This window comes from Eretmochelys imbricata, chromosome 13, assembly GCF_965152235.1.
Source record: "Eretmochelys imbricata isolate rEreImb1 chromosome 13, rEreImb1.hap1, whole genome shotgun sequence".
Taxonomy (NCBI): Eukaryota; Metazoa; Chordata; order Testudines; family Cheloniidae; genus Eretmochelys; species Eretmochelys imbricata.
Genome location: NC_135584.1, coordinates 15,314,286 through 15,458,464, shown reverse-complemented (window position 1 = coordinate 15,458,464; position 144,179 = coordinate 15,314,286). Strand labels below are relative to the sequence as shown.

Genomic DNA, 144,179 nt, shown 5'->3' with positions numbered 1-144,179 from the left:
AGTTGAGATCATGATAGAAATAACTGCTAGCTGCAAAATTCGGGTCAGATTGTTGCTTTGGCTTCTGAGCACCACCAAAGGCTGAGGGATTTTGATTCAGACCCATTTCTAACTTTCACCAAAGGTAGTCTCAAGCCATCAGAGGGAATAAAATGTCAGAAATAGTTTTAAGTTTCTGCTGTTGTGGCTACATATCTTACAAAATACTGCCTACAGCCTGTTGTTAATAATTATCAGTGCAGACATATGCAGGATAAAACTAGAATACTTGAATAGCCTGTGGAATCTTCAGTTGAATATACCTACTCCAAGACAGCATCTAGCAGCCCCTGAATAACTTTAAACCAGCCTCGTCTTCTAATACAGTGTGACAAATACTTCCCAATATTCATTTTCTACCTAGAGCTGCAGTGATTTATGAAGGCAAAGAACAAACTGTAGAACACAATGTCCAAACACCATAAATGGGTTAGTTTGTTGTGGTGGATCTCAACCTTTCCATAGCAGACCACCTTGTCGATATGAGGATCCTCCACTAACTTAGATGGGACTCATTCTCATTTACCAACATTGGAAGAGCAGGGTGGTCCTGATCCCTGACATCTGGTCGTGATCCAGCTGGGGTTCATAACTCTCAGACTGAGAACCTCTGACTTAGAGTTGCCTCATATTTTTGTGAAAGCCATTTTCATGAGCCAGAGAGGTGCATTGAGATCTTAAAGTAAGATCTGTCCTTTCAGCGTTAATAGAAATTGTAGCCATTTATGCCTATAGCAACCTCTACATGGAACATGACTGCAAATACACGGTTTGCATACTGCCATTTTGGGGAACTGGTGAATTTTCCACATAGCTCGATCAGTGCTTGACTTTGGAAGGGCTTTATTCTAATAAACTTGGGAAAGTATTTGGTACTCAACTACCTATGTACAACAGGACCAGGAGTCTATAAATAAAGGGAAGAAACAGCAGTAAAAACAGATTTTCTAATGTCATAGAAACTGATATTAAAATGATAATGAAAATATTTTTCAATTTGAAAGCCTTACGCAGATCCAAGTTTATTATTCACTGTGGCATCATGTTCAATTTTCACCTCATATCTAGGCTTGGAAGGATTAGGTTTTTTTTAAAAACAGTAAATGTCAGCAAACATCAATTTCACACACAAACCGATGAAAAATATTTCCATTGATAAGAAAAATGCTACTTGAGAACGTACAAGAGTTTGATTTAAGAATGTTTACTTTGTATATTTTGACATATGATTTGACAAATTGTATTTTAACAGTTATAAAGCTTTAACTTTCTGAATCTCAGCATCTCCTATCTGTGATGCTAGCAGAGCAGGTGCCAGCTTGTGCCAACATCCCCATGTCTCAGCTGAACACTGACAAATACACAGCTGGCATCAGTTTGGCTCATCTGTGTGTCAGTATTGTTAAAATAGGTATTCGAATGATAAGAATGTGTTTAGGGTTTAGACATTAGACTTTATTGACTGCTTGGGAGTTGTTGCATGCATCAATCTCACTCATAACATCCATATCCCATACTGTAAGGTAATATTTGAGCAGTTGCATTGGGAGTCTCTCTGACTATGTAAATCACCAGACATGAGAGAGACATTAACTAGTGTGAAGTGCTGAACTCCAACAGGAGGTGTTACTCCCTTCCCAAAAAGAAAGGTCCATTGATACCGGATGGACAATTGTGGAACGTTGCAACTGGAATTTTCCTATGTGCCATCGATAAATGGACAAAATACTTTTGGTGTTATTCTGCTTCCTCTCTGTGAAGATGAGTCATGCAAGGGATTTGTCCCATCAGCTGAGCTTTGCAACCAAAAGCTTGTGGGATGAAGAGAATAAAACCCCTAACAAGAAGGAACTGATTATACTGCTTGGACTCTGGAGAGCAAGGTGTTTCTAGGCATAAGCAAGAGATCCCCAGCTGCTCAGCCTGGGTTAGCCCTCAAGGACATATAGTGATTGCTGATTATAGAAGCTTCTATTATCTTTTGAAACTTAAGATTGTAACACATTTGTGTTTCTATGTTTACCTGCTTCAACCTTGTAAATAACTTTCATTTCCTTTTCTTAGTTAATAAATTGTTTGAGAGCTTATTATAGGATTGGCTACAAGTGTTGTCTTTGGAGTGAGATCTGAAGTGAAATTGACATGTGGTAAGTGACTGGTCCTTTGGAACGGGGAGTAACCTGAATATTGCTGTGATTCTTGGTGTAAAGGACCAGCTATCACAAAGGCATGCTTACCTGGAGGGTGACATAACTCAGAGTACCGGAGGGGACTGTCTATGACCCCATGTTAAGATTGTTATAGTGCTTGAGGAGTTTACACTTGACAATTGGTTGGTGAAATGTAAGTATAGCCCTCACAGCAATTTTGGGTTTGTGCCCTGGTTCCTAACAGTCTGTCCTGAGGTTGGTTCTCATGCTCTAGAGTCACTGCGGGCAGCGTTATGAGGTCATTAAATAATTATTGTCTGTGTGACACTGTACCTCAGGGGAGCACCCCAAAACTGCCATATTCATCATTTGTATATAATTGTGATATTTCAGATAAAGCATGCCATGTGAGGTATCATTGGAAAGGTTATGATCCACTGAAACCCATTGTTGCCTCTAAATATGTATATCATTAATGCATATGAAGTTATGAGAATTGTGTTATATGATTGTCACTAAAATATGCTGTGGATTTGGGAAGTGCCCAGATACTAGCTCCCCAATGACAATAACCGGGGGATAGCCAAACCCCGGGTGGATGTCAAAACAACCATCAACAGCCACTGTTCAGCAAGGAAGTTACAATTCAATGACTCACTTGCACAAGGCTATACCAGGGGAATCGCTCAACCTTGCCTGGTGACTCAGCAATGCCCATCAGACTTGCCTGGACTCGTATTCTCCAGCACATGGACTAAGGGTATAAAACAGAACACAGCGGCCACATGCTTGGCCTTTTCTCCTCCGCCCACCTATGCTGCAAGCAACAAGGACGCTGAGAAGACTGATGACTTCAACAGAGGAGACTGGTCCAGGTTTAAGAGACAGACGTGTATATTAAGGACTGTAAGATCCAATGGGGTGAGAACATTGCTTAATCTAAATTGGTCTAGTGTGATAAGAGTTAAGGTTTAGACTGCGTGCTTATATTTTCTTTTGCTCTGACTTTTAGCTTCTCACTTAAAATCTATCTTTTGTAATCAATAAACTTGTTTTACTATTTATCTTTACCACTGAGTTTGCCTGAAGTGTTTGGTAAGACTGGTGTCAGACATGCCAAAGCCATGGAAAAAATTGGGCTTGTTTTGGGCTTAATTGGCTTGTGAGTTGCTTGTTGGCTAGTTTTTGGCTTGTAGCTTGTTGCTTCTTTTTTTTTGATCGGCTCCCAGCAAGCAGGGGCAAGAGTGGGGCAAGCAGGAGTAAGGGGGGGAGAGGGTCACAGGTGCATAGCAGGCCCACCACAGTCCCAGACCGCACCCGAGGGGATCTAATCACATAGAGTGTTGGGGTTCTTAGGAATTGGCTTGTTTCGGCCTTGTTTTGAAATGGGATTAGCTTGATTTTTGGCTCATTGTGAAAGTCAGGGTGCTTATTTACTGTGTGAAAGTTGGCAACTGTGGCTAGTGTATGTCCACTTTCCATTGATGAAACTTGCATTGCTCAAGAAGGGGTCTTAAACAGTGCAAGATGGTATATTCCTGAGGTACAAGGCTGAGAGCTGGGGGATATGGCTGGTGCCTTTCTCTGTGTGATTCATGAGTGGCTCTGGGAGCATTCATGCAAGCTAGCTGGGTGTGGGGCTCCACATGCGGTCGTGCTGAGTGATAACAGGGCCTGGAGGGGTTTGCTGTTTGTCACTAGCAGGAAAGCATTGTGAGAGACAGCCCAGGCTGGAGAGTTAAGGGGACACAGCGGTCCCAGAGTCCCAGGCTGCACCCCAGGGATCCTGTCCCGGTCTGAGCCCCCTAGTGCTTGACCTGCGCCATAATTTCCCCAAACCATGAAAATTGAAACTGATAAAAATAAAATGCTTAAAAATAAAAACTGATATTAACCATCAAAATTATTTAAAAAATAAAAATGGAATTCTGCCAGGCCTAGTCAGTGTTATGCCAGAACTTTGCACACTATCATGGGTTGTATCAAACCATGTGTCTTCTCAGAAAAATGCAACTGATCAAAATATATACCAAGCTCAAGCAAATTTTAGACAATTTTCTGAAAGAGGTTTTGATTATATTAATTTTTATGTAGGCCAGGTTAGCTTTAGTTTATATTTATTTGAGGAGGAAAAAAATACTGGACCAGCAATGTACATGTGAACCTTTTTCTTAAAACAATCAAACAAACAAACAAAAATTAAAGGTAGAGAAGAAACATATAAAAGATATGGCACTTACATATCATCTTAAAACAAAAACAAAACACAACTGGTAGTTCCAGTGGTGTCTGTGGCATGCATTAGGAGCCTAAAAGTTACAAGTGGATTTTATCCAAGCTCTTAAAAGTGAGCTCTTTGGGTCCTGACTCCAAATGACTAGTTTGGGGTTTGTTTGTTTTTCAATAAAGAGAAGAAAAGGGGGGAAAGAATGTTATTCCTAGTAAGTTCTTTTAAAACAAGCACAAGCACTCATTTTTGGGGACAGCTTGAGTCAGATATTACCCCCCAATTTCAGACTCAAAGTGGTTTGGCAAGAAAAGCCAATGGAAAAATTGCTCATAATGTCCACGTTCCCATTAAATTCTACAGTTTGCTCTGCAAACCAATGGAATGTACATATCATAGTAAAAAAAAAAAAAAGACCAATAGTGGAAAAGAAGCTCTAAGACATTATTATCCCTGGCCCGTCCCAAGAGTGAAGCATATAAAAAGAATCTTCTGGTTATGGCAGCTTCGTGTCCACATCTGTGAATGGGATTTCTTTGCCATAGGAAAGACTTTGAAAATGAATGACTATTTGAGGACATTCAGCTCCAGGTCAGTCTCCTGGCAGCCCTTCTCCTTAGGGCATAACCACAAAAAGAAGGGAGAATCCCATTTCAAACATATAGGGCTACCAACCAGTGTTGTGTAAGATTTGTAAGGATGGATGTTTTGGGAAGTTTGGAATTGTCACTGGCTTCAATGCAGTCCAGTAACTGAAAGTCCTTAACATTTTATGGTTGTTTGTCCTTGTCTGTGAAATAGTCTTGGTGATCTGAGACCAATCCCTACTGGACTGATGGCTACTCGTGAAAAACCACTACCGTGATTGGCATCCTTGTTGCCATTCACAACAGAGGCCAAGCACAGATCAAAAGAGTGAGGACGCTGAAGTATCTTCTCACCCATAGAGCTGGTTCACGAGTGAGGTAATACTTTCATTGACCATTCTGTACCTACTCTGTGAACAAACAGGGGGCTGCACCCAGACCTAGCTTTTACAAACCCTTATTTTGTGGCATTATAGTAACATGATAGAAAGACTCATGCACCACAAATTCCTTATATTTTGTACCATGTCATTACTAACAAATTTATTTGGGCATAAGCTTTCATGGGCTAAAACCCACTTCATCAGATGCATCTGATGAATTGGGTTTTAGCCCATGAAAGCTTATGTCCAAATAAATTTGTTAGTAATGACATGGTGCAAAATAGCCTAAAACCCACTTCATCAGATGTATCTAATGAAGTGGGTTTTAGCCCATGAAAGCTTATGCCCAAATAAATTTGTTCGTCTCTAAGGTGCCACAAGGACTCCTACTTGTTTTTGCTGATACAGATTAACATGGCTACCACTCTGAAATGTGTCATTACTGTGGCTTAGTGCTGCTCTTCTCCCTTTGGGCTACTACTCTATGGAGTTGATGGACAGCAGGATTACAACATCAGGGATGAATCAACCAAACATCAGCCTCCCCTCTTCTCTCCTCCCACCTACTCATGCCCCAGTGCTGGGAGTGGCTTCAGTGAGAGTTTTGTCTGCATGAAGAGTGCAGGGGTTGGACCCAAGATTTAATCTCTCCTTGAGCAGCTGAGGGTAAGTAGTGTAAATACACTACATTGCTGCTTTGTTTACTGAGGTTCCCATGTTTAATCTGAAAACCCCAAACTTTAATTTCATTGCCGGCTTTCCATGGACAACCTCCAGCTCAAAGCTGAAGAGAGAAGAGAATTTCCTCTGGGATTTTTGACAGCTATGAGAAATTACAAGAGATGCATACTAATGCAAGGGAACTTGCTTGCTGCCATCCAAGTGCCTCAGGTGGCTGTTAGATAGGTGGGCACAGGAGCTGATTTCCCAAAGCAGGTGGCAATGTGACCTGCCAACAAACAAAGGAGCAAGAAGAAACCTTCCATTTCCCCCTCTTCTTTTATATTTGCAGCAAATTAGCATGCTGGAAAGCAGATGGGGAAAAGGAGAGGTAGAGATACATTTAGGGGTGAAGTAAGGGCAACAGGGCTGCATAGGAGAAGGGGAAGGGCCCTGTAGGTACTTATAGCTGGAGAAAGTTTGGGCTGTGAGTGCAGTTGGAAAAGGAGCAGGGAGGGCCTGCTCCACAGCCCAGTGAAGTCAATAGGAGTCTTTGCAGGGACTTCAGTGAATTTTGGCTCAGGGCGTGTGTGTTCATGAGGTGTTTTAGCAGGTGTCTTCTGGGCCATCACATCTGCTTTAAAAAACAAACAAACAAACAAACAAACAAACCAAAAACAGGCACCAGCAATAAGCCTCCAAAGAAAACCCTTTGCTACCGTGCCCCCAGCTGGCACCGCTTCGGCTGGCGTTCCCACACCCGTCCTTCGAGCTGGCCGTACCTACTGCTCTCAGGCTGGGAACAGATGAAAGCAAACAGTGATCACGGACAAAATACGTCGGCATCGGAGCATTTTAAGCAGCAACGTGTTTGCCTTTGAGAAGGGGGAGCCGAGCCGTTTGCGGGCCTCCAGTCTCCCTCCCGCACTTAAAACCCCCAACCCCACCCCACCCCCCCCGCCCGCCTTGACAGGGAGCAGGGGAGGGGCTCGCCCTCTGCTGTGAATGCGGAGCCGCGCTCCAGGCTCGGACTCCCCGGCCCGGCCAATGCCGCGCGTCCCCCCCTCGCCCGGCTCCGCGCCGAGCCCGCGCCGCTCTCCTGCTGGTGGGCCAGGCCACGGCGCCTCTGTGAGTCACCCCCCTCCGCCAGCGCGGCCAGCGCCTCTCCGGGAGGAGGGGAGAGGCGGCTCCGCAGGACGGATCCGCGCCGCCCCAGAAGGGATGGCGGCTGGACTTGACAGTGGGGCTAGTCCATGGCAAAGAGCCCCCCCCCCCCCCTCCCGCCCCAAAGTGGCTGCTTTCGTCACCAGCGCACGGGGCCATCTAAACCAAGCCACTCAATCCGCGCTCGAGGCCGGTTCCCTTCTCCGGGGCGCAGGTTTCCACGGGGTGCGCCCACGCTCGGCTTTCCTCGGGAGCCTCGCCCGCGGCCCTCGTGTGCCGACGGCTGCTTTGCGAAGCCGAGCACAGAAAGGAGTCGCCCAAATACAGCCGTGTCCACTGGTCGGCCTCTGCCAAGCAGTGGGGATTTTTGCAGCAAGCGGGCCACGCTTTGAGAGGGGTTTGAGGCACTTCCACGGCAGGAAACGGGGGGAATTTCCTGACGTTCAGACTAGATTAATCACCTGGCGCTAGTTTATATTGAGCCGCTAGTGCCTTAGCCCCTCACGAACTCGGTTACCGCGACAAGTCACGATCGGGCCCAGAGACGTGAGTCTCTGTGAAACTAACGTGCTTCATTTCCAGAGCTGGGCGCTTCCTTGGGCGAGACAGCAGTTAACTTTCCTAGACCGGGCCCTTCACACAGGGTCTGCTCCTCTCCGCTGGTTTTCCTGCCAACACGTTACCGCTTCAGCGGCTACCGCTCCGCATGCGAGTGTTTCTATCTAATCCGGATTACTCACACCCTCCTTCGCTCTCCCATACACACGTACACAGGAGACTCACCAGAGAGGCTGGCCCTGAGCTGGGAAAGCCCTGAGCACCGTTTGTATTGAATCAGGCGGCTAGTAGTTGCAAAAAGGAGGGACGATCTTTTCTAGAGAGCTCTGTGTCCTCTAAACAGCTGCTAGGCTCAAGCCACGCCAGCGCCTGTGCCTATTGCCCGGTCCCCGCCCCCTCTCCCATGTCCCGCACGGATAATTACTGCCTAGCCCTGCGGTTCCCCTGGGGGGAGGAAGAGACGCGGATTCAACCTTTCTGCAATCTACACAGCCAGGCTGTCCCACGCCTCCGAGCCCCGGTGGAGCTTGGCACGTTCAAAGCCTCCAAGCTCTTTTGTGAAGCGAGAGGGGAAAAAAATCTCAGCTGGGCTCGGTGAAATTGCAGTTTTCTTCTCCCACAGCCCGGCCACGCCGAGCGCAAATCCCATCTTCATGACACCAAGCAGGCTCCTCCCCCACACGGCTCCCTTAACCCTTCCTTCGCTCCCCCTGGGGAACCCTCCCCGCGCCGCTTTCCCTGCTCCGAGGTGGGCTTGTGGTTTTTAAAGCCACCCTCCGGGCGCACGCGTTAGCAAAAAGGTCCCAGGGACCGTGCAGTTCAGAGGCGATCCCAACTCCCAGTCGCCCAGAGGCTGCCCCCTGCACCAACGGGAAATAAACAGAGCCGAGTGCATTCAATCAGCTCTAAGGTAAATTCTAGGTTGGGCGTACACGATACTTAAACCAAATGATAACACGGTGCGCATCACACTGGAAACCCGAGGGGAGGCATATAGAAAAATGAAAGGGAAAGGAAAGACAAATGAAGGATTACCTGTCCGCTTGGTTATTGGAGATTATAGCAACATCAAACATGAACCAGCCCAAGAACTATTTTGTTACTTTAAAAAATTGCACATAAACCATGGAAACCCCAGCCTGTAAGAGGTAAATTAAGGGTTAATCACACAAGGGGTTAGTAAGCAAGACTCCTCTGATGATGAAAGTCCCCCTGGCTGAGTTTTTACAGATCTGTTTAGACAAATTTTGATCGCCTGTCCCGGAACTCTTCAAACCAAGCCTGAAAGTTTCTGTACCTTCCACAGGCGAGGTTCTAGCAGTGGAAAACTTCCTACCTTGAGATCCTTGAGCTGAGCTTATTGGAGCAGAAACACACAAACACTGAACATTGCAGCTGGCCCTTAGGAAAGATCTACAAAGAAGTATCTGAAGGAATATAGAGAGCGCGCGCGAGAGAGCATAGAATTGTGAGGACCCTACCTTGATCCATAGACCTCATGATGTGGTGGTAATGTACCAGCCTGCAGGCAGCTTCTCTCTGCATTAGGAATTTTTTAAAAATTACTCAGTGGCAGTGGGGAAAAAAATCTTCTTTAAACCATATTCAACCCAGGCTGCCCGAAGAGAGGCAACCCCCGTTGCTTGCCTGCCCTTGGTGGCGTTGGGGGTGCAAAGCGGGATCCGAATCGGGCTGAGTGTGTTCCTGAAGTGAAGTCAGTTCTCTGCTCTGAGATGTGGGTTACTAGAGAGGGAAAGGCCACTTCCTTCCCTGCTCCGAGTGTTTATAGTCTTTGAATGCTGTAAAATAACGGGATTCCCTCACTGTTTCCTCCTGTTTATCCCAGTGCCATGGAAACCCCTGGATCGCCTCCATCTCCCAAACTGAGGGCTTTCCTGCAAACTTCACACTCAGGAATCCATGACGTCTCCCAGCTCCGGGCCAAGGCAGCTCTGTGGCTTTTCTCAGTCTGCAGCACAAGCACTTAATTGTTGAGCCGAAAGTTACAGAGCGAGAGAGGAATATGGGTGATGTTACAAATCCCAGTGTGTGTGTTTTTAAACAAAACTTGCAGGCATTGCAAAAGCTTTCAAAGCAACGGGGCTTCTGTGCAGCTTTCTCTCTTCCCAGCCGAGAAGCTTAAGCTGCTGCTTTTTTACCTTTTCCATAAAAACATTCAGAAAACTCAACTTCCCGTCTCTCATTTAAAGTCCTTGAAATTTGCCAGCGCCCTAATAATATCCATCTTGTTATTGGCACAGGCTTTAGCTCCTCATTGGCACTGGCTCGATCCTTCAGTCAATAAATATGGCTAGTGTCATTTCACAAATCTCTCTCTGTCTCTATTTTTAGATCTGTGTCTGTGTGTGTGTGTGTGTGGGCGGGGGAGGGGGGAGCAGCCCCATGGATTTCCATTGATACACGTGGATCTTAGCAAGAATGAAATAGCCAAGGAAGCCTCTGAAACCAAGACAACCCCTGTATGTTTACACGGACTATATATAAACAGGAAAATAAAGTAAAAGAAAACAGGAAAATAAAGCCCAAGATGTCATGACCTTGTTGGTGGCTTACAATGTATAGTTTTCACTGTTATATTAACAGGCTTCCCTGGGTTCTTTAATGGGAATTAGAGCCTGCACTCAGATGGCATTTTTTTTTCCCATAAGAGATCAAGAGTTCAGAAATCAAAAGTGCTTAATGTGCAGGTTGCCACCCTCCCCCGGTGTTTGTCTCTAATCCAATCAAGCAGTGAAATGTACATTAAATACAAGTTGCTGCCGAGGTCAGATAGAATCGTGGGTAGCAATAGAGAGTGAGTCACTTTCTTTGCAGATGGACTTGGACTTCACTTGCCTGGAGGGCTGGCTGGCACCGGCGGGACATTTCCATTTTTCACTCTCTCAGTCCCACATCGACTCGAAGGAGGTGTCACAATCAAACTTTCTGCTGCTCTAGTTTGTTGTCTTGCAGGCTAGCAACTGCCGGCAGGCCAGGGAAACAAGCACACCTCACTTTCCTAGCCTTTGTCATTTTTGGACCCACTCAGGCGGAAATACATGGTACCTTCCTCAGCCCCATTAGTGTCTGTTATGTAACCTACGACTTCCACTGAACTCTCAAAGCACCTAGCAGTGAGCATGAGAGGCAGGGAGTCTGGGCCACCATTGGGGAATCCATCTTAACTTCATTCAATTAAGGTGCACCAAGTTTATAGAATCAGAGATTCAGAAGGCTGGTACTGTATGTTCTGCAGTTGCTTGAGGATTAAGGCTGTGTCCCCACACGGAACACCTGGGGACTTCCCATTGTTTCCTTCAATTCTCCACACATTCATTTTTTTAAGCTTGTCATGTGCTCAGTTTCAAGTCACTTAGTGCCCTGAATGCAACTATGAACCTAGCCACTGAAACGATCACTGTTTTAATAAAGGACTGAAGGAGAAGGAGGGAAACACTGTTCACAGGGAAGCCATGAAGAAACAAAATGGCATCCAGATTTGTTGTCCCACACCAACTTGATAATTCTAGACAGAATGAAGTAAAACTGTTTTATGAGCACAGATCCTTCTCAAAAATGTTAGCATCTACTTCATCATTTGGGCAGGGCCTATGCGGCCATCAAAGTACTCCTAGCAACAAATACTTGTCTCAGCATCACATTATACTTCCCTATTGACCCCATTTTCCCTAAGATTAGTTTCTGCTCCTTTTAATGGATTTTTTTTTAGTTGTGTTTTTCTTAGAATGCTTAACACGAAGCTTCAAGACAAACTCTTGTTCTCCAATTGAAGTCAGTGCTTGATCCGCTTATCACATTCATTGCCCCTTGAATTAAATACTGGTGTGTCAGCCCGTTTTGTTTGTGTGCTTTGATTTTTATTTCCTTGTATGCGAGCTGATAATAACTGTGCTCTGTCTTCCAAGAAGGGCAACATTATTGCCTTAAACCCAAACCCCAACTCTCTTCCTAGCACTTCGGGTTGGATCCCACCATTACTAGCAATGAGACATCTCAGCAGAGAGGAGGTGAGTGTCTATAATTAGTATTGAGGTGAGGGTAAGAGGTTGATGAAAGTGACCAGCTGGAGGAGGGGGTGGGAAGGGGATCAGAGGGGAGCAGTGAGGTACGTGTGACCAGAGAGAGAAGAACAGCTGGGGTGTATGAGGGCAGGAGTGAATGGCCTGCCAGAGGGTATCCCAGAGTGAGTGGAGAATGGGCTGCTGCCCTGGTGGAAAGCTTCGCCTCATCCTTGACCACACACTGCATAATAATCTGGGGAGCAGTCACAGCTCAGTGGTTATGGCACACAGGTTGGCTTCCCCAGGCTGGACAGTCTAAAAATACAAATGTCTTTCTTTTAATAGCTCAGGTTGATGGGTTCCAGCTTGTTCACAAGACGGAGTTTTCCTAAAATATCTCCTTGTACCAGTTTTTTCCAACTTAAAAATGCTGAATCCTGCTACCAAAATTAAACTCAGTGAAAAATAAAAAAAATAATAAAAAAAAAGCAGAAGAGCAGGGCTGGCAGCTGTCTCTGTAATGCTAGCATTCCCCACACCAGCATCTGACACAACTGTAAGATTTCCAAGGCTTTTGGAGAGTTCAGCGAGAGAATTGTGTCCTCCATTGGCTCCAACTCCACAGCTGAGTTAAACTTTCCTGATGGAACCTTTTCTCCATCTGGCTTCTGCTACTAGAGATTTGTGAGTGACTATGGAGAAGCAGGGGATAGTTCAGATGTTATATAACTGTACAGACTCGAAGAGGGGGTAGAGACTTTCCCTAGAAACGAGAGATTTTTATATATATAGTTACTTTCAACTTCCTTTTGAAAGGAAGGCCAAATACCTCCCTCTTTCCTTTGCTTTCTAATTTTGGGATCACTAAGGGATTCTATTTTTGTAGGAAAGGAGACAATAACTATTTATTCCTCTTCATTAGAATATTCCCTCTTTTTTTGAGCAGCACCTTCAAGAACAAATTCTTTCCCCTCCACAAAAATACCACTTTTCCCATCTTAACATGGCTCATCCCCAGAGATCTGCAAACCTAGGGCAGAATTTTGAAAAGTGACTCATGATTGTAGAGGACACCTTAGAGGGGGCCTGATTTGCAGAGTGCTTTAAAGACAAGACCCTTGAAGCATCTGAATTTGGGCTTCCCTGACCTGAAGCGCTAAAGCACTAATCATTTGTGAAAACCTTGGCTAGAGCGGCTCAGCTGTGCCTGTGTTACTAAATTATTGATCACAATTATCCTGAGCAGAATTTGTTCCTTAATTTCAATTGGGATTAATATTTTCAGCCAATGAAATTTAACTAGAAGGCACTCTTGGGAGAGCAGGGCAACTCTCCTCTCATAACTACACTGAAATCAATCTTAGCTATTAAGGGATAAACTGCTGTGTAAAATCACCCTGCCTTACAAGTAATAGCACATATCATAATCAACACAACTTTATACATCTTCCCTACAAGCTGTATCTTGAAACCCCTGTTGGAAAGTTAAGCAGAGAAGGAGAACAATGAAAAAGGTACAGAATAGGCAAGGGAGAAAGAAACTTTGCAGATAAAGTCTGAAATAAGCCAGAAAAGAGGCAGAAGGGTCCAAGAAGGATATTTTAGAGATCAGCAGCTGCAGAGGAGAAGGCTCTCACAGCAACAGTCTCATCTCATCTCTGCCACACCAGTTAGAGCAGAGAATGTTTCAGACATAGTGAAACTCCATGTAAAGTAGAATGAAAGATACTCAGATACCGGGGATAAGGACCTACATAAAACAGAAGAGACTAATAATTTCAATGTGCAGTGATATACAGCTTGCAACTGTGGTTGCAGGGCAAAATTCACTCCTCTGAGCAGCAACTAAGGAAGCTGTCAATGCAGTAGATGGATGATCGTGGAGCAGGTACACAAGGGGACTCTGCATCCTACAGAGCTTGGCTTCACACAAGTTCTGTACAGCTCAGCACATAGAAAGACTGTGGGAAGGATGGGTTTGACCATTAGGACTGTATATAGCTAGATCCAGTTCCACAAATGTTGCACTTGTTTTCCAAGTGAGTCTTAGCCCAAGGGACTCCAGCAACTGGAATAACAACTACGAAGAGGCTGTGGGCCTGCCTCGCTCACTGCCTGTAGGGTGGGATAAGATTCCAGCCCACAAGCCTGACATTGGTTCCCCACCCAAAGTCCATTCACTTGAGCTTTGTGCCAGGAGTCCATGAGTGTGTGTAGATGGACCCTTAGAGTGTGAAGTTTATGTCTCTGTAAGAGTGTTCCACTGTACATGCTATTCTGCGTGATCTATTTATGTTTGGATCTTATTCTCTAGATCGGGGTGGCCAATCTGTGGCTCCAGAGCCACACGCGGCTCTTCAGAAGTTAATATGCAGCTCCTTGTACAGGCACCGACTCCGGGGCTGGAGCTTCTGGTGCCAACTTTCCAATGTGATGGGGGGTGCTCATTGCTCAACCCCTGGCTCTGCCATAGGCCCTGCCCCCACTCCACCCCTTCCCTGAGCCTGCTATGCCCTCGCTCCTCCCACTCCCCCTTCAAGCCTCCTGCATGACATGAAACAGCTGATCGGGAGGTGCAGGGAGGGAGTGGGTGGGGCTGCTGGTGGGAGGGAGGTGTTGGGAGGGGAGCTCATGGGGGGCTGCTGATGTATTACTGTGGCTCTTTGGTAAATTCTGGCTCCTTCTCAGGCTCAGGTTGGTCACCCCTGCTCTAGTGGCCTTGTGTGTATAGATCATTGTTGCTTGCAGTTATTTTCTGGGTAAAGAATTTTCTTTTCTGTTTTCTAGAGGTTCTTATACCACACTCATCACCCTCGTGTCTGAGGGTCTTCCAGTAGTGCACTCAGCAATGTGACTAATACCTGGCAGCTGCTGTTTGTTCTCACGTCCTCTCCCCCGCAGGGAGAAGCCTGTAGGGGTGTGTCTTGTTTTGGTAAGTTTGGAGGGGGTTTTTTTTATTTATTTATTTTTTAAATATACACGTTACTGTGTATTTGTGCTAGAAAAGGCAAAGTCAAAGGAACATGCCTGGCTCTTGCAATGGAGGACGGTGAGATGTGTGACTAAGGTTTGTTATACGCTGTCCTGTTCTTCCCTCCTCTCCCAAATTAATGTGCTGAGTAAACAGGGTTGAGTTTACAAAACTGCTCCCTGGGAAAGACTCCACAGTAGAACCCAGTGAGATCTGTATCGTTACATTTGCAATACAAGGGAAAGATCATTTTTTTCTCATGCTCTCTAAGACATCATGGCTTCCTGAGGATGTACTCTTAAGCCACTGCAGCAACTGCTCTGGGTTTATCATAACAGTCTTCATGGAGATGTCTCCCTTTTCCATTTGTAAAAGTATTTCAGGCTCACAGTAACAATAGGCATTTCTGACAAAAGATCTTCATCCTTCCAAAGTAAATAATTCTCACTTGAACCTGCCATCACATGCAATACAGCACAGATAGTAAACTGAAATTGGTTAAGGCATTTCTAAAGTACCTAGTAGTGTCTAAGCACTGATTTGTACATGAAGGCCAGGTTTACACTAGGAGCACTTTACCGGTATAGGAATACTGCTATACCAGACTGGCAAGGCACTCTTCATGTGGAAGCAGCTATGCTGGCAAAACTGATCTGTACCTGTATAGTAAAACCACCCGCCAGGAATGAAACAAGCTACTGTATATCGGGACAGGAGTAGGTTTGCCAGTATAGCTGCTTTCATACTAGGAACTTCTGCTGTTACAGCTATGGCGGAACAGCCTCATGACCGTGCATACAGTCTGCACACACAGTTACCTTTATTGTTTGTCTTCTCATTTGTGCATGCAATTGCCCAATTTGCACGTACAGCTGCAGGAACAACTTGTGAAAATTAGGCACATAATCGTATCTCAGCTTTCTGAAAATCTGCCCCCATATTTAGAAGTAAAAGCCAAAATAAACAGGTTGCAAAAACTGCAACCCACAATGGTTAAGGCTACTGAATGTCAGAAAGTGCAAATGCACTTCATTAATTAGACCAATGGCTAAGAGTGTTTGTGTGAGAGAATCTGATGTCTCAGAGGCACCCACAAGTTCCTGAATCATTTTAATATGAGGTACACACACAGACACAGAGCACATATTTTGGCAGCCGTCCCTGCCACTGTACTGAATGCTTGTTACTGTTGATTACACCAGAATATTATTCACCAAAATCACAATCTAGAATGGGCGGGCAAACTTTTTGGCTTGAGGGCTGCATTGGGTTTCTGAAATTGTATGGAGGGCCGCTTAGGGGAGGCAGTGCCTCCTCAAACAGCCAGGCATGGCCCAGCCCCCGCCCCCCATCCGACCCCCACTGCTTCTTGTCCCGACAGCCCTCCCCCGAGTCTCCTTCCCCATCTAACCCCCCTGTTCCCTGACGGCCCCCCGGGGACCCCTGCCCATTCCAGCCCCCCAGCTGTCTGTCCCCTGACTGCCCCTGGACCCCCCACCGCTCCATCCAACTCCCCTCTCCTTCCTGACTGGCCCCGCCCGGGATTCCTGCCCCATCCAACCACCCCTTCTCCTTGACCACCCCCAGACCCCCTGCACCTGACTGCCCCCTGCTGCCCCATCCAACTCCCCCCTCTTTCCTGACGGCCCCGCCCCCAGGACCCCTGCTACATCCAACCAACCTTTCTCCCTGTCCCCTGATTGACCCCCGGGACCCCTGCCCCCATTCAATTACGCTGTTCACCCTCTGATCGCCCCCGACCACCCCCCGAACTTCCCTGCCCTCCATCCAACCCCCTGGCTCCCTGCCCCTTACCATGCTGCCTGGAGCACTGGTGGCTGGCGGCACGGCTGCACCAGGACAGGCAGCCGTGCCGCGCAGCACAAAGCACCGGGTCAGGCTGCCCCAGGAGCTCGCTGCTCTGTCTCCCAGAACATTGTGCCAGCGGAGCAGTGAGCTGGGTCTGGGAGGAGGAGAACAGGGAGGAGGGGCCGGGGACGAGCCTCCTGGGGCAGGAGCTCAGGGGCCGGGTAGGACGGTCCCTCGGGCTGTAGTTTGCCCACCCCTGATCTAGAACTACATCAGCACCTTACGGATCAGTTGGGAAAGATGCCACATTGACCCTGAAAGAGAGGCTTTTGAAACAAGGAAATGCTTCCTTTCAGTGTAATACACTAAATTATTCCACAATCTCCCATGGGAAATCATGGAAGCCTCTATTCAACTGAGACATTCAAACCTAAATTGGACCAACCACTAGAAATAATGGTGTAGGGAACAATCCTTCATGAACCATGAATTAAAGCCATGAATTAAGATGCTTGCTTCTTGCCAAAGGTATTTTATCTTGAAGATTATAAAACATTGGTTGAAAGTAGTGGTTTTCAACCTTTTTTCATTTGTGGACTCCTACAAATTTTCGAATGCAGGTGCAGACCCCTTTATAAATCTTAGACATAGTCTGTGGACCCCTATGGGTCCGCGGACCACAGGTTGAAAACCACTGGTCTAAACTATGGTTCAGAGAACCAAGACAGCCAAATCAAGTAATGGCCCTGTTAGAATAATTAGGCTGGACATTAATCGGATTCACAGAGGCAGAGAGGTACTACTATTTTATTTAAAAGCAAACAAAAGCTATGTTTTACTACTAAACTAACTAAATGTATCTTAGTGCTTAAATCATTTTAACTACAGCCACAGGGTCAGATTTTGAGATTGTAGGCGTACAACTGTGCATATAAAGTACCTGGACAATTGTATTAAAGTCAGCTTCTTGGCCTCACTCTGCTCCCTCTCATCCCTAGCACTGGAGCACTAGCAGTATAGAGCTGGCTCATACACCTCTTTCCCTGCAGTCCCTGGCATAGGGGACAAGGAGCAACTGGAGACCTATGAGCTTTGGCTACCTCCAGCTGATGTATAGCTAGCTCCTAGATAACCACAACCAGCTGGCTCAGTTTAGAGCAGCCCCTGACCTGCTCTAACCTGTACCAAGGGCGGGAGCTGAGCAGAGAATCAGGGATCCATAACAAGTTTCTTGAGAACCGCCCTTGCCCTGCTGCATTCAGTGGAAGCTGGATGTAGAAGGAAATCTGCCCCATATTTGTGATTGCAATTACTGGGATAGCTAGTCACATTTGCACAAACAGTTACCCAATCTGCAGATTAAAACACAGTAGTTATACACACACATTAGTTGTACATTGTGCATGCACTGTTACAAATCTAAAATAGTGGGTGATCTAACCCATAAATCTTTATTTATTAATTCAGTGGAAATGTAAAGAGTATATAACTGAGTGATTTGAAGGGGCTCAAATGATTGGAGGTGATCGTGAATTGTTTTACTAGCTTTTTGTTTTATGAGATCTGGGTTCAAATTCTATGTAGTGTACAAATGAAAACTAATGGGATGATTTTATCATTGTGTGCCCGCACCTTTCCCCAAACTACTACACAGTTAGACCTACTTGCTCGCGTCACTTCAAGAAAGGCTGAGAACTAGGTCTAGCAAGGGTGGGGCCAATCAGAACGGATGGGTGTTGGCAGAACTGTTGTAAGGAGTGCTTGAAAAGGGCAAACACCTCACAGAAAGCTAGTCTAGGCAAGACAGAAACGTAACAATACATGGCATCCTTTTATTTAGAAAATAAGGTGACAAAAAGATGGTTTGAAGTAGTACTGCAAGACGAGAGCGTTCTAAAGACAGTGACTTTCACTATGATGATAGCACTCTGCATTTTGCCACAATTTCAACTGTAGGCTGTACTTTACTTCCTGTCTAAACTGTGCACTCTTAAAGGTTGTGTTCTACCCCAGATCTGAAGTGATTCTTGCATGTAAGGTCAGATTCTATCCTATGATAGGAGTGGTGTTTATAAATGGATGGCATGGCTACAACAACACTGCATATAAGTGAATGATATCAGTTTCAATTACAGCTGTGTTGAATGTTGTCCATTATTAATAATTACAATGAATGAAGCAATTAAACACCTGTACAGTAGGTGTATGGGGATTGGTGTGGGGGGCACGACAACAAGGATGCAATTATTAGATGCAGCTTATGACAATTAAACTAACCCATGATGATGATGAAGAAAGGTATTTAGTTATTAATCAGTGTTTTGAAAAGATGATGCTATCCCTTTAAAAATCACAGCACCGGCCAAGGGAACCTGATCTAAGCACAATTTACAATTCATTACAATGGACACTGGCCACACCCTGGAGCTAATATAGAATGTCTCACATTTAATGAACTCCATACTTGAAATACATGGCCTGTAAAATCTGACTTACACTGTTGTTAAAATACTTGGTGTTTGAAAGAAAACGTTTAAAGGTATGTATTTGTGCACAGCATTTAAAAAAACCCCTCAAAATCAGTCATTAATTTACCTAAAAGCATATAAAATGTTCCCTAAAGCATTATTTCTAGTGCAGTATTTCTTTCAGCACCTCAAATTTAGTTGCTATTTTTTTTTTGAGAGCAAATGTATTCAGTTACATAAGGATGGAGAAAGCCTTCACAATGTAATTGTAGATACTTCAAACAGTAATTTAACTTGACAAGTCAGTTCATGATGTAGTCCAGGTTCTATAATTAGTCCTTACCTGCCATCATAATAAAAACTCTGTATTAGGTTAGTTCTTGCCTGGGCCAAACAAGAGGTACCTTGCAATTCTATTTTATTCAGGCGTGTCCGATTTTTATTGGATGTTAACACCTGATATTTCCTTCAGGCTCTGGTTTTACTGAACGCTTTGTTGGATTATGTTCTTTGAAGCTGGAATGGCAAAAGGAGCTGACCCGAAAGAGAGAAGAGTGGGAATGGTTATAAATCACATCACTGCATGGTATCCTAATGGGGAAATAACAAAAAGAAACATGGCCTGCTAAAGGCAAGAGCTGTCATTCAAACATGAAATACAAGATGTTTCTCTCAATTGAAGGCTATTTATTGTGAATGCTAGACCTGTAAAAATTAGTTTCTCACTTCAATAGCGAAGTCTTTTGGGACTCAAAAGTTTGGCTTGAACAAATAAGGGCCAGATCCTCATCTGGTATAAACCAGCGTGGTTCCTATGCCAATTTACACCAGCTGGGGATCTGGCCCTAGAAGTCTACATAATACACTTCTCACCATGATGCTTATGGGAGGGTACTTTTCTAAAGATTAATGGTGTAAATGACAACTTCATGTGACAATCTTGTGTCCTGGAGCCTGGGCAAATGTGTCTCCCCTACAGCTTATGGGGAAGTTAGACTTTAACACAATTAAAAAAACAAACCAAACAAGTACACACACCAAACAGGAGGTTTGAGATGGCCTTGAAGAAGAGATCAGCAGCTCTTTTGTCTATAGCTTGAGTAAGTTGCCTGGAATGTTTTGGCACTAGTTTGATTTGAAATGTAAACTCTCATTGATTGGGAGCTAGCTAAACGGCAACAATATGGCTCAGTAAACAAAAAACCCACCAAAAAACCCAGATGCTTAGGCTTGTATCTGGAGAAGAGCTGGTAATGTGTATCTCAGTTTGAATAAGAACATAAAAACGGTCATACTGGGTCAGACCAAAGGTCCATCTAGCTCAGTATCCTTTCCTCTGACAGTGGCCAATGCCAGGTGCCCCAGAGGGAATGAACAGAGCAGGTAATATCTAGTGATCCATCCCCTGTTGCCCATTCCTATCCCCTGGCAAACGGAGGCTAGGGACACCATCTCTGCCCATCCTAGCCAATAGCCATTGATGGACCTGTTCTCCATGAACTTATCTAGTTCTTTTTTGAAGCCCCTTCAGCTTATAGCCCAGCAGTAATGGTGGAGAATCTAAGCCACTGTGCATCAGTGAAAATTGCTTTGACACTGGTCAGTGAGAGATGAAGATGATTGTGTAAGGCTCAGGCCCTATATTTGACAACTGAACCCATCTTCTGATTCAGGCTTTACCTGATCTTGGAGACAACCACATTACAAATGAAGGGAGGGACCAATGTTTGCAGCTAATGTTTTTGGGAAAAGATCTTCTACTTGTTTCCAAACTCTTAACTCTGAGAGCTATTCAGCTCTAATGTTCAGCTCCCTCCCCTTGCCGTCAGGCTTCCAAGTAATTTGCTCTGGCTGGAACTAAAGCAAAATGGCATTTAAAGTCATATTAATAACTTCAAGATGTATCTGCTCCAGTCACATTTTTTAAATGCGATTAGAGCAGATCCTGGTGTAAATGCATGTGTGCAGGCAATAGCTATGTAAGAACCAATGGAAATCAAACAGGGCCACTGAGAAAATGGACACCAGGACCACTGCACAATGGGATTTAGGAGAGTTTATCCTGCCAATGCTAGGCTTTTGCTCCAATTTTACCAGGGTTGTTATCACCAGCACAGCTCCTGCAGTCAGAGCTCTAGTGTAGACAATCACTGGCATTTTACCCATAAGAACGGCCATACTGGATCAGACCAAAGGTGCATCTAGCCCAATATCCTGTCTTCCGACAGTGGCCAATGCCAGGTGCCCCAGAGGGAATGAACAGAGCAGGTAATTATCAAGTGATCCATCCCCTGTTGTCCATTCCCAGCTTCTGGCAGATAAAGGCTAGGGATACCATCCCTGCCCATCCTGGCTAATAGCCATTGATGGACCTATCCTCCATGAACTTATCTAGTTCTTTTTTGAAGCCTCTTCAGCTTATATCCCAGCTGTAATGGTGGAGAAACTAAGCCACTGTGCATCAGTGAAAATTGTTTTGACACCAACTTATCTAGTTCTTTTTCGAACCCTATTATGTAAAACCAACACATAATCTAGACTGGCTCTGAGGAAGGTTAGGCAACAGTGGTAAAGTGTCAGGGACCAGTTTATGTTAGGGTTTCCAACCTTGCTCCTACCCAAGGAGCTGTACCCAGGGTAAATGCTGGGAAATCTTAAGGAAAAATAAGTCTAGTGTAGGTGCAGTTTTGATAAGCTTCTCGGGTTCAACTTTCAGCTGCGATTTAAGGAGGGAGAAATAATTTTCCAAGTTGGAATTTGACTGGGACATCAAAGTTCACTTTTCAGAGTAACAGCCGTGTTAGTCTGTATTCGCAAAAAGAACAGGAGGACTTGTGGCACCTTAGAGACTAACCAATTTATTTGAGCATAAGCTTTCGTGAGCTACAGCTCAGTTCATCGGATGCATACTGTGGAAAATACAGAAGATGTTTCTATACACACAGACCATGAAAAAATGGGTGTTTACCACTACAAAAGGTTTTCTCTCCCCCCACCCCACTCTCCTGCTGGTAATAGCTTATGTAAAGTGATCACTCTCCTTACAATGCGTATGGTAATCGAGGTGGGCCATTTCCAGCCCAAATCCAGGTTTTCTAATCTCTAGCAGCACAGTGCCCACTTGCACCATGCTGGGGCATTGGTTCAGAAAGCTCCCTATTAAATCACTCACTTTCTGTAGCATCTTAGAAGTCTCTGGCCCAAGAAAGTCTTCACTTTAGAGACCTAACAAGATCAAAGCCAAAGGCATCCTCATAGTTACCTGTTAGGGTTTCAGCTCCACATCAGAGCCCTGATCTGCCCTAAATACAGCTGATCCCCATTCAAAGCCTTCCACACTGTCAAGAATTCCAAAGATGGCCCTGCTTGCAATGAGATACAAGAATGCAGTCATAGCAACAGAAGAGGCAGAATACAGCAATTCATTAGAAACCAAATGTGTCAGAAAGGTGGTGTTGTTTAACAGAAATAATGGCGACCCTTATAAACGTGCCTTTTATTCAGAAGCTTAACTTCAGATTTACAAATGATGCAAAGGAATTCTGCTGCTGTGAACAATGTGCTTTGATTTCGTGGTAGACTCAGCACTAGACGACATTTGTTTTCAGGAAGGTTACATCACTAATTTTGAGATAGGTGATACACTTCACAAATGCCAACGCATGGCACCAACAACTTTCTGATAAAGATCTTCAAAATGAATGACAGTTTGTCTCAACATAATGTTAGCGTTACTTGCCCAGGTCTCTGACCACCGTTCATAACATTTTTCCACACAGAATTTTTGTAAAGTGACAGATGTTTGTCAGTGTTACCAGATACAACAGGCCTTAAGTATTTCTTGTGGTAGAATTCAGGCTCTTACATAGTTACATTTTGTATGCAGAGAGAAGTGTAGTGCCAATAGCATAGTTAGAATATATGTTTTTGGAGTAGATGAATTGCATCATGAAACTGAGAGCATAGAAGACACCTTGTCTGTGTGTGTAGCGGGTGTGTGTGCAATCTAATTAGTTCAACATTTTTGAAATAATTGAACAGAAATGTGGTAGTGTAATCAGCTCACCTTTGTTCATGCTCTAATTTATATTGTGGGCAATTATACTTTTCCCCTGGTAAACAAGTTTCTGGATATAGTTAAGCAACTCAGAGTGCATTTAAAATAAAATCTGTTTCACATAAAGGGAGAAATGAGAATGACTATTACCCCCATCTTTAATGCACTAAATTCTTTTGCACAGATTGTTCTTGTTACTACTTCTTTATTTGAAACGATCTGAGCAGCACACAATATTCTTTCCTACGTGCATGACTGCAACAAGCCAAGTTAAGGAAACGTAAAAAGTGGGAACACTGTTGTTTTAATGGTGCCATATTTTTAAATCACTTTTTCTGTAACACGTTTATCCATTATATCTACCAACTGAATGGGTCTAAGTGGCAGGGTGGGAGAAAAAATAAAAGCACAGTCTTATAGAGGCCGGATCCTACGAACTGCTGAATGCCTCCAGCTCCAGTCACGATCAATGCTCAGGACTCTGGAGGATTCACCATGTCATCTAGAGACAGCAACTGAACTCAAGAGATGTAGCGTCAGAGCACACAAAAATCAAAGGGCCAATTATGTGCAAGGTTATATAGCCAATTGGCTCACGGACCATATGAGAAGCATCAAATGGTGTGCCCTTGATTGAATTTTACCATTCAGGTCAATGGGAGCAGGACTGGGATTTAGTGTTACCGAGCAGCATCAGTGCTCTCAGTAGTTTTTACTTTCATTCTGTTGCCATAGGTAAGTGTATTTGTGATAAAGCTAGTGGTGTTATCTGCTTCTCACTTTGTTCTGACACTCATGGCTTCAGCACTGAGTTGCAAAATATTTAGTGAAAAGTTATTTTTGAGCTGCAATGGTTCTCTAAATCTGAAATGGGAAAAGAGCCAAGATTTTTGGTTTCGGGCTTATGGAAACTCTGAGGGGACAACCAAGAAAATTTTGGAGGCCTGAGATCACACCTAGAATCTAAGGGCAGATGTGAGTATTCTATGAACTCAACGCCTTTCCCACTGTATTGACTTTGTTGATTCAGGTGCGGGGAAGGATGCTCCAGTGGTTAAAGCAATGGCCTGGGACTCAAAAGAACCTGGGGCTCCATTCCCTGCTCTGGCACAGACTTCCTGTGCAACCAGGAGCAAATCACAGTTTCTCTGGGACTCAGTTCTCTCTAGCTGTAAAATGGGAATAAAAGAGCTGCCCTACCTCCCAGGGCTGCAGTTAGGATAAATACTTTAAGAGCACACGTTGAGATAGATATTATAGTATGGGGGCCACACAAATACCTAATTTAGAAAAAAAGCAAAAGCCAGAATCCATAATCACAGTTAGCTCCTTCCCCAATTTTTTTTTAAGTAAAGAGAAACCAGTACATATTTTTAGGCAACACAAAGTGGCAGGAGCCCAGAATTACCAGCCAACAGCAAGCCCATTTTTTATGTTTCTACAGAAGAGACTGTAGTATAGAATACAATCACAGCTTGGGGGGAAGGGGCTGGCATTCTTTGGTGAAGCTTAGTCTGAAAACTTATCCCAGGATGAGTGATCTTCCAAAAATCTGCCAACCCCTGCAGTGTTCAAACTTCTTGTATGACCACAGCCTCATGAAGAATGAAATTAAACCCCCATGGAAATCTTTGACATTTCTAATATTATGCAATGTTTGGGTGAAAAAAAAAATTGCAGAAATTCTCATTCCCTTCCCAGAGTGAGTTTAGCAAAACTCTTTCTAGCTTTTTTTAATTACATACTTCTCCATTAATTTATGGCCAGCTTTAAAATGGGAAATTGGTAACAGTTGGGAGTGAAGTCTGTTAGTGTAACTTCTAGAGGCTACAGCTTTCATTTTATGTGTGCAAACATCACAAAATTTGTTTATTCAACATTTGCTTTAACTTTACGTATCACTGAAAATGTTTTAATTATGAAACAGGTTATGACTTTGGACCTGAGTCTTATTGAATCTAATAGAAAACAATGATTTTTTTCTGCATACTTTTTTTTAAAGACATCCTGTAGAGAATTTTATCCCCATGACAGAATTATTTTAGAATGGCTCAAAAATTAGATTTCATTCTCTATTTACATTTTTATTGTGTTCTTCAGTGTATTTTTAATAAATCTATATAACATTTCCATAGAACCCTACTGATTTCACTTTTATTTCATTCTATCAGAGTCTTCCACAGGAAGACTCTAAATGTAGCTTCAATTTTGTTTTTGTTTTTTTTCAAAAAAGTTTCCATATAAAAAACAGGCAATTTTTTTTCCATTTGAAAGATACCGTGGTGCTTTTGGAGCTACCGTTTAGCAGCTAAATAATCAAACATTCAAGATAGGAGAACTTCTGAAGAAGAGTCATCCCTAAATAACATTACTCAATCATCTATTTTCCAAAAAAAGGGCCTGATTCTCTTCATTTACAGTGGTGAATATCAGGATGAACACCGACTTCCATGGAGTTACATTAGTTTAAAATGAGAGCAGAATTAGACCCAGCGTTTTTCTAAATGAGCTAGGGCTTATGAAATTGAATTTCCAAATTAGACTGAATGTAGAAAGACTTGGGACAGTTGGGTACTCTGGGACTAACTGGTTCTAGAAAACACAAAACTGAGGTAGGCTATTTCAATACTTAAGTTCCACCTAGTGGACAAAATTGCAAGGGTCTGCGCTTGTGACAATCTATAGTAGTTTGCTTGCAGTTACACCAATACGAAGAATGGGAGAAAAAATGGCCCAGAGAAGATACATTTACAATGAGTAACTATCCTGGTGAATAACTTTCTTAACACCAATCCATGCTCTTCATAAAGCTATTTAGCATTATTCTTCTGGAAGATTTAAATTAGGATATAAGATCACAAGTGGCTAAATTCTTTACATTGCTGTTTCCAGCAAATTATTTTTAAAGGAGTGGAGGATGGCAAAACCACATGCTTCCAATGAGAGTATTTTCTAGTTTATGAGCTGAATAAATCAGCTAGAAAACTTATTGTCTATAATAAAGATATGATGAAACAATTGCACACAAATTAGTAAAAATGTATCTTTCCTCAGGTTCATATTTCCCCTGCATCCAAATTAAAAAGGCTGTAATAGATCTAAACCTACATACTATACCCCCAGAATAAACATCATGGACTGATCAGGACAAGATTAACTCAAGCCCATCAGGGAAAGTGTATATACATAAAAGCATGAAGTTGCATAAAATTTATTTTTTCACCTGTTTTTACATCATTCCCTTTAAATTCTTACATGTCTGCAACATATAATTCCACAGAACAATAAATAATTTGCATTCATTTTTCTCTTGAATCAAAGGTATTTACATCTTATTTAACTAAATGACAGGTACAAAACATTGGCATCTCAATAAATATCATTTTGACACCAGAATCCATTTCCCCATACAATTGAAAAAGTTTTTAAAGGCATAGAAGCACACAGCTTTTATTAGGCAACAATAATGCGCCATGTTGGCAAAGTTGAAGAACCCAGGATTTCATGCAGATTAAAGGCTTGGATTCTTAATAAGAATTAAGGATCTGGTCCATCAACACTGAAGTCAACAGAAACACTAGGTTGGGCCCTAGATGTGCAATTGCATGGGCAAGTAGAACTCCCTTTGAAATTCTGAGTAGGCAAATAGCTCATGATGGTGATTTGTGCAGTTAGCTTGTTTGTACACATGGCTGTGACAAGCGCAGGTGATAATTAGGGGTGTATTTTGCACCCAACTCTGCAGCAGCCATTAAAAAAACAAAAACTAAAAACCGCCCCCAAACCTTAAGGCTTGAATTTCAAAGAAGCCAAAGGGGTTCAGGCAACTTGCTCTTTTAGGTGCCTTTGAAAACCCCAGCCTAACCTCCTAAAACAGCAATAATTTCCCACTGGAGTCACACACAGGTTTAAATGAGTTTGCAATGAGAGTGTATGGTTATATTAATTCAGCAGACTATAGAAAAGTAGAGGGTTTGGTGCTGCTCATTCTCGCTCTGCAGCAGCTGCAGCACTTAAACGTTGTGTTCCCACAGCTGTGATGACACTAATGATGTCACTGCTTACAGCTAACACAATTTTGGTGAGATAAGATGCTGTATAGGTTCAAGCTGTTACTGTTGAACAAACAGCCTATTAAATTACAGCTCCATTCTGAACAAAGGAAAAGAGATGGCTGTTAAGAGAAATAGGACAAGATTTGGGGGAGGGGGAAGAGGTATGGGATGTGTGTGTATACACACACACACACACACACACACATATATATAGAGAGAGAGAGAGAGGCGATAAGCAATGGAATGCAAGAAAATCTACCTCCTATTTAAAAAAAAAAAAGCATGACCGCACACCTTTAGTTAGCTACATCAGTGATTCAAAGAATGAACTTCTTATGAAATATAGGTTATTGTGGTAACCAACTGCAAAGTGAAATAGAGCACTGATCAGAGATCTTTCTAAAGTAAGCATGGGAAGCACGAGCAAGCGATGAAGCACATACTGCTGTCTCCTAGAATACTATTCGTAGAAGAGCTCCATAAAATGGAAGTTACATAAACTGCTACAATTCACAAATATAAAGAAGTTGCTAAACAAGACATACATCCTTATTAAAAAAAAAAAAAGTCTCATTCCAAATAAGCACAAAATTCAAGTATAACAGAGGAAAAGATGTACTGTAACTTAAACTTCCAGTATGGCACCTATTTGCTTTGTGCAGTAAATACAAACATCTGAATGAAACTTTGCTTTTAAAAACTTTTTTTTTAAACATATGGGGAAATAGTTTACATACAAAGTGCTAAACTTAAAAAAAATAACAATCATACCTCTCCCATCCCTGGTGTTTGTAAGTGGCAGTTTTACCCTTTTTTTTTAATTGCTTTAAAAAAAAATTATACCCAAAGAGAAATACTTCCTAGATTTACAACTCTGTGCAAGAAACTAGCTACACCCCTTTCACAGAATGCTAAAGATGATTAATCACATCATTGCTAATATGAGTTCCTCATTAAGGTTATGAAGCCATTAAATATTACTGAAATTGCAATTCACCCCCGTTCTTGGTATAAGTTATGATTTTGCCAATATGGTCCATTTAGTGTAAACTGCATTGACTCCAGGAGACAGTGAATTCTAAATTATACTTTCCAAATATTTACATACAGTAGCATGGCACTGTTATTCTTACAGGACATTTAACTACTAATACACAGCTATTAGGGGCAGGAGTCATTAAAATATATCTACTGTCATGTATTTTCAAAAAGGACAAGAGACTTAACTTGTCAGTCACAACAAGTTGCCAGAACCATTCTTGATTATTACATTTAAATCTGCTAAATCAAAATTTTGATCTGGGAAGCCAGCAACAAATGCATGACTGACCCTATCCTGTAACTGTAGCAAATCACTAGGAGAACATGAAGGATCTTTTTGGCGAACAGATGTCATTTACAAAAAACTGACAACCCAATTCTTCTACAACAAAGTTTTTCAGACACGGCTTTTCTTCTCTGAAACAAATCATAGAAAAATATAGAATTCAGCCGCCCCTGATACAAATCTGTATTAAAAAAGAAGAGTGGAAATGTTTTGCTGGAAAAAGTTTGTGAGGGGATGTGCGAAGGTGAATTTTTAAAAAATACTGTAAACATAAATACAGCAGCTAGCTAATTTTTCCTTCTTGCTGGGTTATTTATAGAGGATGCCACTGAGTATTCTGCTTTTATGGGGACCAGAGAAAAGACAAATCAAAGCCATGTAGCACAAAAGAAAAGCCACTGTTTTATCTTAACAAGTGCTCGCTCTTCTTATTCCTCTAAAAGAGCTAATGGACTTTGAAACATAAGACTCTAAATCAAGTATGCAGAAAGGAGACCATTGTAGCCAGCAGTGCTGGAGGCTACATTTCCCATCTTGCACTGCAGTCTAAAACATTTATTCATCCACTATCAAAATGGTCATACATAGAACTATTGAATGGTGAGGACCTGGTATGTCCCGCGATGGCATGAGAAGGAACAAAAGACCAAGGAGGAGGGTACAAAAGGGCTCTAGAACACACAGTAGGGGTGAAAAGAGCCAATAGTGCAGGCTCCCTTTCCCCCAGGCTCGTGGTCGCCCCTTCAGGTCAATTCAGTGTGGTGACAGCACTGTCAATTCAGAGAATGCGAAGGTGGGGAGCATGGCATGCTCTCTTCTGAGCCTAGCAGGTTTCCCATCAGGAAATCTAGTATGAACTTCATGCTTTTTGAGCCCTATTGGAGGAACAGGGCCACTGGCAACATGGCTCCAAAGAGGAACAAGCTGTCAGGAAGAGGAGGGGATCCAGGAAGATTTCCACTTATGTAGATAACCCAGAATCTACAGGGCGGAAATCAATATACTTCAACTGATCCTTTGGTGCTGCAGAATGGAAAAGCAGCAGGTTTTGACTCACCCACTCTGGGAACATCCTGCATACTGCTTCAATTCATGCTCCTGGTTTCTCCAGAGGGTTCTTCTTTGAGAAACAATGACAGGTCATAAGGGCTTTTGCAGCGCAAGTGTACGCATCTCCTCCTGCCTCTCAGCCATTTATGTGATTAAATGATTGACAGATACCCAGTCCTTTCAAGATTGCTGAAGTGTTTGGAACTTGCATTACTTTGTCTTTGTTGGACCCACATGTATCAAGGGTAGCCAGGTCATGCAGCATGTTCTTCAGAGATTAGATTTCCAAGTGCAAGTGAGACAACTAAGTAGTGCTAGGGTTTTCTGGAGCTGATAATCCAAAACATAGAGGTGCAAGTCACTGCCCACTACAGATCTCATTTTAAACACTGATCCAATTCTGCATTCAAGTTTGTAAGCCAGAAAATTTTATTTATCATTTGAATGCTTGTGAAAGTGCCAGATCTGCAGCAATGGAAACAAAAATTGGCAACCCATCGAAGAGGTACAGCATGGCAGAGAGGGCCTGTCCTGCTGCTCCCCACGTGAGCACAATTTAAAAATACCGCAAGGGGAGTTCAGGGTATTTGGATTAGTCATTGCTGGCCTCCCTGCTGACCCTGCAAATAAGGGTGCTTAGTTCCGGTTATGACGGTGGTTTTTATGATGTGGATTCTGCTTCAGTAGAGCTGGACACCACACAACTCATTTATCACAGACTAAACAGTTATTAGATAAGTGTGACTGTCACTAAAACTATGCCACATGTGACCTAGTGGTGCAAGCCTCTATTAGCTCATTGCCATACTCCTAAGCATTCCAGTCATATATTTCTGTCTCCATCCGCAAGGAATGCTTTATAAATTATGTGAGTTAATGCTTTTTTTAATTAACAACACACACACACACACACACACACACACACACACACAGAGCCCCCCTCTGGGAATTTTGCTGTTTAAAATAAATGGAAATCTTATCTGTACTTCACATTAAATAAACGACCATTTTGTGCATGGGCTCAGTTTCTGCCCGCTCTCAAACTCATGTCCACTGAGGCAAGTTCCAGTTTTAAACAATGCAAATTCCATAGTTATCTCAAACTGCCTCTCTTTGTAGACTGTGTCATGAATGGCGCATGTAGATGACTGCCTAGGCTTATTTGCAGCTCATCTTCATTAATTCAGCCTAACAGGAAACAGATTTTATGTAACTGTGAAGAGTAACAGCCCTGTGACCTTTCCTTTCAGTCTCCAAGGATTCAACACACGTCTGCCACATTGTCTGCAGAATAGGATGAGTCTCTTATTATGCTGTCAACACGTTCAAAGGCTGATCAGCTGCAAGTTTCCTTCCAAAAGGCTTTGCTTGAATTTAGGTAATTTTCTCCTATAACATAACTATATAGTGTAGTTATTTGTATGTCATCAGCTCCTTTTAACAAGAAGCACAAAAGCTAAACAAAATGGAATTTTCCCTTTTTTGGATGATATTTCTCAATGTGTATTAATTGCTGGAAATCATCAAAACACACTAGATTTTCTATATTCAGATCTTTCATTTTGATTGAAGGAAAAACTCAAGCAGTTAGGTTTTCAATTATGTATAGATCTGTTTATCACTGGAACCCTACAATCAAAACAGCATGACACCACCCAGTAGTCACCCGTTGGTAATACAGTACATCACCTATTTTAAGGGACTTCCAAAGATACACACAGACTCTCTCTACCTGAATTGAAAAGATAAATAATAATATAAAAATATAACACAATGCAAGGAACATCACAGACACTTAAACTAAAAAACAAAACAAAACATCTGTCATGTATAAACTTCAAGGTCATTTAGCAGCTTTCAGATACTCTGATCTCACATGAGAAACCAATTATCATTGCAGTTACATGCATTTGACCCCAATTAAGTAAATCCAAGTGACAAAGACTGAACAAACTCCTACACCTCCCCAAAAGACTCTAGTTACTGTTAGGTTTCAGTTTACTGCAGTTCTTAGTCTTTTTCATTAAAGCAGCACATAATATTGATTACTGCATAATCCTTATGCAACTATCGGACATAGTTCTTACGATGATGAATACATGATTTCTGTCTCTCCGCGGTGTGCAAAATTAGTCTCTGCTCTGTGGGCCGAGCAGCTCTATGACGTGAGCTTTGAGTAGCTGGGGGGAGAGAATCTTCGCCTCAAGTACTTCAGGACGTAGAGGGGAAGGCAGCTCACCAGAGTGATGACTGTGACCTTCCACAAGAACGACAAGGTTGCAATGAAGTAAACATCTGCAATGAAAGAGCACAGAAGCAATGGAGATGGGCCATAGACTGAAGTCAGAATTGCACTGCATGGGGAGGGTCCAAGGTCAAAGTGAAAGCTTCAGGGGGAAAAAATTCAGCCCAGTAAAGCTTTGGAACAGCCTCCTCCTCCTCACACACACACAAAACAGCATTTTTGCTCCCTATCTTTTTTTTTTTTTTTAAACCAATGCAATTTCTGTTCCCCAACCACCTCTTGCTCTCTTCCTTTCTTGTTCATGAAGGATACCGCTTTCTCCCTAACACACTGCTCATCTCACTTCAATAAGGTATTTTGTCTAAACAAACAATTATAGACAATAAACTCGGTATGAAATATTGCAATCCTTCACCCCCCTGGCAGAATGACCTACATTAGCTTCCTTTACAGGGTCCGTAGATGGATGTTAGCTCTGGCAGTTCTTTTTCTTTGACTCGCTAGTAGTGCTGAATATGAATTATCTCCGTTCATGCTGATACCATGTAGCATCTCCTTTTACCCATTTACATTACATAATCACGGAAGCACTGTGGATATATTTGAAGTGGATTCAAAGATGAGCCACAATACTTTCCTGTACAAGATAGCCTTATTGCACATGGAGGCTTTGAACAAGAAAATGAGAGGGCTGTTTTATTCTGTAGCAGGATATCATCCTGGGAGTTTACAAGGCTTTCTGGGGGAAGTAGTGACATCTTGTGGTTCCTGATAGCACACTGAAACACGCTGCAGGGATCTGATATTTAACAGACTGACTGCCCAGGGAAATGTGGAATTCATTATCTGTTTTCTTCTAGCATGTGAGGTGTGTCTTCCATTTAGACAAATGAAAATATAAAACAAAAGTCCCGATGAAATAAAGAAATTGAGACAAGTTTTAGTGAGTCCACTACTACATGCAGCTAATGGACATGGTCTTTCACTCCAGCAACAAAGGGTGATGCTTTTACATTCAGAGGTCTCAGGTTCAGTCCCCACAGATGACCCAATCAAGTGGTGTTTTGTGTAGCATCTTGGCCAAGTGTGTCTTTGTCCCTCTCTAGTGGCTGGACTGTGTAATGAGATCTGAGAGTCTGCTACTGCCTTCAAGCTAACGGATCTGGTCCCTGGCGTAACTTACAGTAGGTTAGTTCATCAGCAGTTGTGAGCCCAATTCATTCCCTTAACCTCTTGTTAAGCATGTAAACATTTGTCTGAAAAGACCTAAAGAAATATAAGATATTTAACCTTACCAATAAATTCATGTAAGAAGACCAGAGAGGCTATGTAGCAGGAGAGGCTGAGCAACTCTGCCACTATCATGAGCCAGTGCCATGTCTGGATTGTTAATGCCACCATCAGCAACTCCGTAAGAATCAGGGATGTGAAGGAAATGGCCACAATGTGGACAAATTCAGACTCGAACAGCAGAAGAGCTCCATACATAATGATACTCCCTGTGAGGAAAAAGAAGGAGAGAGGCTGGATATCTCACCGCTAAACATCAATCTAAGTTCTAAACATCAGTCTCAGTCCTGAAAGAGCAGAAACATATCGTCACCTCTTAAGACAGTTTGCAATGGCTTTTGGTAATGCATGTTGGACAATAAATCAGTTATTTATGACATGGCATTAAGAAGATAAAAGAACTCCTGTACAATGAGTAAAAGACATCACACAGGTGGTCAATGTTTCATGGGGCATGTCAGATTTACTGATGTGGAAATATGAAGTATATTATTTTAGCTACTGTCGTAGATCACTTGAAAATTATGGTGATCTATTTGTCCTTACAGAAAAAAAAGCAGTCACCACTCAAAAGAGAAGACATATATCAAACTCTTGTAACTTCTACTGTGCTGCCCTGAAGTCCAGATGGAAGCACAAGGTGTAGGGATGCTGAGTGCATATAGTTAGGTTTTCTGTGCCCTCCGTGGGCCATGTTCTCCACCCTAAACAAGCACAAATTAAAGCGGCATTAAGGAAGCATTATTTTGGGCCTCTATTCCAGGTTGGAAAGCTCACACAACTCCCTGCCCAGCCACCTGCACAAATAATTCATGTCAGCAGCATGAGTAATTGGCACCAACATCCATCACACAATAGTTTCTGAGGGGAAACCCTACAAGGGACTAGAGACTGAGCCACAAAGTTCAGATCCAGCTCTGAACTTTTCAACGTTTGAGGCTGTTCAGTTTTGGGTCAGGCCCACCACTGCTAGCAACTAGTCTAATTGTTTAGCCTGCTGCTTTCTAGTCATTTAGCACAGAAGATATGAAGTCACTTTAACCAAATACTGTATTTAGGATAGTGGCCTCATCTGAGAAAGAACTTTTCCTCCAATGCATCATCCTCTGGCTTTGACTTTCCACCACTTGTGAACTTCCTATAAATGTCTTGGCTTTGCCTTAGTATTTATATAGCAACAGGAGACCATTATTCCTGCCATAGCATTCTACTGCACTAGACTTATCCCCTGAAATCTAATAGAGGTTTTATATTGCTGGCCCCACTCCCCATTTAAGGATGGTCATTTAAAACTGCTGATTTTGCCACATATCTTCCTGCTTCTGTTGATAAAGGACTTTTGGAAAAATATCCTTTTGTCACAGGATCGTATGGCCATTTTAACTATACAACCTCAACACTATATGTACATGTGTTGCATGCTTCCTTAGCTAACAGCAACAGAAATCACTTGTGCTTGAGGTTCTCTTTTTCTTTTTTAAACCAACAGGCTGACTTCCTAGGAGCTAAACCAATGGGTGCATCCACACTTGAAACAAACACACGGTATTCAAAAAAGTTTTGTTAATAGCTTCTAGAAACTTGAAGATAAAAGCCCAGATAAAGTGGAAGTTATTTGATCTCAAGAACTAGAACTTTCTTCAGATTCTTCACTACCAGAAAGGGTCATTTCCTTGGCTGGGAATAAGACAATCATCTCAGCAAGGCAGTAACCAGAACTGGGACTATTATGACTCATAGATAATACTGTGTTTATATAGTGGTTTCCCTTAAAAACAAAGGCAAGTGTCATTAACTTCATTTTACAGGTGGGATAACTGAAGCAGGGTATGGTGAAGAGACTTGCCCAATGTCAAAAAGCAGATCAATTGCCACTGTGGGAACAGAACCCAAATCTCCTGACTCCCATGAGGTCTCCTATCATGACCCAGTACTTCAAAATGTTGGTAAGCCACTTGCTAAAAATGTTTAGTTTTAGGTGATTTTTTTTTGCATTAGTAAGATAGTTGCTGTCATTGTTCTGATGCAAGGAATGGCTATTTCCACCCTATCCTAAAGAGTCATTATTCCAGCACTCTACTTTTGATAATACAGCAGGACAGCTATATAATTCCCGACAGGTATGGGAACGCTGAGAAAACAGATGCAGTTTCTTACCTTGATAGATACTTATCAAAACCCATATTAAAAAAGTTTTATATGACAACGGTCGCCCCTATAAAGAAAAAGAAAGACAGTAAGTATGACTTTTGAAAACTAATTTATAGGTTTTCAAGCAACTCTGACTCATAAATCTAAAATAGATGGTTTAGAGGTGACCTGCAAAGGGAAGAAAATTGATGTCTTTTTTGTGCTTCTTCATGGTGCATAATAGGCATTTGACTGTACTGTCACGATTATTTTGGTATAAACAGTGCTTCTATATATCATTATAGTTATTCCTGTATGGGAATGGGAATAAACTATGTTTCGGTATAGGGTATCTTTTTACCATTATAACTGCATCCACACTAGGGGAAATTTGGGTATAAGTAAAAATGTAAAAAAATAAAAATCATTCTTCTAACTAACATAGCAGTACAAAACACTGTGTGTAGACCAGGCCTAGGGATGGTTGGAGAATTAGTGGTTTATGACCTCAGAGATCACATGAGAGTGAAACCAGATGGAGATGGGCGGCGACTTATTCAGACTGTTGGAAAACACTCACTTTGCTTCTGTTGGACTCCATTTAATGGAAATTCTTGGGGGAAAGGATGTCTTTGTTGAAGAATCAGCTCACCCTTCCCTTCAATTAAGGATGTTCCTAGTCCACATACCCAAATCATTCAAAGAGTTCTCCATAAAAATAAAAGGGTGGCAAGGCTTGGCATTCCTCACATTTCTAAGGTAAAAATCAAATCAAGTGGACTTCCTCCCACCCCCCCTTTCTTTTTTTTAAACAAAGAAAACTCTTTCAGGCTTCCCGTACACATCATAAAGCAGCAAAAACAGCACAAAACCAACCTTTTGTTCTCTTTTTAGGTCACCTGTAAGGCAAGTCTCCATGCAAGAAACCATCTGAACTACTGTTTTTGAATAGATCATAAGCAGTAGAACTAGTCCAGAATTTTTCGACAGAACAGATTTCAATTGGAAAATACTGATTTCACAAAATCAACCCATTTAATGGGAACACATCAATTTCAACAAAATTTTCAACAGAAAGGAGGGGTTGGTGGATTTTCCTCCCAGACTTCCTGTCTTTCTGTCCCCACAGCACGATGCTGGATCCCTATCACTGTCTCCCCTTCCCACAGCTTCAGCATGGTGCTGGGTCAGTGCCTGCTCCATCCCATCTTCATGTCATCAGGGCCCACCACTGGTGGAAGTGAGAAGCCATGATGAGAGAAACACAGAAACTGAGGAAAAGTGGTGGAGGTGTCATGTTCCAAAATCAGAATATTTCTTTTTTGTGGGAAATTCTGAGGTTCGATAGTTCATTCTGATTTGAAAGGAAACAAAGTCTCAAACATTCAGAATTTTCCACAGGATGGAAATTCTATTTTATGGTCTGTTCTAAAAAGCAGCTAACTGTTAACAAACACAACGAGCTGTGAAAAAATAAAAATAAGTTAAAATTGTAAACAGAATTGTGTGTCTTGACAACTGTACTTTCAGAGTCATACAATAAATTATCATGTCTATGGATATCGTGTTTGGTTTTTCTCTCTGAAAGCCAGTTCCAAATCAAGCCAAAGATTATATATGAAGCAGATGGAAGAGAAACAGAATAAGATCTACTCGACCTTAAGAAGATCTTTGTAGAGCTCTGGATACAACATGGCAACCTCAGATTTGACATCCTTGTCTAAGACCAGAGAGAAGACTGGAAACATTGTATAGATTGTGGAATACCTAGCAGAACAAGACAGGAGACATCAATAGAGCACACATTGTTTAAGCCATAAAAATGAATACAGCAGTCTTCAAAAAGGAAATATATGCTGCTCCCTGCATCTCAACAATAGTCACATCATAAACTCAAAAATGGAACACAGTACTGTATGTACAGCAAAAAAAATGGCAACACTTACTACTTTAAATTTATGAATAGAACTATTCCTAAACGGAAGCTGCAGGTATTGTAACCGATGTTACACATTTTCCAATAGAGTTTCTACTCCTTTTAGAGCTGGAACTCTTTCAGTGCTGGATTTGACTATGTAATTCAGTTCAGAGGGTTGAGCTGGGTTTGTTTGTTTTTTCTGAACACACTTATATGAGAGCACGAGCAAATGTATATTATGCAAGCACCATGACATGGCGTAGCAACTTAGGTAGTATGGGTGAGATTTGGGGCTGTGCCTCAGAGCTCAGAGGGAGGAGGAGGACTAAGGTGACTTTAAGCCACCTTTATACCTTCCTTATTCTGGGCTGCTCAGAGGGAGATACAAAGGTCCCCCGGCAGGCTATGCAGGTGACACAGCCTTTGCCTAGCTTCTTATGGGTAGTACTGCGGCCCAGAATCTCCACAGCATTGTGTGCTGCAGCCTCACCCTTGCCACAATCCTGTGTCATGGGCTCACAAAGACATCACTAGAAGATAGCCTGCTTCTGTCTTCCTCAGTTCCTGAACCAGGGGAATTCTTCTTTGGCCAGATCCAGGGCTTTTAGAGCCCCTTTACACTACCCCGCCTTTTACAACAGCATACAGGGGCTGGAACAGGGATGAAACTTTCTCTCCAGTTTCTGAAGTGGCATTTGCAGTAGGCATCAATGAAGAGCACTACTGAGCACTTACCAGTACACATACTAAGGAGACTTGCATACCTCTGATAAACTTCCACACGTATCACTTTTCAGACAGGAATCTATTCATTTTGCACAGGGTTTTCACATTTTTTTCCTGAACAATTTTGCTCTTACCCAATAATGAGGAAACCCTGGTAGAGAGGAACTGATGCAAAGTAAAACACCGATGAGAAGACAGCCTAGCAAAGAAAAGAAAAGGACTGTCAGGCTTCAAAAGCTGCAGTGTAAGTTATATTTGATAAATCCTACTTTATCCAAACTGAAAAGTATTTGAAGTAGACTCAAAATTCTTTAGATGAAGACAGGAGACTGTAAAACCGTTCCCTTGACTCCTGCACAAAACTTGGATGAAGGAGAATATTTAACAGCAAACTGTGAAGAACTGAACCCTTTTGGTAAACTTCTCTTTATATAATCCCGCAAAAAGAGAGGTTGGAGTGTTTCATCTAAAGCCTGCTGTTTTCATCCAGATGTCCTAAAGGACAGGGGTTTAGATATGCGTAGCTCACAATGTTTTCACAATGTAAAATGTATTAGCACTTAATGATGGAGACAAAGGAAAGAGAAACTCCAGCATGGACTTTTGACCTCAGAATGGGGGTGGTACCTGCATTCTCAAAAACAGGAATGATCCCGTATTTTACTGAAAAATGTTTGTTTAAAAGAGATGTATTTGTCAGCAGTCTTATGGCTTGAAAGAAAAACTTCCGAACAGTAACCACTGTCACCAAATATGTCCAAGAATCTTGCCCTCATAGCTGAAGACAGAATTCTGCTCATGAACTCATATGTTTCTTTAAACTATCTCAGTCTAACGCAACCTATTGTTTTTAATCAACTGACAAATACACATCAATCTTGCTTGCTCAATACTGAAGTTGTGCAAACATGATGAAAAATACCCGAAATTCTAAGAACACAAACATATTTTGTCATTGAGGACCCCATTCTTTTTCCCACTGAAGTCAATCTCTTTTGGCTCAGTTTAGCAAGATGCGGAGCACTTAATGTGGGTAATACATGCCTCAACTCCTAATGAGGTCAGCACCTCCCTAAAGTGCTCAGCACCCTATAGGACTGAGCTTTTAGTAGGCCCTGATTCAGCAAGGTACCTAACTTTAGGCACACGAGACATTCCATCAAGTTCAGTGGGGCTCCTCATGTGCTTAAAGTTATACATTCTTAAGTAACTTGCTGAAGAGAGGCTTTAGGAGCCATTTCATACTGAAGAAAGCTCATGAAAGCTTATGCTCAAATAAATTGGTTAGTCTCTAAGGTGCCACAAGTCCTCCTGTTCTTTTTGCGAATACAGACTAACATGGCTGCTACTCTGAAACCTGAAGAAATACAATATTTTATAAGATTTCCATGGAATGGCTGTTGTCACACTGACATATATGTGAAATCTCCAAGCTCACACGTTTTTGATGCAAACTGTTTTGTTCCCAAAATAAAGTAAAATAATATTTTGAAAAAAAATTGCTGACTGTTCAAAAATGGAAACACCTTTACATGGAGGCGAGCCTCTTCTCATGCAAAAAAGTTACCCTTTTTTCAAGATCAAGCCCACTATAGTTCCAAGGAGAGCCAGGGACTGTGTCAAATGCGAAATGCAAAGCTTGTTTTTTGAACTTTTCACATTCCCTCCCCCATCACACACACACGCCCTGCCAAGATGGACCAGTCCATTCACCTGCATCGTACTGATACACAAGCTTCTGTGGATCACAAACTGGCTGAGAGCTGCCGATCTTTTGTAGCTGTTCCTTCCATGCACCATCAGTAACCGACCCAGATGTTTAAACTGAGTGATAGAGAAATCAGCTGCAAGGGATGCTTGTTTTCCTTCCTATGTAGGGTAATAAATCAAAGACCATGAGATCACAAGATTACATAAGATTAAGAAACACCATTCATGTTAATACATGCCTAAACAGTATTGACAGTAAAAATACCAACTCTGCCCACTTCCCCTCCCCCCAATATATATATATTTATTTTAACAGGACTGGATGAGGAAAAAACATTATCTTAGCATCTCTATTTCTTCTCTCAGCCCCCAGCTGCTTCCCCGATTTCCTCTATCTCCCGCTCCCAACACTCACGCAACGAATGAAAAGACCATACAAGGACAATTCCTATTTGGTTTCCTGGTTCAAACCCAGAAGGAACGTCTGTGAATTACAGTTCACAGCATGCATGTTAGTGTGGCACTAACATCACCTATGTTACCAGATGCTATATCGGGAACATACCCACTGTCAGCACCACAAGTACTCAAATGAAAATGTCTGGATGAGAAGTGTACTGCAGTGGTTATGAGAGATAATAGGATACCACCATTTACTGGGCCAGCAAATGAGTTATAACACAACCTTTTAGGCTCACAAGGTTGCTTTCAAACAGCCTTGATTTTATTTTTTGGCCCATTTCATGCACAGCCTTTACACTCTTTGCAAATGCATTCCTCTGGTTCCAAGGTATGTAGGCATTCTGTACAGTAAAGTGGTGGACTCCTGAGCCAATGTCACTGTTTTCCAAATCAATACAAAACAGTTCTAATGAATATGTTATAGAACCAGCTACAACTCAAATGTTTTGAGCATCTATTTATAGTGATGAAGCAAGAATGAAATAGCCAGGTTTGACTATGTGGAATCCTCTAGTAAATATCAACATGAGTTTTGCTAAATCATTGCCTATTTTTCATCCTAACCTGAAAAGGGCCAGTGTTTTTGGCCCAATGTCTTTTATTCTCAAGGCAGGTGCTCTCTCTATGACATGAATCAACAAGGATTCAATAAAAGGGGCACTTGGAAACCAGCCTCTGCATTTATATGACAAATCGTATCAAATGTGATGTGTGTTTCATAGTCTCACCTTTCCTTCAACCCCAACACCACAGTCAGCTTCTTGAATCATGCTGACATCATTCCCTCCATCACCTGCATGTTAGAGCACAGAGAAAGGACAGGGAATATGGTAAGAGAGCCACTTATTATAGCAATTGAATGTAGCTGAATTAATAAATTCATAAACTTTACAGTCAGAAAGGATGTTAGCCCATGGGGAATTAGAATAAAATCATCAGGCTTGACATGTTCAAAGTGAGCTAGAAGGAGTGGATGCCCTCAATTTTAAATAGGAATTGGGTGTTCAAATGTCTTGCACAATTTTTCATAGATTCGTAGGATCTTAAGGCCAGAATGGAGCACTAGATCATTTAATCTGACCTCCTGTATAACACAGGCCATGAAATTTCATCCAGAATATTGAAGTAAAGTTAGCAGCTTGGCTTAGAATTAGAGCTTCAGAATGAGTGTTGTTGCAGCCGTGTTCATCCCAGGATATGAGAGTGAGAACGGTCAGTGAGGTAATATTTTTTATTGGGCCAGAAAAAGATATTACCTCACACACCTTTGTCTCTCCAGCTTCACAATGAATAATTTTTCCATATGAAATGTGAACTCTTCTTTTTGTGAAACCCAACCTCAATATTTGTGAAGTTTTTCTGCCCTCCCCCCGCCAAAAAAAAATCATGAATATGCACAGTTTAGTTTATAGGTTATTCCACAAAACACTTTCATTTTATTTGTTATTTCTTGTTACCACTGATGTCACGAGGTGTCACAAAATATTTCCACTTCCATCATGAAATGAAAGAAGACTGCTTAGTTCGAAAACAGAAGAGTTGCTATACCAGGCCACACCAGTCTTACATAATAATAAAGGAAATTTCTTCCTAACTTCAGCAGTTAGTGGCTGGTTTATGCCCTAAAGCATATGGGTTTATATTTTCTATATGACTGTAATTCAGCACAGCACTTTAAGTATATGCTTAGTTTTAAGCACATGAGTAGACCAACTGACTTCATAATACTTATGTACTTTAAGTACTTGATTTAATAGGGGGAGCTAATGTTTTTAAATTCATATCTAATATAAAACATTTTATAGGTTTGACCTCAATTTCTAGTATATGTAAAAAAAGCAGAATTAAATAATAACAATAAAAATAATCGTTCAGGCTTGTTTATGCAATAAAGAGCAAGAGGACAAAGGCCCTTGTTTTTTCTTTGCTGAGCACTTAAATCAGGAAAAGAAAATAGTGTACTGTATATTCAGAAAAAAAAATTAATACTAAAAATGACCTATTAATTTTTAACTAAAGGAAAGCAGACTTGTATGTTTTTCCCTCCGTTTGAGAAGAGTTGAATCCATTTCTCTTCAATGTCTTAAAAATTAATTAAAAGAAAAGTGAATATAAAAATGAGACTGCAATGGATAGCGATACCATAAGTTAGAGTTTCTCTTGCGTTCCTCACCTACAGCGCAGGTCAGTTTGCCAGTTCTTTCCTTAAGCAAGCGCACAATCTGGGCCTTCTGTGTGGGGGCACATCGGCAGCATACCACAGCTGGACATTGGCAAGCCAACTCCATGAACTCGTACTCATAGTATTTCAGACACACCTGTTTTACAGGAGACGGAAGTTTCAAAGATGATTATACGGCATATATTTCCCTAAACCAAATCACACACATAATACCCTTGGGACTCCTATACAGCTGTCATAAGGGTTCGAAGCTTACCTCTAGCGAGTCACCAGAAATCACAAGCGCACAGTCATGTTTCCGACGGAACGCATTCAGCTCCAAATGAGCTTCTCCGCGGTTAGTCACCTGGAAATGAGCACAGAAGCTGAGAAAGTATGTGATTGGCGAGAACAAAATAAATTAATACAATCCTGAACACATACTCCAGGACGCTGGCAAATCAATCAGGTTATCAAACATACTTCTGATTAAAAAGAGAACCAAAAAAAAACGGGGGGAAATTAAGGTCCACATTTTCAAGTTTCGTGTGTGTGTGTGTGTAAATTGGGGTTTACATCCCCATCCCTATTGCCCTCTTTGTGTGTGCAAACCTCAATTCTCATTCCCTTGTCAGGGAGTGGGGTTTGAATATGCACAAGAATCTTGAAGATTTGGGCCTAAAACTGTATTTGAAAGAACAGAAATTAACCAATCTTCTTATGAAATATGCATCACATCATTTTTTGCTGAGACTTTGGAAAATCAACCCTAGGTTTCTTATTAGTGTTTGCAGAAATGAACAGCACAGTTACACAAGGGCCTTTGCTCATGAGGGCTGAAATAAACGGCCCAAGGTGTGTGCTGGTTTTAGGGTTACATGACTCCTGCGGTGGTCAGGTGGTGAGGCAACAGTCTGGGGACTGATGCCCTTTCTGGGAGTGCAAGACATGCCAGATTTTTTTAGAAGGTAAATCATTGAAAACACAAATTAAGCACAGGCATGTAAGTACAACTACTTTGTTTCATCAAACTTATGTATTTATTAAAATTATACATTTTTAATGATTACTGTAATATACAAACAGAAAAATATATCTAGGTTTAAAGAACTGACCTACTTCAATGATTTTTGAAAAGGGGTGCGAGAACATATTTTGAGAACCAAAGGGGTGAATGCTGCAGTAAAGGTTAAGAACCACTGGACTAAGGGATGCCCTCTGAGTATTTTTGGAACCATGAGGAGAAATTACATAGTTATTACACTGTCCTCCTGGAACCTCAAAAACTGTAAATCTCAAGTATCGTCAGTGACCTGCCCAATTTCACTACTATCTCTGCTCATGGGACTGAAGTGATCTATTGGCATAGTGCCCACTCAAGGCCCTCCATGATGCCAAACCACCATTGCAGTGTGGCAGAACAGCCCTGCGTGGAAGGGAGGAAGACACTTTACTCTTGTATGCTGCAGGGGCCTCATGCTAGCTCCACACAGAGCAGCACAGAGGGTAAATCCAGCACTACTGAAGTCAATGGGAGCTTTGCCACTGACTTTGATAGGTGGAGGATCAGACTCGAGGGGAGATCTGAGGTAGGTGTGTATCCTGCTTACGCTAAATCACTGGCCAGGAACCACCCTTGTAGGGAGTGCAGAGCAGTAGCCATTATTCCAGGCCACAGGCTGGAGGAAGCACCATGGAAGTAATGCACAATAGCCTGCCTATAGATTGGGGTATTCTATCCCTTCTGATCCTCCACTTAATTCTTAACCAAGTCCAGAGAGGGGTGAATTTCACCCACAGGGAATAAGTGTACACTACTCACCAATCTGAATATATGAATGTCCTGGGTTCTGGTCACCAAATGAGCATTTTTCGCTGTACAAGTAGCTGTTTCTAGCTTATCCCCTGTCAGCATCCACACCTGAAATTCAAAGTATTTTTATATCCCCAAATAAACACAAAACCTAACACACACTATGTTTACAGGGAACTTCTAGGAACTCTGGGGTCTTATGCATGCAAATAGACCATATTTACAACAGAACATGTGTGGTGTTCAACAAATTCCTCTATAACAGAATCCCATTTAAAAAGGGCAGGGAATTCCCCTACTCACAGAGGAATTGAGGGGTTTGAAAAATGCTTCAGTATACAGTGGGTTAAGAAATGTGCACATTTTTCCACCTGGCATTTCAAGACTTCACTGATAAAACACAAAACATAAATTGAAGAGGCAGACCCTTTGAATGTCTCCCCATCCTCAGCAAGTTTTAGACAGAAATCTTTAGCCCCCGCTGCAAATAGATCCTGCATGGTCCTGCCTGAAATATAGATGATGCAACTGCAGTTAGCTCACCACCCTTGTGTGTGTGGAACAAACTAAACATAAGAATGGCCACACTGGGTCTTACCTATGGTCCATCTACCCCACTATCTTGTCTTCCAACAGTGGCCAGTGCCAGCTGCTTCAGAGGAACTAAACAGAAGAGTGATTCATCCTCTGCTGTCCAGTCCCAGCTTCTCACAGGCAGAGGGTTTAGGGACACTCACAGCATGAGGCTGCGTCCCTGACCCTCTTGGCTAATAGCCATAGATAGATCTATCCTCCATGAACTTATCCAGTTCTTTTTTGAACCCCCACAACATCCACTGGCAATGAGTTTCATAGGTTACCATGAGTTGTGTGAAGAAGTACTTCCTTACGTTTGTTTGAAACCTGCTGCCTATTAATTTCATTGTGTGATCCATGGTTCTTGCATTGTGTGAAGGAGTAAACACCACTTCCCCTCTCTCCACACCATGACTTTATAGGTCTCTATCATTCTCCCTTAGTGGTCTCTTTTCTAGGCTTAACAGTCCCAGTCTTTTTAATCTTTCCTTGTATGGAAGCTGTTCCGTTGCCCTAATTAAAGGACAATGAAGACAGTGTATATGAAAACAATTCAGTCATTAAACGAGGACACTAGAAAGCAGTCAGCAGTGCTGACCGATATTTGCTATAATCTGGAAGGGAATTTTCTCAACAATATTAATGTTTGGGGTTTTGGCTATTCTTTACCTGGGGCTTTTAATTCCCTCCAGGCCTCCCCTGTTGGAGCAGATCAAATAAGGATCCACTTGTTTGTTTCATTCACTAAAAGGAGTTTAATAAGCTAAAAACCAGGTAGGACACTTATTGTAATTAACAAGATAGTATAATAAAGAAATAAAGAAAACAGATAGCTCCAGAATGAATTACAAAACTGCCTTCAGTCTTCATTCTCTACTGACATGCAGAATCCCAAAGAACATGAGCAGCAGAACATCTAAATTGCAGCAATATGTATGCAGTCACTAACAGGGCTATCCATTCAGCATGAAGGCAGTGACTTTAGCCAAGTTAACAAAACAAACATTTTTGGACCAAACAGTCAAGACTTAACTAATAAAAATCAAAATATTGCTATGGAAACTATGGGAACTGCATTCTGTTTGTTTGACCTACTCAGTGACATGTGCAAAGTTATGTTGATATTAGAGATGGCATCAAAGTTAAAACTGTATATTGAGGACTCTCCCCCCCCCCAAGAAAAAACAACAACTTTGTGAATTCAGGTGAACTGGGTACTGGATCTGAAACAGCCTAGTTTTGAGTCTGCAATACAAAGTGAGGCTTTGTCTATTTACTGTTTGAAATAGGGAACCAGAATGGTAACCTTTTATCCAACTCTTCACCCCCAACTGTGAGTGCTAGTTCCAGACCACCCCTGATTTTGTAAACCTAGAACTTGACTGACAAGATTTTGGGCAAAGGCAGAGTCAAACCATAATCATCCCTGGCTTTGCCCATCTATGTATGGCTAATTCTGTAGGTGCACAAGTGGTGGAGATATATAAAGCTAGAAGGCATAAAAAAAATCCTTGTGAATTATTCTTTTTGGTTCAGACACCCTCTGGTGGCTATATATCAAGGCATAAAAATTCATAGTTGTGTGGTTTAACCTCAGTGCTCAAAAACTTGCACATTATAATTTGGGTGCCAGAAGAGAAAGGAAATAAAGCCGAGCTAACTTTAACTGCAGCCACTTACAAGACTAGCTTGGCTGACTCTTTATACTTACCTTTCATATATACTATTCTGTCTGCATATTTGGTTTCTTCGTATATTAAAAAATTTTAGGCGATGGTGACACATTTTAAGATGCTCAGCTAGTACTCAGCACTTACAATGCTTTATATAGTCAAAGCGCTGTACAAAAATATTAGCTAGCTATTAGATGATAACATGATATAATCATTGAATCAGAGCACATGGGGTCATCATTTTCATGTCCTGTTGCACTTCCATTAACCAACAGAGCAGACCAATGTTAGATAATAAGGTTGTTTCTGGACTGAATAATATATAGAGAGTTTCTTTGTTGCTGGTGTCTTATTCTACAGCCAATAGAAAAAGAATTTTTCACTTATCACTGCTGCTCACCTACTGCAACAGTCACACTCAATGGAGATCACAATTTTATGGGGGTTTATCATCAGACAGACCCATTTACTCCAAATGTTACATTCCAGAGAGTCTCCCCGCAACTGTCTGGCCATTATCATCAATTGCACTGTCAGTTACACTGAGGTTCCGCATTCCATTTCTAGGTTAGCCAAACCTTAATGCCAGCGTTTCTCAGGGTCTCCAGAGTGGGTCTGACATCTGCCTGAAGCTGATCCTCCACTCCAGTCAGACACAGCAACTCCATCTCCATTTCCAGGCTCTCAATCACAGTGGCTACCTTCAGCGAGCGATCGTGCACACTTAGCTTCGCCTGAACATAGCGTGCCTGAGAATAGTACAAGACAAAAACCCAGTCACTGTAATTCAAACTAGGAGTGTTTGTGTGTCTGTGGAATACAGGATTAAACAACACGACACAACTCAGGCCTCTGAAGGCCATAGGCTAAGTCCACCTCAAGGCTGTCCTCTGTAATGACTGGTTAACGTTAACCCTACAGTGCAAAGACAAATGAGGCTAAACAAATCTTTCCTGGTACGCTTATGCAAATCTGCCAGTTAGATGCAGAGTTATCTGATCTGTGCTCACAAATAATTCTTCAGTATACACAAAATTTGCAAGTGCTATTTCGAAGGTGGATCTTGAAATTTGGCTCATCTAGACCAGATTGTGGTAAATAGACAAATCAATCTGCCGGAGTCACATACACAAGCAACTGGAGCCCCCATTTCCAAAACACCTGAAAGTACACAGGATTCTTTGACTCTCTCTTGTTTTGCAAATGTCAGGATACAAAATTGAAGATTCAAAATGTCAACGCAGGTTTTTTCAGTAAATTTAAACATGGCTACGCAGCACTGAATATTGGCAGAAATAAAATGGCAACAACAGAAGTCTACGGGGCAGGATTCCTGGGCTGCAACTCCTGTGGAATCAATCCCTAGAATGGGAACTTGTGGAGATAGCAGAAGCAATGGCCTAGGGAGTAGTACACACCACTCAGTAGACACCTCCAGCTGATTACAAGAGCAACATGATGGTGATTAGGACATAACGAGTGGGGAGATGAAAGCAGATACTATAATCAGAACTCTGTGGGCATCACTTACATGATTATAAAAATACAAACTTACTTCAAAGTCTTGATACTGCTCCTCAGTCAGGGACTTCTTTGCTACAACAAGGACCCTCAGACCTTCCCTAGCCATGTTACCACACTGGAAAGAAGTGTCATATTGTAAATGATCACCCACATCACAACTTAACTGATTCAGAGATTGTAACAGTAGATACGATGCTAACAAAATAATTGTTCCAGTCAAACAACCCAGTTGAATACATAGCATCAGATAAACAGCATGATAAAGTAACCAGGGAAGAGGAGATCTCAAATTCTATTTGTAGGCTGTACAACTGATCTGGAACGATGCTCCTCTCACAGCAGTGTCAAACTGGCATAAGCAACTCCATTGGCTTCAGTTACTCCACTGATCTCAGTTACTTTGAATATATACCAAAGTAAGAAGGGATCCAAGCCCATTGGTTTCAATAAGTACTGTATCTTTTGTTCACAAACTATTTAAAGAGACACTACAATATTCCTATGTAGCCAAATAGAAAAAGAACCATTTATATCTGCTATTGTGGAGACTGTTCACCATTACCAGCAATACGATGGAATGGGTTTAAGCAGGGAGGTTCAGAAAGACTTAAAATCAAAATGCAATTCTTGGTTTTCCAAAAAGTAAACAGACCCAGCAGTTTAAAATAAAGCCAAGTGCAGAATCAGGCCCAGTTACCCAAGATAAATCTTGTGAGAAAGAGGAATTACCAGACAAAGAACGAGAAACCTGGACAACGTCCATTTTGTTTACCAGAGCTATACTGGACTAAATGGGTTGAATTCACCACATGGCTTCCTTACATTGACTAATACTGTATCTGTATCTCTGGCTACAGGTTAATCCAACCAAAATGCTAAACCAAACAATCTTTTTCCTGCATACATTTTAACAGCTACCTCAGCCTGCTTCACCAACGTAATGTCAGAAGGGCTTAGTGATGTGTTGCCATGGAACAAGCAGCATCTGCCTGAAGAAGTAAATATTCTACGCCTAAGAAAGTGAGACTACTTTGTACCTCTTCCTCTAGCCAATCATTGTACTGCACGATGCCAGCCATGACTACATCGGCTCCCTTCATGTAGAAAGTGATTTCTCCCGTTGACTCATCCTGAGAGAGGAAAGAAAATGGTGAAAGATTATGGGTTCAATTATCTACAGCAAGCAGCAAGATACTTCATGCAAGGATTATCAACTTCTTGGTCAATAACAGGTGATACTGGCTCAAACCAAGGGGTGGGATATATTCACACTATTCTATATGGAAAATAGTCATCCCCCTTCCTAACTCTCATCATTAATGGTCTAGTGTAACCATGACACTGGTGCATTTTGTTTTCATCCTGGAAATCAACGTTGATGTTTACACTTAGGAGGGGAAAATTAAGTAACAAATAAATACAATTTAATTGAGTAAAATCAATCTTAACGGCTCCCTGTATTATAATTATGCTGTATATATAAGTACAATTAAAACTCTGGCCTGCCACCAGGGGTTAGGCAACTGCCTGCCTCACCTGATGTGACTAATTTGTAGATTGCAAGCAAAGCATATTTACACTGTTACAAATTCATAATCCTTTCTGAGCAGGCAAATGTCTAAGGAGGTCACAGTTATTAGTATGGTGGGCTAATGGAAACACTGGCAAACTCTGCAAAGGAGATCAAACAATGTGCAAGGAGAACTTGCACCGTAAACCAAGATAGTATCTGTGGATGGAGAAAAAAAAATGTACAGAACAAAAAGATGAAGGTTTGGAAACATCAGTGAATGAAGAAAACCAAAATACTTTCCAAAGAAGACAGGAATAGGGAAAAAAAATGCAATGTTTGCAAAGTACTCTCTCCAGTTTACATTAGATGATGCAAAATTACCTTGTATTCTAACCACTACAAAAGCTAGTTAAATGGCGATATGGCTGACACTATATAAAAATAAAAAACCCTGCCTCAAGCATGCACTAGGAGACCCAGAAGGAATGGGCAGCTGGGGCGTGTGTGTGTGTTGTGTTTTGTTTTTTAATCTTTTCCCCCTCCCCATCTCCCATCTGACAATTCACTAGGGCAGAAAGGACATTTTACTGATGTGGGTTAGTGATGTGGGAAGAAGAGGGACTGGTCTGAGAAATGGGCGAAGGCCTGGCACACTGGTGTTGGAGAGGGTGCTTTCCACACACAGCTGGCAGCATGGAAGAAAAATAATTAAAATGGGCGTGGAAGAAGGAAATGGATTCCTTTGCTGAGGAAACTTCATGGGAGCTGTGGATACTCAATATCTCTGATTATCAAGACACCTTTTCATTCAGGTCCCTACACTGGGAATAAAGTGCCTAGCTTTAGCTGCTTGTGTTTGAATGTTGTTGCTTAAGTCTTTCTGAGACCTTTACCAGGAACATGTGGTGGTTCTTACAGGTGCATTACAAACCATTTCTGATTGATGGTGTTGACTCTGTGTCAATATGCACAGTTCATACATCTCAGAGTTCAAGTTTTACAGGTCACCAAGAAAACCCAGAACATGCTTAGTTTTAAAAAAATTAAGCTTTCTGGCACTGACAAAAGATTTATGTATTAAATTATTTGATTAAGAAAAAGTGTTTAACAACATCTCTGTAGGAAACTGAATAAAGACTCTACTTCCTGTGCTATAGAATTGGCTTAAGATAGTTTATAAATTTTGTCCAATATAAATATTGTATCAACTATCTCCTTGCATTAGTCATTTCCTCTTGCAGAGTTCAACAGGAGGTTAGCACGTTCTCATATTATGGTAAGATCACACTATAAATCTACAGAGAGATTTGCCAGTTGTATTGTTTTAGAGCTTCATCTTTTTCCATCGTGGTCTGATTCTGGCCATGGTTCAAAGGCCTCTTTCAGTTCCAGATATGACAACAGTGCTATCTTTGTTGCAAAGCAATCATCATCATTCCACATGTGTGGAAAAAAAAAACAGAGTGGAAAATGTTGTGATCAACAAACAAATATCTTTTTAATGTAACCCTTTTCTTAGCATGAAAATAAGCAAGTAAACAATGCTGTAAAGAGGGTGGCTGCTTTCTTACAACAAGACTTCTTAGAACTGGAAGAATAAACCACCAGACAATGACAGTTGATCATATGTAACAAGCAAATATTGCCAAATTGTCTTAAATGAGGCAACATCTGCTACTTGCGAACATACACTGCCACCTTAGTCCTCATCTGCTGAAGAAGCTTAAACGTTATCATAGTAATAATACAAAGAGACCCTTTACAAGAGACAGAGCAGGCAGGACCGCAAGGGAAAGCAGGCATCTCTGAGAAGAAGTTCAACCACACATTTTTTTGGCTCTGTGTAGGAATCCTTGGATGAAATTCTATGGCCAGTATTACACAGGAGGTCAGACTAGGTGGCCATACTGGTCCCTTCTGGTGCTAAAATCTGTGTGTCTATAAGGACAAGTAGGACAGGAGGAAATTAGCTGTATATCTTATTCAGATAATTTTCTGAAGTCTTACAGAAGTTTACAGCTTCAAGGAAGAGATTTTAGAATTGTTTTTCCAACTGTGAATTTATTTTATACACTTATCTGCTCAATAAGCTATTTTTTCCCCACACATGACTCTTACCAACAGTTAAGACACTATTTTTAGAATTAATATTGATGAAATAACTGGTTCAGTTGCACCCAGTGTATCTGGTGGCTTGTAGGTAAAAAATAATATTTGGTACCTGCACTGGTATAAATATACAAAATTTTACTTGATAACTAGTAATTGTTAAGCAAAAAAACCTTTTTCATAAAAAGGAATGAAAACTTTGTTAGAAGACAAGAGTTCAGAGCATGCAGAAACACAGTATGTGGTGATACCCATCCAGTTAGCACCTGCTAATTAAAATCTGCTTCAGTTCAAAACAGAAGACAGAGCTCGTTTGGTTGTTCAGCCACACAACATTGAAGGAACAGGTTTTCACAAGCCCATTGGAGAGGGGCCAAAACTTCCACCCTGACACCACAATAGTATAATATATGTAGACACTCAAGATTTTAGGCCTGATCATGTTCCCAAATGCAGTGAATGAAAGTTTTGCTATTGTCTTCAGAGGGATCATACCTAATATGCACTGTATATTAGAAATATTTTTAATTAGGTAGGGAGAGTTGTGGCTTATAGAAAAGGAGTACTCGTGGCACCTTAGAGACTAACCAATTTATTTGAGCATAAGCTTTTGTTAGCTACAGTTCACTTCATCAGATGCTTATGCTCAAATAAATTGGTTAGTCTCTAAGGTGCCACTAGTACTCCTTTTCTTTTTGCGAATACAGACTAACACGGCTGCTACTCTGAAACTTGTGGCTTATAGTTACCTTAAAAACTAGGATGGAATTGAGAATCTTGGCCTGTGAGGTCCAATGCCACCCTAAGTGATAGTCAGATTGTCAGAGAGGAAGGAAAAAAGGAAGCTCACTAAAGCTCTCCCTTTCAGTGAAGATAAAGTTCAGAATGTTTCAGGGACACCCATCTCTCTGCAGGGATGGTAAGTGAAAACCTTGATGAAATTCAAGTTGGTGACTGTTAACCACTTGGTGCTACTGCAATGGAACAAAACTAGTAAAAATTTGGGGAGAGGGAGAGATTTTGTTGAAATTTTTCCACAAGTTTTTCAAATCTCTAGGTCTCATAGAGACCATTCGGATGGTGCCAACCCATCTGTTTAGTCTACACCATTTTCCACTATAGAAATAATCCAGCTGATGAAAAGGAACACAGCACTCGCTATGTTTCTATGAGCATTTGGTGAACGCATTGTCCCAATTAGGTCTAATATCAGACACTTGTTGGAACAAAGTTATGAACTGTATTCTCGAGGATATCCAGTTGTTTTCTAGATTCCTGTATTTATCATGTACTTCTGATTACCTCACTTGCACTCTGACCACTAGTCCATTCCCCCTAGGACTTATTCTATTGTTCCAAAACATGGAGCAATTCCAAATACAGGGTTTTGTTTTTTTAAAGCTAGCTTGCCAATAAAATTCTCTTGTTTCCCTTCACTCCCACCCCCAAAAAGGTGCCAGGGTCCAGGCCACAGAATGGGAAGCACTGAGTCCTGAACCAATGGCAGATTCAAGGTCTGAAATGCCACAAATGAGATGGGACATGATATTAATATATTGATGGTGCTGTATAAATCTTTTATCAACATTGCCTAGCTCCTCACTCATAGCTTATCTTATTGACACCGTCATGTGTTCACATTATATCTTAATCTGTATGTCAACACAAATTAGGGAACCAGATGCATGCTAAGCTTCTCCAATCAATCACTTAGCTTTTTGTTGTATACCATCCCCCGCATCATTCAACTTTACATTATCTGTTTAGACTGTAATTCCTTCTTGCCCCTTCATGTCTGCAAAAGCACCTCACTCTTGTGGTGCTATAAAAAACTATAAAGCATGAGACAATGGAATAAACTTCATGTGACTGTATAGCAGAATCTCATATTGAAGATGCCTACAAATACAAGTAAGATTTGTCTTACCATTCTAACCTGTAATAATAGTAGAGTGGTACAAGGCCCTTCCTAGGCCATGTCTTTGTTGCTAAAAAGGTACACTTTTAATGACAAGATAACTAAGTTCACATGAACTATCTTAGGGTAAAAACAGAGTGAAGACAATGCATGTTAGTTTTACCATAATGTAAACTAGATGAGGTCAGCACTATACTACCGCCCGAGGTATGGGTTTGGTTTTTTGTTTTTTTTTTAACCTCCAGATAGCTCACATGCATTAGTCACCCAGCGGTAAAAAACCAAAAAACAAATACACCTAACATGCATGAGCTATCTGGAGGTAAAACTGAAGTGCCTGGTCTTCACTGTGTTTTTAAACCTCAAGACAGTTCATGTGCTTTAGTAAAAAACACATCTGTTTAGCAGTGCAGACACCTCAGCCACTACTCATTTAAAGAATGGGGAGGTCCACTAAGCAGAACATAGTCGTGAGAGCCAAAATTATTAGAATTCTAGCCCCAGGTTGTAAAACTACTCCCGCTGAAACCTTGGGGAAGTCCTTCAACTCTGTATCAGCTTTCTCATCTGTGAAATGGGGAGGGATAGTTTTCCTTTCAAGGCTATTGAGGATTAACAGTAGGGCCTATCTTGGTTGGTCCTCAGGCACTACCAAAACAAAAATAAATAAATAATAATGGTGCACTTTGATAAGAGAGCTAAGAATGTTTTGGAAAGGTTTAAATATGGGTTCACCAGTTTGTGAGTAGGTAACAAGCATCAAGAGAAATATTACAGTTAACAGCCCTAAGAGGGGAGAGAAACAGAAAAAAATTACAATCATATTTTCACTGTTTCTAGCACTAGCTCCTTTTTAGCTGAATCAGGTTTTTGAAAATCTGGTCTCCACTGTATTAGTGCATAGGACCAAAATAAAGAATTAAGTGTGCAAGTGTATAGGTAGGTGCATGTCTAATTAGCACTGTCATTAAAGACATAAGATAATTGCATACACAAATACACCTGATTACCCTAATTCCTCTGGGAAACCCCATGCACCAAGTAGTTCAAGGAAACCTCTGTTCCAGAAAAAATGCTTATCATAATAGCTATCAGGGCACAGAAAAAAGAAAGGAAATCACATAGTAATTTGTTAATTATTGCCCCACTTCTTGCTTTATTTTACATTTTAATATACATTGTATAAATAATATAATCCCAGCATGCTCATTTGACAGTTTACTTCTTAATGAGAAGCAAACCAGAAAGTACCGTCTTAAAATATATGTTTGACTTTCAGTAGCCCCTCTACTATACTGTAGTTGATATGTTATGAGTCATTAGAACTCCTGATTTAGCTGTAGTTGAGGGGTAAATCTGCATCTATTTATGGTGATTCTTGAATTGGAGTTTGTGCTCTTTTGTTGTTACTTTCAACAGTGACTACAATTCTTTTCCTACTGTCTATGGGCTAAGGACTGCCACAGGCCTTTGGAGTTTGTGTTGAAAGAAAATACACTTTACTTATCAATTCCAGGGGGATGGAAGGACAGTGCTTCAACGTATAAAAATATTTTAGTTTCTGGTATCTGAGATAATGTAACATTCTCCCATAAAGAACAACATTGCTGATATCAAACAGATTGTACTTGCTTATTCAGTCAGTGTTTTGCAAGAGTTACATGAAGATGAAAAGAAACATGAAAAGCAACTTACCCTAACGATGATTCCCATACGTTTACTTTCATAAGTGAATGGAAAGATCTGGAGGATGGTGAAGTTTAGTATCTGACCACCAGGTGTCCTCAGCTGCATGGAGGATTGATCTCTACCAACCAGTGTTAAGCCTACACTTTCAGTCCACTGTACCAGGGCCACCTAAATACAAGAAAGGTCACAGGTCAGATAGACTGCTGAGCTTTGTGGTTCAGAGGTCATGTAAATGAACACCAGAGGGGAAGGGACAGTGGGTTAACTGAAGAAAAAGTTACTCAGTCATTAATGTCACTGTAAAACGGATCAGTTTTTCTACGTTGGCCATGTAATGTGAACAAATGGCCCTTTAGTGTTATTCCCTGCGGCCATTCCTGCCCATTGACAATATTAATTACTCTGTCCCTGGAAGGACCAACTAATGTCCAATAACACATGACATGCACTACACTGTGTTCTGAGCCAGCCAGATGATGTTAAAATAAAAAAAAATAAAGTTGGCGATGGAACACACAGTACATAACTGCCCCCATTCAAATGGGTTTAAGACAAGCAGAGGATATTAAAGCAATGAAAGTCTAAGTTGCCAATATGCCACTAACCCGAAGTGATGACACAGGATGTGATCCTGCACCACTGAGGTTAGTGGGAGCAGAATTGAGCCCATAATGAAGGCCACTGAAAACTGGAAATGAAAAGGAAGTCAATGAAACAGATCCAGGCAGTGAGTTTATGTGGCATTACTGTGCGCTGGGCATTCGGCTACAATGTCAAGGGATGTAACTACTGTTATAAACAAAGCTGAGCAGAGGAGAGTTCTAAAGATCAGAGGACAAATGAGAGTTTCAGCCTCTTGCAGTGTGACATTCTCTCGAGACAACCGCACCGACTCAGCACAGCTAGTAACAGGTTATTTAAATCTGATCAGGATGAGTTTCAGATGGAAACATTGCACATACTAGGAACTGCCCTTTCCTCCCTCTCCCCAGTGAAAACACCTCCTCCTCCCCCATACAAAATTTTGGGCTAAATCTATATCCAACTCTTAAAACTCAGTCCCACCTCTGACTATAGTTACCAACCCTGCAGGATAGGCATGGAGTCTTCCGGAATCAGCGTTGATCTCCCAGTGACTATTAAAAGCAATCCGGGAGATTTTAATAGGATATTTTAAGAAAATGACATTACGTCGTGGGGGGGGGCGGAGGAAGGTTTGGAATCTCCCGGAATACCTTCAGTCACAGTTGGCAACCCTACTACCTCTGACACAAATATCAGGCCAAGTTCTCTGCTTGTGTAACTCCATTTACTACAAGGCAGTTACACCAGCAGAGAATTGGACTAATTCATTTTAGTGCTTGCAATCTGGCACTTATATTCAGTGCACATCCCAGGTTCTTTCAGCAAGGAAAGATTTAGACTCAACAGTGCATATAAATCTCTTAGAAGAAAGCCTGCTGTATCCAGTCACTCTACGCTAGTTCCTAAGTAAATAAAAACAAAACCTAAGTGTCAGTGGATTTCTCACCTATTTTTATAGACATCCATTAAGAGTGGCATGTCTAAAGAGATGCACATAAAAATCCTTTACCTGTCTTGTCTTATAGCCATTATCTTGTTGAGAAGCTCAGTGGAATTAAGACCAGTTTTGTAGAGACTTATTTACTAATAATCTTTTCTCTTCATTAAAGAAATCACTTCTGTAACCATAATTATTGCTGACATTTCATCTCTTTCGTCACAAGTCTATTTAGTGAACGCAAGCAATAGGACAAAGTATTCAGTTTACTACTAAAGGAGTTATGTCTTCCAAGAAAGTTCATGAAAAAATACCTACAACACATGCAATACTTAAGCTATGGAGCTATCCTCTCAACTTGAAGTACCTGCTTTAACCCTCAGTGGAAGGTGTGGGCACACATTAAGAGACACTGCCCTCATTTAAACCTAGTGTTCCTAACATGCTACAGCACATAGGACCTCATCCAAAGTTTCAACTGACTTCAATAGGCCATTCAGACCTCAATCTAATAAGGTATTTCAAGTCTAGAACTATTGGTGTGACTCTCCGTGGCAGGTTCTCCCTCAAGCTAAAGCTTATTGACTATTTTTAGGATTTGGACAGCCTGGCTCTAGGTCTCTCATACACTCACCATGTTGCTAAAAGCCCCCTTAGAATCTGTGTAGTAGCTTACCCATCTTCATCACGTGATTACAATGTACTGAAGAAAAAACTTACTGCAAAGTGGGTGCCTAAATCTTCATTTACCCTAAAACCCGGCGGGAAATAACATGCTTAAAATGCTGCTTCTTGTGTTCGACGTTTCATATACTACTGTTTGTGGGATTCAACTTAAAGGAACTGCTCCCCCTCAGGACTGCAATAAATGAAACTTTGGAGGGCTAATTCAGAACTTATCTATACAGAATATTTGCATTAAGACACCTTCCAGTTTTTGCTCTACCTCACTTCTTTACTCTGTCTTACCATCATTTTATATTTTTCCGACAAAAAGCATGGTCCAACTAAATGCACAGAGCCCAATACTAGTTCAGATTTAGATCACTGTCACTGCAGCTGAAATAAGAACTTATTAAAAGGGTCACCTGAATTCCTGCTGGGCAGAACCCTGCATAGATATTTCAGTAGGGACTGCTCACAGACTGAGGTTCTACACACAGCATGAGGCTGTATGGCAGAATTAGACCATACATCATTAGTTAGATTATTTTTTTTACAGCACAGAATTCTTTCGTGGATTTGGAACCACAGTGTGGTATTTGGAGAGGCAAATTATTTAACTGTTAAAAAAGCGAGGGCACGGCAGGTTTAGGGGAGGGAGCGGGAAGGGGCGGAGTGGGGACAGGGCGTGTGGCAGAGCAGTGATCTCCCTCTCCCTCTCCCCCCCGGCACATTGGAAAGTGGGGCCTGTAGCTCCAGCCCCGGAGTCGGTGCCTATTCGAGGAGCCGCATGTTAACTTCTGAAGAGCCGCACGTGGCTCCGGAGCCATGGGCTGGCCACCCCTGCTCTATCCCACCTCCACAGTGCGATGTTACATTAGTATCACTCTCTGAAATCTCACAGACCGAAAAGAACACTTCACGCTTATTTGTCTACATGTTTGAAATCTGCAGTTGCCTGAAGGCCTAAACTTCCTTGTTCCCTTCACAGCCAAGTAAGAGTCTCATGGAAAAATAATTATTAAAATACCTGGATTTTCTCATGCAGGAGACAGGGACTAGATGAGAAATGTTACCGTACTTGGACTATGAAAAAAGGAAAGAGGTGGTCTGTCTCCTCCACTCACTCTAGACGGTCAACGTCATGCAGTGAGGTAAAAAAAGGCTTTATAAAAAATTTTCATAGGGGACAAAAGCTTCATCAGGGCTGCTAAGGAAAGTGTGCAACAAGCAGATGTGTTAAGAATAAGAGGACCAGAATTACATGGAATCAGCTAGTCAGAAATATTGAAACCCATTAATTTGCTTGTGTCTTGTTGATCAGAAGAAGAGAATAATAGATTTTGTACCTTAGAGGCCTTGGTTTGTTTTTTAAACCCTTCACTTCCACCCATGCCCTAATATAGCATCACTGAAGTTTTCATATGTTACATAAAATGAAAAGTAATTACCATGAGTAATAAATAAAGAGAGTTACAAACCCCACAACATACAAAATCCATATGTGATTTACCAGGACATTTACAATAACTGATTCCATAAAAAGAATTGATATAATAAACAAGGTTATCTTGGACTCCACAATTAAAATGAAATAAATCAATGGCTGGACTGCCATTAAGACAAGATACAAGGTGTAAGTCTCTTACAGAAGGAATGGAGAAATATCTGTTTGGCTCTCAATCTAGGCTAAAATAAATATCCCTGGTGATAAATCAACTTAAGTATACTTCATTGCCAGAAGTTTCCTGATTGCTAGGATTCCCCATACTTTGCAAACTATTCCTCTAGGGATGGGGCAGAACATTTTCTCCAACAGTGATTTGCTTCCACTGTTCTACCTGCTCAAAAGCCAAGTTGTACCCATTTACCAAATACATATTTCTAGCAGAAAAAAAGGCATAAAGCAATCCAATGGTTAGAAACTGAAGCTAGACCAATTCAGACTAGAAAAAATGCAATTAAAACAAACCACTTGAAATCACAGCAAGTAGTTAACCACTAGGATATACCTAAGGACATGGTGAATTCTCCATCAAATGAAGTTTTTAAATCAAAACTGATATCTTTCTGAAAGATATGTTATAGCTCAAAACAGAAGTTATGGACTTAATGCAGAAATTACTGGGTGGGCTTCTATGGTCTGTGTTATATAGGAGGTCAGATTAGATGATCATGGTGGTCTTCTGACCTTAAAAATCCAATAATACCTGCAACTGCAAGGAAAACTTTCTTAGTCAATTTATGAATCATTTCCCTATGAGCTTTGCAGATGGTTTAATTCTGCGGCACCTCGGGCAGAGACGGAGGACTCCTTTTACTCCTACATTTAACACACTAATTCAGTTACACATATTTAATATCAGCATCTCCTGGAAACTAAAAAACTACAGAGAAGTAGGTGTCAATTTTCCATATGTTGTACCGCTATTGAGGTAGGCTCACCTCCCCCCTCCAAATAGATCCTTTCTTTCTTGATCTGCCATTTAAGTTAGATCTCAGGACAACAAGCATTTAAATTTCCAAAAAAGTTTACACTTAGGGTAATATGTAAAACTGAATATAACATAAATGAAAAATTAGCTGAGTGAAGACCTTACAAGCCTCACAAGGTGGTGCAGAGTGCAACACAATCCTAGGGCACTAGGACCCAGAAGAAGCCTGCACAAGAGAAGAAAGAAGCAGATCCTCCCTCCTGCTGCTGTCTCCGCCCACCTTCTGGTCCCAGACCAACCCCTCTGTCCCTTCTTAACTCTACCCTGGACCTTCAGTACTCAACTCAAGGGGAAGGGAAATGGCACTGGCTTTTTAACCCACCACTTTCCAACCTCCAAAAGCCGCAGAATTCCTGCCTCTGCCCAAAAAACATTTTTCACTGAAACTTTTGAAGTTTGCTGACTAGCTGTAATTGAAAATATTAAAATTAATAGGTTTACACAGCACCTAGTGCAATGGGGCCCTGGCACTACCATAAAGAAAATAAATAATAGTGTCAACATCAACAGGGCCTTCGTTGATGCAGATTTTGGGCACCCTGTTTTACTGGACATAGGAGTGCATTTTCAGAGTAATCAAAGATAGGAAACTGACATACACTGCGCTATTTAAATTGACAGTTATGTGTGTTACAAGTCACAGTCATGCTGTCTGAGAGAAGCATCTGAGTTGGAAAATAAGTGTGGGTGGGAAATTAAGTGCGTGCGTGTGATTTATATATAAAGCAAGCAAGAGTAAAACCGATTTCAGAGAACCCTGAGACCACTGAGAGAAACATAGCAAGAGAGTCCTCCACACTCAGTATTGAACAGCAACCAAAATAGCTAATAAACCTTTATTACTACATTCTAGGAATCTCTGGATATTGTTCTGTTTGCCTATACTATGTTAGATATATTTCTCTGCAGTGTAAGTCAGAATTGCTAGTGCAACTCTATATTCCATGTCCCTAAACGTCACTCTCTGGCCAGTCATTAAATTACTCAAGCCATCACTGAAATGGATATTGATTAACAAATTTCATTTTAAAGAGAGACAAATTGATCCTTGTTATTAGTTGCTCTTCAAATGTCCCCAACTGGATTGCCTAGGAACACAGACAATGGCAGTAATCAAGTGGAGCACACTCTTTCGTGTCCTGGAAGCTGTGGAGTGCTGTCAGAGTTAAAGATTGTTTGCCCAAGAATCCCAAGCACGCTTATCTCTGATCAGATTATATCTATTTCATTTCCCCTGTTAGTTACTGTATGGCTACAACGGACACAATCAAAGAGCCCCAAGGCTGTAACTGATATCTGAATAAAGATACTTCAAGACTTCTAAATGGGAATATGCACAGGAAACAAATTTAGGAAATCCTGTTCTCTGTTACAGGAAATTAATCCTATTCCAACTGGTAGAAATTACCCTCACTGTTCAAAAGTAAGAAGAATACAAGTTTTTGTACTCATTTCATAAACTGACCTCTCCTGACATGCTAATATTTTATTGATATAGAATTTCAAAGTAGGCTTTAGATGCTTGTTAAAGACTTTCCCTCTAGGACTCCATGAATGCTATTTAACAGTATCACACTTTCCTGAAGGGTTTAACTAGCGCTGGTTTCATATTTAGTACCCCCTATTGTGAGACACATAGTAGATGTCTGACTGATATTTGTACTCTTGAGACCTACAGACAAGATGTCTTCAGTAAAGCATATCTAATTTCTGAAACCACTTGTAATTCACAGTTCAAATCATTGCAAGGAAAACAATGTAGACAAAAGTATAATTTCAGAGAGATTAGTTATAAAGTTACAATATAAAAATACCATGTATTACAGCCACATTAGTTGCAAAAAAATTTAAAGCAGGAGTTACAATTACAATTGGAAATATGTCAAACTTCACTGAGACTATACGGGCATGTAGGTAAAGAAACAGAGGCTATGAATGTAAATAGCCAATAAATTCACTAGGAAACAGCCTCAAATACTGACCACAAAAATTAACATCTGGAAATTGTTCGGATCCAATTTCAACGCAAAGGCACTTACTTCTGTAAAACTGCTTTATTGGCGAGAGCAACACTTCAAGGAGAAACCCAGGTAAGCAAAATACAGAAAAAAAGTACAGCTCGGAAGCAGTATTTGCACAGTGCCTGTTCACTCCAAGCACCATGAAGACACAAATACCCTTTTTGTCACCACGAGCACAAGAATTTTGTTTACAAAAGAATGTACTTAAAATGATCCTATACTGGGGGCTAGGAAACCTTTTGTCCTCTTGAAAGGAGATCATGGTCTATCTGAGTGAGTAATCATAGGAAATATTTTAAAAGTATGTGCAACGTAGGGCAAGTCGTCAGCACAATCTTTTGAGGTTGTACCTTACTAGAATAATCTTAGAACTCTGGATATTTGAAGGATTTAAAAATTTTCTTATATGAACAGCTCCTCACCTTTAACACCACCTTTAGGAAACCTAGCTAGTCTTATAATGTTAAGAGTGAAAAACTGTTTATGTAAAGCAATAAGAAAAAAAAACGTTCTAATACTGCCAACGATCTACACATCATCAATGGAATTTCTAAGAAAAATTTCAAATTTTCAGTCTTCTAGCAGATATGGGAAAGTGTAATTATTCAAACAAAAGCTGATTTGGGCTGGGGGGGGGGCAGGGGATTGGGCTCTGGGGCTAAAAATAGCAGTGTAAAGTTCAGGCTCAGATTGGAGACCCTCCTCCACTCTACTTTTATAGCCTCATAGCTCGAGCCCCATGAGCCTGAGTCAGCTGACCTAGGCCAGCTATGGGTCTTTTATTGCAGTTTAGACATACCCATAGAGGTGGGGGACTGCAGGTATCTATGCCAGATCTGGCCCTTTGCACCAGCAGCGAGTTCCTCTATGACAGAAGAATTCTTTGCTGGGCATTTGCGGTCAGTTTATGCTTCCTTTGTCCCATAACTGCATAGACAGTCTGACCCCTTGACTTGACTAGAATAGGCTTGCCTTTAATTAAAGATGAGCTGTGGTTCACCTTGCTAAATATACATAAAATTGGTTTAATATATAAGCAAAGAGGGAGGGTTTGTTCCACTTCTAAAATATTTATTGTTTGACACGTAGCACTTACATTATTTTCCTATTCATTCCTATAGTAAAGAGTTTTTGATTATGCTTTTTCTTAATAGAAGTGACAGACTTATTTTCAAATACACCTCTAGGCTGATATAAAGTGGTCCTTGGGAGCCAAAAAATCTTATCGTGTTATAGGTGAAACCGCGTTATATCGAACTTGCTTTGGCCTCGAGCATTTCCATTCTTAATAGTCACTTCCCGCCCCCTGACTGACCCCTCAGAACCCCTGATCCATCCAACCCCCCTGCCCGCTCCCTGTCCCCCGACCCCATCCACACCCCTGCCCCCTGAGAGGCCCCCGGGACTCCCACACCCTATCCAACGCCCCCATCCCCTGACCGCCCCGCCCCCAGAACCTCCGAACGATCCAATCCACCCTGCTCCCTGTCCCCTGACCACCCCCCAAGACCCTCTGCTCCTTTTCCAACCCCTCAGCCCCGGCCCGGCACCCTTAACATGCTGCTCAGAGCGGCGTTTTGGAGCCAGACACGCTGACGCGCTGATCTGCCAGAGCATACAGCCCCGCCTCCCAGAGCGCTGCTTTACCGCGTTATATCCGAATTTGTGTTATATCGGGTTGTGTTATATCGGGGTAGAGATGTATGTTAATGTGACAATGACATAATTCATCGTGAGGATGCTCTATTAGCAATTATTAGTTAGCACTGATGGTTTGACACCGAGCTCTTCCATTTCAGAGAGGCTTCCTTCAGATATTGCCTATTTCAAACCCTTAAAAACATGGAGGTGAGGGAGAAGAGGGTGGGAAAAAAGGAAATCTCACCTCGTCAGGACTGGAAGCCTGGTACACCCTGCAGGAGTCTTCATAATGTCTCTCAGCTTCAGCCTGATCTGTCACACCATTAGACTCATACACTGGTGTCACGTTGTGGCAGAGGGCAATCGCTTTCACAGCCTCGTGAACACGGCTACTCATGGTTTTACGTACTTTGGTGGCCAGGGTGGGGCCTTTTAAAGCAGGAGGGTCTTGTGACTGCTAACGAGAAAGGAGAAAAGAAAGCGTAGACAGTTTTGAAAAGCAGGAATAAATAGAGTATCATTAAGGATCTTGCTTCTGTTATAACCATACACATACTATTTGCATGGACTCACACCTCCACTAACTTGGGATACGTTTTTGACTGGGGCATCTTCTTTGTATGTGTTATCATGGGAATAACTGAGACCACTTCCCAGTTATATGCAGCTAAATGAAGTTAGATTTACTTAATTAGAGATGAAATGAAAAAATAACTCCCTAAGATATTTGTCCAAGAGTTTTCAGCACAGCTTGAATGAAAAGGGTCATTTGTTGCTGATCAACCAAATCACTACACAAGCTTAGTGGATAAAAATGTTCCCCCAAAATCACCAGATTGTGTGTTCCGTTGAAATCACATTTTGGTCAGCAAAAGACCCAGTGGTTTTTATGCTTGAGAATGAATGGCTTTCATACGCATGAACACGATTGCTGAAAACAGAAAACAGATGGGCTCACATGGAACGAGAAACTTAAATTAAGTTCATTTAATTTTTAATACTATTTTTAGTATCAGAATCAGACTCCTCTGGTAATTACACAATTACTAAAGTATGCTGGTCACAAAGAGGAGACATAGTGATCCAGTTTCCTGTTCTGTTAACCTTTAATGTCAAGAGGACAAAAGTTTCACTTCCAGGTCAAAGGGCATAGCATGGTAAAAATAAGAGCAATGAAGAACTACAATTTAAATGAATCATTACTAGCAAATGCTTCTAATTATAAAGTATCTTAATTCTACAAAATTTCTGTGCTAAACTTGTGTGCTGAACTTCCATAAATCTTATAATATATATATATATTCTTATATTTTAAAAATTAAATGCTATCTTCAAAATTTGAGTCTCTAATAAATCTAAAATCTATCTGTGGGTTTTAAACTGCTACCCATCACCCTGATATTAGGGTGCATTCCACATAAAATCAATAGGAATAGTGAAGTCCTTGGTTCAACCACATTTCGAGTCACATACAGTACTCAACCATTCATCCATTAAGTCTAGTACCCTGTCCTGATTAATACTGGATGCTTTAGGAAGTAATTTACCACTAGTCAAGGTTCTTCACCTCTCAGACTGAGATGGTGCCTGAACAGGTGTAGCCTGATCACAGAGAAATGTTTATAGACAGGAAGTATCTGGCAGTTCAGACTGACTAGCAGCTCTCAATGTCTGACAGAGATCAGATGCCAAAATGGCTGTGAAAGCCAAAGAACAAAAGGCAGGTAGGTGGCTAAGGCAGTCAGCAGTTGAAAGCTGCACCTACTAATATGCACATAAAGATTCTGAGGTGTTTGAGAATGCCAGGTATGCAACTATACCTGAGAGGCAAAAGAAACAAACAAAACACATTATACCTGAGGCACACACACCAGTGGATATCTCACGAAGAGACAGCTCAAAATGCCAAATATCCATTGGCCTGGGAGGGAGAATAGGGGCTTTGCTTGACAGTTTGTACAAAGGCCAGCTGAATCACAGAAAGGAGATTTTCAGATTCCAGAAAGAGCAGAACAGCTCCTCTACAACCATACAGCACACTTCAATGGTATGTCTACACAGCAGCTGGGAGCATGCTTCCCAGCTCAGACAGACAGATATGCAATAGCTCTGCTCAAGCTACTGCACTAAAAATAGCAGTGTGTCCATAGCAGCACGGACAACGACTTGGGCTAGGCATCAGAGTACTACCCAGGGGTCAGGTGGGTTTGTACTCTGAGAGCTAGCCAGAGCCGCCGCCCATGTCACCATGGCCACACTGTTATTTTTGTCATGCTAGCTCAAGAAGAGCTAGCGCATGACTGTCTACCCATGCTGGGAAGCACGCTCTCAGCTGCTATATAGATGTACCCAAAGGAGAAGAGTCCTATTTTACACTGCAGTTTTTGTCTTTTTTTTTGCATGCAGAATGCATGCTTCATATTTTAACTTTGGGAGGTTTGTGCATTCAGTTGGTTCTAAAATACCTTAGGTCAAAATGTAAGGAGATGTGATATGCAAAGAAGCAAATTACTGCACTCGGCATTTTGTTTTGGGGAGAATGTTAGTCCCTTGGCATATACACTGTCTTATGTGAAGTGACTCCATAACCAAAAAGAAATACAAGTGTTTGACAGTAAGACCCCATTGTACAATGACCCACCCATCTGCTGCCAAATTCTATTGACTGAACCTGCAGGGTCGCATTTTACAAATGAGGAACAGAGCAGTCACTAAAGACCGAGACTTCTGATCATGAATAAGCCACTGCAAAACTATTTCTAGCTGCAGGAGGGTCTAATGGTTGGAGAGAAAGCTGCTTGTTAAGAACAAATTTTAAAAAATTTAAAAAACCCATTTTACTGATGACTAAATTACTATTAATCTAAACAGTGTTAAAAGACAACCGAAAACATTAACTATTGATGACTTCCCAAGGGTTAAACATTTTTTCAAGGGTAATTAACCTGCTGGGCTAGTGCAGTAGAAATTCATCCTGTTTTCGGGGAAAAGGTATGACATGTTTGATATGAAAAATCATCAAGCCCCTCATTAGCATAAAGAGTGACGTTTAGTTATTTTAATTCTCAATGAACAGGTGTTTTCATTGAATTTAACCATTCTGCTGCAATGTGTGCAATGCAGTCCCAGGAGCCTAACACTATTACATGCACCAAAATGTTAAATTGACCAACCTTTTGCATTTCACTAAGTTTGGATTAAAAAAAATTTTTTTAAAAAAAGTACTTTCACTTGTTTTAGGGGAGGAAGTTCTTTTTAAGTCTGATTTTTACTGGACCATTTCCCTTTAAAGGAGACAGAAAAAATACTAAAATGTAAACAAATTTCAAATAATAATTGAAGGCTCAAAGCATTCTATTGCGAAGAGGATTTGTAAAGGATTGTAACGAATTATGAATCCCAAATCTAGGACAACAGGATATGTGTTCATACTTCATGGATTGGTGCTGATGGTTTTGGATGTGCCCTTCATGATATATGTAGGCACAGCTGTGGTCATTACTTTTTCTTCACAGGAAGTTGCAGGAGTGACTGCTAGGGTCCTTTGGTAGCTTTACCCAATTTACGAGAATGACAAAGGAAATTACAAGTCAGAGCACGAGTCAGGAAATATAGTTTTCTCACCCTTACAGTTCAAAAGATGTCTATTTGTTATACAAAACTGAACTAGAAGAGCGCAAGCATATAAACAAAGAAGATCAAGATTGTTCACTACCATAGAGAAGGAATGCTAAGGGAAAATCTCCCATTATCATAGAAACATAGGACTGGAAGGGACCTTGAGAGATCATCTAGTCCAGTCCCCTGCACTCACGGCACGACAAAGTATTATCTAGACCATCCCTGACAGGTGTTCATCTAGGATGGCCTTGCTTTGTAAGTCAAATACTGTACTTACTCATGCGATTTACCTGGAGATTTTAGGTATTTAAAGTTGAGAAAAATTGGCCAAGTTTCAAAAGTACAAATTACTGTTATATCAGCCTGAACTATGATTTTACACAATTTTGAAAAGATACAGAACGCTGTGGAAGAACTTTCCAAGTTGTAGCCAGTTTTGAAAAGTGGATATTTGGTTTGGACCATAAACATTCCCAGGAAACTTTTGATACTGTACTGTATGCAGTATTACCAGCGACAAGAGATCAAAAATCATGAGTCTGGCCCAAAATTCATGAGCTTTTTTAAACAGATTGCATTGTGTTTTTAGGTCAGTCTCTTGATTTTTGAACGCATACTGGCCATCCCCAGGGTGTGTACATGTGACAATTAGTGTTGCCCACTCCCACATATACTGGATAAGGTGATTTTGGCCCCTGCTGCAGGAGCTCTCACCCCCATATCTGCCGCTCTCCTGCCCAGCAATTAGTCCTGTCCCACAGTCCCTCATCAGTTGTGTCCCAACCCAACCCCCTCAATTCAACTCCCCCTCAGTTCAGTCCCACAGCCCCCATCAACCCCCACTGCACTCAGTTCACCCTCCCAGCACTCACCCCATCTGCTCAGATCAATATAGCGCTCCCACCCCACCAGCCCCCTCCCGCCTCACTTCAGCCCCACTGCAGGCCCCAGACCATAGTTCAGCCCTCCCAGCCTCACCTATGCTCCTCTTAAGGTTCTTCACCTTCACCAGGCTGCAGCCGGGGGGGAGGGGGGGGGAGAAGGAGGGGGAAAGGGAAGGGACTGCAGTGGGGTCCCCTCTCCCACTTCCCAGATTGGCAGGGGAACCCTGGCTGCGGGGCTGACAGTGGGGAGCCCTGGCCACTGAGGGTTGACAGTGATTTCTAAGTAAAATTAAGCCTCACTCGTGATCTCTGGATAGAACTCGGAAATGTCAGGATTTTTTTTTTTCAGCCACGGCTGGTATGTATGGTAATTATACATATATACATATTAATCATGCAGCTGCCTATATGTTTTACTGAAAATTTGAGCTATGTAGTCAGGATCCCTTTATGAACAGCCCAATGACCTGTCAAACTAAGAGTTAAGTTAATCAGACTTTACTTTACCTGCGTATATATACTAAATATATGGCTCTGCACTTCATCCATGGAGTCCAGTCCATAGGCTACTGTCCCAAGGTGAAGCCGTTTAAAAACCATCTCATTCTGTGTGAGAGTTCCTGTAACAGAAGCAGCATTATAGGCCACGTCCAAGCCATGGCAGATACTTATTTTCCAGTCAAACCCTATTCCCTGCTCTTCCCAACAAAGAGAGAAAGGATGAGATGGGAGCACAGATGTTTACCTAGTTACTATAATAAGCTACTAGTGCAGCTTCAAGCTTAATAATTTGTGGGTAGATTCTTGCAGGGAGTGGTAGAATACTTGGCTAGGAGCTCCATTAAAATGAGACTATTCACCAAGTAACTTACTGCTTAGTGAGTAAGAGTAAGAGTATCAGTGTGAAATCCTGACCCCACTGAAGTCAATTTCAGTTTACCCATTGACTTAAATGGGTCTGGGATGACATCCCAGAATCTGGCCCTTGATTATTAACTAAGGCTTTTTGTTGTCCTAGACCAGAGTCGTGAAGGTTCTGTGACAATAAAAGCTGGAATGATGGCAGGTGACTGGTTTCTGTTCCTAAAGAAGGGTTGTCTGTAGAGCTGGGCAAAATGTATTTGGCAAATTTACTGCTCGCTAAACAATGCATTTTCAAGGCACCAAAACTTCACCAAAATAAATAAAAGCCACAAAAACTGGAAATGTTGATTTAAAGTTTCATTTTGAAAAGGTAAATTTTATTTCACAAATCAAAACACTGTGTTTCAAGCCAAAAAAAAAAGTTTTTTCAGTTTTTCATTCTGGGGAGAAAAACTGGAAAAAGAAAAAGAAAGCTAACAGAACTTTATTTTGTATATTTCTGTCCAACTTCCAAACTGAAAATAAGCGTATTTTAAAAAAAAAAGGAAGAAGGAAGTTATTCCATTCCCTCTAGCTCACAGAACAGGGACTAAAGACTGACAGAAGTGAGTGATGGTGAGAAAAACACACAATAAACCATAAGGGGTGAAAAATCATTCGGGTCTCTTGCCCGTTTCTGTGCACACCCCCTCGTTAAGGAAGGGCTCTATTATATGTGAGAACAACATGGAGATTCAAAACATTGTTTATACTGAACCACATTTTCTAAAAGGAAATCCCGGTTAGAAAAGAAGATACGTTATATCAGTGGTCACCAACTGGTCGATCGCGATCGACTGGTCGATCCTGGAGACTACCAGTCGATAGGGATCTCTAGCTGCGCAGCCGCTAAGGCAGGCTCCCTGCCTGCCCTGGCCCCACACTGCTCCCCACACTGCTCCCCGCAGCCTGAGGCAGGATCTCCACGCGCTGCCCCTCTCTGCAGACACCACCCCTGCAGCTCTCATTGTCTGGGAACAGGAAGCTGTGGTCAATGGGAGTTGCGGGGGCGGTGCCTGCAGAGATGGGTAGTGCCTATGGAGCCACATGCCCCTCCCAGGGGCTTCAGGGGCGCGTTGGCCCCTTCCTTAGCCCTGCTGCACCGCCAACCAGGAGCTGCCCGAGGTAAGTGCCCCCCGGCAGGAGCCTGCACCCCAGCCCTGAGTCCCCTCCCAGAGCCAACTGCCTACACCCTAAACCCCTGCCCCAGCACTGAGCCCCCTCCCACAGCCAGCACCCTGTACCCCCTCCTGCACCCCAACACACTGCCCCAGCCCAGAGTACTCTCCCACACTCCGGACCCGTCAGCCCCAGCCCAGAGCCTGCACCCCTTCCTGAACCTCAACCCCCTACCCCAGCCCAGTGAAAGTGAGTGAGGACGTTGGAGAGCGAGCGATTGGGGGGGGTGTGGAGGAGGGGATGGAGTGGGCACGGCTTTGGTGAAGGGGCAGGGCCACAGGGAAGGGGTGGGGTAGATCCTGGGTTGCACTTAAATTCAAAAAATGATCTTGTAAAAAGGTTGGAGACCACTGTGTTACATTTTCCTACCCCATCAAAGAAGAACGTATATTAACTTATTTGACTATTCAAAGAAAATGTTACCCAAAGACCTCCTTCACGCTTTTGCCTACACCAAAACTCCTGATAACTCATTTACCTGCATACCTGTTTTGTCTGTAAGTAAATAGGATATCCGTCCGAGCTGCTCTGGAATAGTGCTGGATCGAACCACTGTCCCAGGAATTTTGGAATCCCTACGGATCATCCAGCTGTAGACTATTTTCCCCATATCCAGGTTCACACGTAAGCTATGTTGGGGAAAAAAAGAACAAAAGGGCTAAAAAAAAATATCATCTGAGATTGTCCCCAAAGTATGGGGATAATAAATTTGCTATAAACCTTTGGACAAACATCATGAGCTACCACAGGAAAGTGTTGTAATAAAAGGATGAGACTTCCATATTAGAATTGATCAGCACAAGAAAGTGTTGAGGGAGAACCATGTATTAGCTCCTGTGACAGCAATGAGAAGTTCGAAGTTGCTAAGCAAAAAAGATACACTGTGAATGGAAGATGGACACACCATCTAAGTAGGGACAAAATGATCAACAACCAAAAAACCAGAGGTTAAAAAAAAAAATTAAAAATCGTGGTGGTTTGCTTTCTTCCCCTCACCCCCTTCATTTTTGCTCACCTCTCTTCAGGGAAACAGGACGCCTATAGAGCAAGAGAGGCTGTCCCTGCAATAGGCATTTCTAATCCCTCATTTCTGGAGACCTCACAAGGAAGTCCAATATTGTAAAATTCTAGATGTGTATGTTAAAGTGTGGCAGAGTAGAAGGCTAATACATTTTGCTGGGAAGGGTTAATTGATTGGCTTACCTAATAGGAATGATGTTTGAAAACAGGAGGAGGAATCGTATGATCTGAAGATACCAGCGGCCTGCGAAATGCTGGAGGGCCACCATGACAAGCGAGACCACCACAAGGGCTCCAAACAAGATTTTGGTGAGGCAGTTCACTTCCAAGTCAAATAGGCCAATCTAAGCAAATAAAATACAATATTTTCCACAGTGTAAAATCGAGAGATTAATCCACGCAGTGTTCTCATATTTGGCATGAGCTGCCATCATGTCTTCGAGTGTGCATGTGCCCGAAGAGCTAATGGGACTGATGCGTACATTTCCAGTGCAGGAGAAATGAATGCAATAAACGAAACAGAGCTCTAGAGACTACAGGGGTGGGGACCCGCACAAAATTAAAAACAGCAAGAGCGAGATTAAGCATTAGTTTCAAATCAACTGGCCGTTCCAAGACGTTCATCCCCAGACACATTTTCGTCTCTTCATTTAAATCCCTGTACTGTTTTGCATTTCAAAGCAACACTTTCCCCAACTCAACCTTCACGCTTCCAAGCCTTTGGAGTTACAGTGTCACAAGCAGTGGAGTTCTACACACCTGCTGCTGCCACTTTCTAATGCAAGCGGCCTTTTAAAAAAAAAAAACGGTATTTAGAGGAGATCCACTCGGTTAGCACTTGGGTGAAGAGATCTGAGACACCTCATATCGTCAGCAACTGGCCACTAACATCCACAGAACTAAACTTAGCTAAGGGACACCATACAAGATTGTGTGTAGACAATTTCAATTATATCTTTATAGTTAAAGCTAGCGTGGATCCAGTTACACTGGTATAAATGTACTTATACTAGTAGAGCTTAATCCTGCACAATAAGCCAAGCCACTACAACTGAGCGAACACTAGGGGTTGTACCAATATAATTACTGATAAATAACGACTCGTACCCCTAACATACATCACTATTCTGGTACCAAAAACCACTTGTAGACCAGGCCTGAGAAAGTAAGACAGGAAGAGACCACCTATGAGGAGTATCCTTAATTGCACACTGGAAGTAAATCACTATTCAGCTGATGCTGCCCAGTTTACACCTTGGTTAGATGTTTGCTGTGTAAGAGACAGAAACTCAACAGTATCTCCATGATGAACCTTTATATGGTTGCCCCCATTGATAATGTTTCATTTTTCTCTGAAACAGCAGGTGTACGCAAAGTTTGCAGGGGCAGGTCCAGTCAGGCCAATGGGGCTGAGTGTGGTGGGGATGGGCAATTGCCCACCTGCCCAAGGCTTGCAGTTTGAGGGGGAGCAATGACCCCTCTGCCGCCCCACCCCAACAAACTACACCCATGGGCATATGTATCTGCAAGAGATAGAATACTGGGCTAGATCAGAGATTCTCAGCCTCTTTAATGCGGTGATTGTATGCTAACTCTCCCTCAACTAGTTATCGTCAGATGCACCCCATAAACAATCTCAGTTCACATGGTGCTTTAGAAGAAATAAGGAGTCTATGGGTGACGCAAAGGCAGTGCCATAGGAACTGGGGTAATGAATTTACACTATTTCTCGTATCTGAGGAGAACTGATTACTAAGAACCTAGAAAATGAGCTTAGTCAAACATCAGGAGTGGGAATGAGTTTACAACCCACAGGTTGAGATCCATGGTACTATGGTGGCCCAACTGTCTACTATTGTACACCAACGGCTAAACACTGTACCTTACTTCGTGGATTTGAAGTGTTCATGACACTGCGCAGTTCCCTCCCTGTGTAAAGAACAACTCCCACAACTGTGCCTAAATGAAATAAAAAACATGATATATATTATTCTGGGATGAACAGGTTAAATAATGGCGCTTTTTTTAAAAAAAATGGTTGGGATGATGCTTGTTCTTAAAGGTTTATTTTATCCACAGACTCAATGTGCAGGCACGTTTTTAGTAGATTAATTTTAGAAAGCATGGAGAGCACCCCCCCCCCAAAAAACAAAAAAAATCAAATCAACTGATTCAAATACATGGGATATAAATTGGAAGGGTGGAGAAACGGAGACTGATTTTTATATTCAGAATATCTCCCTCCTACAAATGCCAATGCTTGAAGCTGGACACAGCACTCTTAATTATCGTCTGTGCAATTAACCTTTAGATAAGGCAACATAAATTAATCTACTATAGTGCCTAAAAGGATAAGATACCCCCTTCTCCCATTTTCCTCCCTTAAACTCTTGGTGTGAATTCCCACCCTGTTGCAATCAAAGGAGTTGAAAAGCAGGGGTTTCGGTTCACCACCACCACTTGCCACCACAAAGTTGTACTGTTGCTTAGGTTGCCGGCCCTAGAGGCTACAAACTGTTTAAGCCTTACTATTGTCCTCGAAAAGCATAAAACAGCCACTTTATTCTAGTGGCCATCACTGCTAGCTAATGGAAATATAATACAGCATTTAAACAGCAACGTGGTTATCTAGTTGCAGAATGTCAGTATTACATACATTTTGCAACATGTCAGCATTGCACATTTCTACCCCAGCACTAAGCTCCTGTGGGTGATGGAATACTTAGTAGGACAGACACCCCAAGGACTCATATCCAGTTAGTGCTTCCATAATTTTGGGAGAATGTTGATCAAATGCATGCAGTTACATTTTAATTCTGGCCCTAGAAGCACTCGAACATCTTTAACTGGTGCACTTCACAAGTCTGAAGTCACTGTAGCCCTGATGGCAATTTCAGTGAAACAGGACTGTGCAATCCAGTGTGTTCGACACGTGACCATGAGCCTTGATGGCTTTCTCTTCCTGTCTCATAAAGGTTGCGGAATTATGCCTCTCTCACAGGGCAAGTAATAAGGTAACCGATTTAATGATAAATTTATGCACCTATGGATATATATTCACCTTGATAATCTTCTCACACGTTCATATACCTGCACAAACAAGTTGTGCAGGGCATATAAACAGCTGTTAGGGCCTATATTTTTAAAGATATTTTGTACATGTTAGATGCACAGAGGACATTCATGCAAATCCATGACTCCAATGTGGTTCTCTCCCTCAGTGTGCTGCTTGTCCAAGACTTACTTTGTAGTACTAAGGCAGAGGTCCCCAAACTGTGGGGCCCAGAGAAATATTCAGGGGGACGCAGCTGGGGCCCAGGCCAGCCTCGAATGTGGGGGGGGGGCACACCACCCAACTCTGCTCCTGCCCTTGGCTCTGGCTGCCGGCCTGGGACCCCAGCTGTCAGCCCTTGCTGCCAGCCTCATGCCCGGGACCCGGTTGCCAGCCCTTACTGCCAGCCTTGCACCCGAAACCCTGGATGTCGACCTCGACCCCTGGCCCCGCCCCTAGGTGCGGCTCCAACGTCTGCCCCCTTACCTCTGTCGGAGTCCCCACCTCTCAGAGCCCTGGCCCCGCTCCCAGCACTGGCTCCGGGGTAGGCGGAGGGCACGAGGTAAAAAGTTTGGGGACCACTGTGCTAAGGGCTGTGTGGAATGTAACAGACTACGGATGACAGAATGATGATCACAACACCATGTTCCATACAGGGCATGCAATAAGACATTCATCACACACAACTTTGCAACTTCAATAAGGGGAGCATCATAATAAAGAAGGCTAAGCTGATCTGCAATAGTTAGTGCAATATTCTTTTGATGGCCTTCCTACTACACTGTATGGATAAATTACGCAGGCCATGAATCCGTATATTTGTAGTGACAAATATTCCTGATTAAACTATACAGCTCAGTTTGATCTTTCTTTTATGCAACTGTGCAAAAGATGCCAGGTACATTTCCTTTCTACTACCCCAGCTCATCTTTTAAGAATTAGCATTCCATTTGCACACAGACAGATCCACAATGCATGGGAATCCGAGGGTTTTTTTCTTCTTTGTAAAATAACTGACATCTGGAAGACAACTCAGGCTAGCAGCAGAGTCAGGAAGACCAATAACTTTCTTAAATTAAGAGCTCATTAAACTGAATTCATTGGGTTTGGTTTAAAAAAAAATCCATTTGAAAAGTCTTCACTAGATTTGGATAGGCAGAAGATCCAAGTTTTATCAAACGTTTGGAAAATTAAATTTTTAGTCAGTGCTGTGGTTTGTAAGTTCTTTCTCAGTTATAAAATTCTGATAAAAGAAAACTGCATGAAGTTGCTATAAGCAGAGCAGTGAAGTTTCATCCAAACAGGAGACACAGGACTTGATCCTGCTCCATTCAAGTCAATGGAAAAATTCCAGTAATATTGTAGCTTTGTAGAGGCCCCATTGTGCTAGGCACTGTGCAGACACATGTTAAGAAACAATCACTGGCCTGAACAGTTTACAATATTAACAGAGAGGCAAAGGGTCGGAAAAAGGCTGTTACAGTCATTGGGACCAGTGAGAGCTAGGCATAATCACATGAACTAAATAAATGTATTACGTAACTTTAAAACTATATCGTGAATGCTAAACTAGACATACGCCTGCCTATTCTCAGGAAGAGACAGAATCATACTAATTCCTACTATGCAGGAACAGATGGAGCTGCTGGGAGGTGGCAAATATATTTTAATGCTAAAATAAGTAATACACTGAGCCATTTCAAAAAGGCTAACAGTGAGTGTATGCCTCTTAGAAACCAGATTCTTTTAGTTGCTCTAAACCCATTGACAGGTTTCAGAGTAGCAGCCGGGTTTGTCTGTATCCGCAAAAAGAAAAGGAGTACTTGTGGCACCTTAGAGACTAACAAACATTGCGGTTTTAATACCTTGCCCAATTCCCACCATGCCCATTACTAACCAAGGTTTCAGAAGGCCGCAAACATATTATTTTTAAATAAAACTTAAGATGTAAAACTAATTCAAACTAAAAATATCCTAGGAAGCATTCTTTAAAAATAAGTCTCCGGAGCCAGATGACAGAAGGTGGCAAGCACACTAATTCAGATCAGCAGATGGCAGGCTACTCCAAATCTGACAGCAAACAGCAAGTGGAGTCAGACTCGCTCCTACCGCAGCAGCAGATGGACATGCAGCAAAGCTCTGCTTTAACTCAGTGCTGCCCCCAATCGCATGTGTATTATTTATTCTACTAAAGAGATAGGGAAACTGTTCCGTGTAGAATCACAGAAGTTAAAATAGGGGGAAAGCCTATTAGCGGATGGAAAAGGCCTATTAATTTTTCTGAGCAGAACAAAATTTTCACTGGGTACTTGTTCCTAATTGTTTTATGGATATTTGAAATAGACTACATTGTATAAACTATTTAAAAAGCTATTAAAATATTTTAAAATGCCATTCTTCTCGACTGATCCCACAAACACATGTGTACACAAGTAACTTTGCTCACAGCCATAAGTGACAGATTGGGCTCAAATTGTGAGCTCTTTAGGGTAGAGGAAAAGTCTTTGTATCTTTTTGTACAGCAGATAGAACAATGGAGCGCCAATCCTGATAGGGGCTTCTGGGAGCTACTGTAAATAATAAGCTTATCGGGTAGATCTGAATGCATGCAGTTTCTCCCACCATAGTACAAGTGCCTATACATGACAGCCCATGTGCATATAAGCACATCTGATGGCACAGATTGGGAAGAGCATAATACTCTCTAGACGCACTGAGGGTAAAATCCTAGCCCCACTGAAGTCAAAAGGACTTTTGCCATTGATTTCCATGGGGACATAATTTCACTCTGAGTCTGGTCATGTCATACAAATATAGAGCCATTAACAGATCAGGAAAGACTTCAGAAGACTATATGAATTGATTAAGAGTTCCAGTTTAAATTATCTAGCACACAAAATAAGTAAGATAGAATAGGAAAACATATCTGAAGAGGCAAGAGTTACTAGAACAATGGCTTTCCTGCCTCTTTGTCTTCTTATTTGGTTTAGGAGATGGACTGAATTGAAAATGTGCTCTGAACAGTCTATTTGATATTTGAAGCTGCCTGCACTAGTACTTGTGTGTTTGCATCAGGGGTGGTGGGGAAGGTTAGTTGCCAATCAGTTGACAATTACTGAACTATAAATAAGATTTACTCTACAGTACTATATTTGGACAGCTATATTTAATTACCTTTCGACATATCACTGTGACAACATATATTAAATGTTAGCATATTTTAAAGAGAAGGAGCAGGAGAATTGCATGGAAACATTGCAGAAATGAAATGCACCTACCTTTCTCTGCTAATGAAACGTTGGGGGGGAGGGGAAGAGGAGGTGTTTCGATTGTTCCATTACAAAGAGAAACTTTCTGAAGTTCATATTCCTTCCCATCAGTCACTTTGTGAAGTGTCTCAAACCATAAAGTGAAACCTCTAAAACTCAAAAACTTCAATCCTCAAACTGCACTGCAGAATTTCACTCTTCTTCTGACACTCTCTTGTTACTTAAGGGCACCTTAGCTAGTGAAAGAATGAGCCTTTTCTCCAGACAAGCATTCAGAAGAGAATATTGACTCCTCTCATTCCTAGCAACTTTAGTGTGTGTATGTAACAACCCAAAATGTATCACAGAATGCTTTTTATTTATAGAACCATAACCTAGTGGAAGCATTTACCTGAAGATCTTTTATGTTAGCTTCTATTACTAGACTCTATTTGACACCATTTCTGTTACAGATTAGAATGTCAATGTAGCAATTAAGTGCTATTCTGGTAGCAGACGCTTAAGAAGCGCCCAAAGGCCCCTGGAATTCCAGTTTCTTCTCATCTATAAATGTCCAAGAGGTAATTAGATGTCAGCTCAGCTCCCCTGAGATGTTAGGACAAGTGGTAAACTTCATTCCAACCACTAAATTCTCTGACAGAGATGATTATTCCAAATTACAAAAGGATTTTTAAAAATTGCTAACATACTCCTCAAAAAAATTATACGTGCTTCCATCTTACCTGATGCAATCACTGTGCTGGCCCAGAGGGTGTTTTCTATGCTTAAGCTTTCATTCACTGGAGGGTCACTGTCTTCCTAGAACGGATACACAAACAGCATTCAAACGGCTTACTAGATGCATTCATGACACACAGAGAGGCAAAGGAGGGAAAACATCCTAAGCTTATGAAAATCCTAAAATCTTAACCATCAGATCCTCCTGGTTGGGCTAGAAACACAGGCATTTCACAGTGGGATGAAAGGGTGGGGGCAGGGGAAGTCTACTATTGTGCCTTTTCCTGCACAGGCAGCCCCTCTCCAAGTTAGAAGAACGGTGGCTTGTTTCTTATAACTATTTGAAAGTGATTTGAAATCTTCAGCTGAACTCTGATTCAGGAACCACGACATTGGGTATGTTTTTCCAACACGAACCACTCACTCATGCAAATGACTGACATTTATCTGTCTTTTACTGAAAGGTATCAGTGAAATTTCTCCTTTTGCAGTTTAAGCCTCTCAGAAATGCCTGGAAAGCTAAATAAATAATCTGAACCATGCCAGTAAATGACACAGAGTGATCAGTATGCTAGATTCAGTATCCTTTTTTCAGGGATCAGGAGCACGCTTTACCTTTGCATTACAGTGTGCTGGGGAATTAAGGCCTTTTTACGGCTAACATAAAATTGCTTCTCTATCTGGATAGTCCAAGGTGATCTACAAACCTCCCAGGCTCAGTAGCTGCCCAAGCTGCTCCCTATTCCATGAAAGTACTACCTCCTGTAAAGCCAATCAAGGGATCTCCTCAGCAGCTATAGGATGGTGAGATCACAGTCTATCACTTTAAAATAAACAAATGTTGGCAAGCAATTCAGAAAATGGCCTAAAAAGTCTCAGGGCTTTTACCAAGCTGCCCATGCTCCTTCAAGCAGGAGGGGAAGGGGGTCTTAAAAGTAAGGAATCCATATATAACATGCATTCATCACAATCCCCTTTCTCCAGGGAGCAGTGGAAGAAGTTTTGGGCCCAAACACCCATTGCATCTCTTCTCTCCATTTCCCCCACCCCCCAGAGTAACAGACAGCTTAATTTTTTTAAAATGTTACATTCTCAGGGACCTAGGGCCAGAACAGACTATTGGAGGTGCACATGTATTAGGCCACATTAACTCTTACAGACTGCCTCATTAACTCCCACCAACTGTCCCTGAGAGGGGAGAACCAACCAACCCAGAATGGGAGTTGATGGCCATTGGCTTATTTACCTAAAGTCTTCTGCCCCCACACAGCTCTGAATGGCAGAGATTTTTTTCAGTCTTTGACCACTTGTGTGGTGGGCCAGCCTCCCTTCTGAACAGGTGAGCTTATTTTGCAGCACCATGTTGGACCCAAATGGCCACAACTAATTCCATCTGGATAAGACCCTTAATGCTGAGTGGCCTGCTGTCTTTTGTTTCTAAGGCAAACTCTTAATGAATTATAAAGCTTTAGATTTTATTTAACACACGGATGCATATTATTTAGAAGAGAGAAGGATCCCTATTAGCCTATTTGACTTTAGTATATTTGTACAGGGCAAAGCAACATTTCAGCATTTCTCGTGAAGCAATTTAAAGTCACTTCCAAGAACCAAAATGCTATTCAAAAGGTCTGTGTGGCAAACGCTTATATACAATGCTTAAAACATATCAGTAGACTTACTCTGGTGAAGGTCCCCACAAAATTATGTATATCAATATTGGGCTCTTCTGCATACACATAGGATCGGATTTGAAGAAGATCCTAAAGAATAGACATGTTATGGCAGCAGTTAAAACACGATTATCCCACAATATATAAAGCCTTTAAGCCTCCAATTATTTTATGAATAACATTTCTTTAAGCAAATCAAAAAAAGACACTCAATATACTCATACGGAAAATCTCTCAGCTGATGAAGACAGAGTAGAATCATTACAATAGCTTCACTAGAATGGTGTTGCCACAGTAAGAGTTGGCAAAACACTCAGCTGACTTGTTTTGTTTCTTATAACACACAAACAGAGTTCTGCAGGATTTGGGAAGACACATAGCATTCAATGGTTATATACTTAGTTCAGATGGCAAAGAGGAATAACCATGCTCTAACTCTCCTTTTATGAAGGCAATCAATTGCTTAAGTGGCAGGAAAAGTTCCATTGTCAGGTCACATGATTTGTTCTCTTGTAGTACAGTAGAGCAGTGGCTCTCAAACTAGGAGTGCTGCTTGTTCAGGGAAAGCCCTTGGCAGGCTGGGCTGGTTCATTTACCTGCTGTGTCCAGGTTCGACCAATCGCGGCTCCCACTGGCCATGGTTTGCCACTCCTGATGCGGGGGGGGCTGCACATCCCTCGGGGGGCTGCGGGAAGGGCGGCCTGCACATCCCTCGGGGGGCCGCGGGAAGGGCGGCCTGCACATCCCTCGGGGGGCCGCGGGAAGGGCGGCCTGCACATCCCTCGGCGCTTCCCGCAGCCCTCATTGGCCTGGAGCAGCGAACCGCGGCCAGTGGGAACCGCGATTGGCTGAACCTGTGGACGCAGCAGGTAAACAAACCAGCCTGGCCCACCAGGGGCTTTCCCTGAACAAGCGGCGCCCCTAGTTTGAGAACCACTGCAGTAGAGCTCAATAACAGAAAGGGGAGTATTTGAGAAAGCAGGAAGTGCACTGTCATCAAGGAAATGAACCTTTCTATAATAAATTACTGGTAGATGACTTTCATGCATACCATGCCCCATTTGATTGGCTCCTATTTCAAGGCAGTTCTTTGGATGCTAGCTCAGTAATTCTATTTAAGTTTTCCATAGGGATCCATCACTATAGTATCGAAACAATATTAACCTGTCTGTTGAAGTACCCAGTTGAATTCATGAAGTCTTCTGCTATTCTCTCTTCCCTGGCAAAAAGAAGTTCTAATTGTCATTCCTCTTCAGCTGCCAAATTTGCCTCAAAACTGCATAAGGCATGTTGAGATCAATACTTCATGCTGCAGAAGTGGTTACTGTACACCTTATGGGGTGTATTTTAACCATAGATCAATGGGTTACTAAGAGTACATTTCAAATAAGAAGTTAGGTGAATGTCATTCATACCCAAATCTCTCTCTTCCAATACCACTTTATTGTCTCTTGAACAAAACACAGTCTATATACCACTACTTGTACTTTAATTTGTCGGTTTCCTCCATTTTTCAAAATCCCAGAGCCCTAACCAGCTGTGAAGTGAGAACTGGAATAATAAAAATGACATTCAATCCTTCCCCCTCCACTCCTCTCCCAGCAAATACAGAAAAAAAAACAACGAAACAAAATATCAAGAAACCATGATCTTGTGGAAGAATGGATTTTTTCCCTTCAGTACAAATATTGGCAGGAGGATCAAGTGTGCAAATAATTTTCCAAGTCTTCAATTTTGATTCCAAAATGGCAATTATTTTGCCTTCTGTGAAAGCCAGACAGAACACACATTTTTCGCTTTTGGCAGATTACGTACGATTACGTACACTTTCAATTGTTCATGACACACTGATAAACAGTTAATTCAAAAAAGTCTTTTACTAGGAAACTACTTACAGAAGCGGTGGGTAATCTCTGAGTGCAGGCAACTGGCAGCCGCAGCTTCCAGTCTGTCTCACCATCTAGCTGATCAGTCCGGAGGAAGCAAGATCCTGTGGATGTTCAACATTTGTTAATGGTCTTTTTAAATCTATTGTAAGTACATATATGGTTCATGGAATTAGTTCCTGAGATAGGACACATTTCTTCCTATGAAAACAAGAGCTGATTAAGAGTAACCTTTATGAGAAATTTAAATGAAAAGTTTCTTGAGACTCCAGCTATTTAAATAAGCCAAGACTAAGGAAACAAACAAACAAACAAATCAAACCAAACTTTCAAGTAAGTTATATGAAGGGAACAAATCAAAGTAAAAAAAAGTATAAATATAATTTTAAGAGGCTAAAACACATATAATAGCTAGTTAGAGACACTTGGATATAGTGCTGGATGACAGGTAAGACATATACTACCTTATGTATGTAAAGGCTGTTTTGAGTTACAAATGCTATGAGACTGGCAACAATTTCAATGGACACAAAGAGAAACGAGTATGAATGTTTTAAAAGAACAGTGCTCCTGGCAACTGTTCATTTAATAAACCATATTACAGACACACAATGGGGGTCCCTAAGGCGCGGAAGCCATGTTATTTTTGAGGAGTCAAGCACTCCTTTCCTTTTATATGACTGAATACAGCAAATCAGTGTACTCGATCTGTAAGACATAGTCAACCTATTTTCTAAGCCCCCGATTAAACATTTACCCAAACTATCCTGTGTTTCAGCAGGACAAAGCTGAATGGCAATTCTAACCATATAGCTAATTCTCCATGTAATGAAAGCAATTGTGTGATTTCACTAACTATGACTCAACCTAAAGGTCAACTGTCTTTAATTTTCAAAAACCATCAGAATATAACCAAAAAAACAACACAAAAGAGCCAATCCATCAAGTGTTTGTAACTCTAAAACTGTATCATTTGTGTTACATTTTCAAATGATTATTTTTTCCAAATAACCAGTGAAAGGTTAATGGTTATTTTCATAATTAGTTCCAGATGTTTACCATTCTTCTCTGACGTCCTCAGGAAGATCATGTCAGCAGGGACCCGCTGGTTCTGTTACAAAAGGAAAGGCTGTTACCGCGCATAGCTGTATGCACATTCGTGTACCCCTGCATCCCGTGGCATAAAACTAAGGTTTTTTCAAAAATAATATTTAATTCTTTGTCCAGTTGGGGTTCAGGATTTATTTTATTTTGAATTCCAAAACAGGATCTCTTCCCTCTACCTGTACTAGCTCACTGTAGAAATCCAAAGACAAAGGCATTAGGAGCCAGCTCCCAACAATTTCAATGGGAGCTGGCTCAGGCTCTAGGTTTTCAAAGAACTCATCCATTAGCTCTGGAGAGTCTCAAACAATCCAGCATTAGGAGCTTAAAGCCTGTACTGGTTTCCTTCCAAGAAGGCCTATGCTAGTAAAAAGACACATGCATGTGCTTTTTTCTATACGGGTTCTGTTTACCCCTCATCTGTACAAGTTGTTTGTTATATTACTGCTGATAGACATCTGCAGAAACAGAAAGTGGAAGTCTGTGCAAACCATCCTCTGAACAAAGGGGCAAGTTGATACAGGGTCATCTGAGGTCATATAAAGCACATAGTTTTCTAGGTTTTCAATTTCCAGTCAGCTACAGATACTTATAATATTGTGCAAGAGACTCTCCATCAAGCTTCATACAGGGATAATGTATTTGAACATGCAATGTAGGTACCTGTTCAGGTCAAGTGGGTCTTCGTGTATCCAAACACTCAGTTACAAGCATTTGCACGTGCACATTTTGTTGATACACTTGGATCAAGAATTTGGCCTACTACAGATTGTAGGACCATGTGGGGTTTTTATCTCGTCATGCAGAAGTAAATGGAAACTTCAGATCATAGGCTTCCACAGAGAAATTTGTTCCAATTTCTAGAAACTTACTGAGAATTATTTAATACAGTATAAAATTATGGAAAAGGGAATATTACTAGGAGAGATTATTAAATATCATCACTAAAATTTTAGCCATTGTAAAAAAACACTGACATGGCAGATTTTAGTGAAATATTCTTATTGACTGTGCGAGAAAAGTATTTTACAAACTAATCCCCCCACCCCCACATACACACAATACAAATACAAATCCACACAAACCTTTTCAACAATGATAAGGTCCCCTACTTGGATACTAGAACTCTTCACCTTCACGGTTCCTGCAGAAGTGCAACAAACTTCAGTAAGTTACAACCTTTTCAGCAAAAGATACAGTATAAATACACACAGCTGAGCAGGATCTTTAGCTAAAGGTCCATCAAAGCTATACTGGAAACTGTTTGGGAATACTTTAAAATTTGTTATTTTGGAGGTGGCCAATAACAAATCTATAACATACAGAGCTGGTCCATACTACTTCTACCTGATGCTTTAGTTAAAGTGATAGAGGCCTATGCTTTGGTGTTGGAGATCCGAGGTTCAATCCCCAGTGATGAACCAGCAGGGTGAAGTTATTCTATTATTTTTATAGTGCTTAGCATCCATGAGTTTAAAAATGCTTTCAAAACTTGTTAGGCAGACTGTGGTATAACAATGAGAATGTAACAAGGAGCTATGAATTTCCGGTGTTTCTTTTCAGCAACGTTGGTGGAAAATGGAGGCTTACATCTTCAATATAATACCTGACCACAATAATTTAAACAGATACGTCAACCTTAACTCACGGTTAATTTCCTTTTTGTATTACAACCTTATAGATGGCCCACTTCTACAGTCATTCCTTTATGTCAACGAGAGCTTTGTCTGAATAAACATGGTAAGATATGCCCCCTCACAAGAAGGTATAAACATTTATTCCCTTGCAGTTTTCAAGCATTTTTACCGGTCGTTTTAAACCAGAGAACTAATTTAACAATTGGCTAGTAATTTTAAATCATTAGCCAGTTCTAGATTTGGCTTCTCATGGTGACTAGAGATTTATTATCAGTTAATTTGAACTCTGCTTTATGTGGCTGCCTGCTATACTCAACAAAAGCCTCTTTAATCTGTTGTGGTTTGAGTAGAAGGGGGGAGACTCGTGGGAGTTCATGCCAGGCAGAACCCCAGCATGGACAACAGTCCTACTGTAATTTGCAATTCATTGGCTAAGGGGCCAGCTACCAGCTCAGAAAGGGGGTGAAAAAAAAAAGGAGGGGAAATTAGCACAAAGCACAAAGGTCACTAGGATTTTACTACTGGCAGTCCCTTCATTAGCATCCCTCTCAGGATATGCTTCAGTGTTTCTGCTTCAAATTAACAATGAAAGCCATTCTAAGCTCCTGGGCAGCCTGCTGCTTTGGTGATACACTGTGTCCTGAACAACATGCCTCATCACTGCTGCTAATAAACACAGACTTCCTTACCTGCTTTAATTATTACTACAAATTATAAGCAGTCAAGGTCCATTTACAAATATCTTGTAGGTCTTCACAGATCTTGAGCTTTGGCTCATCAGAATTTAGTGAACTAAGATAAACAAAATGACTATTGGGCTACTGAATCCATAGCTAGCAGGGCAGGCAGCATACCAAGGGATTAGAGTCCATTACCTTCCATGAAGAGGCTTAAAGGGAATGCAGCACTTCAAAACCATCACTTCTAGCCCCCTTCTGTATGTCCTATACAACACAATACATTATGACACTAAAATGGTCTGGCAGGTTACATCTCTTTCCTCCTCATATTGTCATTCATGGAATAATAGAGAACACTGGTGAATATTCTACTGTACAGGGAAAGAAGCCCTAAGCACTCCTTCCTCGTAGCCACAGAGGTTCCCAAACCATGGTGCACAGAGCACTGAGTGGGGTATGTGGAAAACTGGGTGGTCAGAGTGTGCTGGCCCCTCATTTCCAGCTTCTAAATTTAACTCCAAGTCATTTAAAATACTTGACATACTCTCCTAGCATCACTTTTCCATGTGAGCCACAGGGATGTTAGGCAATCATGAGTATGAGGGGAAATGGTCTGTGGCATTGCAAATGGAGAGGAAGTGTTAATGAGACAGGCTGAATTAAAATACGGTTCACACTAGGAAAAAGTTTGAAACCCCCTGGACATCACCACCTTGTAACTTCCATTACATGCATAAAAAGCTTTACAGACCCTCATATATCAGCGTCTGGGAAATTACAATAAATCTGCTACAAGTAAATACACCTTGGTATTCATGGTCTCATCCCATAAGCATCTCAATGTTGGCACTTTTAAGGAAAAAAGGGACAGATGACAGAAATATCTTTCTAACCGATCTGCACTCTCGAAAGAAGCCTGTTGCGTGAGATACACCCCCTCCCTTTTAACTAGCAAAGCTAATTTTCTTCACCAACCAAATTCATGGCCCCTCATGGATGACATCTTATGGGAAACACCGTATGTCACACTAAGAAGACAGGACCAGATGTTTCCTTTCAGTCAGGACTCCCATAAAGCAATTTACTAAAATTAGTTTTACTTTAATCTTGGGAATTCTATAGTTTTTTTGTTTTTTTTTTGTTTTGTTTTTTTAAATCAGCTACTGAATACTGGAATTTGCTTATGCACATTTGAGATACCGAATAACACAAATGCTTCAATATCATTCTCAGTATTTTTCTACTAATGTAAAAGATAAGAAGATAAAATACGGACACTTTTATAAATGCATGAAACAGTACTGTTCTTTGACAAGCAGCAATGTACATTTTTAAAACAATTCAGATTTAACAAGGATTAACTAAAAATACTTCAAATGTTATGTTTTAAGGCCTCCATTTTTTGAAGTTCCTTAAAAGGCTTAAACACAAAATTCAGATCACAAAATTCTGCTCCATTATGTTACATGAGGGTGGTTTTTTCTTTACATGGTATTGGTTTCATTCTTAAAGGGTGAGACAGGACTTGTTCCATTTTCCTGAAACAAAGGAATGTGTATGCCCCTTCTTGTATACAAAAACAAATATCATTCCCTCAAGTTCCTTGATATTAGCTTTTGATGTGCCCTGAAACATGCTATTTGTGTCTGACAAAAGACAGAAAACGTGCATTCTAGTGTGGAAATATTTCACTCCATCACGCAGCTATGGGGTTTTGAATTTCCACCAGATCCTCAGTGTGATAAACTCACCATTATGCAGATTATTTAAAACGTCAAACATACCAGCAAGAGGAAATGTCTCTTTCTACCATATAAGGGCCTCTATGGAGATTTTATGTGGGATTTCCACAGCCTTTATCACAGCAGAGATCAAAACACTCTTCATTCGGAATTAAAAGTTGAAGCCAAATGTTTATGAAAACAAGTCAAATGCACCCTAGAATCAGAAATAGTTTGTTTTGAGCCATTTCATTAAGCTTTTGTCTTATACAGCCTAACACTATATAAACTGTGGAGCACGGCAGAGAGGGGTTGGGAAAATATTGTTTTTATATGGCTGGTAATTGCCAGTGATCTGTATCTTAAGGAGCACCCACTCGGTAGGAGTTCTTTTCACATTTCTTACTATTTGTGTAGTTTCTCTATTATGCTCTGTTGCCCAGGGAAGGGAAAAAAAAGTGAGAGAAAACAAGAACAATCCTGGAATTGTAAGCAAAGACCTAGCTCTCTATCAAGCAGAAACTCAGCCTGCAGATTTTAAAACAAAAGTGGTCCTGTAGGTTTTGAAATGTGATTGTTGACCATTACAATCCAAACAACTGTCCTGTAAAACATTACTTAAACTTTCTAGAAGTTTGCTGATTTTTAACTAAAATATTTATGGGCTTAAAGAAGTAACAGCAGCAACCCATTAAAAAAAGGCAAAATAGGCTCAGTAATAATTTCTCTTTTACGCAGAATAAAGGATACAGCCCTCTATAGTAAGGAAATTATTAATTTTTATTATTAATTATTATTATACCAGTACTGGAGTTTGGCTACTATATTCCAAATAAGAAGTGATCCAAAGAGGATTCTCCCTTTTTCGCTATCAAGAAAGCAGCTTATTGAATCTTAAAGCTGTTATCCAAAAGGATGCATTAGAAAATTGGTGAACAGGAGGAAAACTGCAAGTCACAAATAATTGCAAAATTCCGAAGCTGTTGCAGTACGGCATACTGGTGAGTTCATGTTTGACTGGTGAAATTAGTTGTGCTTGGAAGTACATTAACAAGATACTGTTCAAGTGAACAGAAAATCCAGATCTCTGTAGAGAAGGAACTGGCAGGAATTCAAAGCAGGAGAAAGATGCACAGAGGAAGACAAGATGATGCTAATGCAGGGAAGCACCTAGGCCTCTTTTTAAATCCATCCCTATTCAGGAAAGCACATAAGCACATGCTTACATCTCACCGACGAAGGTCATGTCTACACTACCACTTATGTCCGCAAAGCTTATGTTGCTCAGTGGGTGAAAAAAACCCACACCCCTGAGCAACACAAGTTTCGCCTGCATAAGTGGTAGTGTGCACAGCGCTATGTCAGTGGGAGAGCTTCTCCCACCGACATAGCTACCATTGCTCGCTGGTTCAGTTACGTCGACAGGAGAGCTCTCTCCCATCAGCAAAGAGCAGCTACACGAGAGATCTTACAGTGGTGCAGCTGCGTCGGTAATGTCTCATGTGTTGACATAGCCTTAAGTTCATGCTTAACTCTGACTAAGCTGCCTAGATTTGTGCCCACGGGGCAGTGGGGAGAAGAGAGAAAAACTACACGAGTTCTAGATTTTGTAGCAATTTAGAGACATTCAACAGCACAGATTACAATTTCCTGATGAATATTCTTATGACAAATTAGTTCTGCCACAGTTATTCCTCAAGTATAGCCGTGTTCAGTTTCAATCCTTATTCTCCCTCTCCCATGCTGATGGCCATCTATAGGGCTGAAATTGCCCTCAATTAAAAACACATGGCAACATTTTAAAAGCCTTTAAGTCACTTGTACTGTCTCTTCGACTGCCCTTCTCAATGTGATACGCTCTTGTTATTTGTATGGTGATAGTACTTCAGAGCCCCAGTCATTGACCACGCCCCCTATCATGCTAGGTGCTGTAGAAACATATCCAAAAAACAATCCTTGCACCAAACAGCTTACAATTTAAGTATCTGGAGTTTTGGTAAATTCACCCAAAAATAATTAATTAAAATTAATGGTAATAAGACTCTATTACTAATGCTACTGGTGACTTTCGTATACCCGGGGCCTAACTGTCTGAGGTCTCTGGTGGCTGACAATTAAGCCCCTGAAAGTTGCTAGCTTCCATTCCTACTGTGCAAAATGGTTTAATTCTTTCCCAAAAATTGTTATGAAAATACATATTTTAAAGTTTAGATAATCACTACTAATGTGCCCACTGCACATTTGAGCCTTACAATAAATAGTTTCATGATTCCTTCTATATACATTCTGTTCTGACTGGACCACTGTAGTGTCTCATTTATTGCTACCTCACCAAATATATTTTAAAAAATTAATGAAATGGCTTGTATTATATGCTAGTGTCCAGCTGCCCATCCCACTCAGTTTCTTTCAAGAATTAGTGAAGTTAAGAAGGAAGGGAGGGAAAATCATTCATGGGAAACGTAATTGCAATATGAAAAGAACTAAGAAAAGGTCAGGCCCCTTATAGATCAATGAATAGAACACAGAAGGAAACTCTTTTATACCTTTAAATAGATGTAGTAAACCCTTCTTTGATGGGACTTTTGCTGGTTGCCAAGCATTTTAAATGTTGTAGTGAGAACATGTTATTAAAAGGGGATTTAATATTCAGCAACTGCTATGGTTTATTCCACAGCAGCCTCACAGTTCCCAGCCTGTGAAATATGCATAATCTTAAGCAACTACATGCAAAAGAAGGCTTGTTCTCAGAAAATTGCAAAATGTTCATAGCATGAATCCCACATGCAGCTTTTTTTACACACATGCTCAGATCACTCCTCCTTCAAATTGAGAGGCTACCTTTTTTTGTGATATCAAAGAGGACTGAACCCCAAAAAAGAAGCTACTTAATTTCAGCTCACTCTCATTAAAAAAAAAAGCTCCTGGCATCACTGGGCAGCACTGCTAGCTGTGCCATGGTTAAAACTATTATTCTTCAGTTAAAGTGGGATTTACACTTCTTTGTTAGGCATAATATAGATAATGATCTGAGCCAAAAATCACACCACTGATACTTAGGGTACAGAATGAAATTTTGAGGAAGTCTGAAGTGAATCTATCCTATAGTTTAACTGTCTGGAAATACCCTATTAAAAATTTTGATCTAGTGTCTATTTTATTTTTGGCTTATAAATGACTTAACAGTCTGAACTATTCAGAGAGTTCAAGGGAGGGGCAGCTAAACAAAATATATTCAAAATACACAAATTAGCAATATCCCTGGTTAACGTTTCTGTCGTTGTCATGAAAACCACATTCAAAAATATTAGCTGAATGTCAACATGTAATATTTTTCACAACAAAGCACTAGTGACACACTAAGATGTGAGCTTTTTGGCAAAGAGGGTCAGGTGGTGGTGGCAGGGTTATGGAAGTGCATGCCCAGTAGAGCCAGGTAGAAACTGGAATTTGGCACGTACCCAGATGACATATCTTAAGATATGCAAGAGCAAAGTTCTTCTACTCCTCCTACACACTTCAGAGAGGAGAGCATGACACCATGCTTTTCTCTACACAATCTCCAAGGAGCTTGGTGCAAAGTATTTTCTACCCCAGACTGTGTTATACTTTCAGGGATCCATTTCTTTCATACGATCACAAGCACGTACAGAAAAATTAGAGTTCAGGCTGCTTAACTCTTCCGCAAAATACGTAATGTCATCGTTATCATTAAAAAAACGTTAAGCATAAAAAACCCCCTGGAAATAATGAAATAGCTTATGCACATTTCATTACCCCTTCTCACATATCTGGTTTAATGATAATATTAACATCTGAAAAGTCACCTTATATGTTTCAGCCACCTTAACGCTGACCTACACATTTATGAGCGCCTTCAGCACTTAGGTCACTAATTATACACTTTACATGGTTATAAGAAGAATATAATTAGTGGTGCATACGTTGAAAGAGTTCTTAAGTTTGTATAGTAGGGTCACAGCTAAGGTAACATGCAAGGTGAATTTTCATGCCATAGTCAAGTGCATGTATAAAGTGTTGGGGTAATAATGGGTGTGTATGTAAATTATCTTAACTAGATATGCTGTGTCCTTCTAACTGCCCCTGGACCCTACTGGACCGAACCCCTCCCACCCTTATCTGTTGCATGTCCCTTTGGCTAACTGGTGTCTGGAAAGTTTTTTAAGCTAGAACAAGGTTATTAGAACGTTTAAGTAAATAACTGCCACCGATAATCTGCAGTTTTCTTTCTTTCTTTAGTTATTAACAGCTATGCGTTAGTTTTGTATTTTGTATCTGGGTTTATATTTACTTCAGCAACCTTATTAGATCTTGGTTTGTGAAAATCTTTCATTGCACACAGCAGAGCACATTATTTCCTTCCATACAAGTGACAAGCCAGGAAGTGTACCTGGAAAGCAAAAGTATTATTGAAAGACTCATGCACAACTACTCATGTGAATAAAATACAATTTTGAACCCCCACACGATCGCTACCTCAGGCCTAGTTTTGCCTTCATTCCATCTACCATCTACTTGCTGCTCTTGGATCTCTCCCTCTCCTTGGCCACTGAGGGACCTCCCTTCCTTTAAAAAACACTGCTCCCATGAGGCCATTCACTGATAATCAGGCAACTAAAGGATCTATAGTAGAGGAGGGACAAGGATACTTTGCTTTCATTTTGCAGAAGCAAACTCCAAGGTGATTCAGTTCCAGGTTCCATTTTCTCCAACGTGCCATGGTACCACAAAGGAAAGGTCAGGGAACAGGTTTTACAATGGCCTGCGATTTAGGCCTATCAGTTTTCAAGAGCCTGATCTGCCTGAAAGTTCAACCTACATCCAACGTTTGCCTGGACTGGTGTGTGTGTGTGTGTAATTTAAATTTTAAATTTATGGAAAGGAACTACATCTTTCCATTCAGCCTGCACAGTACCAAATACAGCCTCACACACCCTATAAATAGAACACTGAGATTCTTACCACTTTGCATACAATGTGTCCAGGAGTTACTTGAAATAACTTGCCCATTCACATTTGCTCTCGATTTATTTCCTAGGGGAACGTTCAATAACTGGCAGCTTCAACTATACTTACGCAAGAAGCTATCTGCAAGTCTACCGAGACCTGTAGTGCTCCAGTGCTAAAAGCAACAAAGTGGACATTAAGCCACGCGCCTGCATGCCTGTAACCCTCCCGCCCTCCTTGAACTCTGCTTCTCTGACTGTCAGCAACATTTGATTGAGTTGCAACTCTTGCTATTCCAGCAGTCTGCTACAGGATACAGAGGGGCAGAGGCAGAGAACTGGAGCCAAAGAGCTGACCTCTTGCTGTGAGCTTGCTGTAGATCTGGGAGTTTACTTCCTTGTCGCGTGTGTAACATCGGATCTCCTCCACTGCCTCGCGAATGATGGTAACTGCAAGCACAAAACCCTAAAGGGGGAGAAAAAAACTAAATGAGTAAGAGGCCAGAAAACATCCTCTGTCTCAGATCCATGTAATGCACAATATTGACCAATGCCCATGTCTATATTCAATGTTTTCGTCTTGTTTTCCTGACTTATTACTGCTTACTTATTTTGATGAGTGTTATACAGAACACTGATACCAAGATAACAATACACTCACATTTTTTAAATATAGTTTTATTTATAGGCTTTCTGTACTGCTTGCCAGGCACATCACAAGCAATTTACCCTCACAACACCCTTGTAAGGTAGGGAAGTTTTATTTCCATTTTACAGATGGGAACTGAGGCAGAGAGAGATTAAGGCCTGGCTCCTAGCAGGTATTCAGGTGAATAACCTGGTCTACATCTAAAACTTAGGTCAACCTAGCTACAACACTCAGGGCTCTGAAAAATTTCTCACCCTGCACAACATAGTTAGTTTGACCTAACCCCCACTGCAGACCCAGCCAGATTGATGGAAGAATCCTTCCATTGATCTAGTTACTGCCTTTTGGAGAGATGGATTACCTACACTGATGGAGAAACTCTTTCTGTTGATGCAGGAAACATCTATACTACGGCTCTACAGAGGAACAGCTGCAGAGCCATAGTCGTGCCGCTGTAGCGTAAATATGGGCTAACCCCCAGTGAAATCAAAGGGAGTTTCATGCCTAAACATGTTGAAGGGCCTGGGCCGCTGTGGCTTGCCCCAGATCACACAGGAAACCCACTGCACGGCCAGATCTCCCGAGACCTTGTCTTGTGCCTTAAGCACAAGACTATCCAGGACAGTTCATCTAATTTGATCCTACGAACATACATGTGCCTAACTTTATTACCATGACTAGTGCCTCAAAATTAATGTGACTACTCACAGTACTAAAGCACAGACGAGAGGAACTATTTCAGTTTCTTACAGCATGGAGAACATGCACATCATACTTTTAGTATTACCAGACTCTAAAAATAAGCAGAGCTCAGACAAAGCAACTCTCTCTTTGGGCTAGTATCGCAAACTCATTTTATATTAGACATTATTCAGCTCTGATTCACTACATTGCTAAATCTGGCATGTCAATGAACAGAGCTGCAAGTGCTTTATACTCCATGTGAAAATTCATATTACAGAATCTTGTCATCAGGCAGCAGGGATCTTGTCAACCAATGTATTTGTTAGGTATCCAATCAAATTCAATTTTTTTTTAATTGTTTGAAAACATGACAGTTGAAACATGAAAACCACAGACAGATTTATAAATAATGCAGAAAAGGGTTTGATAAGTAAATAACAAATGGGATAAGAATTTTTGCGTGCCCAACTTAAGCTGCCTTTCAAGGGACTTGATTTTCAGAAAGTGCTGAGCACCTACCCTTTGAAAATCAGGCCTCTTTAAAGACACCTCAAGTCAGGCACCCCAAAATTACAGATCATATTGGAAAACCTTGGGCATAGAGTGTTCACAATATTACTACCTGACACTGACAATAATTAACCTTTTCACGTGTCCTTTTTTGTTTTGTTTTTTTCAAACAAGAAACTGTCTCTGGTTTACTGAAACTGAAGGACAGCATTTTCTGCAACTAAATTCAGACATTCTTATAGCTTTGGTTTTTGTGCACACAGTCTCACCTAAAACATACAACACTGCAATAAAATTGTGCAGTGTCTTAGCTACAGTTCATACGTATCAGTGCACAACCACAGGATACATTAGAAAAAATCTGACATTAGCTTTGAAATGCAGAAGGTATTGCATGTATTTGCATTATTTAAAGGGGGCATTTTCAAAAGGACCTAACTCAAGCGCCTTTGAAAGTTTCAGCCTAAAAACTTTCCTGTTTATTAGACTGCGGGAGGTTTAATTAAGATACACAGGATTTAAAATATCAAGCCTCCCCGCCCCCTTTTCAAGGTCACTTGAGTATTTAGCAAAGAATACACTTTGGTACCTATTCTAATAATAGATAATAATAATTCTAATCATTCCACAAATTGTACACAGTGCCAATTAATGTTAATGGCAACTTTCTGCCTGTACAATAGAGAAGAACTATTCAAAAAATGCTAATTTTTATAAGATTTTTTTTTTTAAGTTTTCAAAATTTCCTCCATAAACTTCTCCATTTTTTTGACAAAACCCCAATATACTGAAAAATTAGAGTCTCCATTGTGTGACCACCATTAAAATGTTCCCAATATATTTTTGGACAAAATGAAAATAAAAGCCATTTTTCATGAAAAAAAAAACAACAACATGTTTTGACAAGACAAAAAAACAAAACAAAAAAATCCTACCAGCTTTGTTGTGGAGAGAAGAGAGTTGGTTAAATATACAAACTACTGAGATAGTCTCTCATTACCTTCCATACATATTACCCATTAACATTAACAGGAATTATATTCTTACATCAAGAGAGAATATGTCCTTAAGGCTTGGAATTGCTTTAATAATGTAAACATGACATTGAATAGATTCAAATTACAGAAGCCAGGAAGGCAATAATATACAAGATGATCTTTTGATAGAAGCATTTCATTCCAGAAGGGCTAGGGTCAGTACATTTCACTTTGAGCCACTCAAAGATATATCAGTTGGGTAACTGACAAGCAAAAAAAGACTGAAGGCTTCTCTGTCACTTAACGATTTCAAAAACTCCTAGGTGCTTTCAGATAAAAGGGAAAGAAACAATCCGTGTTGATTATTTTTAGCTTGCTTTGTGGATCAGGAATCTAAAGAGTTTGGGTATCTGAATTTCAAATAATCATCCAAAAATATTCCCACATGTGCTGCCTCACTATGCCATCATGTATGTCATTCTATACCGAACACTTGTATCAGCAGTCAGTAATGAACAAAGACCTTTCTTATACTACTCTCTAGCAGCTCATATGCTGAGTCCTAATTGCTCATCTGGCCTAGACAAATCACAATTGCTTATAGGATTCTATAAAAAACCTGTTGGGGGATAGGGGAGAGGGAGTGGGGGGGGGGGGGAGGGGCTTGTTCAAACTAGTTTTGTGACACACTCACTTTTCCTAAACAGGGCAAATACAATAACTTTGTCATACGTATATCCGAAAACATGAATTCAACCAGGCACAGGACTGACTACCAGCAGAGTTTTAGTAATAACTTCATGATATTCTTTACTTCTGCGGTATCAGTTTGCTTTTGCAAACAGGATTATCAGATTGAGGTAAATTTAATGGAAATCATTTTTCCCAATTCAGTTGAACATGGGGAGACTGTTTTACCATCAACACTGCAGGGATTTTACCACCCGTGATTTCCAAAGAGCAGCCTAAAAGTGTCATCTTTAAAATCATTGTGGATCTGTGATTATTTTAAATATGTTTTTGCTTCCTATATTGAAAGCAACAAGTTACACCCAAGGATTTCTAAACCCTGTTGGAAGATCCAGATAACTACAGTTCATTTGCAGCCCTGCTGAGTGAAGACAGATGGCAGCACAGGTTTGATGCAAGTGTTTTCTGCCATTTGTTTGTCAAAGCTGAACTGTTAATGTACTTAAAATACTATGCAGAAAACATAGGGTATTTCTTGGTGATTAACTATCAGCTGACCTCATGTGCAAGAGAGGGATGTAAACCCCCAGGAGGCTGCTTACTGGAAGTGGAAGGGAAAAAAGTTTAGAGGTGCATAGATTTTTAACAGGTTTCAGAGTAGCATCCGTGTTAGTCTGTATTCGCAAAAAGAAAAGGAAGATTTGTGGCACCTTAGAGACTAACACATTTATCTGAGCATAAGCTTTCGTGAACTACATCTCACTTCATCGGATGCATCCGATGAAGTGAGCTGTAGCTCACGAAAGCTTATGCTCAAATAAATGTGTTAGTCTCTAAGGTGCCACAAGTCCTCCTTTTCTTTTTATAGATTTTTAAGTGGCCGTTGTAGCTTCAATTGGCTTGTGCAGTGCGTTCCTATGTGCATTGCTCAGGTAGTTTAAATTATCTTATCATTCCATTGAATCACTCCTTATTGTGCCTTTTTAACTCTTCCTTCCCCCCCCCATACCTTCCCAAAAAAATCAGTGTTGTGTCCTTTTTTTAAAAAAATTCTAAATCACCATCCCTTTTTATCTGGTCTGCTCCTAAACACTTATTTCTATTGACCCAGAATACTATGTACTCTACAGTCAATGGAGTCAAAGTAGTCAGCCATAAAACCCAATGTCCAGAGTTTTAGAATTGCATGCACAGATGACTAGACATCTTACTGAAGAGCTGATATGAATATCTGTCATGACTGCCCAGGCGTGCATATGTACATGTACATGCAAATGCACATAATTCTGAAAACAGGAACCTAAATATTAAAAAAAAGTCATCTCCTGACACCTTACCACCCTGACTTCCACTGGAGACAGCAACATGGCAAGGTTCCTCTGAGCAGTTGGCAGCAGAAAGGGAGCTTGGTTTATGCACACAGCAAGAGGTAAGGGGCAGACAGAAAACATTTGAGAACTCTGTAATAAGGAAGTTATTCAACTCTTCCTGCAGATTTGAGATTGAAATAAAGCCACATGGAACCCTTGTGGATGCACCAATTTACTCTAGAGATCTGCCTAACAACCGTAACGACAGATGGGAAACCCCATCTCAAATACTTAGCTAGCATCCTTTCCCAAAGACTGTAGCGAACTTGGCTTTCTGACTTCTTCCAACCTCAGGGGAAATATATGTTTGGAAAATGACAAATCAGTAAGTGTGTGTGTCAGGGGTTTCGGGGGGAAGCATCTATGCTCTAAGCAAATTTGAATAAATGAAATGTAAAAATATGTATTTTAAGAAACTAAAACATCTTATTTTAAAATCAGCCTGTTGACCCATCTAAAGACTCTAAGTCAAACTGTTTGGTGGGACTGCATGATTTGCTGTCGTTGCACATACGGTCATTCATTAAGGTCGCTTTTGAAAACTGCCCTTTGGTCCTTTGCTTCACCTGACAAGCTTTTCTGAAATCCTGCTGATTTGCAGCCCTCTTCTGGAATGCTGTGCCAAAGCAAAATGCTCTGATGCAGACCCTCCATCTTCACCCTTAACTTTCTAATAACTTAGCAGCTGTGATCAATACTCACAGGAGCCAGGAAGCTGTTTACTTTGCTCGCCATCTAGTCTCTCATTTTTTTGGAGTGTAGAAGTGGGCCAGTTGCCCCAGTGGTGGGTATGCCTAGTGGCAGTTGTATAAGAGACAAAGAATTATGCCCCTATTAACTCAGATGAAGAGGGTATCGGTAACGGAGTCCTACCATACCTTAATGTCCAACCTTTATGAAATTAATTTAAAAGCGAGAACAAGCATCTGCACTCAGAACATTTAGAGAGCAGACTTCCTACAAATAAGCTGCCAAAAAAGCATGTGAGACACAGAATTACTTAGATCAGAGAGATAAGACAACAAAGGACATTTTGTATTTAAACACGGACACTTTCTTGAATAAACAAACCGTAGATTACCTACCAAGGGAACCCAATAGGTGTAAAGTGCACCAAGCCTCATTTCAGGGACAAATTGAGAGCAGGCCAGAAGCAAGAAGTAAAGATTAAAAAAGTATTTGAACTGGTTAAACAGCACCTACAAAAAAAGGGAGGAGGGGAGAGGTTAATGGAGATCTCAGAGTTATGCATATTGAACTAGTGATAAGAGACATTCATTTCTGCTAGCTCCTGTAATGTCTAAATCCTAAATAATGATAGCAAAGTAGTGCTGGAAATAATTTCCAAAAGATCATCTTGGTGAATATAACAACATGCACACAAATGTAGCTGTGCTATATAACAGATTCTGCAGTAGTTAGTCTTTAATACATACATATAATTTTACCTTTAAACTTTTGATAAATACCACTCAGAAAAGTGACAGCAACTGTAAATAGTGGATGTGTAACCAACATTATGTTTTGCCTACAAAAATCTGCTAAATATATATTTAAAACAAATGCAGTTTGAACTTGAACTGGTTTTGAAAGTAGTTCCACTGTCCCTTGCATACTGAACCATCACCAGTCAGACCTCTGTTTCAACAAGGAGTGGTTTTGCTTTTAAACTGATGACAGAGACTATGGGCTTGGCTTCACTTACATTTTATAGCGCTCTAACTTGCTGGCTCAGGGGTGTGAAAAATCACCCCCCTGAGTGCAGCAAGTCAGAGCGCTTTAAAGCACTAATGTAAACAGGCTCCAAGAGCTGGGAGCCAAGCGTTTGGCGCTAATCCCCTTGTGGAGGTGGATTACCAGGAGTGCTGGGTGAGCGCCCGACCACACTCTCACTTCAAAGCGCTACCGCGGGAGTGCTTCCGCAACAGAGCTTTGATGTTTCCAGTGTAGCCATGCCCTATGACAATGTGAGCTGAAAGCACAGGGCATACATGATCTGGCCATGCATCATAATGGTTCTGTGGCCAGAGGGTAGGTAGCCTGTGGATGCAACACAGAAGAGACGATGATAGGGAGGAAGGCCATCTGCCCTTTTGCCATTGTCAGGGAGAAATTGGAGCCAGCAAGAAGAAGAGCCAGCCAGCAAGGAAGAGCGTACCACAGAAAACTACAGCCAACAGGTGGGCAACAAGGGGATGTCCAAAAACTGCCCCAATCTGCTTCTGACTCGCCATGTGTCTCTCCCTAAATAAAGTGCTCCCTCCGCAGAATAGCCTCAAGAAATTCAGTACCTCAGTGATTTCTTCAGGTAATCCTCTTATTTATAGAGGTGAGATCATCCAATCAGAGAATAGAACACATATCAGGTGACTTAGCTACCTAATCACCCAAACCAGTATCAAATATTCAAAGGAGTACTTGCTGTGAGCAGTTTTCAAAAATCCATATGCCCAAGCACATTCATAAGAACTCTTCATTGAAGGACTATGAATAAACAGATTTGAGAAAAGCATAATATGGGGGTGAGAGTGGAAGTGGTCAAATCTGATGAACAGGTTGTCTGTCCAGCTCATCAGGTGCTACACTGAGATAACTTATCCATAGGCCAAAAGAAATAAACCTGCCAGGTAACCCATTAAGCAACATATGCAATCTGATCAGTTGTATCCCAGCACTGGGAGAAGTTTCTCAATGAGCTTGCTTAAGAGACACATGTTGGACACTAGGTAATAGTCTACAGTCACCAGAGCATGTCTGCTCTGCCAGTGAATTTTGGAAAGAAACCCTGAATATGCTGCCAGAGAACTGACTGCCTGTGTGGGCCTGCGTGATTCAGTGGAACAAGAACCCCATGTAACAGTATAGAGGTGTTCTGGCTGCCATTCCAGCCCATGAGCTTCGAAAGCAGTAGCATAAGGGCTGCAATGAAATCCATCCACATGACTCGGGTAGATTCCATTCATCCCCTCCCTTAAATCCTATAAGCTTTGGGCAGAGTGAATTTGACCCATAGAGACAACAATGCGAGATTTGTAAGGCATCTATTCTACAACCATACAAACTACTAGTTAATTTTACGTTCAACAAAAAGTGACGTTTAGGCAGTGCTGTGACTAGGCATTTTAATGCCGGGGTGAGCAAGCATATTTGCACCCCCTAACCCCTGCCCCATTTTTCTGTCCTGATGGCTTTGCGCGCTGGGCTGTTGCCCTGCTCTGGTTATGGCCCTGAGTTTAGGCAAAGTGTGTGAAGCACATTCCTAACTACTTTAAGGGATCAGAATATTAGCTCTTTCCTCTGACTTAAGGTTCAGCATTCACTATGTTGTAAAAACCACTGAAAATGAGGAAGGTGTTAGGGGTACGGAGTCATGAAGTTTAATGGGCATACATACCCCAGGAAGAAATGTAAAAAAGTTGTATTTCTGATTGTTGATCACATTGCGAGGGTATCTCTGGTCTCTTTTTTCTGGATGGCCAAGCCAAACCGTACGAGGCCTTGGGTCTCTTCTTCCGCAGCATCTCATACACTCACAACACCTATTGGAAGGACATATTTAATTTAAGAAGTCTCCATTTTATCCCCCTCCGTGATCCAGCCTACGTCCCCTGCCCTCACTTAACAAAACAGCCCGTATTTCTTCCACAAAACTTATTAAACACAGACTCTCCCCCATATCGTCCCCCAGCAAACTGCTAAATAAACCCATATAAAAACTACAGAAGTGTACTGAGCATTGCTGCTTGTTCAAATCACTTGCCATCTTCTATCTGTTCACTGTCCATTTAGATTGTAAGCTCCTTCGGTCTGAGACCTGGACTCTTTTTTGGTCTGCAAAGCACCTAGCACACTTGAGGCACTATAGGCCTGAGCCAAAGCCCATTAATGAAAAGATTTCCATGGGCTATGGATAAGGCCCTATATAAATTGTATTACTGTTAATGATATGCAGCATTTTTATGGTGCTTTCTACGTTCAAAGCACTGCACAGACATTAACTAGTTAATCCTCATTAACATCCCTGAAGGGTAGGTGGGTAATGCGTTATTAGATGTGAGGAAACCAACATTGAGAGATAACGTGACTCGCCCAAGTCCACACATTGAGTTAGCTCATCTCTTCCAAGATTAGATTGGAAACATCTGAGAAATTCTAATTTGAGATTCATGTTCTCTTATCATTCCCTGATTGAAGTCTCACATATTAGCATGAAAAGATCACAGGCTGATGCAGCCTTAGATATAAGGAACTCACATAGCAAAAAAAGGATTCTGGTTTTGTTTTGTCCTTTACTGTCAAAACAAGTTTCTGGAACTAAGGAAACAGAGTAGCAGGGACGCTCTCTGCATTGATCCAATTGCAGGATCTAGGCCTGAGTGACACAAAACTGCTCTGACTATATTTTGCTAGAAGAGTTGTTGCTTTACATTGTTTTACTTCATGGGTGCTGTATGAAGATCCACATGAACAAAAGGGTCAGTGAACTGACTATGGATGGGAAGCAGTAGAAATGTAAATACCCAATATGTTGTTAAATGCCCAAATCAAACTAACTGAAAAAAGATGCAGACTTTCTCCCTTCTCTGCAACCCCCTTAAGTGATAGGAACCTTAGCTGATACTTTTAACAATAGAAGGTACAAAATATTCAGATAAATATAAATTTTATTTGGCCCTTTAGTGTGTGTCATAACACAGTATTTGCCAAAAAACAAATGCATGGAGTATTAATGTTTTTATTTCTTCCAAAACAGTCACACAGAAAAACATCAAAATTGGAAGCCTGTTTTGATTTTCTACCCAGATAGCATTCTTTGTGCCATGGAAGCCACTCTCGTCCCCAGCAGTGCCGACTTTCTATGCTGGGGGGTGCTCAACCACCCGGCTCTTCCCCAGGTCCAGCCCCCACTCCATCCCTTCCCCCCAGTCCCCACCCACCTCTTCCCGCCCCCACCCTGCCACTTTCCGCCCCCTCCCCCGAGCCCTTGCTCCTCTCCCCTCCCAGCCAGTGTCTCCTGCACACCACAGAACAGCTGACCATGGTGGGCGAGAGGCGCTGGGAGGGAGGAGAGGGGAGGGGAGATGGCTGCCGGTGGGTGCTCAGCATCCACCATTTTTTCCCTGTCAATGCTCCAGCCCTGGAACACCCACAGACTCAGCACTATACTCCTCCCATCACCAACTTTAAATTAGCTAAAACAAACAAGAAATAAACATTTCCAGCTGTAATCCATTAATCTACTCTTCCCCCTTTTCTGGGGCTAACATTAAGGCTATGTGACATCTCCCCTGTCCTTTAGTAAAAGCCACAGAGGGAAATCCTGAAAGCCACAAATTTCAGCATAACTTGGGTAAAACTGATATTGTGCCTACAGGATACCTCCTACTGTACTGCAGATGTATCTGAAGTATGAACGATAAAATACTAGCCAAGCTACAGTATAAAGGAATGTTTCTATATCACCTACTTGCAAAACATGAGTATCTGCCATTTTGGCCCTATCATGAGTAATAAAAAGACCAAGGCCTGATCTTGCTGTAGCTGAAATCAACAAACTCTAAAGACATACATTTGCCAGAATCAGAAAACCGAATACATGTCATATTTCAGATAAATACTATATATAAGTTAAATTTCCTCCAACGTATGTTAGGACATCAACTCCCAGAAATCTATATTCATGGCTTTTGAAAGTAAACAGTGTCACCAATTCTCCTGATATTTGATGTTTTTCTTAAAGCCACAAGATTCCCAAGAGGTCAGATTACATGAGGATCTCGTCTTTTTTTTTTTTCAGCCCTGCTCGTGGCAGACTAAAGACAGAAAATGTGACCTGAGTGTTCCCTGAAAACTCAGAAACCTGAAGGCAAATAAAAATAACCCCCAAATCATTCCTTCTAAAACCCTCATGATTTTAAGGGACTCATGATTTTGGGAGCTTGACATGATTTTTAAATCTTTAGAGTTGGCAGTATTGAGTGAGTTTTCTTCCACGTGGACAGCTGAAACTGCTCAGGACCTCCCTCTTTCATGGCTATTTGTAGACTGGGCATGTTATTCGGAAGCACTGGTAGCTGCCACACCCTACAGTTTACACATGGGGTGGAATTCGGCCTCTCTGTCCTGTTTACAATCCTCACAAAAAGCTCCTGTACAGCACAGGGCAGGCAGCGCAGGTCAATGTCTGCTATCGCAGCTGTAATTTCAGAAAACAAATTTCACTATCTATTGCCCGAAAATGGTTTCAGGCAGTTGAAATCCACATTCGTATGAAACTCCACTTCACTCCCAAAGAATGTGAACAATATCAGTTTGTACTTTGTCACTGTGTCACAATCAATACTTGTGACATCACTGAGCAGCACGCACCAATCTTTCTTTCTATTGCTACACCTTAGGACACATATTTGCTGAATTACTAAAGTGAATCCTATCCGTAATGGGAGGGTTACCCACATTCTGCTAAGAAAAAGCAATGGCTTAAACACCCGAGCCTGCAGTGTTTATGCTCAATTAAATCTATGCACCTTTTGCATATGGTTCCTGACCAGGCTGTAAACTTGTACAGTTCCCTCGGTCTCCAGCTCCATAAAGAACACAGTACAATTCTGTCACCCTCCTGCTGATTTGGTAGTGATTTGGAATTCCATACTCATCCTGAAGAATATGGTCTCCCAATCTCCTCCCCAGCAAATAATTATTACATCTTTTCAAACCTATAATCGGAATGATCCATTCCATGTCCCATCAGTCCAAGGCAGGCTGCACCCTATCCCAAGGCCAGCTCTGTTTGGATCAGCAGTGTCGTTAAAACATCCAATGCAATACAGCAATCCTCTTTTTATTATCCACAAGTCAGTTACAACCATTTGGCACTTCTTCTGACACAACTTGACATGCATTATACTGCTTTGATGCCAGTTATAATAGCTAGCAAAAAATCTGGTCCCAAATGGATCAGAAAGAAATACAAAGGCCCCTAATACCCAGGAGAAATGGAGGAATAGGAGAACAAACAGATGAACATAAGAACGGCCTTACTGCGTCAGACCAATGGTCCATCTAGCCCAGTATCCTGTCTTTTAACAGCGGCCAGCACCAGATGCTTCAGAGGGAATTAACAAAAGAGGGCAATTATTGAGTGGTCCATCCACCGTCATTCAGTCCCAGCTTCTGGCAGTTGGAAGTTTAGGGACACCCAAAGCATGGGGTTCTGTCTCTGACCATCTTGGCTAATAGTCATTGAAGGACCTAGCCACTGTGAACTTATCTAATTCTTTTTTGAGGCCCAGTTACACTTTTGGCCTTCATGACATCCCACAGCAATGAGTTCCACAGGTTGACTGTGCGCTGTGTGAAGAAATACTTCCTTATGTTTGTTTTAAAGCTGCTGCCTATTCATTTCATTGGGTGATCCCTGGTTCATGTGTTATGTGAAGGGGTAAACAATACTTCCTTATTCACCTTCACCACACCATTCACGATTTTACAGACTTCTATCATACCCACCTTAGTCGTCTCTTTTCTAAACTGAACAGTCCCAGTCTTTTTAAATCGCTCCTCACATGTGTATTTCTGTATCTGCTAGAAGATACAGAAATTTCCCACTCTCCTTTGTCCTTACAAAAGGACACACTCGGGAACAGTCTCTCTCTTTTTCAAAATGGCAATGCTGTAGCCTTCCAGGTCAGCAAAGATTGTTTTTCCTTCAAGTCTCCTCCTGTCACTGCTTGAAATAAAAGCTAATGTTTTCCCCCCTTTTTATAGCAAAAGGATTTGTATTAGATTTCACTGACATTTGAAATACAGCCCAGTATCAGATGCAAGCTTACAACAGAATGCCTTGGAGATCAGAAAGAAATGCATATCTGACTCATTACATTAGATAACAATGTCAAGATGTCTGCCTTAAATTATAACAGTCATCTGCTCAAACAATTTGGGTAACTGTGTATCTAACTGATCAGAAATAAAGCAAGTAAATTTCCATTTAAGGAAGTATTCAATGCTTTCCGCAGGTAAACTCTCTGTATACGTATTGCAGAACAGGAAACAGCATGATGAATAGAGCACACCATTCACTGCTACAAAGGTGGTTTTATACAAAAGTATCAGCTTTCATGCATTCCACCCCCATCTGCAAATAAACACAGGGAAAAAAAAAATCTTATCTGCTAAGTAAACTCCTTCAGAATCCAAAAAGCTTGAAAATCCAATTGGTTTACAGAAGCTAGCATGGAAAAGGTAGTCTAACTCAAAGTATTTCATGGACATCTAACTGGATTAAACTTTTATAAGAGGCATTTTCTCACTCTTTTTAGACCAGTGCAAAATGATTTCCCACATAATCAGATCACTATTCTGATGTGATTACATTTCACTAAGAAGCAGTAAGTGAAACATCATCCGATGAAGTGAGCTGTAGCTCACGAAAGCTTATGCTCAAATAAATTTGTTAGTCTCTAAGGTGCCACAAGTACTCCTTTTCTTTTTGCGAATACAGACTAACATGACTGCTACTCTGAAACTTATCAGAAAGATAACGTGTGTGTGTTGTGGTATAGCCTAAGGGCACCAGTTAGATCAGAGCCCCATTGTGCTAGGTCCTGTACAAACATACAGTAAGTGACAGTCCCTACCCCCAAAGAGTTTATAATCTCAAAAGAAAAAATTATAATAAAAGTGATCACTATAACTATTAACTTTCGCAAAAACCTTCCTCACAGAAAGCGTGGAATCAAATAAAAATCTTGTCCCATATTACACAGTACTGCAGAGTACACTACTACTGCTCCTAAAGGTGAAAGACCTATGGATTCTCTCGACAGAATTACAGGCGGTTATGATTACAGAATAGTAGTTTTGGTCAAGAAGAAGGGTGAAATGCCATCAGCTAAAACACTGGATCCCAGCACTGGTTCCCTACAGCTTTGTCACGTTTCTGTAAAAACACACTGTGTCTAAATTATGGGTTCATCACCTTTTTCGGTCTATAACAATATACAGGTCAGCTTTATCACAGCCTCACCAGTTAGCATCTGCTGCTCACCCACAAACTATTTGTTCATTTGCTAGAGGAAAATGTATGAGAATTCTGGAAAATTTAATAGAAATAAATACAGCTTTCAGTGTTAGTAACTTGAGTGATTGAAGCAATGAACAGATATCTCAACTTATTGGAGTAAAATAATCTAGAACATCTTTTACCCTTCAAGTATCTATAATGACAGTTTCTGATTTTTAATGTGCGCTTTCACCCAGGTTATTTACATTTGATTACTTTTAGAAAATGACACTGTGTGTTAGTCTGCTGCTGTTTCCACGGTATGCATCCGATGAAGTGAGCTGTAGCTCACGAAAGCTCATGCTCAAATAAATTGGTTAGTCTCTAAGGTGCCACAAGTACTCCTTTTCTTTCTGTGTTTGTACAATACCTAGCACATTTTTGACTGGTCTTTAGGTACTAACATAATAAACGTGATTCATAATAATTCAAAATCTATCCAATTTCAAAAGAGAGTTAAAAGTAGTTTCCGGTACCACTCTTGCATCTGAATCTCCCTGCCAATTTTTGCAGTTTTACAATCACACTTTCCTGTTTTTTAAAAGTTTACCCCATCTTTCAGTCAGTGAGGAGAGAAAAAGGAGGAATGGAAGACAGACACAGAAAAAACTATGGGAAATTGACTTATACAAGGCAAAACAATTAAATTGACCTCACAAAAAGTGTAGTCAAGTTTACAAATTAAACTTTAAAAATGTTTTTTTAAATCTAATTCTAATCATAAGTATTTAATTACGTCTATTAAAGGTGTTGCTTGTAGACTTAGGGAAAAAAAATTCAGACAGAGCTGTGATTTAAGTCAATAATTTTCCTTTAAACTATACTAGTGCTATTTAAGAAATAAATTAATGAAAATGTTGGTGCTCAGAGGAGTGTCAAAAGGGAAATATATTTGTTCATTTTTAGGAATGGGAGGATTGTTTTCTCAAATCTCAATGAGAGAGGAAAGCGACACGAAGTTAGCCAGATTTACTCATGTTAACTGCTGTATTTAGAATGACCTTCAGTGTGAAGTTCTAAAACAGAGGCTTTACCAAAAGGAACGTGCATTTACAGTGCTCAGTTTATCTCCACAACCTGCTTCACAATTCCAGACAGACTCCTGCTAATCACATATTAGAAACCAAAGTTACTTTTGCTTATCTTTCAGATTGAGCCTCTTTTAGGGATTTTACTGAGAGAAATAAAGAGCTACATATCTTTATAGTTACATGAGGAGATAGGGCGAAAAGGGGGACCAAATATTTTAACACAGAACTTCTAATATGTTCTTGGGTTATTATAATTCACCAATATGTTCCAAAGATTATTTTAAATTATCCAAAACTAACTTCTAAAACTTTAAAGGGTATAAAGAGCTCACTGATATGTTTCTTCAGAAATGCAATAGAAAATTACATGAATGATGCTAACATAAAACAGTGGCTTGAATGTTCTTATAAAAGGGAGTGCTCTGTGTTGGGATAAATATACACATTTTAAACAGCACTTAGTTTCTTTAAATTACTATGAACTTATAAATCACTGAGTATATATAACACCTAACATGATTTTAGTAACAAGGCAGATTTGACCATAGTTAAAGCTCAAGATCCTGTCCAGCAAATCATTTAAGCATGTGAATTGTCTCATATATTTCAATAGGGAAACTCAAGTGCTTAAAGTTAAGCACAGGCTTGAATGCTTTGCTGGATCAGGGTCAGACTAAACTTAAGAAGTAGACCCTACCAAAGGAAAAAGAGGAGTAATGGACCATGATTTAACTCTAGGTGCTAAAGTGAAAGTGAGAGCACATTTTGTAAACAAGGCTATCATCTCACACAATATCCCCACTACAAACAGGAATGTTGCTACTGGAACAGTACTTCACTACAAACACAAGTATTGAACAACAGTTAATTATGTTAACTTTTAATAATTCATTTCCAATTTCTGCAACTCCTAGCCAACCAAAGATTTCACAACTTCGTTAGATACGGGGGAAAGAAAGTTCAACATGTACTTAAACTTGAGAAAAAAGACTTCCTGCCTATCTGGGTTCTGAAAGTGATACATATAATATTGTCCAAGTAAAGAAGAATTATCGCTACTTACAACACATTTGATTTCCAACACATGTGCAAGGAATTTACAAGAGATTCCCCTATTATATTTTCTCTTCTATTTGAAGGCATTTTTAAGTGATCACACATAGTCCTGGATATCTATTTATATGCTGTTTGTACTTTCATACTATCTACAGAACCTTATAATAAAAAAGGCAGAACCTGACCTATGCAGTTCTGTAACACAGACTTTTTATCCAATTTAAAGACTGCAGTAAAAAAACCCCAAAAAAACAGACGTGTTACTCCAGTCGGCAATAATACAAATCCCTGGGTTGCAGTTGATGGTTTAATGGACTAACCGGAAAAGTCAGTCAGCAAGTTTCAGAATCACATTACATCCAACCTTCTCCAGAAAATGTAAAACTAAACAAAGAAAGCATGTGCCAGTGTATTTCCACAGATAGGTTTAAAAATATAGCTAACGATGCCAGGAATACAAACTTTGACCTTTATCACTTGTATGTTCGAGAAGATCCCTAAAGAGCTTTTTGTTATGAAAGCTTATAGTCAAACCACCACAGCTGGAATTTAACACCTATTCACTTCCCTGACCTTGTTTTTTCCTGTTGTCCCACAAAACAGCAAAGCAATCTGGACAATTTTGTTGACTGGGTAGAGAGCAGAAACTTACAAAACAAACTAAACATATCCAGGAATGCTGAATGGCAACAGTTCATCTCTACACATCACTTATGCAGGTGCAGTATGTCTACCCATTTGATAAATTTGAAATGGAACTTTCAGCAGGAAAGCAGATATTTCTGTGGTGTAGACTTGCATGCCCATTCCTAGAAGCAAATATTTAACTTCTTGGGAAGATACTCAACTACATTTAACATTCTTTAAAGTCCTCATTGAAATCTTATATTTTGTTCTCTGAAGATAGAATTCTAAAACTCATTATTTCTGCTTTAACATCCTGCACTCACATACACGAGCTAGTCTTTCACTAAGCACAATAATTATTAATGAATTGTTGTAACAGCAGTTGGTGTTTTAGCAGATCAAGGCTAGGACTGCGTATTCAAGAGTTAACAATAAAATTCAGACAAATCACAGGATAACTGCTTAAGTGAAAGAAGGTGTGGAAAGATTGTTAGCGAGGAGATCAACATAGAAAAACTTCAGGACGCCTCTTTAGTGTTTTCTTTCTTCCCCTTTGGAAACTGAATTATCTTAACCTCTAAAAAATGCATTTGATAATGCTGATCAATTGGAACCAGGAACAATCTGTCATATTATTGAAAGTTCACTCTTGACTTTTCCTTGCAGGTTATTGAGAAGTCAATCAATAAGTCATCCCTTAAAGGTGGGGTTTTCAACCTTTTCCAACATAAGTCACTTGTTTTCCTTAAAGAACTGTACACACACCCTAAATGCCAAACCTCAAATAGCTTGATTAATCAACCAATGCATGTTCTTTTTTTTTTTTTTTTAAACAGGATTTGTGTTAGAAAAATAAAGCTTTAAGAAATGGATTGTGTAGGAGGGAGATGCAAGTTTACCTGGAAAACCAATAGAATTTTTTCCCTTGGGGCAGGTTTTTGTTTGCTTTAGATGGTTTTTTGTTGTTGTTGTTTTCCGAGGGGGGGGAGGGGGGAAGGTGGCAATTGTGGACGAGGATGTTGCAAAATATTTTACTATTCCTATGAAATCATTAATACATTCAAATTGCTTTTTTTAAAACCAAGAAAACACTGGACACTTTTTGAATGGGTACCAACCTATTACACTACCCCTATCACGTGGAGATGTAGTTAGGATTAGTTAACACATTTCAAAGTTCAATAATCTAAAGTATTATTCTACATAAGAGTAACAAAATCAAACAAAATTTAAAAGTCTTTCTACATAAAATGAATCATCAACTGCTAAAGTTAGAAACACTCAAGATATTTCCACTTTTTTCAGATGGAACTAAAAATATTGCCATTAGCTACTAATGTTATTTAAATTATATTATATTTTCTATTTTATACTCTATTCTACTAATATTGATAAACACCTGCAGTATCATAGTAGCTGTCACTGATGTATATAGTTGTTGAGCTAAAGCACATTACTCTAAAATAAATTTTTTACTGAATTTTTTAATTACTTCCTTTTTAAATAAGGTACAAAAACATTCAAATGAAAATGTTCATAGAGTATGAAAACAAGTTGTTCTATATTCAAATCAAACACTTACTGTTTGGGTCAAAAAATTAATAACAGCATTAACCCAAGTTATAGGTTTCTACAACAATCCATAATCTATCACAACAGTTATGATTTCAAAGCGTCAGAAAAATTACGTAAAAATCTCATTCAACGTGTTTATATCATTTGCAACTTTCAGTTGTATCTGCTGCCTTTGTTGACTGAGGCCCTTTTATCCTGCAAAAGGATCCATGTGGATCCAGTTTCAGATAGGGTCTGTCAGTACAGGCATCCATTCATTCATACCCAATAGCAGAACTGGACCCTGGACTAAGTGTTTTTTAGGATCGCAGAGTCAGTACAGCTATAGAACAATGAGCTGGGTTCTACTCTGCCACATGCATAATCAGTAGAACTGTTATCTATGGTTCGGATCCTGCAGTTAGAAATATGCAGTTCAGACCCTTATGCCTGCACAAAGCACCGGTGAAGTACGAGAGGGTCCACACAAGTGGACCTCTATGCTTGGGAGGGTCTGTCAGGGGCCTAAATTCTTCTTACCAAATCTTTATTACTGGTGATGAGGCAAGAGGCAGAAAGACAACATCTTGATTTGCAGATATCAGGCTAAATTTGCAGTAATAGCCATAAAAAAAAATCCACTGTCAACTGATTAAATTTTATACAAGAGGTCATTAAGAAATACCCATGGAAACACTTTGGGGAGCACTTTTCAGAGGATACCACCACTTTGCCATTATATTCCCTTGACTTTTTAAACTGATTTATATTATTTAGGATGTTTTTGCATTGTAAGTGGCTGTGCAGCAGGGCCAAGTGCGCACTTAATAAATAAAGGCCCCGATACTGCACTTGACTTTGCATGAGAGAAACACTGTTCCTGTCTGTAGCCCCTTTGAAATCAATGCAGCTCTACACAAATGCAGAGGTTTACCCACACAGTCAGAGGCAGGATAGGGGCCAAAAATCATTTATTCATCTATTCACTCCAATCTCTCCCCGTTGATTACAAGTGAGCTAATTTACCATTTTAATGGAACCATTAAGCTCAATACCATAACAGAGTAACCATGTGACCTATTACTGGAATCCTTGTCCTTCTTCATCCCATTTCCAATTATTCTTTGGTTTTCCTCACTTGTTGCATCACATTTACTATTATTCATTACTTGCATTACCACACCGCCTAGGAGCCAGAGTCATGGATCAGGATCCCACTGTGCTAGGTGCTGTACAAATGCAGAACAAAAAAACAGTGCCTGCCTCTACATAGTCTCTACATAGGCACAGCAGTCTTCCTGCATGATCTACATAGTAGGAATGGGTCCTTAGATTAGAAGGTGCTCAGGGTAGAGATCAAGTCTTTGCATATGTTCTTTGATATGCTTGGTACATTTGGGTACTGTCCATAGCAAGAAAGCAAGCCACAGCTTTTTGTCTCAGGATACATAACCCCCAGAAGCCCCTACAGAGGTACGGGCTGTGACACTATCATCAGCATTTTGAGATTACTCAATACCATGTCTCTTTTTGAACTGACATTATAGACTCCAGAGAGTGGTTATCAGGATGTCATAGCTAAATTGGCATTTTTATTTGGGTGAGATAACTATATAACTCAGTCAAGAACAGACCAAGGTGACAAGAAAATTGTGAAAAACGTGTCCATTACTCAAGCAATACAGCTGCAGAATTCAGAAGTCACCCTTGCCTGCACACTGGACGGGGTGGAGGGAGGGGGTCAATGTTGTGGCTATGGCCAAGAATGGCTACTGCCATCACCAACTTATTAAAACACCTGTTTCTCCTTGACATGGTCCACAGCCAACCTTTCCTTTGTCACATCTCAGTAACGGTATTGTAATGAGTTCCTCACTGTGTTTCCCTTGAAATGCATCTGGAAGCTGAAACATGGCTGCTGCCTTGTAAGGAGGAGGAAGATCAGTAACGTGGACTTGCCCTCCATGGCCTACACTGGCTTCAAGTATTTCAAACAGTTCTAGCTCTTTGTTCATATACTCAGAGACCTAAATGAATGACTTCATATACTAATACAATCTCCTCTTGCCTTATGTGCCTTCCCAGCAGTTACATTCAGTTTGAGAGGTCTACTGTTAAGTTAGGGTCAGAGACTTTAAGGTCAGAAGGGATCACTGGTCAATTATTATTAATTTATATATATTACAGTAGCACATAGAGACTCCAATCAGAGATGTGGACCTCATTGTGCTAGGCACTGTATACACATATAACGAATGCCACAAAGAGTCTCTTACAATCCAAGCAGCAATCAAAATCATATTATAAGGTAGGGTCTTCCAGGAGTTAGCCTGGATACCACTTTTTTGGGGGTTTATACTATTATTATTTGCATTGCAGTACTACATAGAACGCCCAGTCATGGGCCAGGACCCCATTCTGCATCTGCTACCATTTTCTCCCTGTTCCTCTCTAATTAGTTGGAAATGGATCATTTTGTGCCAGGGGGCTTGAGATGGATGACAGAGCAAGGACTTATACTGTCTGGCTGGTTGCTCTCTCTTAAGACTTATAATATTTGGGGGGAAAGGGAGCCTCTTTGCTTTGCTTAGATACTTTGCCAATGCACCCGATATATTGATCAAATAAACTAACTTATGTCAGAGGCTGTTTGACAAAAGACAAGACTCTGAAAATCATTGTAAATAAGTCACTTTTCTGGAGCGTGCCGGTCTTTAAAAAAAGAGAGAGAGATCAGGACTTGTATGAAGAAAAACAAAAAAGTCACAGAATCTCAAACCACTAAATCAATGCAGCATCATAAGAGCAAGCTGTCAACAGTTCTTGCTAGCACAGGAAATACTGCCTCCAAGTGAGAGCTCCCTAGCCAGTGACATAGGGCTAGTGCTTACGTTACATCAGGGTAATTGCTGTCAGCATCTGCTAACAAGGCACACCACAACAGAATGCCCAAGAGAGACCTATGGAGATTGTGGAGACCTCTAAGAAAGCAAATCAGCTAAGGAGCATTGAGGAATACCCTAAGCCCCTCATATAGCTGATCCTTTATCTCATAACTGAACTTTAAGCAGCGGCCAACCCAGGAACTGTCATTAACAGATTACTACCATGACTGCTATATAGCACACATGTTCCACAGTCTAGTCCTCAGTGTCCAGGCCAACTTCACACTATTAAATCAACATACTGTCAGCTACATGACAGAAACCTTATCCGTCAACAGAACATTGTAGGTTGCTCAACAACCTCAGTTAAAAAGAATCCAAATCACAATTATTAACCAAAAAATGTAACAAAATGGTAATTGATATGTACTCTTCCTTATTTGTTCCAACACAATCATTATTTCTTCTGAGATTTTGGTGTATTTGCTACAACTGTATACGATATTTAAAACAAAAAAGATTAATTTGTCATTGGATCACAATTTGTCATCATAATACAACATTACTTTCCAGTCAGCAAGTTTCGATTCCAAATCTATACACACATTTTGTACTGGTATAATGTTGTCAGTTAGGGTTGTGATTTTTTTTTTTAACTGAAATAGTTATACCAGTACAACCCCTAGTGTGGGCACAGTTACATTGGTATAAAATACTGGTACAGCTTATTCCCTTACCTGCATGGGAATAGCTACACAGGAATAAGATGGGTTTCAGAGTAACAGCCGTGTTAGTCTGTATTCGCAAAAAGAAAAGGAGTACTTGTGGCACCTTAGAGACTAACCTGGATTTGTGAGAAAACCTGGATTTGTGTTGGAAATGGCCCACCTTGATTATCATACACATTTTAAAGAGAGTGGTCACTTTGGATGGGCTATTACCAGCAGGAGAGTGAGTTGGGGGGGGGGGGCACGGAGGGTGAGAAAACCTGGATTTGTGCTGGAAATGGCCTAACCTGATGATCACTTTAGATAAGCTATTACCAGCAGGACAGTGGGGTGGGAGGAGGTATTGTTTCATGGTCTCTGTGTATATAATGTCTTCTGCAGTTTCCACGGTATGCATCCGATGAAGTGAGCTGTAGCTCACGAAAGCTCATGCTCAAATAAATTTGTTAGTCTCTAAGGTGCCACAAGTACTCCTTTTCTTTTTACACAGGAATAAACCACCTTTATATCAATATAATCAATACATCATCAGGGGTTGCACTGCTTTAGCTGTACCAATATAATTAAAATGGTAAGATCTGTAAGTAGCTAGAACCCTGTTATAAAGTTATAAATATATTTGTTCCTGAAAACAAGTGTATTGTCATTAATAAAACCCACTCAGTGAAGCAACAACCTGCATTCTGCCTACGCTGAGCTAAGCAACAGAATGATCCTGATCAGATGTTAAATGATAAATACATTAAATGAAAATCTGTATTCAAATGACTTGCCATACACATCCTCCCCTTCCCCCAAGATAATCTACCAACAAGCCATCCAGCCAAGGGTTTCATAGCCCTCCCAATCACCAGGGTGCCTGAGTGCCACTGAAGCATATGGGCTGATTTTCAGAGGAGCTGAGCTCCCATTGCGAAAGTCAATACGTCTGAAAATCTGGCCATTGCCAGTTTGTTCCTGACACTACGGCTTAAAGCTGTCAGGCTATTTCTTTGTTTACATTTGTGCAAGGAAGAAAAACTGGGTGTGATCTCTTCATAACAGCAGTAATAAATGGAGTGCCAAGTGACTTCATCTGAGGCTCATTCCTCAAGCTTGGCAATATACGAGCCTCCAAGAGGGCTCTGTTCTTTCATTTCACCCAGCCTGAGATGCACAGGTCCTGCAGTCACAGGGCGAGACGGCAGGGAAGGGGCTCTCCGCCTGCACAAGGGAGCAGGGCCTATCGTTTTAGCGTAACCAGGTTGCCATGGCAGGATCCTGCCCTTTTCTTGCAGTTCGCTGGGCTGGGATCGCGGCGCTGGGTGTGCCACAGACAATGGCGTCAGGAACAACCTGTCAGCTCCTGCCGGAACGCTGCTGCGGCCGCCGCCCTGCAGGACCTTGGCCAGGCAGCCCCGGGCGAGAGAGGAGACCTAGATCGGTCCCCTAGTAATGCCATCTTCCAACACCAGCTCTCAGCCTCCCCGGGGAGGGGGGCCTGCAAGGCCAGCGACCCTCCTAGGCCCCCTCCCAAAAGAAGGGAGCTTTTCCCAGTCCAGCCTCCCCTTCCCAAAGGAGAGGGGACCCCCTAATGCCAGAGCCCGCTGTGTCCTTTCCTGGGCGGGTTGTGCGGCTGCTGCCCAGGGGCCGGGCCCTGCTGGAACAAACAAAGGCGAGCCGGGCCCCCTGCGCCCCAGCCAGCCACATGGCGAGAGAGCCGGGGTCCCCGGCGCTGCCGGGACGCCTCTCCCCAGCCCAGGGAGGAGGAGGGGGCAATCCCCACCCATCGCTCGCTCGCTCGCTCGCTCCCTCCCTTCCTTCCTTCCTTCCCCCGAGAGCGGACCGGGGAGCCGGTTCCAGGGCGGGGCTGGCTGCCCAGCACCAGCCGGAGCCCAGCCGGACACATCAGCCACCGGGCAGGGCCCTAGAGGGGCGCAGCCCCCTGCAGCCGCGGGGCAGCAGCCCAGCCAGCCGGGCATCGGAAAAAGGGAAGCCGGGGTTTGGGGAGCGACGGCAGCCGCGGGACCCGAGGGGAGCGCCCGCTGCGGACCCCGCGCTCACCCGCTCCGGTGCTTGCTGTCCATCCGCTTCTTCTGCCTGACGGGCTGCAGGGGGATGTTATCGGTCATGGCCGCGGCGGCTGGGCGCAGCCGGGGAGGAGCGGAGTGGGATCGGCTTCCCAGCAGCGCCTCGGCCCGGCCTCTCCGCGGTCTGACAGCGCCGGGGAGGGGGGCTGGGCTGGGCCGGGCTTCCAGCACGCAGGTAACGTGCCCGCTCGCCGCCTGCCACTCGCACCGGCCGGGCTCAGGCCCCCTGCGCCGGGCGCTGCACCCCTTGCGCACCTCCTCCAGCTGAGCTATGGCACTGCACCCGTATACCCCACCCCAGCCCCCTCCTCACCCACGGGTCACTGCACCCCTAGACCCTACCCGCTGGACACTGCACCCCAACCCACATCCTCACCGAGGGACACTGCACCCCACACCCCATCTACTGGTCACTATGCCCCTAAAACCCACCCGCCTGACACTGCACCCCCAACCCCCATCCTCACCCACTGGACACTACACCTCACATCCTATCTACTGGCAGTGCACCCCTACACCCCACCCCTAACCCCTATCTTCACCCACTGGACACTGCACCCCACACACCATCTACTGAACACTGCACCCCTAAAACCCACCCGCCCGACACTGCACCCCAACCCAAATCCTCACCTACTGGACACTGCACTTCTAAACCCCACATGCTCGACGCTGCACCCCCACACCCCATCTACTGGTCACTGCACGTCTAAACCCCAACCGCCCAACACTGCACATCACACCCCATCTACTGGCCACTGCACCTCTAAACCCCACCTGCCCAACACTATACCTCCAACCCATCTACCGTCCACTGCACCCAAAAACGCCATCTGCTCGACACTGCACCCCTAAACCACACCTGCTCGACAATGCACCCCCACACCCCATCTACAGCTCACTGAACTCCTAAACCACATCCACTGGACACTGCATTCCATGTGCTGCACCTGCCCATACACCTCAGGTCACTGCACCCCTTCCCACTGCACCTGCCCACAACCCCTCTGGGAAACTGCCCTCAAGCCCTATACCTCCCCCCCCCCTGCACTTTCATGCCCCAGGCACTGGGTACTGAACCCCCTCCCACTGCACCCCCTCATCCTATCTACTTGTCACTGTTCTCTCTCTCAGATACCCTCCCAACTACTACCCAACACCCACCCCCGCAGGTACTGGCTCCTTTACCTCACTGACTTCCTGCACTCCGGCCCCTGGGCACTGATCCCTGACACTGTCCTTACAACCCCACCACCACCATCACCAATTTAGGTCAGTACAGTTCCCTCCTATGGCTACTCAAACCAGCTGGACTAAACACTATCCCAGTGGTTCTCAAACTTTTGTACTGGTGACCCCTTTCACATAGCAAGCCCCTGAGTGCGACCCCCCCCCTTATAAATTAAAACCACTTTTTTATATAGTTAAGACCGTTATAAATGCTGGAGGCAAAGCGGAGTTTGGGGTGGGGGTTGACAGCTTGCGACCCCCCACGTAATAACCTCACAACCCCCTGAGGGGTCCCGACCCCCAGTTTGAGAACCCCTGCACTATCCCGTTTACGTTCCCATGCTCTGTGCCCCTACAGCTTCTCCAGGCATCCCATCCCACAACACAGCTGCCTCCTCCTCCTACTCAAACAACAAGTTTCAGACCCACTGTTCCCCCTACTACACCCCAGCTCCCTTTTCTGTCCCTACAACTCTCACAGTGTGTTAAGTACTTCCTCCTACTGCCTTCTCATCACCCTTGTGCTTCTTCATAGTTCTCCCTCTCCCCCAGCTGCTGTAACTTTCTGCCTGCTCCTGGCAACACCCCAAGCACTGGATCCGTCACTGGGAAGACACTGATGTGGGAAAAGAGGTCTGGAGTTTGACATGGGGACTTAAAGGGGAGCAGACATGGTTGGGAGGGAGGCTGCCAGGAAATAAGGGTTTCAGGTGGAGATGAGGGTGGAGATCAGGGGTGCAGGAGGAGATGCTGAGGGACGGACTAGCACTTGTCTTGCCTGGCTAACTAAGGCAATGTGGGGAGGCGGAGGCGATCCACACCATGATACAAGGCTACCATGAGGTCCTCCACTTGGAGTGTCAGTAAAGAGTGTCACCTCTCCTCAGGAGATGCAGGATCAGCAGATGGGTGGCTGTTCCCTTGTCCCCCACTAAGAATGGCAGGGGAGTGTCCTCTCTTTCCTGGAGCAGTCAGGGATGACCAGATACCAGCACCCAGGATGTATCTGCTTGGGTAGTCTAAGCTCTTCTTTTTTGACTATAGCCAGCATCCCCTGCTGGGGTGGTGCTGGCAGAGCTGCTGGAGTGTAGAGTCTAAGCACTAAAACATCAGGGCTTGTGCACATTAGGGTAAATGATGGGTGGGTGAGTTTTGTTAGATGTTTTAAAGCCTTAGGCTATGTCTACACTGTGCACCTTACAATCATGTGGCCATGCCGCTGCAGCTGCATCATTTTAAGGTGCACCGTGTAGCCGCTCTTTGTCGCCGGGAGAGGGGTCTCCCGATGACAAAATAAAACTACCCCGAACAAGGGGCGGTCCACACCGGTGCTTTTTGTCATTAAAACTTGTTGCTGCAGGATATGAAAAAAACACACCCCTGAATGACAAAAGTTTTAACAACAAAAATGCAGTGTAGACATAGCCTTAGCATGGACAGGGTGAGCTGTATTTTAACACATTATTAGGCTAATACAATACCAAACCCCACCTTTTATCCATAGTGATGCATAGGGCAGTTCACCCCTCTCAGAGCTATTGTGTTATTCTGTCTGCCGACTCAGGCAGACATTACTATATCATTTACACTCAGTTCATGTTTTCAAGCTTTCCTTTGCAACCATGAAAACTAGAACTCACTTAAAAAAAGAGAGAGAGACAAAGTGGGTGAGATATCTTTGATTGGACCAACTTTTACTGGTGAGCGTGAAGCTCTCGAGATTACACAGAGCTCTTCTTCAGATTTGAAGAAGCGCTCCCTAAAAGCTTGACTTTCTCCCCAACAGAAGTTGGTCCAATCAAAGATATTATCTCACACACTTTGTCTGCGACCAATGTGGCTACAACAACACTGCAAAAGAAAGAAAGAAAGCTCAGATTCTGACATAAATACCTGACTACAGAATGCCTTAATGTGGGCTTGCTTCCTTCTCCACCTGAAAATCTTCCTGTGGTGGGGCAGGGCCTGAACCCAAGGTCTATCACCTCCCAGGTACGTGCCCTAACCACTGTACTACAGCCATTCCTACTCATGCTCTCTCTATGTGGCCCACTGACTGTTCCACTGTGGATAAATGCTAAAATAGTCATTGGACCAGCGAAAGAGTGTAAGCAGGAATGACTGTAATCCAGTGGTCAGGGCACCCAGCTGTGAGGTGGGACCAGAGGCGCAGACTTTCTGATTTTCCTGGGGTACTTGACCCCTGCCCCCACTCCACCCCTTCCCCAAGGCCACAACCTGCCTCTTCCTGCTCCTCCCCTTCCCCCCCGCCACTGAACAACTGATCAGCAGAGGATGGGAGGGAGGACCTGATTGGCAGGGCCTGCCAGTGGGTGCTGAGCACCCACTATTTTTTTTCCATACGTGCTCCAGCCCCAGAGCACCCACGGAGTCTGCGCCTATGGGTGGGACCAGCCCCCCTTTCCACCCATTCTTTCATGAGGTATCTACAGTGGAAGAGCTTCATCAGGAGAGAATGAGGGATACCCACATCAGATTGTCCCATTGCTCAATGATTAGAAAGTACACCTACGAGATGGGAGACCTCTCTTCAAGTTGTTTCTCCCCCTTGTGCAGGGAGGGGGGAATTGAAGCTGGGTCTCCCATGTCCCAGGTGAGTACTCTAACGAACTTCTCCCTGGTTGGATTTTGAATGGGACTCAATCTGATCAGTGTGCTCAGAGGCCACATACTGGCTTGAGCCCTACACATGACTTTGGCAAATGTGGACTACCATCAGCAAAACTTTTGCTAAGAAAACTTATTCTATAAGGAAGTTGTTTTAGGAAAGAAGCACTGTGCATATTATCACATAGTTTCTCCTTGATTAGCATATATTTTAATGAGTGTTGCTAAAAGAACCTTACTTCTCTGTATGGGTTTTTATATCATCCATTTTTACATAAATATAAATTTGAAATCATTGTTCTCTTAATATACTGAAAAGTGGGAAGTATTCTATTTTAGCTGTAAGTTAGTTAAAACCTACTCTCTTTGCCTGTCTTTCATTCATCTTGAAAGCTGTCCAGGTTTGGTACAAGGAAAATGCATGATAGAAAGTTATTAACTTTATCATTATTTTATTTATTATTTGTTAAGCAACAGTGCAAGTGTGCCCATGCTAGGATTAAAGGTGCTACATTTCAGCTCAGATGTTTTAAAACCCTGGTGCCAGCAGGGTAAGCATGTGCTGTGTTGTACAGGATACAGTTCCTGTCCCAAAGAATTTACAACCGAAGGCTCTGATCCCACAGAGACTTATGCATGTGTTTAACTTTACACACCCTGAGTAGTCCATTGATTTTAAAGTTAAGTGCTGGAACAGTTTTTATAGTGGGGGTTCTGATGATGGAAACCATATATTTGGTGTTTGTGGTTACTACTTCAAGCTGTGGGGGAGGGGTGTGGTAGCACCCCCAGCACCTCGAGTTCCAGCATGACTGCTGAGTCTCATTGCCCATCCTCACACTCAAGAGGGCAATTGAAGTGGGATTCCCTTAATTCCCCATAACCAGTCCACCTCATAAAATGTCACATATGGTTATACAGGAAGCATCTTTTTACGACATTTTTCCTCAGTATTAAAATGCCATCTCCTTCAGTTGCAGGAATAAATTGAGTGGGATGTTTTATTGTGAGATAGAAACAGGCTGGTAACATTCTCTCAAAGTGATAATTTAATAAGAGTAGCAATCAAGGCACCTAAACAGGGTATTATATTATAGCCAAGAAATGCTTTGAGAGGTAATGTAATCGGTAGTAGCCACAAAACCACTCCTAACTGTAGTCTTAGACTGAAAACCTAAGTCTGTTTGTAACTGATATAACCACCCCCCCCCCAAAAAAGTGTTATTCACTTTGACTCTGATTGGCACAAATAAGAGCTTTAAAAGATTATGTTGTGCATCACAATTTGGCCACAGTTCCCCGTGCTTCGGGATGGAAATAAGTTGCACTGGTCCTTTCCCTAGTGCAGCTGATGTCCTCTTCTGTGCCAGTTCCTCACACCTGCCTGACTATTCCCTTTCCACATGCAAGAGACAGAAATAACTCAGCCCCATGCTGTGACACACGATGCTGGTAATTCTAGCAGAGAAGTAAGGTGGTTCATAGCATGGTTCACAAGTTGGCCCTTCGCTGTTACAGGAATCTTTGCATAATCATCCGAGTGACAATGAACATTAATAGAGATACAGCAACAACAATAGAAGCACTCTCACAGACCTTGAGAGACAGCCAGTCCTTGCTTACAGACAGTCCCCCAACCTGAAGCAAATACTCATCAGCAACCACACACCACCCAACAAAAACACTAACCCAGGAACCTATCCTTGCAACGAAGCCCATTGCCAACTGTGTCCACATATCTATTCAGGGGACACCATCATAGGACCTAATCATATCAGCCACACTGATTATGGAAATGGGCCATCCTGATTATCACTACAAAAGGTCTTTTTTCTCCTGCTGATAATAGCTTAACTGATTACTTCATTATAATTGGTATGGCAACACCCATTTTTTCATGTTCTCTGCATGTATATATATATCTTCCTACAGTATTTTCCACTGCATGCATCCGATGAAGTGGGCTGTAGCCCACGAAAGCTTATGCTCAAATAAATTTGTTAGTCTCTAAGGTGCCACAAGTTCTCCTGTTCTTTTTGTTATTCCACAGTCCACTGACTCACTAACAGAGCGTCTTGCGGTACAAAGAAGCAATCTTTGAGAGTCAAACTCCTGTGGACTTTCATTTCCCACCCTCATTTTGTGTTCTGCTGTTTTTCATTTTGTATTGAGAAAATCACAGTAAAAAACAGTAGCCTTCAGAAATGATCTAGGCTGAACTGTAGCCAAATGGGCAAAGCACTTTTTGGGTAGGATTAGCCTTGTTAAAGACACTGCATACACTCTCTTGGGTATAGCAGCCACACAGTTCCCTTGTTCACCAACCCTTGATTTAGATGGGGAAAAAACATGATGCATATTTCCTTTGTATTTTCTGGATGAATATGAGACAGTCCCCATAAAAAAAGTCTATGACTAGGGGCTGAGGAGTTCAATCTGTTAAATCAAGTGCCATAAAACCCACTCTGGTTTCTCTGATGCCACTAGCTTCTCTCTCTGACATTTAGTTTTTGCATGCACAGAGCCTGAGGCAAACAAGGAAGCCCTGGAAAGACCTGTGTGCCACCCAATTCCTACCTCATAACTGCTCATTAGAAAGGGGCTAATTATTGTTCACAGCTTTAATTCATTATCTTTGTTTTCTTCTCTCAGGCCCAACCTGTGCCCCCCAGGTTGTTCTAAATCACTGAGTCTCAAACTTTTGTACTGGTGCCCCCTTTCACATAGCAGGCCTCTGGGTGTGATTCCCCCCACCCCTTATAAATTAAAAATACTTTTTAATATATTTAACACCATTATAAATGCTGGAGGCAAAGCGGGGTTTGGGGTGGAGGCTCACAGCTTGCGACTCCCCATATAATAACCTCATGATCCCTTGAGGGGTCCTGACCCCCAGTTTGAGAACCCCTGATCTAAATGTCGATTAAGTTGATGCAATAGTGTCCCATTAAACTTAAAGGTTGGCAGAGCTTCTCCTACTTTTTTTTTCCTGAGTGATTTAGGACAGCACCAATTCTGATCCAACTGGCAACCTACTATCGTAGCTATATTGCAGGAAGAGTTTATTGCTATTTATTGAGCACCAATGTGCTTTTCATTGTTAAAGTGTGGAAGAATTTGTTAAAGAACAGCATTTTTTAAAGGTCAAAGGGCAAGCCCACATTTTTATCCCATCAGCTGTACAAAGCCAAACCAGGTGATTTAAATACCTTTTTCTATTACAGCAAAGAGAAGCTTCTGTTTTGTTATATGCTAAATACATTTGTGAGTCTTTTGAGAGCCACAAAACAAAGGCACATAGACAGACACTGCTCTAATATTTTACTGATGGAGTTGCAGCAAATGGCTTCACATTCTTTATCTGTTCTTCCACTACAGATGTTCCAACAGCAGTGCTGGCTAGATTTCTCAGGTTACCAATGGTATCTGTGAACAGGCATGGAGAAGCAAGGGGATTTTAAAGGGACGCACTACTGCTCTGTATGCATCTTTTCTTGCCTACATCACTGATCTCATTTCTTCCTCCCCCCTTCCACTCAACAGCTCTTTTTGTTTCCTTCTCCCACTTTTTCATCATGTCTCTTTCCATGCTGCTCCTAACGCCTGGATCTCCCTGACATTCCTGTTGCATTAGCCAGCTACTCTATCTTCATTCAGATCTTTCATTCGCTGACTCCTGCTCATTACATTTGATGTTACTGAAAATTACCAGTGGTACATCGCTCTTACACAACATGAGGAGGACAGTGAGAAATACCACTTTTACGTTACAATCCCTTCAGTAGCACCTCTCTCTGTATTTTGTCAAATTTAGGGCGATATCCTGCAAATTTAGGGCCATTCCTGCCCAAGCCTTAGTAACATAGGGGCCTTTCTCTATACTAGGGAAATTCATCAATCTATGACCCTGCTCAGAACAAAGTTTAGATGACACAGTGGTAAAGAGAGAGGCAAGTGAGTGAGGTAATATATTTTATTAGACCAACTTTTGCTGGTGGAAGAGACAAGTTTTCAAGCTTCACAGAGCTCTTCTTCAGGTCTGGAAAAGGTAACCAGGTCAAGATATTACCTCACTCACCTTGTCTCTCTCATATCCTGGAACCAACACAGGTACATCAACATTGGTGCTGCCCTCATGCAGAAATATACCCAAATAGCCCAACAGTAGTCTTAGATTAAGACTACTCAAGTGAGTAAGATTTGCAGAGTTGAGTTCTTTGAGCTGATTCAAAGTCTACCAAAGCACTGAAAAGACTTCTATTCCTAAAGATGCAAATAGGTGCCTAGTGGGATATCAGAAGTGTCTAGGACCCAGATCCTCAAAGGTATTTAAGTGCCTGACTCTCACTGAAATCAAATGGAGCTAGGTGCCTAGATGCTTTTGAAAATCCCACTAGTCACCCATCTGCATCTTTAGGTGCCTTTTAAAATCTGGCCCAAAAGTTACTTGTGGCAGAGACCTTGTCTGTAGAGCTGGTCAACATTATTGTAAAAGTATTTGTGCTATTTTAAAAACCAGCTTATGGGTATGGTTGAAATTTTGTCATCAAACTGTTTTGAAATTGTCCCCACTTTTTTTTTTTTTACCAGCTCTTCTTATGTGTAAAGTGTCCTGCACATTCCTGATGCTGTAATAATAAACAGTTTCACCAACCCCAAGCACTCAAAAATTATGAGCCAGGACCCCCCCAAAAAAACACGTGAGTCCCATTTTCAAGCTTTTCTCCACCACCACCCAGGACTAGAAACTTCCTTTAAAAAAATATAAGTGAAAGAACAACAGTCTCTTGACTTTAGGAACTGAGGCTTTAATAAAAACGCCAAATATTGTGAGACTCATGATTAAAGTGCAAGAATCAGCAACACTGAATAAATGTTGTTCAGCACCTTAAAAGTTTGTGATATTTTAGCTTTGAATTATCTTCAGGCTTTTGTGGCTATACTTCTACTACTCCAATAGCATGTGGCTCACTTGGCATATTAACTGTTCTTTAGGGTTTCCATTTAATACAAATTCAAACTTAGTCAGCAGCGCATAACTCTTGTTCAGATGTAACTAACGTAAAACATGCAAATAAATGTCTATGACCTGTTCTTTGCTGTGGGAAAATTGTTCTCTGCATTCCTTTCCCACTGCCCTCCTCCTACCTCACTTTCCTACCCTTTATCCAACATTGTCTGTTGCTATAAGACCTAAGTGGGGGGCATATTACCCCACATCTGCCTACTGTGGGGTTCTTACACCTTCATCTAAGCTAAAGCATCTGGTACTGGTTACTGCAAGAGACAGGATGCTAGAGTATATGAACCTTGGGTCTGATCCACTATGGAAATTCCTATATGCCATTTCTGCTGTGTTTTTGACTTGATGATTGCATTTGCTAGACACAGTCAGGGACTGTGTCTTTTATTTGCTTCTCAAGCTCTACAGAAATACTGAATACTAATATATTATGTTGGCTTTTTTATTTGGGAAGGTTAATATGAATGTCTTACCGGATATGTTGGACTTAATCTGTGTTTGCTTAGTTCTGTTTGCCTCTGTGCATATGGCATGTCATTTTCAAAATTTAATAATCAAACTATTCAAAATACTGAGATAATGGTAGTGGCCCTGCTTTTCTATCATGTACTACTGCATGGACAAGGCACACATGAAGTTACCATGATTTCACATGAGAAACAGATAACTGCACACTGAAATTGGTAATTCTGATTATTTGTGCATGCTATTACTTGACTTCTGTACTCACAAATTAAGTGTACAATTTGTGCATGCTTTTGTGCATCTTATTTGTATGAGAATTTAGCTCCAAGGTGTATCATACTTTCCACATGGCAGCGGGACTGTGTTTGCAATTCCATCATTTGTAAGGTAGAGACATCTGAAACTGCGAGAGTAGAGATTTGGTTGCTAAGGGATTGAAAAGTTGCAGTCATGCATTAACTCTGCAGCAGACCATTTCATGTGCTGCATTACTTCCACCGGCTACTGATTCATTTCAGGGAGGGCAAGGGAGAAGGCAGACTCATCCTGTTTCTTCAGGCAATACTGAAACACACTCAGCCTATTAAATTCACTCTTCTGAAAAAAGAACAAGTACCAGAATGAACACATGCAAGAGCAGCCTGTTCCCAGTGGCTTAATGCACACACACAGTCACTACCTCTGTGCATAATGCCTAGATCGGAGGAAGCATTTTTACAACAGAAATGCAAATGTGAGATCTGTGATGCCAAGGCAGGAATGATTAGCAATATGGTAGCAATGTACATGTGCCCTAAGTCTACACATGATGCATTCATCTCTTAAATTTATCTTTTAAATGTCTGAACTCAGACAAGGTTACTGCAATTAATTGGCAAGTTAATCACTACCAGACTATAATGTGCTGTTAGCACCTGTATCTCTGATCTGGACGGATGGCTTTGATATTATTTTTTCTTTTGACAAGTGGGTGATAGCGGATATCCTTTAAGCCTATATGTAATGAAGCCCTTCATAAATCCATCAACACTTGCGAAGGGAAACTACAATAAAGCTCACACTGCCACAGGCTCTGTTATTGAAAGACCATTTGGCATTCTTATAATGAAGTTTCAGCATGCATGTGTTTTGGTTTGGGGAAACATAGGATTTCTACAAGGTTTTGTTTTGTTCCTCATACAAAGATATATTGAAACACACACAAAAAATCCCTTGTATGCCTAATTTACAGAATAACAGGACTGACACCCTCTCACTCATCCAGAATGAGATCAAATTCAAAAGTGTGACTAATAAAATAAAATAAACAAATACAAAGAGTGCAGTATTTTGGGGAAAATGAGCCCATTTTGTGATTTTTCATAAAAGCTATTTTTATGAGATTTAGCATGTGCGTTTTTTGGATGTGGAAAAATCTAGGGGCACAAGTAGGAAGGCAGAACGTGGAGCTTAACAATTAGAATAAATTAATATTTATTACGTTGTTTGCAAATTTGCAAGGCTAACAATTTTTTCTACATAAAACGGTGAAAGTGTCAAGTAAAAAGAGGGGATAAAAAGAACTGAAAACAGGTATACGGAGATGTGGAAAGGGGAAAATTAGACTCCTTCTATATTTGGACATCAGCAAGGGGTGGATAGCCTGCTTCCCATGCAGAGAGATTTAGGCTGGTCCTGATTCAGCAAAGCATTTAACTTTAAGGCCATGAGCAGTCACATTGGCCTCAGTGAGCCTACTCACATGTTTAAAGTTAAGTACATGCACATGTGTTTTCCAGGATCTGTGGACCTTAGAGGTTAATTTTTTCTGAATTTGAGCTGCTCGGGGCTGCAGGCCTAATTTGGGCTTGCAATGAATGTGACTATTCAAGCAAAACTGCCTTTTTTGAATGCAAATGGCTAGTTAAAATATTATCCAGGTGTTTTATGTATACAAATGCCCAATCTGTACATTCTGTCATGTTAACTACACATGCAAATTAGGTGCACAAGCAGTAGCAGGGAAAGTGCACAACTTTTGTTTTAGCTTCAGGAGACTGAAATGCAGCTACCAAAAATTAATAATCATCTTCACTCTTAAATATTCATCTCTGAATGAGTCACACCTCCGTAAGGGTAAATTGAACAGAAGATAATGGAAGACAGCAGGATTTGTGGCACCCTTCTAGCCAATCAGCAGTACCACTCTGGGAAGGAAAAGGGAGTGAAGCATAGAGAGTAAGTATAGACATCATAAAAGCTGCTACAACATGACCAGCTAACACAATTGTAAAGGTGTTAAACTGTGTCTATACCAGTGGTTGGCAACCTTTCAAGAAGTGGTGGGCCGAGTCTTCATTTATTCACTGTAATTTAAGGTTTCGCGTGCCAGTAATACATTTTAACGTTTTTTAGAAGGTCTCTCTCTATAAGTCTCTGTATTGTATAACTAAACTATTGTCATATGTAAACAAGGTTTTCAAAATGTTTAAGAAGCTTCATTTAAAATTAAATTAAAATGCTGATCTTACACCGCTGGCCCACTCAGCCCGTTGCCGGCCTGGGGTTCCGTTCACCTAGGCCGGCAGCGGGCTGAGCAGGGCCTGTGGCCGGGACGCCGGCTGGCAAGGGGCTAGCAACCAGAAATCTAGACTGGCAGTGGGCTGAGCGGCGCAGCCCGCTGCCGGTCTGGGGGTCCATCCGCCGGCTCCTGCCAGCCAGGGTCCCAGCTGCCGGCCCCGCTCAATCCTGGTGCCAGTCTGGGGTCCCAGCCCTGTCCACATACAGTAGGTACCTACCTTCTCCCTGGTTCTAGCCATTCTCTTCCTCTCTCTGCCTGAGATGAGGGTGGGAGTGCGCTGAGAACAGGGCTAGGGGTGAAGGAGCAGGATGGGGGTTGGGGTGCAGGGTCTGGCCAGGAGCTAGAATGAGGGAGGGGGCTCGGGGTTGGGGCAGGAGGTTTGGGTGTGGAGCGCTTATCTGGGCAGCTCCCATTTGGTGTGAGAGGTACAGGTGGGAATGTGTGTGTGTGTGTGTGTGCAGGAGCTCCCGTTTGGTGCTCAGGGTGGGGATGTGGGGGGTGCAAGAGTCAGGGCATGGGGTTTGCGGGGGCTGGGTATGTGTGGGGGGTGCAGGAATCAGGACAGGGCGCTGGGGGTGTGTGAGGAGGGTGCAGGAGTCAGGGCAGGGGGCTGGGGATGTGGGCTGGGGTCGTGGGGGGTGCTCCCAGCCCCCTGCCCTGAGTGGCTCACGGCAGGGGGCTGGAGGGGATATGCTGATTCCATCCCCTTCCCCAAGGTCCCCGGAGCAGAGAGCGTGAGTGCACTGTGCTCTGCCTTTCCCTCTCCCCCTCCGTAGTAAGGGGATTGGCAGCAGGAAGGGAGAGGAGGAGGGGCAGAAACCCAGCACGCTGGGGGAAGAGGTGGGGGAGGGAGAAGCTTGCCTGCCCTGCAAGGAGAGAGCGGTGGGCAAGGGGTGGAGAAGAGCAAGCCAGGCCGGGCAGGATTTTTAATGGCACGCTGCTGTCTGCCATCCCCAGCAGACAGCAGCGTGCCATTAAAAATTGGCTCGCGTGCTGTCTTTGGCATGCGTGCCATAGGTTGCCAACCCCTGGTCTAAACAGTGTTATGGGGGAGTTAAGCTAACTCAATGAATTAACTTGATTGAAAAGAGCACCTTTCTGCATCATGTAGACACTACTTAAGGTGTGTGGAGATGATGCACTAGGAGATGGCTATGTGACTGTTTCAGTCTTATTGTAATATTTCTCTGTTCAGTTTCCCTGTGATAGATTTTTGTTACCAATCTGCCTGGGGCATCAGTTGATCAGGCTGATGCCACAGGAGTGTTGGGGGGCGGAAATGACGAAACACACCAAACGTCTAAATTTTAAAGCTTTATTGATAAAATAATAAAACAACAGCAGAGAGTGATGGGAACGCTTCCACGTCATTCAGGGGAAGAAAGAAAGTGTTAGTGCCCCAAGCCCTAACCCACTTTCATACTCACACACGCACGACCCGAGACTGGCTAGGCCTGGGTATAATGTCAGAAGAAGAGGCGGGGAAGGGTGGACGGTAGTGGTATCCTGGGACCAGGTCATCCAAGGATCCGCTGTTGATCGCCAAGTTGCTCCAGCTCTCAGGAGGGTTTTAAGTCCTGGCCTCCTTGGGTGGGGGGGAAGCGGGTATTCCACTCAGGGACCTCTGCTTCTGATGCTCTCTGTGCCAGTCCAAACCAGCTTGGGTTTCCCAAAACATCCCGGCTCCGGAGACTTTGTTTTCTCTTCTATTGGCCTTCGCTGTTGCCATCTCATTTGCTCTCACTGTTCTTGCTGCTATCTCTGCAGCTCTGCTCAACTTAGTTCTCCTCTTCTCACGGCTGGGCAGCTGCTGATTTCTTGTCGAGCCCATGACCTTGGGCCGGGGCCAGCATCTTATCTTCACACGGAGCTAGCTGAAGTGTTGAGTTAAACCATTCTCTGCTCTTCTTCTTTCTCCCCTCCGGCCTCTCGTATTCTGCAAAGGAAACTTCCACTCTCCACTCACACACCCTTGACCATCCTCAAAATGCTTTGCGATGCTTGCAACAGTATTAGCCATGTATAATGCTGATCTGCCTTCCCTGGAGACTCCCTGAGGGAGGGCCATGACATCCCCATGAGCCTTTCTGTGCGCCTACATGCCTTCTGCAGTGACCTTCCATTCACAGTGCACCTCATGCGTTTTTTATGCACGTGACCTTCAGTGTCTCAAGGTTTCAGAAATTAAGTCTTTAAGGCTTTTAGTAGGTTCTGTATAACTTTTCCAAAGCTTGACCATGCCAAACAAAGAAGGGCTGAATGGCTGAACCATGTCTCTCATTAGATAGGACTTTAATTATTCATCTGATCACACCTGCCTTTTAACCCATGTGAGGAAACCATGGGAAACTACTCTACAAGACGGCTCTCAAAATAGTTTTAAAAAATGGCTTTGGCAGCTCAGCATTCACCACATATACAATTTAACCAGCGTTAAGAACATTAGAATATACATTAGAATATAAATACTGGGCCCATCTAGCCCAGTATTCTGTCTTCGATAATGGCCAATGCCAGATGCTTCAAAGGGAATGAACAGGACAGGGCAATCCCCAAATGATCCATCCCCTGTCGTCCAGTCCCAACATCTGGTAGTCAGAGGCCTAGGGATACCCAGAGCATGGGGTTGCATCCCTGGCCATCTTGGTTAATAGCCATGTATGGACCTATCCTTCACGAACCTAATTCTTTTTTGAATCCAGTTATAGTTATGGCCTTTACAACTCCTGGCAAGGAGTTCCACAGGTTGACTGTGCACTGTGTGAAGAAGTACTTCCTTTTGTTTGTTTTAAACCTGCTGCCTATTAATTTCACTGGGTGACCCCTCATTTTTGTGTTTATGTGAAGGAGTAAATAACACTTCCTTATTTACTTTCTTCGCACCATTCATGATTTTATAGACCTCTATCTTTTTCCCCCTTAGTCATCTCCTTTCCAAGCTGAATGTCCAAGACTTTTTAATCTCTTTTCATATACAAGCTGTTCCATACCCTTAATCATTTTTGTTGCCCTTCCTTTTCCATTTCTAATATATCTTTTTTGAGATGGAGTGACCAGAACTGCATGCAGTATTCCTGGTGTGGGTGTACTATGGATTTATATAGTGGCGTTATGATATTTTCTGTCTTACCTATCCCTTTCCTAATGGTTCCTAACATTCTGTTAGCTTCTTTGACTAGTGCTGCACATTGAGTGGATGTTTTGAGAGAACTATCTTCAATGACTGCAAGATCTCTTTCTTGAGTGGTAACAGCTATTTTACACCCCATCATTTTGTATGTACAGCTGGGATTATGATTCCAATGTACAATACTTTACATTTATCAAAACTGAATTTCATCTGCCATTTTGTTGCCCAGTCACCCAGTTTTGTGAGATCCCTTTGTAACTCTTAGCAGTCTGCTCTGGACTTAACTATCTTTGTGTCATCTGCAAACTTTGCCACCTCACTGTTTATCCCTTTTCCTACATCATTTATGTATACGTTGAACAGCACTAGTCCCACTACTGATCCCTGGGGGACACCACTATTTACCTGACTCTTCTGAAAACTGACCATTATTCCTACCTTTTGTTTTCTGCTTCTCTCCAGTAACTGATCCATGAGAAGACCTTCCTTCTTATCCCATGACTGCATACTTTGGTTAACAGCCTTTGGTAAGGGATCTCATCAAAGGCTTTCTGAAAGCCCAAATACCCTCTATCCCCTGGATCATTATTTTCCATGTTCGTTGACCCCCTCAAAGAATTCTAATAGATTGGTGAGGCAGGATTTCCCTTTACAAAAGCTGTGTTGATTCTTCCCAGAAAATCAGGTTCATCTGTATGTCTAATAATTCCGTTCTTTACAGACTATTAGCAGAAAACATTATGAAGCAAGTGTTGAAGTTGAAACAAAAAGTTCCCTTCTTCAGTTTGTGAAGCCAGGTTTTAGAGAACTGGGAGTGTCTCCTCAAAGGCAAGAGGACATTGGTCTCTGAGAGTTTCCCGTCCACGCCCCAAGCTCTGAGTTGTGATCAGACAGCACATTTTCAGCAAAGATGTTTTTCATGCTGCCAGCTGTATGGCATTTGGAGAGGAAATGCTGGGAGAGATCCTAACAAAGTGTCAGAGTGGATTTATCTATGGCAATCCTGCATAGATGCCAACTTCCTCTGTTTAGAAGGGACAGTGTTTTCCAGCACAGTATTTACCATTTTTCATGCTGTCCTTCTGTAGTGCTCCACTGGTTCAATGTATTTCTCTGGAGTTAAAGGAGAATCTCTATTTTTCTCCTTAAATTAAAATTCAATGTGTTGGCATGTAGGTTGATTATTTATTAAATGCTGACAGTGTGCCTTGCCCTGTACAGACATACTAGATGTACTATCTGTCTTAAGTGGGCCCTTATCTTGTAACCCTCAGTGATTCCATGGGACAACTTGCATGAGTAAGGGTCACAGTGCCATGCCAGTAAGGGTTACAGGATTGGCCCCTAAATAGGTAAAACATACAATCAGACCTAAAATGTACCAGGTGACCATAAGATGGTTTTAACACAGATCATTATTTAAAATAATAGAAGTATAGTTATTGCCACAGCAATACTCACAGCAGAGTGGGTTAAAAATGCATTGGTTTAATGAAAGAGGAGGATGCGTAGTGCACAGTGGAAGGGAGATCCAGGTGTAGCAGGCAGAACGGACAAAGGCTGCAATTAAAGACAGGAAGGCAGTGTAATGCTAGCATTTCAGATTTAGCCTAATTAATGGGTTGTTCCAAACCACTGAGGGCATTAGGAGTCATATCCTTGTTCAGCCTCACAAGTCACTCTAGAGGAATGCTGGTGCCATTAGAAACTGGTGATGGCTTCTTCTTAGCAGAAGTAATGCAAACATATCTAAAGTAAATCATATTTTCAAGTATGTGCTTTGGCTTTTTGTATTGTCTAGCCAGATAATTCTGTTTGCTGGTTTATTGGAGTGGCTTGAGAGAAATTGAATATGTCCGCACGCCGCCCTGTCGTCTCTCTCTCACACTGAAGTTAACTGCTTCTCACATGGCTAACGTGCAATGTGTCTAAAATATGCATTCCTTGAAAACTACACACCAGTTGAGAATTCCCTGACATTGGAAGAAATCAGAACTGCCCATCAAGGGGAATTTTAAAGTCTCTTTGTGCTTCTCTGGTGGTGCACCGGTACCTTACTGCAGGCCATGATCTGTCCTGAGGAATTCTTAGCTTTTAGAGCTGTGTTCATTCACAGACCATGTGGTATCTTGGGTCACCTGGGCTACCTCCCAGTCTTGGCTATGACAATGCTTATTAATAACCTTCTGAAATGTATATAAGGTTCAATGGACTTCATAGTCCAATAGTTAAATTTCACACCTGAAAGCACTGTCATTTAGAGTATGATGTGTTTGCGCAAAAATTGCACATTTGAAGATTTAATTTAAAAATTCCTTGGAAGCTGAGATCAAATTAAAGCACTTCACAACACATCCAGCATTGCAAGCCACTTTAGAATGTTATAACACCAAAACATCTATCAGCAAATCTTATGGGGGTAAAAGTCCCACAAAAATTTGGCATTTATAACTTTAAACCTGCCAAACCAATTTTGTCCAAACTTAGCTCATTTCTTAGACCACAACAAGACTGGCAAAGCGAAGTGTATTGATTTCTGAATTATGTATGCACATTTCTAATCAATTGATGCACCAAACACACACACACAGTTTCATTCACAAGTAAAAAGAAAATTTTTGATGAAGCTATAAGCAACTGAAAAGGAGGATGACATGAAAATTCAATTGGAATTATATATTATATGGACAATTTAATTCCATCTCTCTATAGTGCATCAATTCCTAGGCTTTTGAAAGCTAAGTCTCGCTTTAGGAAAATAAAAATATTTGCATGCAACTCAAATCTCACCATGTTAGCAGAACAGAATGGGGGAGACTTATGTTGCTCTGCACCACCCTAGCTGTCTGGTTTTTGAAAATTTGGGAAGTGCTATAATGGAAGTTGAAATTCAGCTTTAACCATGTTACTATGCAGATTTTAATACTGAATAGTAAAACAATTGAACAAGCAGATTATTCAGATAATCAGGAAAAACACAATACACTATAATAGCATGCAGGTTAAATAACTTGTTCTATTGTGCTTATTGTACATTATGGGCTAGAATGGCAGGGTTTGTTTTGTTAGCTAGACTTGACTTCTCTTCCTCAACCTCCCCACCCCAAAATAGGCATCATGCTGTTAGGTATAATTGTATTAGTATTTAATTTGCTTTATGGACACACTATTGCTGGTTTTATTGCACAAACCTCTGGAGATTGGTTGGTTTTCCCTGAATAAAGAGTTGCTAAACAGAGTCCAGAATTAGGTACAGCCATTGTCATTGAGGGGACATTTCTAATGTGAAGGATTTTCCTGTGGAGTTGTGAAATGGAATACATCAGAAAAGCTAATCATAACAATGCAGAGCCTGACAGCAAGGGAGGCCAATAAGAGAACATGAATAGATAGGGCGCATTAAATTTGCCAGGGCATCCTCCCTCTGACTCCCAGCCACATGAGTTACTGAACAGCGGGATTCTCCCAGGGCAGAGTCAATATCCTTCACCCAGGATTTGCTGCACAGAGACCGTCTCAAATATCAATGGCATTTCCAAAAATGGAAGCAGAGCAGCAGTTTATACAGTTTATCTTAAGTGTTGAGAACAGAAAATTTGAAAATAAGCGGGTGTCTGTGATCAACAGCTCTTTTCTGTGCTTCAGCAATTATATTTCCCCTCCTGCTGTGGGAGTGCAGCCAGAGAGAGACTTTTCTAGGTCAGTGATGAATGTGGGATGGTGTCAAACATGCTTGAGTCCAGATTTGCCCACCCACGTGGGGCAACATGGAGAGCATTCACCACAGTGAGCCAGCCTGCATGGGGAGGGTAGGTATAATGCAGGCAGCTAGAAACCTTGTTTGAAATTTAGCAGAGATTCAGAAATGTTCAGCACCATGGTGATAACATTTATGGGCCCCACAAGTGAGTGATAACATTGAAGCTTTCAGGCCCAATGTGGCCTTTGTTTATATTGGGGGGCTCTCAAACTTTATCATATGGGTCATATCACAATAGGGAGATTATCACATGGCCCCCTCCCCTCCCGCTTCCAAATACATTACATCCATGTGGGCAAGCACAATGCTATTTCATGGAAACTATTAATAATAGATTTTAAACTAACTTCAGTGCAGCAAGTGTTTTGCCTTCTGGAAAATATAAATCTGGGTCTGTTTTTACTCTGTCATTTCATTTAATCTCACCCTCACAGGTTTCACTTCCCTTCCCTTCCCTTCCCTTCTCTTCCCTTTTGCAAGCTGAAGTACCTCACTAGCACCTCTCCACTCTGTAGCTCTAGTCTCAGGTGGTTCTGGTAAGCAAAGGCAGTTCCTGATTTCTCTTCTACTGCTATGTAGTGACAGGCCCAGGCTGGCTCCTCCCTCCTCATTTACAGCTACTTTTAAAGGCTATCAGCTCTACTAAGCCCACTCGGTACTATGAGGATTATTTCCATAAAGAGTGACAACCTCTATAGAAGTTGATAGAATTAAACTGGAGTTAACCCTGCACCTCTAAAAAGCAGGCCCTAGGTATGTTTCCAGCTGTGTTGAGTGGAACTAGTTGACACTTTTTGAACAAAAAGCTTTTTATTTTTAAAAATGGCCTTTTTTCAAAATCAAAAATGTTAGTTACAAAAAACCTGACTTGAAAACTTTTTTTTTTTGCAAACTTTTATGACTTATGGAAGCTTTTAGTGAAACTATCAAAGTGGTTACTAACATTTAAAATTTTGGTACAAACACCCAGCATTTAAAAGAAACCCTTAAACAATGGGGCTATTTCAAACCCTGAGAAACAAAGAAAAATGTAAATCTTTGCAATTTTTTTTTCCTTTTTCAACTACTGAACATGTGTAAGTGCTTCATGGACCATAGTCTGACCACCTCTGAGTTTAGTGATGTACTTTTTATGCAAATCATGCCGGTTTGTACATGGGACATGATTTTTTTTCCAGTCATTTAGGTGCCTAAATACAGATAGGTTTCAGAGTAACAGCCGTGTTAGTCTGTATTCGCAAAAAGAAAAGGAGTACTTGTGGCACCTTAGAAACTAACCAATATATTTGAGCATAAGCTTTCGTGAGCTACAGCTCACTTCATCGGATGCATACTGTGGAAAATACAGAAGATGTTTTTATACACACAGACCATGAAAAAATGGGTGTCTGTGTGTATAAAAACATCTTCTGTATTTTCCACAGTATGCATCCGATGAAGTGAGCTGTAGGTCACGAAAGCTTATGCTCAAATATATTGGTTAGTTTCTAAGGTGCCACAAGTACTCCTTTTCTTTTTGTAAATACAGATAGAAACTTAGGGGGATTTAAGGTAGTTAGAGAAGTTAGGAACTCTTGAAAATCTGCATCTTTAGGCACCTAAATAGCCTGGAAAATCTGGCCTATAGGAACATCTTAGTGGTAGGGCCAAACTTTTACTGGCTTCTAGGAGAATGACTCAATCCTTGGCTTGACTCCTACGAGTAAATCTGCTGCTTCTATATTAGTAACAGCTAGGACAAATCCACTAAGTAGCTGCAGTGGAAAGGTGAGCAATTACAAGAAGTACAGAATGGTGCTTCGGGCAATCAGAGTGTCTAATCAACAGAGACAGTGCACTTACTGGCCCCAGTCCCTCTCCACGTACACTGACATAACTGTTGCAGCAGTGATATTCCTCCCAAGCTGCATGAGCATATAAATAATAAAAAGGAAATGTTACTTTAAAACTAAAAGTTACCTCTTCAATAAGTTTCATTACAGTGAGTCTGAAAATTGCTTAGAGCACATATTTTTCAGCACTGTAGACTGGAGTTAATTTCTGGTCCCACCTGTTCTGCAAATGTAGCCAACCTGGCACCCAGTTACAACATTGCTCTCCCCTCTTAGAGGCTAATTCTCTCTTGCAATATAGATGAGATCTGATTGTAGTCACGATAAAAGGTCAGACATGTCTGCTGCAGTTAGGGTGACCAGATGTCCCAATTTTAAAGGGACAGTTCTGATATTTGGGCTTTTTTCTTATATAGACGCCTTTTACTCCTCCACCCCATCCCGATTTTTCACACTTGCTGTCTGGTCACCCTAGCTGCAGTAGCCCAGCTGCAAAGCATAGTTAAGATCCCATCTGTGCACAAATTGGAACTATATTGTAACTGAGCCATGGGACAGTATTATAAGTGGGTCACTGACACTTTAGTATAGATGAGACCCTTGCAACAATTGTAGCCAGAACCAACACAGTTCTATTCCACCTGTAGATTACCATACAACCTTTTCTTCTGAAATGTTACATGAATCACTTGCTGTAGCTGAGTTCACTCCACTCCAGCAAGACCCCCCCCTTTTTTTTTCAAATAAGAGAAAGCATTTAAAAAGAACTGAAAAGAGACTCAGTGATCTGCTTTCCCTTGCTTGTTTTGACATCTCTCCTTGCTGCTGTCTGTTTTCATTTGATTGTAATGTCTTTGAGGCAGGGACTTCTGGTGCCATATAACTAATTGTGTAGGGTAGGGGTCTCCAAACTACGGCCCACAGGCTGGATCCGGCCTGGGGCTTCCATTTGTCCGGCCCTCCAACCAACAGGGGAGAAGCAAACAGCTGAGCAGGCACCTGGAGCAGGCAGGGGGAGGGGCCGCTGGCAGCAGCTCACGCGAGGGGGGAGGGGAGTAGCTCAGCTGAGCTGTGCAAAGCGGTGAGTGCCCCCGGGAGCCAGTGTCCCCCCAAAAGGGGAGCAAACTTAGGGGAGAGTCGTTGCTGCAGCCAAGCAGGCACGTACCCCTGCCTTAGAGTAAAAATACAAGCCAGATGCTTAATTACATCTCCAATAAATGGAGTAAAGAAGATGGAATTTAACCATTTCATAATGGTTAAATTTTAACTACAGCCGTAATAGAACCAAATAGTCCCAACCAACAATGGGAACCTGGAGCTCCTCTTACCAAAGTGTAGCCAAACTTTCAATCCTTTGTCATTTTCTTCAGCAGTGCAGGCACAGGGCAGAGCAGACCCAAAAAGGGGAGCCAACTTACAGTACCTGCATCAATTAACTTTTATACCTGATTTAGAATTTAATGCAACACTGACACAGTATAGTGTTTTTTTAATGATTTTGCATATATTTAATTTCTTTCACAGTTGCTTCGGCTCGTGAAGCCCCTTCAAAATTTTAACATGGCCCTCGTCTCATAAAATTTGGAGACCGCTGGTGTAGGGAGACCAGATGTCCCGTTTTTAAAGGGACAGTCCTGTTTTTTGGGACTTTTTCTTACATAGGCGCCTATTACCGCCCCCCCTCCCCCCGGTCCGGTTTTTCACAGTTGCTATCCGGTCACCCTATAATTGTGGAATGCACACACTTTAGCTGCACAGAACTAGTCCTTTGAATTTAGGATGCCTCTTTCATACTATCCATGGAAGCGTGCATGGATGTACAATGTAGCAAGTTAAGTCCTAATTTAGGGTAGCTCTTTGATAATTAAGACCAGGTCCTTGCCTCTGCCATCTGACTATTGCTTCCTTTCTTCCAGCAGCTGCTATCTAAGCAGCTTTTAAGCTTGGAGAGGTGTTTGATTTGACCTAAATGTCACTGACATTTTACCAGGAGGGGTACCAAGCTACTCATTGTCATAACAGGAATAGTCTTGGGATCCAGCTTGTTCTCAACCTAAAAGGTGTGGTGTATTACATGAAATATGAATGAGATGCCCTGGTAATAAACTGATAGACACAGAATACCTGAATCAAGTTTACCCTCTCAAAAAATATTGAAAGGTTTATAATTTGGCTATTACAAGAGCAGCCTCTACTACAGCTAGCTGGAGGACAACAACTGCAATTTTGCAGCAACTTTCAAAATTTGTTTTCATGCCATATTGGAAAACTAAACACTTCAAATGTTTTTGTAAAAACTAAGAGGTGGTGAAATGTCCACTGACCGATCAAAACCTGGGAGTGTTCTTGTCCTAGTGGTCAGGACTCTAATCTAGGCTGTGGCAGATGCAGGCGAAAGGCTCTGCCCTTCCTGATTCAGAGCAGTTTTGCATCCCAGATCACTTTGAATAAGGCAGGGCAGTAACTAGAAGCAGGTTTCCACATGGTGGGCTAGTGCTTTAACCACCACATGCTAGGCTGTGAGTCTCTCCCTCCAACTCCTTTCCAACAAAGTCTTTGCTGGGACAGATACATCTCTGCAAATTGTTTCAGCTTTGGGAAAAAACAGCATACTTCATTTAATTGAAAATGTTCTGAGCAGTGCTAGCTGCCTACATGCTGGGGGGATGTAAGTGCATCCTCCTTCCCCCACCAGTAGACTTTGCAGACTGCAGTCAGTCGTTGACGAAGACAAATGCTGGAACATTAGTAACAACTGTCTTCAAAAACTCAAGCATAGATCGTGACACCCATTTTGACTGTGTCGTAAGAGATGCACCCCTGGAGATGGTGTAGAGGAGAGGATGGGGTGGAAAATACCCAAGCGCAGCACCACTCACTCAGATTTGCACCAGCCACCTGCCCAGTTTGCCTTGAACTAGAGCAGCTCCTAATGCTATGCTACCTTCCATGTCCCACATGGAATGACCTGGAAGAGAAAACAATCAACACTGATAAGGTCTCCAGGTGACACAAATTGGTGAGTGGTAAATAACGAAAAGCATGGGTCACTACTTTGAAGTGATCTAGCTTGCTTGGTAAACTGAGAGCATGCAAACAGTGTGCATTTTGGTATGGGTGAAATATAAATGCACACATCTGGGAACAAAGAATATAGGCCCTAATTACAGGATGGGTGACCCTGTCCTGGGAAGTAATGACTCTGAGAAAGATTTGGGGATTGTGGTGGATCATCAGCTGAACATGAGCTCTCAAGCCGATGCCGTAGCCAAGAGAATTAATACAATCCTGGGATGCACAAACAAGGGAATCTTGAATAGGAGTACACAGGTTATTTCACCTCTGCATTTGGCACTGGTGCAACTGGCACTGAAATACCGTGTCCAGCTCTTTTGCCCACAATTCAAGGATGTTGATAAACTGGAGAGATTCAGAGAAGAGCCATGAGAATTAAAGGAAAAAAGCCATATAGCAGGGATGGCCAAATTTACTAACCCCTCTGTGCCGCATATGACAATCTTCAGAAGTTCAAGAACCAGGGTGTGCCTACTCAGGGTCTTCAGCCCTGCTGCTGCTGAAGCCCCCAACCCCAGCCAGCGTGCCCCATGACCCTCCTCCCCATTGGGCAGAAGTCCCTACCCCCCCACTCCGCTGCAAGGCACAGGTCCTGAGCTCTCTCCCCCCAAGTCTGGTAGGTGAAGGGACGGAGGGGGAGAAGCATGGAGGGCTACACGAGCCCCACTTTAATGGTAAAAGAGCCATATGTGGCTAAGGCAGGGGTAGCAGTAGCCAAACCGTGGCTTGTCATAGTGATACTCAAGGAGCTGGAGCTATTTAGATTAAAGAGAAGGTTAAGGGGTAATTTAATTATAGTTTAAGTACCTAGATGTCGAACAAATATTTAATAATGGACTCCTCTCTCTAGCAGAGAGAGAGAGCTGGATCCAATAGCTGGATGTTGAAGCTAGACAAATGCAGAGTAGAAATAAGGTATAAATATTTAATAGTGAGACTAATTAACCATTGGAACAATTTATTAATGGTCACAGTGGATTCTCCGTCACTGACAACTTTAAAATAAAGATAGAGCATGTTTTAGAAAAACATCCAAAGACTTATCTTGGGGCAGTTCTAGGGCCTGTGTTACGTGTGTCAGACTAGATGACCACAGTGGTCCTTTCTGGCCTTAGTTTTTAGATTCTAAGTGTACAAGCTGGTGAAGAGAAGGAAAGAAGTTACTCCATATTAGTAGAGTAAGTAAGAGGAAGAGAGAGACAGTCTGCATTACAATGCAGAGGTGAAAAAACTAGTCACTTTTATGAATTGTGTTATGCTAAACAGTGATGTTAAACTTAGATTACACATTAGTGTATGTAAAAAAAAAAAAAAATCATGATTTCCTGTAAAGGAGAGTTTAAAGTTTGGAATTTAGAAAGGAGGAGTTCCTTCTCTAGAACTGAGTATAAGAGACACCTTTGGTGAAGGAGCACAGCAGCCAAGTTCTATGGAGCAAGTTCCTCAAGCTATGTCATGGTCCTCTTGCATCATCCAGATGGTGCAAGAGGGACCATAATCTGCCTGCAGATGCCCAGAGCTGTTCCTGTCTCAGACAGAACATGCCTGTGGCAATAGTATGTCAGATCCAGGCCCTACTCTTTGCGGTCTGTTGTAGGGGGCCAGAGATTCCAAGGCTAGAAAGGACAACTATGATCATCTAGTCTGACCTTCTGCATAATTACACACCCTAGAACTTCCCAAGAGAATTCCTGTTTGAGCTGGTTGGCATGTCAGGGCATGTGGCCAAGAATCACTTATTTTCTATTAGTATAGGGTCCATTAAAGACAGTGACGACAAGCTCCTGGTGGCTGGAGAAGCCCTACCCATTTTGCTGGCTAGAATAGAAAATGGCTGCATGAACACATCTTATTCACCCAATCAGTGGTGCGCCAAAAAAACAAAACAAAACAAAAAAACCCTACCCAACCAGACCTGAACAACAAGCATCTCTAGAGGTTACAAAGGGGCAACCTACTCACGCACCTTAGCTTCTGGGCAGCCATGTTCTGACCCTCAGAAATTGGGAGCCAGAATTAACCAGTCCACTTACCGAGCCAGAGATCTGCTTGGCAGAGAAAGATATGGCTGTACATCTGCAAAACACACCCACCCATCCCTGCCCTAGACACCCATAAAACTGTGGATAGGTGTGTCAGTGACTGTGACCTAGTACTCTTTTCCCTTTGTAGCCCAATTGCAATATACCTGTTGCTAAGAGTTCAAATCAGTATTCATGCACATACTAGTGTTTCCCCTATTAACTAAACTAAACTCCAACATGTAGCATGCGAATACCAAAAAAAAGACTCTGTGGAGGCAAAGGTATTACTAGGCCTACTGGAATTTCAGTTCAAAGGGGACAAAAGTACTTTACCAGAAAAATGTAAGCATGAAGTGCGAAAAAGCCATCCCAAATTTATTCTCAAAACATCAACAGAAATGCATCAGATACTCAAAACTACAGAATTCTTAAGTCATACATTCACAATGCAGAAACGTGACACTTGGGATGCCTTTGGCATGTTCGACGTAACAATATCCATTTTACAGTGTAAACAGGTACTGTTGTGTTCTTACTTACAAGTCCAGCAGGAAAGGCACAACATGGCAAAAATAGATCATAAACAAGAATCAGGTGCAACAACATTACACAAACTTTTGGTGATCTGCATTTTGGAGGGGGGGGAGGCCTTCCACAATTGAGACTGGACTCAAAGGATTTCCTGCAGTCAGAAATCAGACTTCTTTCCATCATTCAGTCCTTTAATACCAAATGCTTAGTTGTTCTTCAATCTAGCTTTAGATTTTGTTACCTACACAGATCCAGCAAATGTAAGAAGAGTGAAAAATAAGTCCACGAAGTCTTCAGGTGCTTCCACTAATACATCAGGTTTTGGTTTCATATAGTGCATGGAAGCATCTGCTTGAATCTCAGTTCATTACAGTGGTCATTTATAGAAAAATAGACACTACATCTACAAAGAAAAAAAATGAGGTAGATAACTTAGAATCCAGAGGGCTATCCCAATAACCTTCATACAATACACATGGGTCACCATGGTTTTGTGATGTAATGCAAGTGCACTAATCACCAAGAAACTTAATGACCAAAGTGGGAATGCCATCCAAAAAAACCCACAAAACATTAAACTTAGGTGTGAGTACTTTTGTATTTAAATACAGGTTTACACAAACTGATCTCCTAAATAACTCAAAATTTAAAAAAACAAAAACAAAAACGTTCCTCTTGCTAAAGGAAACCAGTTCCAAAGCTTAGATGCAACAGTCATCTGAGATTCCTTGCAGAGCTTTCAGACCTGACCTTCTCTTTCTAGAGGAGAAAGAGAGGAAAAGTATATACATACCTACCCATGCTTCTTCAGGGCTCTTGGTACAAATAATATTTTAGGAGAAACTGCACATCTTTGGAAGGAGTAGTTTTGGCACTATTCTTAAGGGACTGTCCAAGTATTAAATAAGCAGCAGTCAACAATACAAGAGTATTCAGTTATTAGGAGCAATGATCAAAGGGGGAAAAAAGCCAGTAAAAGATCTTTTTACAGCTTCGGAGGCAAATAAAAATAAAAAAAATCTGTAGCCATATAGTAAAAAGTACATTAAAAAAAACAAAACAAAAAACAAAAACCCCACACAAAGACTCTATTTCTAAAAGGGTGGCAGACATTCTAGAATATTTACCCGCATAGTAAGTTTTCGTGTTGTCCGTAAATACAAAGTTTTTCCATGAACAGTAGGTTGTTTCTACTGTGTTCCAAACCCCCAAAGATTTCAGTTTAAACAGAGGCAAATGTTATAATCTTTGGAATTTCAAGTTGTGAAACTTCTGTAAGGCTGTACACATTAAAGTCACACGTAACAAGGAATACTTTGCAAGACCCGCATCTTTCCAAATAAGAGGATTATTTTTTTTTTTTATTATTATTACTACTTTTGCAAAGCAACATCATGATTGTACTGTGGGCAACTCTTACAAAGACAACCATAAAATCATTTGCATGTCAATAGGAAAATAGGAGGTTGAGATGGAATCTCTTAAAAATATATGTTTGTAAATATATTTGCTCTTTCTGCATTTCACCTTCACAAAGAGTTTTTCTAACTAACAGCAATTTTGTTCTCCTCCATGAAGTGAGGGAACTGGTGTTTTGGCACATTGTCTGCAGCAGCACCACCAGCCTTCTCCATATCCGAGCTAATTCCAGACTGGGACCCATCTATCTTGGAGACTGTTGCAGTATTTATTGCAGAGCCACCCCCAATGGTGACTGGAAGGGAAGGTATGCCACCACTCTGGATCACTGAAATCTCATTAGTCTTCATTGCCAAGCCATTGCTGAGTACTGCTGCATACTGGTTCCATACTGTGGGATCAATGTTCACTGAAGGAGGCACTATATCCTTTGGAAACATTTCAGATACCTTCTTTGGATCATTCCCCAACAGAGCCATGGGATTATCAATGGATAATCTTCTTCCACGCCTGGCAGAGTTATTCCACATGTGAGTTCCAACATGGACCTTGCAGAAGAGGGGGTAGGAGAAGTTAGAGGATGAGAGCTATCATAATTCTTAGCTCCTGTTCTAGTCTATCCAAGTTCTTATACCTCACCAGCACTAGGGTATCTGAGCCTCAAGATAAAGTAAAGCCAAACATTCAGAGGAATGTTTATGTAGTTCTGTACTCAAACTACAGCAAAATCTTTGTTTAGATCTTTGTTACTGTAGAATGGCTTATATGCCCTACATGTTCTTGTTTACTTTCACCTGAAGTAGAACAAAAAGAGGGAAAGCAAGAACAGAAGTAGTCAGTTACTTAGTGCATGGGAAGAGTTTATTTTTTCCTCTACACAATTTAAGATACATTGGTTCTTAAGAATAGGCTACAGGGAATATTGGCAAGGCAAGGACTTATAGAAATGGTTTTACAAAAAGTTTAGCA

General features: G+C 41.7%; 2 protein-coding genes across 3 annotated transcripts in view; both read right to left on the bottom strand.

The window, feature by feature from the left end:
• Positions 1-31,685: 31,685 nt before the first annotated feature.
• ATP9A (ATPase phospholipid transporting 9A) lies at positions 31,686-134,940 on the bottom strand. 2 transcript variants are annotated; one of them, XM_077832091.1, is made up of 28 exons: positions 134,819-134,940; positions 99,914-100,058; positions 97,605-97,718; positions 91,997-92,105; positions 83,720-83,778; positions 82,590-82,641; positions 81,540-81,634; positions 79,654-79,734; positions 77,977-78,052; positions 72,816-72,892; positions 71,117-71,277; positions 70,400-70,542; positions 68,339-68,451; positions 63,571-63,783; positions 54,991-55,152; positions 48,793-48,885; positions 47,787-47,870; positions 46,810-46,980; positions 43,992-44,090; positions 42,447-42,536; positions 42,182-42,326; positions 40,737-40,801; positions 39,550-39,705; positions 37,971-38,035; positions 36,851-36,959; positions 35,220-35,277; positions 33,068-33,271; positions 31,686-31,822 (listed from the first exon to the last, which is right to left on the bottom strand). In XM_077832091.1, the coding sequence occupies exons 1-28, from the start codon at positions 134,938-134,940 to the stop codon at positions 31,686-31,688; spliced, it is 3,198 nt and encodes a 1,065-aa protein (XP_077688217.1). The 2 variants fall into 2 exon arrangements, with proteins under 2 accessions (XP_077688217.1, XP_077688218.1); XM_077832092.1 differs by lacking the exon at positions 134,819-134,940 and adding an exon at positions 115,508-115,575.
• Positions 134,941-143,335: 8,395 nt separating this feature from the next.
• Positions 143,336-144,179, bottom strand: part of SALL4 (spalt like transcription factor 4) — an 18,452-nt gene continuing 17,608 nt past the window's right edge. Inside the window, exon 4 of the mRNA XM_077832133.1 lies at positions 143,336-143,758. Within this exon, the coding sequence (XP_077688259.1) occupies positions 143,336-143,758 (423 nt within the window). The remainder of the gene's footprint in view (positions 143,759-144,179) is intronic.

Bases quoted from the DNA above. Each gene is read 5' to 3' on its own strand.
- ATP9A (XM_077832091.1), bottom strand. From the start codon at position 134,940: ATGAGGAGGGAGGAGCCAGCCTGGGCCTGTCACTACATAGCAGTAGAA. The intron at 40,802-42,181 runs GTGAGGAACGCA...TCTAACATGCAG, and splicing joins CAAACTGACCTGCGCTGTAG to GTGATGGAGGGAATGATGTC. The intron at 38,036-39,549 runs GTGAATGGACTG...TTTCTTTGCTAG, and splicing joins TGTGTATCAGTACGATGCAG to GCTGTCTTCTCATCGGTGTT.